This window comes from Dromiciops gliroides, chromosome 1 (assembly GCF_019393635.1).
Source record: "Dromiciops gliroides isolate mDroGli1 chromosome 1, mDroGli1.pri, whole genome shotgun sequence".
Lineage (NCBI taxonomy): Eukaryota > Metazoa > Chordata > Mammalia > Microbiotheria > Microbiotheriidae > Dromiciops > Dromiciops gliroides.
The window spans coordinates 57,078,567-57,208,425 of record NC_057861.1 but is presented as its reverse complement, the minus strand read 5'-3'; the positions used below and the strand labels follow the sequence as shown (position 1 = coordinate 57,208,425).

The window sequence follows — 129,859 nt, the reverse complement described above, 5'->3', positions numbered from 1 at the left end:
CACACACACCTGGCAAATCCAGAGGGAAGATTGAAGGGGAGCTGTCCTGAGGTGGTGCTGTCCCCTTTTGTAGCTCAAAGCAGAGGCTTATCCAATGTCTTAGAGGAGGCAAAAGGAGCTCCCTGGAGATGACTGGAAGATTATGGGATTCTTATTTCCAGGGGGTGTCGATCTCTGGTCTGTGTCTCATCCATCAACCAGCCTCCATCTAAGTCTTTAGGCTCATCCCCAGAATGATTAATGAAGGAGTCGATGGCCCCTCGAAGTGTTTTTTTAAACCACAGCAACTAAGACTTGGAAATCTCAGGAATATCCTCTCCCTTTAATAACAGCTGGCGTTTCCTGGAGCTTTTTAAGGTTTGTTGTTTCATCATTTTCAGTTGTGTCTGACCCTTCATGACCCATTCTTAAGCTTTTCTTGGCAAAGATTAGAGCGGTTTGCCATTTCCTTCAGCTTATTTTACAGATGAGGAAACTGAGGCAAACCCCTGTTTAAGTGACTTGCCCAGGGTCACAGAGGTAGTAAGTGTCTGAGGCAGGATTTGAATTCGGGTCTTTCTGACTCCAAGTCCAATGCTCTATATTCACTGTGCTGCCTGGCTGGTGGAGTTAGGAGAGTGAATGGGTTAAAATCCCACCTCTGACATTTACAAACCACTTTAATCCCCTAACATTTGGTTTCCTTCTATGTAAAATAAGGGGGCTGGGCCAGATGGCTTCTGAGGTCTCTTCCAGTCCTATACCCCCTGATCAAATGGGTAATATTTGCAAAGCACTTAGCACAGTGCCTGGCACATAGAAGGCACTCAATCAGTGCTGATTTCCTTTCTCCTGAACCTTTCCAAATATGAAAGAAGGCCTCGTCAACCATGCACTCCCAAACAAACTTCCTATGACATCTCCACCTCTCCTCCCACCCTGACCATGCTCACCTGGGTCTATATCTCTCCTAGATTGTGACGGGGCTGTCCAAGGCAGGCCCATGGGGAGGAAGTCAAAGAAGCTTGCTTGACTGGGGTCCCAGAGAGCAGGATACTGGCTGGCTCCCCATGGGGTGGGAGCTGGTTGTTGAGCTTGCTGAGTTGAGAGAGAAATGAGGCCTGGAGCAAGAGACTAGGTCTAGATCCCACGGAATCCCAGTCCATCTAAGTCAACACATGAGAATCCCCTCTAAACCAGCTGACATCCTGCCTTTGCTTGGAAGCCTCCCCTGGAGGGAGTCCAGCGCTTCCTGGTCGTTAGGTAATTAATCACTCCTTTTATCAAGCTTAAATTTGTTTCTTTGCAGCTTTCCCCTGTTGTGCCTTGTTCCTCCTTCTGGGACCAAGCAGAACAAATTTTAATTCCTCTCCCACATGATAACCCTTAAAATACTTGAAGAGAGCAATCATGTTCCCCTGGAGTCTTCTCTGGCCTAAACAGGAATTCCCAGTCCCTTCAGCTCATGCTCATGTCTGACCTTCAGGCTCTTCATCATCTTGTATGCCCTCTTCACCTGGGGCATTACAGGTTTTTGCATCTTGAGACAAAGCTCTGGTCACCCTGTCCTGGTTATTAATCTCTGGTCTTCAGTGTAGTCCAAGGTCACATGAGATTTTTGGCTGCTGTCTCACACTGATTCATATTGAACTTAAAAGTCCAGCTGTCTGGCCGTGCCACACTTGTGAAGGTGAGTTTTTGAACCCAAATGTGAACATTTATCCTGTTAAATTTCATACATACTATTAATATTCAGACCAGTGTTCTAGTCTGTCCAGATCTTAATGAATCCTGAATACCAGCTGTGCCTCTCAGCTTTGTCGTCTACAAATGACATCCGTGCCTTCTATGGCTTATTCCAAGGCATTGATTAAAATGTTAAACAGCATAGATCCTTGGGACACCTTCCAAGTTGACATCAAGTCGTTAAATGACTGCCCTTCAGGTCTGGCCATGCAAACAGTTCTGAATCCAACCAGCTAAAAGCCCAACTCACACCTCCATCTTTTCCTCCAGGATAGCGTGAGAAATTTTGTCAAGTGCTTCACTAAAATCTACATAATCTCTTTACTATTGCATTCCCCTGATCTAAACCTAGTAATCCTGTCCAGAAAAGAAAATAAGGCTAGTCTGGCATGACTTGTTTGGTGTGAAGTCATACTGGCTCCCCCACCTCCACCCCACTTTTCTAGATTTTCGCTAATTACTTTTTTGTTTGTTTTTTGCTGGGCAATGGGGGTTAAGTGACTTGCCCAGGGTCACACAGCTAGTAAGTATCAAGTGTCTGAGGCCAGATTTGAACTCAGGTCCTCCTGAATCCAGGGCCGGTGCTTTATCTACTGCGCCACCTAGCCGCCCCCTACTCTTAATATTTCACAAAAGACTTTTTGCCAGGAATTGAAGTCAAACTCACTGGCCCATTGTTTTCAGGCTCTATTCTCTACCCTACCTTTTTTAAAAATTGGGACAGTTTTTGCCTGGCTCCAGTCCTTTAGTAGTTGTTCAGTCATGTATAATTCTTTGTGACCCCATGGACAAAGGTTTGTGGGGTTTTCTTGGCAGAGATGCCGAAGTGGTTTTCCATTTCCTCCATTGTGTCCCCCTTTTACAAATGAGGAATCAAGGCAAAAGGGTTAAGTGACTTGCCCAGGGTCACACAGCTAGTATGTGTCTGAGGTCAGATTTGAACTCAGATCTTCCTAACCCCAGGCCTAGTGCTCTATCCACTGCACCACGTAGCTGCCCCCTAGTCTTTTAATACCTCTCCCATTCTCCATGACTTTTCTTTTTTTTTTTTTTTAAACGGGGCAATGGGGTTAAGTGACTTGCCCAGGGTCACACAGCTAGTAAGTGTCAAGTGTCTGAGGCCGGATTTGAACTCAGGAACTCCTGAATCCAGGGCCGGTGCTTTATCCACTGCGCCACCTAGCTGCCCCTCACTCCATGACTTTTCAAAGACAGTTGGCTCATCCATCACCTTTGTCAGTTCCCTCAGTACCCTGGCATGTGTTTCCTGTGGGCCAGGTGACTCCTGGAACTCATCCAGGGCAGTTAGGTGCTCTTCTTGCTCTCCCTCCCTACTTGGGGAGCTGCCAACTCCTATGAGCTTTCTCCTTTTCAGTCCAAAGACTGGTCACTGGCACCTTATGAGAATTAGGAGAATGAGCAGAGTCAAAGTTTGAGCAGCTCTGCTTTTTACCTGTTGGTTATCACTGTCCCGTGTACCCCGAGCAGCTGCTTTTTTCCGTCTCTGAAGGATCATCTTCCATGTGCTACCCCATATAGCTGTCCGCAGCACCCTAGGTTCTGTCTCCAGCCCATCTCTCTATACTCTTGATGATTCCATCAGCTCCAGTAGGTTCAAATATCCTTACTCAGATCACTCCCAGATTGGTCTATCCCTGGTGTCTCTCCTGAGCTCCAGTCCCACATCACTGACTGCCTGCTGAACATTTCAAACTGAATTATCTCTGGGCATCTCCAGTTCAACTTGTTCAAAACAGAACTCCACCTTCTCCTCCTCCTCCTCCTCCTCCTCCTCCTCCTCCCTCTCCCCTTTCCCCTTCTTTCCTCCTCACCCCAAAGGCACTCTTCAGAATTTACTGGTTCCATTCTTCCAGCCTCGCACATTTGCAGCCTCAGACTCGGCTCTCGTTCCTGTCCAAACAATTGTGAAGTCTTGTCAATTCAACCTCATATCTGTCCCCTCCCATCCTGGTTCAGGCCCTCATTTGTTGTTATTAAAGGCGGCTAGGTGGCGCCATAGTTCACAGAGCACTGGGCTTGAAGTCAGACAGACCCATCTTCATGAATTCAAATCCTGCCTCAGACACTTACTAGCAACGTGACCTTGGGCAAGTCACCTACCCCTGTTTACTTCAGTTCTTCTGTCAAATGAGCTGGAGAAGGAAATGGCAAACTGTTCTAGTATCCTTGCCAAGAAAACCCCAAATGAGGTCACAAAGAGTTGGACACGACTCATTACCTTTCCCCCAGATTATTGTAATAGCCCTCTGATTGGTCCCTTTGCCCATAGTCTCTTCAACCCAAAGTCCTGTGACTCACTGTTACCCATGGAGTCAAATCCAAACTCCTCTGCTTGACATTCAAAGCCCTTCACAAATTGCCTCCGACTTACCTTCCCAGGCTTAGTACACATTAATCCAGCCAAAACTGGGCTGGTTGGTCCTCGCATGTCACAGTTCATCATCCTCTCTGTGCCTTTACACAGACTGACTGTCCTCAGTGCCAAAATGCAGTCCTTCCTTTGCTAGTTAGAACCCCTAGCCTCCTTCCAAGTGCCAGCTCCTCTGTAAGGCCTGTCCTGATCCCTCTGGGACTTCTTCCCAAAATTATCAGGAGGTTTTTGTATAAATTTTGCATTTACTTATATGTATGAACATGTCACTCCCCTCCCACCCACCCCACCCACCCCCCAGTAACATAAGCTACTTGAGGTCAGGCACTATACCATTTTTGTCTCATTATTCCCAAGACCTGAAATAGATTCCTTACGTACCTTCTAGCAGGATGAGGTAATTTTCATTTCTAGTGGGTGTGGGTCTTAATATGTGTGTCTCATCAAACGGCCAACCCATCCCAGTGCCCATTCACACAGTAGGTGTTGAAATGCTGAGTGAGCATTTGCAATGAAAATGCCAGTTTTCTCAGTGATGTTCTATTTCCCATAAATCCTTTATCTTTCAAACTAAGAAGCAAACATGGCATAATGGATGGTGATAATAATAATAGTAATAATAGCAACGATATAGCACTTTGAGGTTTGCAAAGGGAGTTATAAATATTTCACTTTATCTTCAAAACAATCCTGAGTAATGTTATCATGCCCATTTTATAGAGGAGAAAACTGAGGCAAACAGGTTGCATAACATCCCCAAGGTCACACAACTAGTAAGTATCTGAAGCCAAATTTGAACTTGGGTCTTCCCAATTTAAGGTTTGATGTTATCTACAGCATCACCCAGATGCTTAGAGCATTGGACTTGGAATCAGAAAACCTGGGTTTGGGGTTTTTTTTTTGTGGGGCAATGAGGGTTAAGTGACTTGCCCAGGGTCACACAGCCAGTAAGTGTCAAGTGTGTGAGGCTGAATTTGAATTCAGGTGATCCTGAATCCAGGGCCAGTGCTTTATCCACTGTGTCACCTAGCTGCCCCTAGAAGGCCTGGGTTTGAATCCTGCCTTTGGCATTTACACTAGTAGCTTTGAGATGCTTTACCTCTTAGACTCAGCTTTCTGATCTGTAAATTTTTGATACTTCAGTGAAACTATGATCTTATCAAAGGAGATGTTCCTTCGATTGGGGCAGATCACAACCCATCTCATCCTGCCCGAATCTTGCCTTCACCTTCCTATAAGTCCTCCACAAGGCCTGTATGATTTGCTGGGAGCCTTGCTCTCCTAATCTCCAGTCCCAAATCTCGAATGGCCCCTCAGACCTCTCAAATTTTATTTCCTGCAGACATTTTTTTTTTAATTAAGTGAGGCAATTGGGGTTAAGTGACTTGCCCAGGGTCACATAGCTAGTAAGTGTTAAGTGACCTGTAGACATTTCAAGACCAGAGTATCCAAAACTGAACTCATTTGTCTTTCCTCCCAAACCCTTCTCCCTTCCAAGCTTCCCCATTACTGTTGAGGGTACCACCATCCTCCCAGCCACTGAGGCTTCCAACCTAGATGTCATCAGTTTCTCACTCTTTCACCCTCCCTATCCAATCAATTTTATCTTTGTAAACATCTCTCCAATATGCCCCCTTCTCTCTGACATTGCCACCACCTTGGTATGGGGCCTCATCCCTTCAATCAATCAATAAACATTAAACACCTATTATTTACCGGGCACTTGTGCTAAGCATTGAAGATACAAAAAGAAGCCAGACAGTCGCTGCCCTCGAGGAGTTTACAAGCTAATGGATTTGCACTTGGGCTATTACAAGAGCCTTCTGGTGGGTCTGCCTATCACTGGTCTCTCCCCTTTCCCTTCCATCTTCTACTCAGCTGTTAAATTAATCTTCCTAAATCAAAAACCTGACCAGGTCAGCCCCTGGTTCAATAAACTCCAGTGGCTCCCTATCACCTCCAATCTCAAATTAAAAAATCCTCTACTTGGCATTCAAAGCCCTTTACAAACTGGCCTCCTCCCTTTCCAGTCTTCCTGCACTGGACTGTCTCCCACATTATCTAGGATCCAGTGACACTGGTCTTCCTGTCCCACAAACAAAACAGACCCTCCCATCTCTCATTTCTGGGCATTTCCTCTGGTTATCCACCAAACCTGCAATGCTTCCTTCCCTCATCTCTACCTCCTGACTTCCCCAGCTTCTTTTGAGTCATAACTAAAATCCCACCTTCTATAGGAAGCTTTTCCAGATCCTTCTTTTCTAAAAAAATTTATTTTAAACATTTTTTTCTTTTTAAATTTTGAGTTCCAAATTCTCTACCACCCCACCCACTGAGAAAGTAAGCAATATGGTTGCAATTAAGCATGGGAGATCATGCAAATTGTATTTCCATAGTAGCCATATTGCCAGAAAAATGGCAAGACAAAGAAAGTGAGAAAATTATACTTCCATTTGCACTGAGTTTGTCAGTTCTCTCTCTGAAGGTGGACAGCTTTTATTTTTTATCATGAGTCATTTGGAATTGTCTTACAGCATTGTATTGGTCAGAGTAGCCAAGTCTTTCACAGTTGCCCATCATTACAACATTGATGCTACTGTGCACAATGATCTGGTTCCTCTCACTTTACTTTGCATCAGTTCATACAGGTCTTGCCATGTTTTCCTGAAATCACCCCCCCCCCATCATTTCTTACAGTACAGTAATATTCCATCACAATCATATACCACAGCTTGTTCAGCCATTCCCCGACTGATGAGCATCCCCTCAATTTCCAATCCTATGCTATCACAAAAAGAGTTGCTATACATTGTTTTGTATACACAGACCCTTTTCCTTTCATCTCTTTGGGATACAGACCAAATAGTGGCACTTCTGGGTCAAAGGGTATGCACAGTTTTATAGCCCTTTGGACATAGTTCCAAATTGTTCTGCAAAATGGTTGGACCAGTTCTCTACTCCACTAAAAATTCATTAGTGTACCTATTTTCCCTTATCCCCTCCAGGATTTGTCATTTCTGATAGGTGTGAGGTAGTCCCTCAGAGTTGTTTTAATTTACATTTCTCTAATCAATAGTGATTTATAGCATTTTGTATGACTATAGATAGCTTCGATTTCTTCTTCTGAAAACCTGTGACCATTTATCAATTGGGGAATGACTTATTTTTATAAATTTGACCCAGTTCTCTGTGTATTTAAGAAATAAGAAAAAAACCAAAAACAACAACAATGGGGATCAGCTAGGTGGTGCAGTGTATAAAGCACCGGCCCTGGATTCAGGAGGACCTGAGTTCAAATCCAGACCTCAGACACTTGACACTTTACTAGCTGTGTGACCCTGGGCAAGTCACTTAACCCCATTTGCCCTGCAAAAAAACAAGAACAAGAACAAGAAATAAGGCCTTTATCAGAGAAATTTGCTAGAAATTTTTTTGACATTATTTCATTGTTCTCTTTCAGAAGGTAATCAGTGGATTCTTTCCATTTCTATTTTACCCCCTGGTTCTAGGATATCAGGGCAGTTTCCTCTCTGTCTTGGAACTCCAACCAGGGCCCCTGTTCCCTTGGGACCAATCCCCAGCACTCCTCTCTGCCCTGGAACTGTGACCCAAAACTGTATGTGAGCAATAGATTTGCCAATCAATGCCAGCTGTACCCATTGCCAGAAAATGGTCCCTTATAATCTCTTTCTGACCAGTTATTCAAGCCCCTTACTGTCTCTGGGCTGAGAGTTCCCAAAGTTGATGCTGCTGCCACCATCACATCTGCCTCCAAGGCCTGTTGCTGTTGGTGTTACCATGGCCTGCACTGTGCTCCTGACCAACCCCCACACCAGTGTCACAGACCTCTCCTGCCAACCTCCCAAGTTTTTTTAGGCTGGAAAAAATGTCCCACTATGACTTTTTTTTTTTTTTTTAGTGAGGCAACTGGGGTTAAGTGACTTGCCCAGAGTCACACAGCTAGTAAGTGTCAAGTGTCTGAGACCGGATTTGAACTCAGGCACTCCTGACTCCAGGGCCGGTGCTCTATCCACTGCGCCATCTAGCTGTCCCTCCACTATGACTTTTTGCTGGCTCTGGTGCTCCAAAATTTGATTTGAGGTGTCATTCTAAAGTTGTTTGGAAGGGGGTGTTGAGAGAGTTCAGCTGGGTTACTACCTCTAATCCTTCATCTTGGCTCTGCCCTGATCCTTCTTTTGTTTTTATTTTTTTAATTTTTAAAATTTATTTATTTTTTTCCTGATCCTTCTTAATACCAGTAATTTCCCTCTGTTGATTATCTCCTATTTGTCTCATGTATAGCTTGTTTGCAAAAGACTAACTCCAGATACCTGGACATTGTCTATGGGCCCTCAGCTGCCAACCAGTTAGTTAGTCAACTCCCCTCCCCCACTCTTCCAGTCCCGTTTCTCTCCCCTAACATCCTTACCACCACTTCATCTATTGTTTGTTAATGTGTTACTATTTACCCATGTCACCGTGTACCTCTCCAATGCCTTTTAATTCCATGACATCATACAGCCTAACTGGAAGAATATGGATGGGGAAGAGACAAGTTTTTGTTTCAAGGAGAAGTTTAGAGTCTTTAAAAGCATTATCCAACTATTCAATTGTAATCTGGTCTGCTTTCCTCCTATTCAATCCTAAAGCCACCTAATTTTCCAACTGCAGTGTCTGTCCAAACTATAGGGACTGATTGACCAGTTCTGGAGGGACCAACCAACTGCGTATTATACTCTGGAAAATATGCTTTATTCATCCACTTGGTTTTCCCTGTGTGGATAGTAAGTCCAACTGTCTCCTCAGCACTTATGGGATATATTTAGGAGTCTGGAAACTTTTGTAGGCTTGATGCCATCAGCCCAATATCATCCATAAATAAGGCCATCTGAATCCCCTCAGATCTATAGAAAATCCTATAGATACTGTGAAATGGGGATAATATATACTATCTGTCTTGTAGGATTATCCTTAAGTGGGGTTCAAAACCCAGGTCCAGCTTTCTTGTTTCCAGATCCAGCATCTCCAGTACACCATAACTTCTTCTCCAAAGGAATGTTGCCATCTTAGGAAAAGGTTGTGAATCTTGGGTGGAGGAAGGTGTGATGGTTAAATAACTACTATAGACACAAGTTTGGGGTAAGCATATTGTCAATTTATCAATTTCTACTGTTACTCCTTAACTTCTCATGGTCCCCAGAATGAACATATGGCTCCAAGAACACATGTGGTCCCCAGAGAGATAGCATGTGACCACAAGGAGACCATATGGCTACCTGTCCAGGTTTTTTATCCCTTTTTTATAAGAGGTGGGTCCGTATACATCAATAAAATCTAATTGGGTCATTATACATCAGTCAAATCTAATTGGCCAGCACCATTCAAAACCAATTGACTGACATCACTTGAAAGTGGGCTATACCAAAATGAAATCCAAGGATGACATCAAAGAAAGGAATGCAAGACCCTGCCCCATTCAAGTTGGTTAGGTCAAAGTCCATTCATCTAGGTATGGTTTAATCTCATCAGTAAATTCTTGGGCTATGTAAACAAAAGAATCTGTATCCACCCAATGCTCCTTTTGTGAGCTTAGAGTCTGGAGGGTTTGACCTACATAAGATTTGATGAATTCTCTCAAAGAGAACTCTGCTTTTTGGAGGGAGGGTAGTGGGGAGAAAGAACTAAGAAAGAGATCTCTGGGTCCCTAAGGATATTGAGCATCATTGAGAATCATTTCTCACAAAGGAGAGGGTAGCAAGATGCCAGTCCATCTGTGACGGTGCCAGTGGGTCAGTCAGGGTGAAGGTTATACTTCGGACAGTGAAGAGAGACGCATGCTCCCCACTCTCATCCAACCCAGAGATCCTGAGACAGGGAATAAGGGGGAAATCTTCCCTCCCTTCCAAAGACACCTAGTAACAGGCTCTCTGGAACCCGGAGCTTCAGGGCGATCTGAATATTGCTTCAAGCCCTCTTTTTTTTCCTGCTTCGTGCTGAACTGCTGGAGGCTGTGATGCCCCAGGAGGGGGGCTGAGAACGTGGTTGGAAACCAGAGCGGGTGCCCTCCTTTCTCCGCCTGCCTCCGCTTCTGACATTGGAGTCCCTGACCGGCGCTTCCTGACTCCAGATAAATAAAGTGCGGCCCACCTGAGCCTCCCGGTCTCCCCTTCGGTTCCACAAACATTCACCCACCTTAATAAGGCGTGATCTAGAGAGATCTTTTATTCACTTCGAGTGCACCTGTCATCTTTGGTAATCAGCGGCAACCTCCCTGTGCCTACCCTTCATCTCTCCATCAGCCTGGAGAAGGAGAGACTGGGGGGCGGGAGTGGGGGGGGGCAGCAGAACTGTCTCCAATTATTTGAAAGACTGTCACTGGGAAGAAGAATTAGCCTTGTTCTGCTGGGCCCTGGAGGGCAGAACCGGGAGGAGGCTGGCAGCTAGAGGGGGGGTGGGGGGGGTGGAGGACACAAAGAGCTTCCTAACAGAGCCACCCCAGAGAGGAAGGGGATGCCTTCTGTTATAGGTCACATGAGGGCCCGGACTCCTGTTCATTTGAGAATTGAACTAGATGGCCCCTGAGCACCCTTCTAGCTGGGAGATTCTGTCAATAATGACTAAAGAGTGAAAAACTCTGGAGTCACAGGGCCTCTGTTTGAAATACCGGATATGCCATTGAAGTACCTGCTTGTATGGCCGTGACCTTTGGGAGGGCCTCAGTTTCCTCATCTATAAGATGGATGCAGCTTGGACCAGGCGAGATTGAAGGACCCTTTCTGGTGCTATATCTATGGTCCTTTTTTTTTTTTTTTAAAGCTATTTCATAAAGCCACAACGACCTGTGGAGAAAGGTAATGTATGGATCATTTCCTCCACTTTACAGATGAGGAAAAGGAGGCTGACATAGATCAAGTGACTTGTCCAAGGTCACACAGCCAAGTAAGTACTGGAGCTAAAATGCCAGCCCAGGTTTCCTGACACCAAATCTAGGACTCCTTCTAGTATGCCCTGATATTATGCCAGGCCTGATCTGGGTAAGGGAAATACCAAAATGACCAGGATGTGAAGCCTGCCCTAATGGAACTCACAGTTGGGAAGCTGGGGAGGGGAGGGGGCAATGAGCAGAGAAGTGATATAATTAGATGTGTGTAGTGTGTGTGTGTGTGTGTGTGTGTGTGTGTACATCACAAGGAAGGTGACTATGGCAGTAGGAACAGAAGCAAGGACACCAGTTAGGAGGCAGTGACTGGGAATGGGAAGGATTCAGCCTCTGACCCTTATTCAGCTGTGTGACCCTGAGCAAGTTGTTTGACCTCTCTGTTCCAGAGTTTCTTCATCTATAAAATGAGGATAATGATATCTACAATACTGATCTTGTGGGGTCTTTAATGAGGTTCAAATGAGATAAGGCTCATAAAGTGCTTTGCAAGCTTTAAAGTGTCAGGGAAATGGCAGCTCCTACTATCACTACTATTTTTTTTTTGGTGGGGCAATGAGGGTTAAGTGACTTGCCCAGAGTCACACAGCTATTAAATGTCAAGTGTCTGAGGTCAGATTTGAACTTAAGTCCTCCTGAATCCAGGGCTGGTGCTTTATCTACTTCGCCACCTAGTTGCCCCTCTTATCACTACTATTACTAAGGAGGATGGCCCCTGGCATGTGCTGACAAAACGAGTTCGTTTGTTTTGCTGAAAGAATTTCCCCTCTTTTTTATTCTTTGTCATAATGGTTGGCTCAATAGAGAGGAGAGGGGGAAGGACATGTTTAGAAATGAAGGTTTCTTCATTTCATCATTTTGTTTGATAAAGAGACTAAGAATAGCTAAAACTATAAATATGTCATCTGGCTCTCTAAGGTAGGGTGCACTATTATGAGGGGCAGCTAGGTGACAGAATCAGTAGGACTTTAGTTCAAATCTCACCTCAGATACTTACTAGCTGGGTGACCCTGAGCAAGTCACTTAACCCCAATTGCCTCAAAAATTGGGGCCCATCTCCAGTTGTCCTGATATGTCTTGCCACCAGACTCAGCTCTGGAGGAGAGAGTGAGGCTGGTGACCTTGCATATCCCTCCCTCACTTCAATCCAATTCACTGCAAGTCAAGACATCACCCAAAGTCACTGTCCTCTTCGAGAAGGAAGGACAGACGACAACAACAGCAACAACAGCTATTATTATCCCTATTTTACAAATGAGACAACTGAAGCAGACAGAGGATAAGTTGCCCAGGGTCACCCTGCTAGTAAGGGCAGCTAGGTGGCACAGTGCGGGGCCTAGAGTCAGGAATACTCTTCTTGAGTTCAAATCCAGCCTCAGACACTTATTAGCTGGCTGACCCCGGACAATCACTTAACCCTGTTTGACTCAGTTTCCTCATCTGTAAAATGAGCTGGAAAAGGAAATGGCAAACCGCTCCAGTATCTTTGCCAAGAAAACCTCAAATGGGGTCATGGATAGTCTGACAAAACTGAACAACAAGGGGAAAAAACCCACTGCTAGTAAGTGTCTGAGACAGGATTTGAACTCAGATCTTCCTGATTCCAAGTATAGTACTCTATCCACTATGTCCTCTCCTTGCCCCTTGAATACTTCTACTAATGGGAAGCTCATTGATAGTTAGGCAACTTTTTCTTTGTATTGAGCCAGAATCTGCCTTTCTGCGTCTTCTCTTTACTTAAAGTTCCGCCCTCTGGGCCTTCACAAAATACACTTGTACCTTCTTCCACCTGCGGGCCCTTCAGATATTTGAAGATGATGAGCCAGAACCTTCTTTTCTCCAGGCTGAATATCACCAGGTCCTTTAACTGGTCCTCATATTCCATGATCCCAACTGCTCTCCTCTGGACTGCCTTCAGCTGATCAGTGTCCTTCCTCAAGAACAAGACACAGCAGAGAGGCAAAAACAGTTCAGCAAAGCTAGCCAACACAGCAACCAAGTCTTAAAGTGTATGCTATCTTCTGCACCCATAGTCCCCCACCACTTTGAGGAAAGGAGGCAGGTACATTTTCTCATCTATTCTTCTAGACTAAACTTGATCATTATCATTAAACAATAATTCAATTTTGTTGTGTATTTTTTTTGTTCTCTCAGTTACATTGTTATCGTCATTGTATAAATGTTTCCTTCCTTCCCCTTACATCAACTTTTTAAGTTTCTCTGTAGTCTTCTTGTTCATTGTTTCTTGTTGTGACATTCCACAACATTCATGTACCGCAACATGTCTGGCCATTTCCTGACTGATGGGCATCTACTTTGTTTCTATTTCTTTGTTAGTATACTCTCTTCCTCCTGAAATTACATTAGTATTACTTTATAATGACCTAAGTAACACTCTCTCTAGGATACTTCCTGTAACTTACACAAGGATTAGGATCCCAGAAGGAAGGAGGGGGTTAGAGGTAACCCTGTGATATTGTACTTCTATAACACTTATAACTTAAAAGCTCCCATTAGTGTACTTCCCATTAACTGTCAGCCTTTAACAATGAGTTCTTAGTAGAGACATTTACTCAGATGACATAGCAAAAACATTTTCTATATGTCATTCCTCCCATAAACCAGGGGTGTACTATACCATAAAAATACACAATATCCATGGAAAGTGAATATAAATCTAAATTAGGATGGTAGAGAAGCACACATTTAGGACACAGCTCCAAATATTGCAGGGTCTAGAATTCCTTTTCTCTCTCTCTCTCTCTCTTTTTTTAATAAAAGTATTTTATGGGCAGCTAGATGGCACAGTGAATAGAGCACTGGCCCTGGAGTCAGGAGTACCTGAGTTCAAATCCGATCTCAAACATTTAACACTTACAAGCTGTGTGACCCTGGGCAAGTCACTTAACCCCAATTGCCTCACTAAAAAAAAAAAAATAATAATAATAAGGTAGCCTTTAGGGGCAGCTAAGCGGCGCAGTGGATAGAGCACTGGCCCCGGATTCAGGAGGACCTGAGTTCAAATCTGACCTCAGACACTTAACACTTACTAGCTGTGTGACCCTGGGCAAGTCACTCAACCCCAATTGCCTCACATACACACACACACACAAAGTATTTTATTATTTTCCAGTTACATGTAGAGATAGTTTTCAACATTTGTTTATATAAGATTTCGAATTTCAAATTTTTCTCCCTTTTTTTTTTTTTTTTTTGGTGAGGCAATTGGGGTTGAGTGGCTTCCCCGGGGTCACACAGCTGGTGGGTGTTGAGTGTCTGGGGCCGGATTTGAGCTGGGATGCTCCTGACTCCAGGGCCGGTGCTCTATCCACTGTCCCACCTAGCTGCCCCTGGAAACACATTAAAAAATTTTTTTTGTTCCTCTTTGACAATTCCTCAATCTGAAGTTTGGGGGGTTTTTTGACTGTTTTCTCTCACAACCTAGCTAATGTGGGAATGTTTTCCATGACTACTCATGTATAACTTATTTTGAAATGCTTGAGTTCTAGTGGGTGGGGGGTGGGAATGGAGGAGGAAGAGAAGTTGGAACACAATTTTTTTTAATTGATGTTAAAATTTGTTTTTACATGTATTTTGGAAAATAAAATTCTATTCAATAAAAAAAATTTTTTTTAATTTTCTCCCTCCCTCCCCCCTCCCCTAGACAGCAGGTAATCTGATATGTTTTATATATATATATATATACACACACACACACACATATATAAAATAACATTAAGCATATTTCTGCATTAGTCATGTTATAAGAGAAGAATCAGAGCAAAAAGGAAAAACCTCAAAAAAGGAAAACAACAGTACCAAAAACAGAAGAAATAGTACGGTCCAATCAGCATCCAAATAGAATTCCTTTTCTCTTTATACAATCCCCACACAGCTCCCTTGGGTGCAGCACACCTCTGCTGAGAGGGCTGCTCAGCTGGGCTCTCAGGATCCTCTCCTTAGTTTGACTCTCTCTTCTTCTCTTGAAGTTGCTACTTTTATTGTGTGGCTGTCCCTTTGTGTCTATCTCTGTCTTAGGTAGACTGCCCATCTGTCTGTGTGCTTTATCAACTCAGGGATAACTCTGCTCCCTGATGAATGCAGTGTCTCCCACTGGTCCAATTGTTTCCATTCAAAGTTATAAGGCCAATATGCAGGGGGAGAAGAGAGAAATTCCTTCTTCCATAGGCCTTATCTCCAACCCTCAGACTATTAGATGAGGTGTCTCTAGTCAAGTTACTCACAGATACCATGATCAACTAGTGCTTAGATGTCTTTATTACAGTCACTTTATTTTTATTTTTGCGGGGCAATGGGGGTTAAGTGACTTGCCCAGGGTCACACAGCTAGTAAGTGTCAAGTGTCTGAGGCCGGATTTGAACTCAGGTACTCCTGAATCCAGGGCCGGTGCTTTATCCACTGCGCCACCTAGCTGCCTTATTACAGTCACTTTAACACCTCACTAATACTTTCTGATCACATTCTTTGACTCTCTCAACTGAGCTGGGAGGAGAGATGAAGATGACATTCTCCCTCCCCTGTACTTACTTGTGCACATGTTACATCCCTGAGGGCAAGGCCTATATTTGTCCAGCTGCCAAGTGGGCACTGAATAAATTTGTTTGTTGAATTGAATTGTAATGGGAGGTGAGGGAGAGTAAAGAGTCAAAGGGGACACTGAAGTCAAAGGGAGAATGGTCACTTCCAAACACACATACTTTCAATTGGTCAACCAATAAGCATTTATTAAGCACCTACTATGTGCCAGGCACTTTGCTAAGCACTGGGGATACAAAAGAGGCAAAAGACAGTCCCTGCCCACAATAAGCTCACAATCTAATGGAGGTGGCAACATATCAATAAAGATATCCATAATTTAAAAAAAATAAAGATATCCAAACTCTAGACAGGCTAAATAGGAAATAATTAACAAAGAGAAAACTCTAGAATTAAAAGGGGTTGGGGAGGGGTCAGCTAGGTGGAGCAGTGGATAAAGCACTGGCCCTGGATTCAGGAGGACCTGAGTTCAAATCCAGCCTCACACACTTGACACTTACTAGCTGTGTGACCCTGGGCAAGTCACTTAACCCTCATTGCCTCCCCCCCCAAAAAAGGGGAGGTTGGGGGAAGGCTTCCTATAGAAGATGGAAGATTCAAACTGGTACTTGAAAGAATCGAGGGGAGCTAGTAGCTAGAAATGAGAAGGTCGAACATCCTGGGCATGGGGGGACAGTCTGAGAAAATTCCCAAAGCTGAGATATAGAGCGTCTTATTCATGAAAAGGCCAGGAGGAGAGAAAGAAAGAAGACTGGAAAGATAGGAGGGAGTTAGGTCAGGGGCTTCACCCATAGTCTCTCCCATGATGCAGGTCCCTACAACCTCCATGCCTCAAAGGGAGATTTTCATGAATTTCCGGGTCACAAAGCAAGCTCCTTTACCTGGTGTCCAGTCTTCCAGTGGAATGTTTTTCTGCCCTTAGACAGGATGGAACTCTAATGACAGAACGTGTCACTGTCTGCTGCTGGTGGGATGGGCCTTCCTGGCTTGGTAGACACTGCCAGATGATGCGCTCAGCTGGCATAGCCTTCAAGAGCCCAGGGTCACCTCCACACTTGGATGAGGCATTGGGAGATGATGTCAGCAGAGGCAGAAGGAGAAAGGGGACGCAGAGAGAGAGAGAGAGAGAGAGAGAGAGAGAGAGAGAGAGAGAGAGAGAGAGAGAGAGTGCAGCCTTCTTGGGAAGGCACTGTGATGCAGTGTGATGAATGGGCATTGATTTGGAGTTAGAGGCACAGAGTTCAAACCCTACCTGTTCAGCTCACTGTCCTTGTGGCCTTAAGCAAGTCACTTGAACTCTGAGGCTGCCTCAGTTTCACCATCTGTAAAGTGAGGTGGAGTTGGAATTAGATGGGGTTCCTTCTAGCTCTAAAAGCTATGGTCCTATGTATAATTCCATGAGGAACCTTTCCTAATCTCCCCCTCCCAATGTTCTCTCCCTCATAAGTACAATAACTAGCATTTATATAGATAATATATGGGTATATCATCTAATTTGATCTGCACAACAACCCTGTGAGATATGGGTTATTATTACCATCCATTTCATGGATGAGGAAACTGAGGCAGGTGAAGTGATTTGCCCGGGGTCATACAGCTGTTAAGTGAGTGAAGGAAGACTTGAACTCAGGTCTTCCTGTGTGGCACTCTATCTCCTTTGTCCCTTAGCTACCTCCTCCTCCAAATCATGATGTATTTCCTTATTAGTGTCACTATTTGATTCCCCTAGTAGAATGTAAACTCCTTGAGGGCAAAGGCTTTTTACATTTGGGCTTGTATCCCCAGTGCCTGGCACATAGTAGGTCCATATTGAATACTTGGTGGATTGGGTTGGGTCAGGGCCCAATAAAGAACAGCAGGCCTCAACATAACACCATGGCACAGTGAGACAGGGCCTGGCTCTGGACTTGATTTGGGCATGTCCACTGAGCTCCCTGGAGATAAGAACAATGGCACTGCCTACCCAGCTGGGAACCTTTAATGCATGCTGACTAAGAGCTATGGGACAGCTTCAAGTCCTGTCCATCATTAAGAAGCCAACACCCCAGGAAGCCCTGGTTACTGTGCTGGCCAGGGAGCTGGCTGGCAAAACCTCTGGGTTAGAAGTTCCATTCCTTATTCATCTATTCCTTCCACAAACATTCATTCATTCATTCATTCACTCACTCATTCATTCCTCCAACAAACATTCATTCCTTTACTTTTTTCATTCATTCAACAAACATTCATTCACTCATTCATTCATTTAGCATTCATTCGTTCATTCATTCATCCCACAAACATTCATTGAGTCCCTATCCCAGAAAAGAGCAAAAGACTGAGGGGGATACAAAGTGGACCCAAAACTTTGTAGGGGGCAGCCAAGTACAATGGCAAGAGTTCTGAAGTTGGTGTCAGAGGACTTGGGTTCCATTCTCAACTCTGTTATTTACTAGCTATGTGACCTTGGGTACATCCCTTAACCATGAAGAGCCCTGGTTTCCTCACATGTGAAATCAGGGGGTTGATCAGTAAATGGACTCTGAAATCCCTCCCAGTTCCAGATCTTGCCTCCATCCCTGACACCAGAAAGGTCATATTTTGGTAGGGGGACAAGCAGACATCATAATATAGAGTGGTCAGAATGCTGGACTTGGAGTCAGGGAGACCAGGGTCCAAAATCCCACCTTTGACCTTTACCAGAGTGTGAGTCTAGACTCAATTCTCTAAGCCTCAGTTTCCTCATTTTTCAAAATGGAACTAATGATGCCTATAGCAACTGCCTCACAGAGTTGTGAGGATGAAATGAGACTGTGAATGCATGTGTACAGCACTTTGCAAATCTGAAGACACTGGGTAAGGGTCAAGTGCTTATTAAGACACAAGCACAGGGGGCAGCTAGGTGGCACAATGGATGAAGCACTGGCCCTGGATTCAGGACCTGAGTTCAAATCTGGCCTCAGACACTTGACACTTACTAGCTGTGTGACCTTGGGCAAGTCACTTAACCCTCATTGCCTCACAAAAAAAAAAAAGACACGAGTACAGATAATTATCATACTCAAGATGGCATCAGAAGTACAAGAGAGGAATGGCAGGCAGTCTATGAGGTCTGAGAGGAAAGCTGGTTATCAACCAGAGAGATCAGGGAAGTCTTCCAGGAGGAGGCGGCATTGGCTTTGGGCTTTAAGGCATGGCTGAAATGGAGGAAGGAGGGCATGCCAGGCATAGGGAAGAACAGAAGCAAAGGCTGGGAGGCAGGAGAGGGGGGCATGGTATGTTTAATGGGAGCACAGACTAAATGGAGGGGAGTAATAAAAAGCCTCAAATTCAGGCCAGCAGTCCACGAGTACTTAGTAAATGTTTACCATGCAGTAGACATGGTGCTAAGGGCTTGGGAACCAGTGTGAAGAAAGGCAACAATGGTTCCTGCGCCCATGGAGCTCAGTGGTCTCCCGGCATTTTCTCTGGCTGTCCCCCATGTCTGGAACCTTTTCCCTCCTCCACTCCATCTGCTGCCTTCCCTGGCTTCAAAGAAGTCCCAACTAAAATCCCACCTTCAACAGGAAGCCTTTCCCAACCTCTCTTAATTCTAGTGACTTCCCTCTCTCAATGATTTCCTATTTTTCCTTTGGGGGCCACTAGGTACTTGGAATCAGGAAGACTCATCTTCATGAGTTCAAATTCAGTCTCAGGCACTTGCTAGCTGTGTGACTCTGGGCAAGTCACTTAACTCTGTTTGCCTCAGTTTCCTCATCCATAAAATGAGCTGGAGGAGGAAATGGCAGACTATTCCAGTATATTTGCCAAGAAAACTCCAGATGGAGTCACAAAGAGCCAGACAAGACCTAAATGACAAATTTATCCTGCTTCCTAGATATTTGTTAGCCTGTTATCTCCCCCATTAAATTGTAAGCTCCTTGAGGGCAGGAATTGTCTTTTATTTCTTTTTGTATCCCGGGGACTTATCACAATGCCTGGCACAAAGCAGGTGTTTAATAAAAGTTGATTGATTGATGTGAATGACTAAGTATAGACAAAACCCATACAGAGCCCATGGAGGCTCATGGGAGAGGAAGAGGCCCACAAGACAGCCTCTTGCAGAGAGTGGCATTTGAGCTGAGGCTTTCAGGAAGGTGGAAGGTGAGGAAAGGTAGGCAGGGGTCAGCTGGCAATAGGGAGACCCTGAAGATTGTGAGCAAGGCCGTGGCAATGGGTTGTAGGACCAGAGATTTTTTTGGGGGGGGTTCGGGGCAATGAGGGTTAAGTGACTTGCCAGGGTCACACAGCTAGTAAGTGTCAAGTGTCTGAGGTCAGATTTGAACTCAGGTCCTCCTGAATCCAGGGCCGGTGCTTTATCCACTGCGCCACCTAGCTGCCCTCTAGAGATTTTAAAGGGCAAGTCCAACCTTTCTCAGAGTATGTCATGATGAGGAAATCATAGCTGGAGGGGCTAAGCCATGGTCCAAGGTAGGATAGGGGTAGGGGTAGGACTGGAACCCAAGATCTCTGGTTCCAAAGACCAGATCTAGGATCATAAAACTACATTTGGAAGGGACCTTAGAAGAAATGGCATTGGCTTTGGGCTTTAAGGATCAAGTAATATATTTTTCTTAGCAAACAAATGAAAGGGGAACAGTTAAAATAGTCAAGTTTAAAAAGTTAAATTTGATTTTTAAAAAACATCGGCATGGGGCCTCAACTCCTTTTTTTAATCTCAACTCTTTATTTTACAGATAAGGAAACTGAGGCCCAAGGAGGAAGTTAAGGTATTAGAGATAGGATCTGAATCTGTATTCTTTGATTCTAAGGACTAGATCTAGGCCAGAAAAAGGGAAAAAAAAGGGCATTCTGGCCCGAATGTGCGGGCTGGTTTGGACAGCAGACAGAAAGGAAGGGGGAGGGTTTGCTCTTGAGTCCCTAGGTTCCCCAAGCTTGGGGGCCCTGAATATTTCAGGAGGGAGGAGGAGCCTCCCAGGGGTGCTGGGGCCAAGGGGGGCTGGAGTCCCATCCCGGACTCTTCCCACATCACCCCAGCAGCTCCTGGATACGCTGGCTGAGCCTCCCCCAAAGCCCTGCCTTTACAGAGCTGCCAACAGTGACTGCAGCGGGAGGGGGGGCTGGTCTGGGGGTGCCAGCGCTGAGCTCATGCTTCCAGTCTCCTAGGCTTCTTCCCTACCCCCGCCCGGGGGCTTTGCTCCCTTCTCTGCCTCCTGGATTGGTGGCTGCACACTGCATCACCATGCCCGCCCCTGCCCACAGCCAAGGCACCTCCCTGCCCTTGCTGGGCTGCCAGCTCCCAGAAAGGCCCAGGGTGAGGGTGAGGGCAGGGAGGCTCAAGTCTCCTGTCTCCCCTCAGCCCCCCCCCATTTCTTGCACCCAGGCCCAGAATGCCAGGATGCAAGGCAGTTGCAGGCCTTCTCCAGAGGAAGGCAACCCAACAGGCGAGAGAGAGCACTTAGAGATCAGCCCTTGTGGGGAGCAGGCATGGGAGTCTCGGATCTTCAGCCCAGAGAAGGCTTAGGCAAACACACAACCTGCTCTCTGAGCCTCAGTTTCCCCACCTGTAAAATGAAGGGGTTGGACTAAATGATCTCCCAGGCTTCTCCTGGCTGAAAATCCTCTGTCCTATGGTCTCCCACCTCCGAGCCTTTGCACAGGCTAGCCCCAAGTCTGGAATTCCCTTCCTCCTCCCCTCCAGGTCACAGAATCCATCCCCGGCTGTCTTCAGAGTACAGCAGGGCCACCACCTCGTACTGAAGCTTTCCAGATGCCTGCAGGCCTTGGGGTTTCCCCCACCTGCAATGAAGGAACAAACTTGGGTCCTTTCTGTCTCCAAGTCTTGCCATCCAGGCTTTGCTTCTGCCATTCCTGATGAATCCCTAGAAGGCCCTTCCTCCCTCCCACTTTCCCCGATGCTGTGACTGGGCCCAAGTTGTGCCCCTCCTCAGTCAAGGCAAGCACTTGGCGAGGCAGGGACTTTTTCATTTTCCCCCTTTGTATCCCAAGGACACAGCACCTAGCCTATGTTGTTCCATCACTGTCATGTCCCAGTCTCCATGACCCTATGGAATATAAGGTTTTCTTGGCAAAGAGAACGGAGTGGTTTGCCATTTCCTTCTCCAGCTCATTTTACAGATGAGGAAACTGAGGCAAGCCAAGGTCAAGTAACTTGCCAAACATCACACTGCAAAGTAAGTGTCTGAGGCTGGATTTGAACTTGGATCTTCCTGACTGCAGATTGCACCACCTAGCTGTCCCAGGCCCTGAATCAGTGTTTATTGAATTGGGAGGGGGTGGGGAATGGAATAAACATTTATATATCATGCTTATTATTTACCAGATGCTGTGCTAAGTGTTTTGTTTTGTTTTTTAAACAAATATCTTCTCATTTTATCCTTCACAGCATTCAGAGATAGGTGCTGTTATTCCCACTTTACAGATGAGGAAATTGAGGTTTCAGTAACTTGACCAGGATCGCGTGGCTAGTGTCAAAGACCGGATTTGAACTCAGGTTTCCCTGACTCCAGACCCAGTGCTCTATTACCTCAAGGGCTGGACTCCCAGAGCTACAACTTGGAGGGGCTTCAGAGGTGATCTAGTCTAACCACCCCCCCCCCTTTTACAGGGGAGGGAAATTCAGTGAGTCACTCAAGGTCATCAAGGTAGCCATTGTCAGAAGTGGGGACTTGAACTCTTCCTCCAGAACTGTACCTCTTCTAAGACTTACCCAAGGCCCATAGACCCATGGGTAATGGATAGATTTCAGAGGGCCTATCTGTGAACTCAGGGCAGCTAGGTGGTACAGTGGATAGAGCACTTAGCCTGGAGTCAGGATGGACCTGAATTCAAATCTAGTCTCATATACGTATTAGCTGTGTGACCTTGGGTGAGTCACTTAACCCTGTTTACCTCAGTTTCATCTATAAAATGAGTTAGAGAAGGAAAGGCCAAAACACTCCAGTATCTTTCCAAAAAAACCCCAACAAAACCCAAATGACTGAACAACCAAAATCTATGACCTTGGATGGGAAAAAAAAAATTATCTCTCTTCTCATTAACTTCAGACTGAAACTTAGCATTTCCTTAAATTATGAATGTGGATGACAGTAGTATTCACATTGATTTTTGGGGGGAGGGAGATGATCCGAGTTAGGTGACTTGCCCAGGGTCACACAGTTAATAGATATCTGAAGTTGGATTTGACCTCAGGTCCTCCCAACTCTAGGGCCCATGTTCTATCCACTACACTACCCACCTGCCCTAATACTGATATTTTGGGGGGGGGTACAGGGTAATGAGGGTTAAGTGACTTGCCCAGGGTCACACAGTTAGTAAATGTCAAGTGTGTGAGGTCAGATTTGAACTCAGGTCCTCCTGAATCCAGGGCCAATGCTTTATCTACTGCATCACCTAGCTGCCACCCCCCATATATTTTTTAAAAATAAAATTTTAAACTTTACTGTTTTTAGCTGTTACCCTTTCGTTTGTCTGTTAATAAAGAAAAATATATTATTATTCAATCACTAATTTGGTTTTAATTTTTTTTTTTTTTGGTGAGGCAATTGGGGTTAAGTGACCTGCCCAGGATCACACAGGTAGTAAGTGTCAAATGTCTGAGGCCGAATTTGAACTCAGGTCCTCTTGACTCCAGGGCCGGTGCTCTATCCACTGTGCCACCTACCTGCCCACTGGTTTTAATATTTTGATAACTTTATTTCATCATAATTGCTTTTCCTCATAATCCTCTTTATTTTATTTTCTGCATTTAAAAACATGACTCTGAGAAAGGGTCCCATGGCTTCACCAGACCAACTGCCCGAACATAAACAAAGGTGAAGAATTCCTGGGTTAGACCTGCTCTGCCCAACCCCTGAGGACAGAACCAGGATACAAATGCAGAGAAGGGTAGATTTAGCCTTTACAGCAGGAAGCACTTCCTCACTGTTAGAGCCACCCGGAAGTAGAGTGAGGCATCTTGAGAGGTAGCGAGTTCCCTGTCACTGAAAGTCTTCTAACCCAAGACTGAATGGTAGCTTTCACAGGATGTTTTAGAGGGAATTCTGGGCCAGTTTTAGGGCCCTCCCAGCTCAGACCCTCTGTGCTCTGAACCCTTGACATCCTGCTCTTGTTTGTTCCTTAAGGTATCTCGGGCCTCAATGGGAGCCTCTTGGGGGGTGGAGGGAATCATATCTCAAAATTCAATTTAACCTCTTTCATCAAGCTATAATACAAACCCTGTAAGTGAGGTGGACTTTGTCAGGGGTTACCCACTTTTTAAAATTTTTTTTGAGGCAAGGGGGTTAAGTGACTTGCCCAGGGTCACACAGCTAGTAAGTGTCAAGTATTTGAGGCCGGATTTGAACTCAGGTCCTCCTGAATCCAGGGCCGGTACTCTATCCACTGTGCCACCTAGCTGCCCTGGTTACCCACTTTTTGAAGACAAGGAAACTGAGGCTAGAGGTAGAGGTGGCTTGTTATATTGGTGCTCCCCTCCCTGCCTGGTACCTCTGTTGTTCAATTCTTTCAGTTGTGTCTGACTCTTTGTGACCCTTTTTAGGATTTTTTTTTTCCATATAAATATTTTATTATTTTCTAGTTACATTTAGAGATAGTTTTCAATATTTGTTTTCATAAGATGTCTAGTTTCAAATTTTTCTCTCTCCCTCTCCTCCCTCACCCCTCCCTAAGACAGCAAACAATCTGATATAGGTTATACATGTACAATCACATTAAACATATTTCTGCATTAGTCATGTTGTGAAAGAAGAATCAGAACAAAAGGGAAAAGTCTCAAAAAAGAAAAATAACAACAAAACCCAATAGAAATAGTATGGTTTGATCTGCATCTAGATTCCACAGTTTTGCTTTTTTTCTGGATTTGGAGAGCACTTTCCACCACGAGTCCCTCAGAACTACCCCAAACCACTCACTGCACTGCTGAGAAGAATCAAGTCTATCACAGTTGATTAATTAGGGTTTTTTTTTTTTTTTTAGTGAGGCAATTGGGGTTAAGTGACTTGCCCAGGGTCATACAGCTAGTACTTTAAGTGTCTGAAGCTGGATTTGAACTCAGGTAGTCCTGACTCCAGGGTCAGTGCTCTATCCACTGCGCCACCTAGCTGCCCCAATTAGGGTTTTCTTAATAAAGATACTGGAGTGGTTTGCCATTTCCTTCTCCAGCTCATTTTACAGATGAAGAAACCGAGGCAAACAGGATGAAGTGATTTGCCCAGGATCACACAGTTAATAAGTATCTGTATTGGGGCAGCTAGGTGGCGCAGTGGATGAAGCACTGGCCCTGGATTCAGGAGGACCTGAATTCAAATCTGACCTCAGACACTTGACACTTACTAGCTGTGTGACCCTGGGCAAGTCACTTAACCCCAATTGCCTCACCAAAAAAAAAAAAAAAAGTGGGTAACCCCTGAGAAAGCCCACCTCACTCACAGGGTTTGTATTATAGCTTGATGAAAGAGGTCAAAAGGTGGTGGAAATGATCTAGAAGGCCAGTGGCCTTCTAGATGTGGGCTGGAGAATGCTAGCCTGGCCTCAGATCTGACCTCTGACACCCACCTCCCATGAGGCAATCAGGGCCCAGCTTCCTCAGTCATGCAAAGATTGGCCTCCGGGGCCTCTCTAATGCTAAGGTTGTGCAGCACCATGCAGAGAATGCCTCATTTGGTCTTCACAATAACCCTGTGGGGTAGGCACAATTATTATTCCCATTTTAGATGCCAGGAAACTGAGGCTAAGTGACTTACCCAGGGTCACACAGTTAATAAAGTACCCAAGACAGGATTTGACGTGGGCTTCCACAGTGGAAGTCTGAGGCAGAGGCTCCAAGCATTGAAGCGACTCGGCCAACTAGAGGCAGGATTCAAACCCAGGCCTTCCTGATCCCAAGCCCAGCACTCTTTTTGCCAGGCTACCCAGACAATGCCACCCTCTGTGACTGAGGAGAGGAAAGTGCTCGGTAGAAATGTGAGCTGAGGTTACTGGGTGGCCAGGTTCTGAGACTGGGCCCTCAGCCCATAGATGCCCCAGGCCTGGGGCCCCTTGGCCCCTTTCTCCCAGTTGCCTTCCTATCCTGCTCCACTTGTTTCCCCTCCCCCTGGGGCTGGGGCTGAGTCCCGCCTGCGACTCAGCTCAATATTGCAATGTCAGTCTGGAAAGGACGGATGATTCCTTCTGGAAATTTGGTTAACAGCCATTTGGCCCTGCCGCTAATTTCATTAGGGTGAATCCTCAGAGGAGATGAGGGCTTGGGAAGCTGCTTGGGCAGGTTCTGTCTTGTTTTGCTTTTTAACCATGAACCTTAAAAGGAGTGGAGAGAGAACCAATCAATCAGCAGGTAAGTGTTTATTATGCGCCTACAGTAGCCTGGGCCGGGAGAAAAAGAAATGGACCTTGAAGGAGGGAAGGCTGGGATGCATGTAAATCTGCTCTGCATCCTCACCTGCCCGGGAGTCTCCCAGCCTTCCTCCTTCTTCCCACCCTTCCTGGCCCACCAAACCCTCCTCCTCTCTGATCTCATCCCTGTCTTTACTGCCTTCCGTAGATGGGCAGTAGACCTCATAGATAAAGGATTGATAAGGCCCTTAGAACCCAGAGCATCAGAGCTAGGAAGGCCCTTAGAACACAGAATGCCAGAGCTGGGAGGAAGGCCTTAGAACACAGAATGTCAGAGCTGGGAGGCCCCTTAGAACCCAGAGTGTCGGGGGCAGCTAGGTGGCTCAGAGGATAAAGCACTGGCCCTGGATTCAGGAAGACCTGAGTTCAAATCCAGCATCAAACACTTGACACTTAATAGCTGTGTGACCCTGGACAAGTCACTTAACCTTCATTGCCCCTCCAAAAAATAAAAAATAAAAAAAGAAGAAAGAACCCAGAGTGTCAGAGCTGGGAAGGCCCTTAGAACACAAGATGTCAGCTGGGAGGGACCTTGCCACCTGAAGCAGAGATCATGCCCAGGAAAACTTCATCCTTTCAGCCTCAGAACTCCCCACCACCCTCATGTGGACCTCCATATCTGGGCCTGCAGCAGCCTTGCTTCACTTCTGCTGACCATCTTTTTGTCACTCACCTTATCACCCATGCATGTAAGTTCTGGAAGAGAACAACTGTTTATCAGGTACCTACTATGTGCCAGGCACTGTGCTAAGCACTTCACAAAATATTATCTCATTTGAGCCTCACAACAACATTGGGAGGTAGGTGCAATTATTATCATTCCCACTTTACAGTTGAAGAAACTGATGCAAACAAAGGTTAAGTGACCTGTTCAAGGTCACACAGCTAGTAAGTATCTAAAGCTGAATTAGAATTCTTGTCTTCCTGTCTTTAGGCCCAGCACTGTTGGCACTTTGCCACCCAGCTATTGCTAGTGGAAAGATTATCATTCTACTCCTCTAAGGTTCCATTCACCATCCCTGTAACTTTCCAAAACAAAATACCTCTGGGAGTATGGGAAAGGGAACAAGCATGTATTAAATGCCACTAGATGCTGGATACTATGCTAAGAGCTTTACAAATATTATTTCTTTTGATTCTTACTACTCTGTGAGGTAGATACTATTATTATTCCCATTTAATTGTTAAGGAAACTGAGGCATGGAGATTACATGACTTGCCCAGGGTCACATTGATAGTAAATGTCTAAGGCTGGATTTGAACTTGGGTCTTCCTGGCTCCAGGTGCATAGATCCATCCACTTTGCCAGCTAGCTACTCCTCTCTAGGCCACCCTGGCCATCATTCCCCTTTTTGCATCAGTTCACTATTAGAATATAAACTCCTTGAGGACAGGGATTCTCTTTGCTTTTGTATTTTTATCCCCAGTGGTTAGCACAGCGTGGCACATAGTAAGTGCTTTAAAAATGTGGTAACTTTTTTTTTTTCATTCAGTGGATAGAGTATGGGGCCTGTACAAAGGAAGACCTGAGTTCAAATCTGGCCTTAGACACTTTGTAGTGTGACCCTGGATAAGTCACTTGGCTTCTGTTTGCCTTAGTTTCCTCATGTGTAAACATGGGGATAATAATAGCACCTACCTCCTAGGGGTATTATGAGGATCCATTCAGATAATAATTGTAAAGCACTTAGCATGGTGCTTGGCACATAGTGTTATATAAATGCTAGCGATTATTATTAATTTCATGTAATCCTAGTTTTGTCAGATCTGGGAGGGACCTTAAAGCAGAAAACTGAAAGTCAAAGCCAGAAGAAATGGGAAAGACCATCTAATCCAACTGTATCATTGTACTGATGATGAAACTGATGCCAGAGAAAGTGACCAGTCCAAGTTACCCCAGTTGGTTAGAGCCAGAGATAGCCTAGAACCTACCTCTTCTGTGGCCAGGGCTCTTTCCATTATACATATGCCTCCCTTTGGGGGAAAACCCTAAATTCCAAAGTGGAAGAGCCAGGGCCAAGGGTCGAGGCAGAGATGATGGGGGTCATTTTCTACTTCCCCCACTTTGTCTCTCTGAGCAGGTCTTGTCCACCTAGTGTCCAAACAGCAGACCCACTGGGACTGAATTGAACACAGCAGTTTTTGCAAAGGATCAAAAACTGTTGTCCATTTATACCACTATAGTCTCTGCCTTCTCTTTACATTCAGCTTCCCCCTTTCCCGGTGATCACCTTCTTACTTTTTTCTTAAAAAAATTTTTTTGTCTTTTATTTTTTTATATCATTATAGTTTCAACCAAAATCTTCTCTTTCCCCCTCTCAGAGAGCCATCTCATAACAAATAGTATTTTTTTTCTTTCCTTTTTTCAGGCAACTGGGGTTAAGTGACTTGTCCAAGGTCACATAGCTAATAAGTGTCTGGGGCCGGATTTGAACTCAGGTCCTCCTGAATCCAGGGCTGGTGCTCTATCCACTGCGCCACCTAGCTGCCCCTTTCCTAGTGTTTCTTTTCTTTTCTTTTTTTTTTTGTACATGTAGACCCTTTTCCTCTTTTTTTTTTTTTTAATCTTTTTTGAGGAATAGGTCTAAATGGTGTATTTTTTTTCGGGGTGGGGCAATGAGGGTTAAGTGACTTGCCCAAGGTCACACAGCTAGTAAGTGTCAAGTGTCTGAGGTCGGATTCAAACTCAGGTCCTCCTGAATCCAGGGCCAGTGCTTTATCCACTGCTCCACCTAGCTGCCTAAAAGAGGCTATTTTATTTTGTTTGTTTGTTTTTTCGTGGGGCAATGAGGGTTAAGTGACTTGCCCAGGGTCATACAGCTAGTAAGTGTCAAGTGTCTGAGGCTGGATTTGAACTCAGATATTCCTGAATCCAGGGCCAGTGCTTTATCCACTGTACCACCTAGCTGCCCCCTAGTGTTTCTCCTTTTTTTTCCCTTTTTTTTTTTTTTTTTTGGTGAGGCAATTGGGGTTAAGTGACTTGCCCAGAGTCACACAGCTAGTTAGTGTTAAGTGTCTGAGGCCAGATTTGAACTCAGGTACTCCTGAATCCAGGGCTGGTGCTCTATCCACTGTGCCATCTAGCTGCCCCCCCCCCCAGTGTTTCTTAAAGACAAGAAGAAGCAGAGGGGAAAAAACTGTATAATTCATCAATTATATCATGTGCCATATGTGACCCCTGTAGACCTTCTATCTCCTCCAAGAGGCATCACCACCATTACCACCTTCTATTCTTCTCTTGATATTTTAAATGTAGAGGGCAAGGATTGTCCTTTGCCTCTTTTTGTATCCACCATGCTTAATGGAATGTCTGGCTCATAATAAATGCTTAATAAATATTGACTGATTAATTATTAATCGAAATGCAGCATCTCTCCAATACACCCCTTTCTCTTCTCTGACACTGCTACCCCTCTAGGGCAGGCCATCATCACCTCACACCTGGACTGTTACAATAGCAGCTGGTGAGTCTGCCGACCTCAAGTCTCTCCCCACTCCAAGCCATCCTTGATTTAGCCACTGAAGTGATTTTCCTGAAATACAGGTCCATTTGTGTCACCCTCCTACTCTATAAACTCCAGTGGCTCCCTATTGCCTCTAGCAGCAAATACAAGATGCTCTGTTTGGCATTCAAAGCCCTTCATAACTAGTCCCCTCCTATCTTTCCAGACTCCGGACACCTTACTCCCTGCCAGGTATTCTTCGATCCATTAACACCAGCCTCCTGCTCTTGGCTTTTTGTCTGGCAGTCCCCCATGCCTGGAATGCCCTCCCTCTTCCCCTCAAGCTACTGACCTCCCTGGCTTTCTTTAGGTTCCAACTAAAATCTCACCTCCTACAGGAAGTGACTGGCCAGGAAGAAGGCATGACTAGTGATGTACCTTTACCAGACCCAACCGTCCCTTCAGGCTCTCTCTATTCTGAAGTCTCTGTAATATGGTTTCTGCCAGGGAAATGTACTGTTTCTAATTTACTAATAATCCCTTAATTGCCAAATCTAAAGGCTTTTTCCCGGAGCCTCATCCATCCAGCCCTCTGTGTCTCATTAGACAGAGCTGGTCACGTCTTCCTGAGGGCTTTCTCCTCTCTTGGTCTCTGTGGCTGTTCTCTCTCCTGGTTCTTCTCCCATCTGCCTTACCTTTAGTCCTCAATTTCTTTTACTTCATCTTTATCCATGTCATGCCCACTAGCTGTGCATGTCCCCCAAGGCTATGTCCTGGACACCTTTCTCTATGCTTTATGTAATAATGTAATTACTATACATGATATAATTATTGCACATTATATAATATGTTGTTATACATAATTTTCCAATAATTATTGTTATTTACTATTAGATATATACTCTACTGTCCATGGGCTACTTTATTTGGTGACCTCATCAACTCTCCTAGGTTCAATGATGGTCTCTCTGTAGGCAATTGTCAGACCCATATATCCAGCCCTGGTCTTTGTCTTAAACTCCAGTCCCACACCTACAGTTTCTTACTGACCATTTTGAACTGGATGACCTGCAGATATCTGAGCTCATTACCTCTTCCTCCAAACCCATTCCTCCTTGAAATCTCCCCATTTCTGTCAAAGGCACTGCCATCCTTCTGGTCACAACCTACCTCCCTATCAGCCTGGCCTGCTCAGTTTCCCTCACCCCTAGTCTTTACTCAGTTGCTAAATCTTGTCATGTCTCCCTCTATAACATCCTTTGCATCTGTCTCCTCTCCACTCACAAGGCTCATTTCAAGGCCTTTCATGAGGATGATCAGCATACCTTCCTTAGTCTAAGTCATCTTTCTCTACAATCCAAAATCCACACAGCTGCTGACATGATTTTCTTTAAGAACATAATCTACCATGCTGCTCCCTTCCTCAATAACTTCCAGTAGCTCCCTCTCACCTCAACAATGTTTTCTGTATCCTAGTATATGGATATGCCAACTTCCTCAGCCAGACTGTAAGCTCCCTGAGGGTAAGGGATGTTTTTCCTTTCCCCTTTGTATACTCAGAGCCTCAGACAGTGTACAAGCCAACACACAACAACAACTTAACATATGTTTAGTGAGTGATTGATTGATGTCAACCAAGAGCATGTAGGAAAAGATGCCCTGACAAACTGTGATGATAAATCCTTAGCTCCTGCTCATCCGTATCCAGCCATGAGGATCTACAAACTGGGGGTGGGGTGGGGGGTGGGCTAGAGCCCTTCCATTTCTGACATCCTGTGTCCAAAGGGCCCTCCTAGAAGACTTAGAAGATCCTATGCAGACTGAGGTGAGCAGAACCAGGAGAACATTGCACACAGTAACAGCAACATTGTAGCAAAAAACAACCAGGTGAGACTAGGCTATTCTGACCAATGCAATGCTCCAAGACAGTTCTGAAGGGCTTACATTGAAAAATCGCTTTCTACCTCCAAAGAAAGACCTGGTGGACCCTGAATGTAGATTGAAGATGACTCTTTTCACTTCCTTTATTTTGCTTGCTTTTTCTTGGTCCCTCCCCATCATGGCTAATAGAGTAAGATCCCCCACCAAACTGCATGGGATGATAAGTCTTTAGCTGACCCCCATCCTCCTCCAGTTCAGAGGATTTACAAACTGGGGGTTGGACTGGATTATCTCTAAGGGCCCTCCAAGCTCTGATACCCTGAGTTCTAAGGACCCTCCCAGCTCTGACATCCTGTATTCTAAGGGCCCTCCCAGCTCTGATACCCTGAGTTCTAAGGGCCCTCCCATCTCTGACCTTCTGTGTTCTAAGACCTTAACCAGCTGATCATTTTTTCACTCTCTTTATTTTTCTTGGGCTTTTTTGCAACATGAATAATATGGAAATATGTTTCACATGATTTCACATGTATAATTGACATCACATTTCTTGCCTGCTCGAAGTGGGGGGTGTGTGGAAGGGAGAGAGTTTGGAACTCAAAAATTTTTTGTAAAGAATCTTAAAATTAAATAAATAATAAATTTATTAAAAAAAATAAAAACATCTACCAATATCATAGTAAAAATAAAATAAAATGGGTATAATATATAAAACATGTTTCCCCTCCCTTCTGACATTCTCTGTTCTAAGGTCCTTCCCAGCTCCAACATCCTCTGGTCTCTGTCTCCAATCTCTAACATTCTCCATTCTAACATCCCTCCCGGCTCAAACAGACTATGATTCCACAGGGCTTGAGCCCCTCGAAGACTGGCTCCCTTTGCCCAGCCCTGTCAGCTGTTGGTCGGATGGGAGCTAACAGATGGCTCTTTAGCTGGTTGGGGGAACAAGGGAGCACTTAATTGTGACAAGGGACTACAATAGCAGACATCAGTATCTGCAGAGAGAGGAAGCACTGGGCTTCGGAAGCAGCATCCCTTCCCCTCTTGGGTCATTAATGCTAATAACTGTTGTCTGCTGAGTGTTAGATTGTTCCCCATTCATCTGGGGGCCTCCTCCTCCTCCTCTGGTCACCCCTCCCCAGGACTCAATCCCATCATTCATTAGCAGTTGTAGTCAGGGGCCAAGTGGTTTCTGAGCTTGGTGGAGGGCAGAGACCAGGCACCAAGCGTGGTGGACATTTGATTTGTCCCTGTTGGCAGGACTTTGTCCAGCTTGGTGCCCTAATATTTTACTCCCCCTCCCATCTGCACTGGCGGCTGCAGCAGGACCGGTTCCTTGTCCTGCCAAGCTCCCCATAACTGAAGTCACACCATGATCTAGGAGCCAGCAGTCCTGAAAGGAAAGTCCCAAGGATGGATGTGTTGGTGCATGTATTGACTGTGCCAACAGATGGGGTGAGGAGATTGATAGTGAGGAGAAAGGGTGAAGAAAAGGGGAATGGAGGAGAAGTTGGGACTTTTATAATGAATCAATGACATGCAAATCCTAGGTAAATACATGCATACTAATTTGAGTTATAAAATGCTGGATTACTTTAGAAAAATTTTTGGATGCACTCCCAAGGTGCAGACATTCCCTCTATAGTGGTCCAAGAAGAAGGTCATTTGGTCTTTGCTTGAACACTTCCAAGGATGGGGAGCTCATGATCTCATGAAGCAGTTTCTTTATTAGACAGTTTTTAATTTGGGGTAAGTTCAATCTTCTCCTGATTTCTTTGCTGTCTTAATGGGAATAGATTAGTCCCTGGACCACATAGACCTAAATAATGTTGATTAATGTCAGCAGAGGGGTGAAGCTTCTAAAGTCTAGTACCACAGGGCTCTAACCTCAGACTTTTTCTGCTCACATTTTTTTTTTACTGATGGCTTGGATGAAGGCAAAAGGATGTTTATAAGATTTGTGGATGGCATTTGAAGCTTGGAGGAGTAATTAACACCATGGATGACAGAATGAAGATCCAAGAATTCTCCATAGACTAGAGTAGGGTGATAGGATAGGAAGATCAATGGCTTTAGAATCAGGGGACCCAAGTTCAAATCCCACCTTTGCCACTTACTATCCGTGTGACCTTAGACAAGTCACTTAAGGCCCCTGTGCCTCAGTTTTTTTCATCTGTAAAATGATAAGGATGGGGGGCAGCTAGGTGGCGCAGTGGATAGAGCACCGGCCCTGGAGTCAGGAGTACCTGAGTTCAAATCCGGCCTCAGACACTTAACACTTAGTAGCTGTGTGACCCTGGGCAAGTCACTTAACCCCAATTGCCTCACTAAAAAATAAAAAAATAAATAAATAAAATGATAAGGATGGGCGAGATGGCTTCTGAAGTAGCACTAACTCTAAATTGATGACTTTATAAACCATTGGCTGAACGTAATCAAATGAAATTTAGACGAAATGAAGGTAGAGTCCGTTGTGAGAGTAAAGAGAAGCAAGATGAACATGGAGCTTTGGAGCGTACCCATGCACAAGTGCCAGGGCACACCCATGAACAAGGTGCAGGGAGTAGATGGAGTAGATCCAGTAAAGGAAAGTCAGAAGGAAGAGTCAGTCATGGAGGAGAATCAAGAAGTGGTGTCAGAGAAGCCAAGGAAAGAGGAAATAATCAAGAGGAGAGGGCGGCCAACTGAGTCTCACACAGTGAAGAAGAGGTCAAGACTTTGGAGGACTGTGGAAAGGTCATTTAACTCACCAGTTAAGAGATCCCTGGAAAGCTCAGAGAGTTCCAGGTGAGTAGGTAGGGTCCAGAGCTAGTCATCAAAATAGATTGGTAGGAGATGTGTGTGTGTGTGTGTGTGTGTGTGTGTGTGTGTGTGTGAAAGTAGAGACATGTGAGGCAACTTTTTTTGTTTTTGTACTTCAGATAATGAATCAATAGTAAGACCTGGGCAGCTAAAAGCTTAATATAATCTTAGATAGCATCTGTTGTTTAGTTGTGTCTGACTCTTTACTGGAGTGGTTTTGCCATTTCCTTCTCCAGCCCATTTTACAGATGAGGAAACTGAGGCAAACAGGGTGAAGCGACTTGCCCAAGGTCACACAGCTGGTAAGTATCTGAGGCTGGGCTTGAACTCAGGAAAATGAGACTTCATGATCCCAAGACCAATGTTCTATCCACTATGACACCACCTAGATAGCATCGATAGGATTCTAGTCCCCTCCCCAGACTCCCTTCCACATCATCCTCCCCAAAATTAAAAAAAAAGAAAGAAAAAGAAAAGAAATGCAAACCCCTTTAAACAAATAAGTTGTCAAGTAAAACAAAGTCCAATAATGTCTATATCCATCAAATGGACTTTGAAAGGATCTGAGACCATACTGTCTAAGACACTCATTTAACAGATGAATAAACTGAGCCCCAGAGAGAGAAATTGACTTTGCTTCAGGTCATATAGGAAGCAGAGATGGGATTCAAATGAAAGGGCTCTGACTCTAGGTCAAGTCTTCTGTCTGCCTCCAAGGGAGGATGACCAGATGGACGATGCCATGCAACCTACCAACAATTAAGCGCCTACTGTTGGAGTAAGGAAGGCCTGAATTCAAATCCAGTCTCAGATAATCTAGCCATGTGACCCTGGGCAAGTCACTTAACTATTGTTTGCCTCACTTTCCTCTTCTGTAAAATGGGGATAATAATAGCACTTCCCCCCCATTGTTGTGAGGATAAAATGAGATATTAGTAAAGCATTTTGCAAACCTTAAAATGCTATGTAAATGGGGTAGCTAGGGGGAGCAGTGGATAAAGCACCAGCCCTGGATTCAGGAGGACCTGAGTTCAAATCCAAGCTTAGACACTTGACACTTACTAGCTGTGTGACCCTAGGCAAGTCACTTAACCCTCATTGACCCGCAAAAAGAAAAAAGAAAAAAAAATGAAAACACTGATACATAAAATGCTATGTAAATGATGATAATATATAAGCATGCTACCCATCTTCTTTTTTTTGTTCTTTTTTTTAATTAAGTATTTTATTTTTTCCATTACATGTAAAGATAGTTCTCAACTTTTGTTTATTACCCATCTTGTTTTTGATAGAGGAGTGATGAACTCAAGGGGCAGCATGAGAAGACTTTTTTTGCACAGGGCTAATGTGGGAAGTTGTTTTACTTTACAACTTATTGTTAAAAGGGAGTTTGTAGGGGACAGCTAGGTAGCACAGTGGATAAAGCACTGGCCCAGACTTCAGGAGGACCTGAGTTCAAATCCAGGCTCAGACAGTTTACACTTACTAGCTGTGTGACCCAGGGCAAGTCACTTAACCCTCATTGCCCCACCGAAAAAGAAAGGGGGGGGGGAGTTTATATTTCCTTTCCCTTCCTTTTTTTTTTTTTAATTTGCTGGAATGAGATAGATGGGAAGTTAATAATAGAGTTGCCCAAAATCAGAAAAGGAAAAGAAGGTCATTGAAACATTTTCAAAAAATACACAGAAGTTATACATTATGGAAGGAGATTTAACATGATTGTACATGTATAACCCATAGCAGGGAGGAGAGGGAGGGAAGGGGGGGAGGAAGAAAAATTCAGAACTCAAAATCTTACAAAAATGAATGTTGAAAATTATTTTTTACATGTAATTGGGAAAAGACAAAATGCTATTAAGTAAAAAAAAATAAAAGTATCCGGCCTCAGACGCCTATAATCCGGCCTCAGACGCTTATCACTTACTAGCTGTGTGACCCTGGGCAAGTCACTTAACCCCAACTGCCCTGCAAAAAAACACAAAACAAACAAACAAAAAGTTACACATTCAATTTATTCAAAGAAAAGCAAGCTATAGGGATTTGCTGGTTTATGCACAATCCATCGTCATCTTTTTCCTTGTGCTACTTTGTATATAGAAACATGCTTGGTAAATTCAGAATTTTAAAAAATGTAAAAGATTCATGGCGAGAGGGAATGAGGACTGGAGGAAGGTACTAGAGTATTTGGGAGCTAATAAACTCAAGGTGGGAAGAAGAGGGATTAGTCTCGGTGAATAGTAGGGAGCCCTTTTTCTTTTGTGATCTGAGGGAAGGAGAGAGAAGTGGATGATTGCTGAGCATAGAGGAAGAGAGGAGATGAGCTCATGGGCTTCTCTGGGAAGGAGGAGAGGGAAGATAGTACGAACACACAAAAGAGAGCTGGAAATCTGGGTGGGAGAGGAGAGGAAGGTAGGGACACAGGGGGGCCAAGGTGAAGTCTGGAAAGTCAAAGACACAGTCAGGAAGGGAATGAAGAAGCCTGCCTGGGTCATCCGCAAAACGGAGCCCCCACCCCCTCCTTTATAGAAACTCTCTAGTGGAAGAAGGGGGCTGGCTAGAGCTATTCTCAGAACACAGAACTCAGCATTCCGCCTACCACCTCCATGCATTTGCCTGACATGTGCCCCAGGCCTGGAGTTGACTCCCTCTTCTCCTATGCCTAATAAAATCCTTAGTTTTTTTCCCCAGTCCTCGGATCAGCTGTCATTTTCTACCATAAGCCTTCCCTAAACCCTCAAATTATCTCCTATTTCTTTAACTGTATACTGTTGTTTTTTATCTAATATTTACCTATCTATAAATTGGGACCTGGCTTTGAGATCTGTCTCCAACACAAACAGGGTGTGTGTGCCTGGCGAATCACTTCACCTCTTAACGTTGTACGTTGCCTTCTTACATTGCAAAGAAGGTGTCCCCTGCATTGGTGGAGGGAATGTCCTCACCTGGGAGTTCTCTGTACCATTGAAATCCTAGTTACAATGCCTATACAATTGGGTCCTTCCAAATAGAATGCCCTTTTCGAGGGGGACCGTTTTACATCGTTGGCTTGGAATTCCCTGGGCACAGTGGCTGGCACGTGGTTGATGCTTCATGAATATTCTTGACTATACCTGATTCGAAGGGCTTGGCCAAGGAGCAATTTATGCACCGTGTCCTGGGGAGGGGTATTTTTTAATCCCCTGAGCGCCCCCCACCTCCAGTTCTGTCTTTGGAGCCCCCTGGGCCCTGTCCCCTCACAGATGGGACTACTAGGGGAAATGGGGGAAGCGGGACGGGAGGAGGAGAAGGGGACCTGGGAGTCCTGGGCTTTAAGGGAGAGCCCGGGGGCGAGTCTCCCTTCTCAAGGTATCATATACGTGATGCATTCTCCACTAGCCACAATGTATGTAAGCTCCTTAGGGGGTGAGGGTGAGGGATTGGGAAATCCCTTTTGTTCATGAGTCCACATGGTGGGAGTTTAATACATTTTTGCTGAATTAGACTTGTTCCGCTTGGCCCCAGAGGGAAGAAATGGGAGCTACGGGTGGCAGGTAGTCTTGGGCTGGTTTTAAGGGAAAAATCCCTAAAGATCGGAGAGCAGCCAGCCTGGCGAGAGAGTGGTCCGCCTCCGCCGAAGGTTGAGAAGGGGCTGGGGAGGGGCAGCTAGGCGGCGCAGTGGATAAAGCACCTGCCCTGGATTCAGGAGGACCTGAGTTCAAATCCAGCCTCAGACACTTGACACTTACTAGCTGTGTGACCCTGGGCAAGGCACTAAACCCTCATTGCCCCCACCAAAAAAAAGAAAAAGAAAAAGAAAAAGAAAAAGAGAAGGGTCTGGGAAGCCATTTGTTGGGGGTTTGGAGAGGGGATGGCGATGGGGATGGGGGATGGGCAGGGGTCCAAGTCTGGCCCAGACTCGGAGGTCTCTCGGGGGCTCTGCGTGGAGATCTCGGGATTCGGCTTGGGGAGCGCAAACCTGGAACGTGTGTCGGGGACCTGGCTGGGAGGCGATGGTTGGGGGTGATCTGGCCGGTCCTGGAGGGTGGGGCCGGGGAGCACGTGGGTCTGGTTGCCGGCTCTGGCCCCGCCCCGCACACCTCCCGCCCTCCCGGTGCCTTCCCTCCCTCTCTCCCCGGGGCGCTCTCTTGTAGCCCCGAAGTTTCCCATGGAGTTTGTGGCCGCGCTGCGCCTCTGCCTGTGGCTGGGGCTGGGGCTGGGGCTGGGGCCGGGACCGGGGCCGGGGCCTGGGCTGAGCCACCCGCAGCCCTGTCCCCGGGGCGCGCAGCTTGGGGGCCCGCTGCGCCTGGGCGCCCTCCTGCCCCGGGCAGCGGCCCTGCAGCGCCGCTTGCGGCGCGCCCTAGCCCGGGCCATCTCAGAGGGCGCATGGGGGCCCGAGCCGGGGCTGGAGCTAGGGCTGGAGCTGGAGCTGGGGCTGGGGCTGGGGCCGGAGCCAGAGCTGGAGCTGGAGGCCCCCGCGCCCCCCTCCAGGGACCCCGCCTCGCTGGCCGCCTGGCTGTGCCGTCTGCTGGCCCGGCCCGGGCTGGCTGCGCTGCTGGCCTTCCCCGAGTCCCGGCCCGAGCTGCTGCAGCTTCACTTCCTGGCCGCCAGTCTGGAGACCCCCGTGCTCAGTCTGCTGCAGCTGGACGCGCGCCTGCCGCCCGCCACGCCGGTACGGCCCCCACCCCCAGCCACTGACCCCTATCCTCTCCCTAGGGAACCCCTGGATCGGCTCCCGGCTCCCCCCGCCCCCGCACGGACTCTCAGACTCCCCTACCTCTTGTCCACAGAAGCCCCCCCGCCCCCGGACTGCACCCCACTGTTCAAGAGCCCTCCAGCATTGTACTTCCTCGCCGAGAATCCCAGCCTCAGGGAGACCCCGCAGGCTGCACCCCATTGCCCCCCATCCCTGTTCTCAAGGAGACCTCCCGAACTGCACCATTTTCCGGGGACTTCCAGTCTCCCAGCCCTGGCTCGGGGAGCCCCCCATAAAACACCCCATTGGCACCTATCCCGGTCCTCAGGGAGTCCCCCTTTCCCGCGACTCTCAGTCTCCTAGCCTTGACTCGGGGAGCCCCCAGATCGTACCCCGTTGTCTCCCATCCCTGTTCTCAGGACTACACCTCCTTCCCGGGACATCCAGCTCCTCAGCCCTGCCACGGGGAGTCTTTCCCCAAACTGCATCTAATACCTGCTCATTCCCCGTATCCCCACCCCGGGATCTCCTGGGGATTACCACTGTCACTGGGGAGCTCGCAGGATTTCATCCTCTTCTCAAGCTCCTGGTCCCTCCATCTGTGCCCCCTCGAGGCCTCCCGGGCATGCCTCTCTGGTCTCCACAACCCGAGAGTCCCAGACCCCCCCACCCACCTTGATCCTCCCAAGGTCTGCATCTCGGAGTCTCTTGGGTACCCCTGGGGCATACCTTCTTCCTTTCGGATCCAGCAAGTCACTCTCATTCACCCGCTCCTCAACCCTCTCTTCGTCTCTGCAATATCCCACCCCCAGCCCCTTCACAGTCCCTGGGGTAGCCTCAGGATTGGCCCCACTTCCTAGCCCGGTTTCCCCGATCCATTTCCAGGCCTGCCCCACCCTGGAGTCTCAGACTCTCTTCCTTGGAGGTCCCAGTCCTCCTCCCAAGCCTTTCACCTCCTGCTCCACCTTCGGAGCCCCCAGTATCGTCACAGGCTTCTCCCGGGTCCCTCCCTCCTTAAGGGTGGGATTACTAAGGGTGGGAAAAGAAGAGAGTTGAGATAGGAGGGAGAGAGGGGTGCCTGGGAACCCAGGGCTTTAGGGGAGAGCCCGGGGCAAGGGAAGAAGGGAGGGGTGGAGATGAGGAAGATCTTGAGGATCTACCCCCTCACCCCCAGAGAAACTTATTGGAGGGCTCCCTGGAGTCGGGGGAAGGGGAGGAGTGACTGAGAAGAGGATTTTGGGAGACAGGGAAGGAAGCCGCAATGCTGTGGGGTCCCCTGAGAGGGTTCTGGCAGGGGCAGGGACTGGAGTGGGGAAGGAAGGAAGAGGTGGGGAAGACCTCAGGCACATCAGGCTGGGGCAGCGGGTTGGGCTGCCAGGGCCTTGGATAGCCTGTGAGCTCTGGGCGGGTAAAAGCCTTGTCTCAGGCTGGCTGGTCATGGGCGGTAAGGACGGAAATAGCTTCGGAATCCCCTTAGGCCACCGGGAATCCCGGTTCCGGGGCTGGGAGCTCACCAGATTGGTCGGGTGGGAGGGAGACACCACAACATTCTGTCCTTGGATCCCACCTTCTCAACTCCCGGCTTCCTCCTTGGGGTCTCAGAGTCCTGTTCTCTGTCGCCCTCTGCCAGACAGCGCCCCAAATGGCACCCTGAGGCGGGTCTTGGAGATTCAACAAGCTTCAACGAGAATGAAAGGGCATTTATTAAACCACCTGATGTGCCAGGACCTGAGGATGAGGGCTTGGGCTTTGCCCGTGAGGAGCTTACATCCTTGGGGGGGGGGGGGAATGACATACCCGTAGTACAGAAATACCAAATATAAGATGGTCAGGAAGGACGGGCACTGAAAATTGGGGGGAATCAGGAGAGGCTTCCTGTGGTGGTGTTGGAGCTGAGTCTTGAAGGGAATGAGGCATTCTATGAGAGAGGACCAGACCCAGGAAGAGAGATGGAATGCTCAGTGTCAGGAATAGAGGGAAGACCAGGATGGCTGGAGGTGTCAAAGGGGAGGCCTGAAAGGTAGATTGAGGCTAGACTGTGAAATACTCTAAAAGGTAAAGGAGCGTATTTGCTTCTAGAGGCAGTAGGGAACCACTGAAATCTATTGAGCAGGAGAGTGACATGGCTAGACAGGTACTTTCGGGAAATTACTTTGGCTGCTGTGTGGGCAGAGGCTTGAGGCAGGGAGCCCAATTGGGGACAGCTTCTGCAAAGGCAAAGAGATGAGAGAAACAAATATTGTGTATAGAGGAACAGCAATTATGCCAATTTGGCTGGAATGTAGAGTATAAAAAGGCAGCTAGGTGATGCCATAGTGCATAGCACTCTGGGCTTGGTATCATGAAGACTCATCTTCCTGAGTTCAAATCCAACCTCAGACACTTAGTAGCTGTGTGACCCTGGGCAAGTCACTTCACCCTGTTTGCCTCAGTTTCCCCATCTATAAAATGAGCTGGAGAAGGAAAGGCCAAAACAATGACCAGAATCATCACAGCAAACTCATGGTGCCAGAATATGGCAGCCAGGCAGAGGTCTGAGTCGGGAAACTTGTCCTGGTGATTTATCTGCCCTCTCTCCCACCCACAGAAGCTAGGTGGCTCAGTGGATGGAATGCTGGACCTGGAGTCAGGAAGACTTGAGTTCAAATCTGACCTCAGACAGTTACTGGCTGTGTGACCCTGGGCAAGTCACTTCACCCAGTTTGCCTCAGTTTCTCCATCTGTCAAATGAGCTGGAGAAGGAAATGACAAACCACTCCAGTATTTCTGCCAAGAAAACCCCAAATGGGAGTATAAAAGGGGAAATACATCTAAAATGGGGACTATAAAATAGGAAATCGGTATGGAAGAAGGCAGGCTGGCGCCACCGGATTTTGAAAGAGCTTTAAGCCCTAGATGGGGGCCGCTGGAGCCTCCGGAGCTCAGACTTGCCCATCAAGTCTCCAGGGAGGCAGGGAGACCAATTAGGAGGCTGCCAGAGTGGTCCAGGTAAAGGTTGTCCAAAGGGCAGTGGTGAGTGTCGCACTCTCTTAGAGCCGGGTTTGACTCTCCTCCTTCACGCTGACCCACCCCTCCCCTCCACACTCTCTCTGGGATCTGGCCCCTCCCCTCTGCTTCTCTGGACACCACCCTAGAGTCCTAGCTCAGACTGCCCCTCCCCCCCCACCCCCCCCCCCGCCAGTCTCTCACTTTTCTAAGACTGAAGACGGAGGCTGCGCTTGCTCCGCACAAGTTCTAAAATCATCTCCCTAAGGTCTAAGTCTGACCGTGTTGTTCCTTTGCTCAGGAAACTCCAGTGGGCCCCGATTTCTACCTCCTAAAGTACAAATGCTCACATTCAGTGCCCCGCCCCGCCCTGATTCACCCCATCTCTCTCCTCTTCCTTCTCGATCTCTAGGTCTCTCATCCTTATCCTGTCTTCTCTTGGAGGGAGGAGTCACATCCACATGCCTCCTCTTTTCTACCTATCAATACCTTCCCCTTCCTTCAAGTCCCAGTTCAGTGTCACCTCATTCATGGGGTCCACTCTGACCCTCCCGATCCAAGGTGACTCCTCCCTGCTCTAGCATCCTGGAGCATTTACTCTTCATCAGCCTCTGCTCCTATCACATTCTAGTTTGTGACTAACTTACCTGTGCATGTATCTCAACACCCCCCATAAACTGCATTGGGACGAGAAAGATCCCAGCCAATGCCTCCGGGCAGGGGGTGGGACAGGACAGAGATACTTGGGTGGAAGTGGCAGAGAGAGACATTTAGTTTGGAGGTCTGGAAAAACTTGGAACAATTTCGGAAGCTGTCCAAAGGTAGAATGTGTGGGCTACCTCTGTCACTAGTGAGCTTCTTGTCAGGGGAGGCCTCAAAGCAGAGGCCGAATGTCCGACAGTGGGCTAAGTTGTCGCAAAGATTCCTGTTCAGGCACTGGTTGGGTTAGACGCCCCACTGAAGTCCTTTGGAGAGGCTGTTATTTCATCAACAGAGAATGCCAGAGCTATAAAGAGAAGCTGTGGAGACAATCTAGTTCCCTCATTTTGCTGAGAGAAAATAAGGAAGGGTTTTCCCTAGTGTCACACAGGCCAGTATGGGGGAGGGGGGCTGGAATGCCCATTTCCCCAGGTGTCCTTACCCTTCCCCCATCAAGTGAATGGCAGGGTGGGACTAGAGCGCAGGTTCTGTGACTCTCAACTCACAGATGTTCTCCCCTCCTTTCCTATCCCCCAGAATCCCTTCCACCTGCAGTTGGACTGGGCCAGCCCCATGGAGACGTTGGTGGACGTGCTCTTATCTGTGCTCCGGGCCCACGCCTGGAAGGACATTGCCCTGGTACTGTGCCGCATCCGTGATCCAGGCAGCTTCTTGGACTTTTGGACCCAGCGCACTGGGCTGGCCCCACAGATGACCTTGGAGCTGAGCCGGCTACCTGGAGCCCTGGCACGCCTTGAGGCACTGGCTGGGGAGCCTCCTCCGGTCACAGCTGCCATCCTGTTTGGTTGCGATGCCAACCGTGCCCTCCAAGTGCTGGCTGCTGCTCCCCCTGGGCCCCGATGGCTCCTGGGCACCCCACTAGAGGCCACAGAACTGCCCACCCAGGGCCTGCCCCCAGGATTGGTGGCCTTTGGTGGGGAGAGTCAGCCCCTTCTGGAGGATCTCACCCAGGATGCCGCAGGACTGATGGTGCAGGCTCTGGGCAGGGCTGCCCATGCCCACCCTGACCAGGCCCTCTCACCCTCAGCCATCAGCTGTAACAGCCCCCGCCTGGCAAGGCCTGAGTCCTGGGGCCAGCGCCTGGCTGGGTAATTATCTCTTGCTCCCCAAATGCCCTCTCAGGACCCAAGGTCATAGACCCAAGGTCAGCACATTGTATTTCGAACCTGTATTCCAATCTGGTCTTTGCTGTTTACTGGTTGTGTGATGTTTGGGGAAATCACTTGAGAGTTTCCCTATTTTCTTCTGTAAAGAGAAGCATTGTGTGTCCAGGTCTTCGGGAGGTTGAGGGCCTGCTCAGACCCCATCTGGACTATTGCATTCAATTCTGGGAGTCACATTTTAGGCAGGATGTTGATAAATTGCAACACACCCACCATCATCTAAGCTGGCTCCCACGGTAAGGGGGAGGATATGGAGAAGCCCCTAAAAAAAGACTGGGAGACGGCTGAGAGGAGGGAGTTATGTTGGGGGAACAGACTTTATCTTTGACTTAGTTGATGGCCCCAGAGGGCAGTAATGGGAGCTGTGGCAGGGAGGCATTGCAAAGAGGCAGATTTAGATTGGACTTGTAAGAAGAAGGTCCCTAAGCCCGGGAGCTGTCCCTAAGGGGCAGCTTCTGCAGTTGGTGGATTCCCGCCCCCGCCCCCGGCCTCGCCCCCGGCCTTTCCGCTGAGTCTGGGTGTAAATCTTTTTTTTTTTTTTTGGCGGGGCAACTGGGGTTAAGCCTAGGGTCACACAGCTAGTGTCAAGTGTCTGAGGTCGGATTTGAACTCAGGTTCTCCTGAATCCAGGGCCGGTGCTCTATCCACTGAGCCACCTAGCTGCCCCCTGGGTGACAACCTTTTAAGGTGCTGTAAGATTCTTTTTCCGACGGGGGCTGGACTAGCTAGCCCACTGAGGGCTCCCCCAGCTCCAAGAGTCTGTGAGTCTGGGAAAAGCGGGGTAGGGGGAAGGGAGGCAGGGAGACACGAGCTGATCCCTAAGGTCTCCCCCTCCTTCTAAATCATATGAAACTTGCCCATGAAATTGTGAATCCAGGATCGGCGCACGGAGCCGTTGCTGTGGTGTCAGGACCTGGACCCAAAGCCGGCTTCTGATGCTCACTGCCTATGGAACCCGAGCCAAAAGTTCCCTCCCTTCCCTTGGCCTCAGTTTCCTCGTCTGCAGTGGGATGGGGCCTCTGAGGGAGGTCAGGGATCTGGGACCTGGGGTCCTTTCCGAGACTCGCCGAGGTTAAGGGGCGCGCAGCTAGCGCACGTCTAAAGTAGGTGGAAGCCCAGGGCTCCTAAGTCTAGGAGGTCACTTCCTGCTTGGTAGGAGCCATGGGGACGGAAGGGCAGAAGCTAGACTGGGTGCCCTGGCCCTATTCTCCGCCCCCACCCAAGCCCCGAACCGAAGTGCGCTTCCTCCCGCTCTTTCCGCAGGTTTCTGGCCAACGCTTCCTTCCACGGTCGGACGGGTCACATGTGGGTGACGGGCACCTCCCAGGTCCACATCCAGCGCCACTTCCACGTGTGGAGCCTCCTGCGGGACCCTCGAGGTGCCCCGGCCTGGGTGACGGTGGGCCACTGGCAGGATGGGCGGCTGGAGCCGGCGGCGGGTGGGGGGGTGTGGCCAGGGGCTGGGGGCCTCGGAGGGCGGATGCCACTCCGGGCCCCTCTGAGGGACGATGAAATCGGGCCACAGAAGCTGCGGGTGGTCACCCTGGTGGAGCACCCCTTCGTATTCACCCGGGAGGTGGACGAAGATGGGCTCTGCCCCGCTGGCCAGCTGTGCCTGGATCCGGGCACCAACGACTCTGCCGTCCTGGGCGAGCTCTTCGCTGCCCTGGCCGAGCCGGGCAACGGCTCGGTGCCCCGGGAGCTGCGCAGATGCTGCTACGGCTACTGCATCGACCTGCTGGAGCGGCTGGCGGAGGACGTGCCCTTCGCCTTCGAGCTATACATCGTGGGGGACGGCAAGTACGGCGCCTGGCGCGACGGCCGCTGGACCGGCCTGGTGGGGGACCTCCTGGCGGGCACCGCGCACATGGCCGTGACCAGCTTCAGCATCAACTCGGCGCGCAGCCAGGTCATCGACTTCACCAGCCCCTTCTTCTCCACCAGCCTGGGCATCCTGGTGCGCACCCGGGACACGGCGTCCCCCATCGGGGCCTTCATGTGGCCCCTGCACTGGACCATGTGGGTGGGGGTCTTTGTGGCCCTGCACGTCACCGCCCTCTTCCTCACCCTGTACGAGTGGCGCAGCCCCTACGGCATGACCCCGCACGGGCGGAACCGCCTCAAGGTCTTCTCCTACTCCTCCGCCCTCAACCTCTGCTACGCCATTCTCTTCGGTCGCACCGTCTCCAGCAAGACGCCCAAGTGCCCCACGGGCCGCTTCCTCATGAACCTCTGGGCCATTTTCGGCCTCCTGGTCCTGTCGAGCTACACGGCCAACCTGGCGGCGGTCATGGTCGGCGAGAAGACCTTTGAGGAGCTCTCGGGGATCCATGACCCCAAGGTGCCCCGGGGCAGGGTGGGAAGCAGGGGCCCGGAGGGGGCGGGATGGGGCTTCGGGCTCCAGGATGCGCTCCCTCCGACTTGCCCAGCTTCGGGGGACACTTAGGAGGTGGCCTCTGCCCCAGATGGAGCGTTGGTCCCTCCTTCCCCTCTAGCAGTGACCCTGAGTGAGAGCTGTAGCTGGCCCCTGGCGGTGGCTGCCCTGCAGATGTGCCATCCCAGATGTGTGCTCTAGAAACAGCATCTCGGGCTCCTCCGAGGTACTGCGTGCGCACGCAGTCTGTTGGAGGAAGGGTCCCTGCTGCGCTCCCAGCTGTGGCCACGGAAGGAGAAGGGACGGGGCTTTTAGGAGGAGTCCCTTCAGGTGCCTTACTCTCCACCCCCTGCAACCCCTCCCCAGCTCCACCACCCATCCCAAGGCTTTCGCTTTGGCACCGTGTGGGAGAGCAGTGCAGAGGCCTACATTAAGAAAAGCTTCCCGGAGATGGCCGAGTACATGCGGAGGCATAACGTGCCCACCACGCCTGACGGAGTCACCATGCTCACGTGAGGGCAGCCGCCGGGTGGCAGGGTGGGGTGGGGGCTGGGCTGGGCTGAAGCCCCTGCCCGTGACCGGGCATCTCCTCCTGGCCCAGGACAGACCCTCCAAAGCTCAATGCCTTCATCATGGATAAGTCTCTGCTGGACTACGAGGTCTCTATCGATGCTGACTGCAAACTGCTCACGGTGGGGAAGCCATTTGCCATCGAAGGTGAACTCCCTCCTTTCCTCCCTCCCTCAGGAAAAGGGGAGGGTCGGGCAGGGGAGCCTGGGACCATAGCTAGGGTAGGGCCTTGTTATAGGTGACTTGGACCCTGCCTCTGGCCAGGGGGCAGTGGGTGTCACTGATGTCACTGGGGGCTGGGGCATGAGGGATCAAACCCCGGTTCAAACAGACTCCCCAGGGGCATCAGACAGTTATAGTACCCCACCGTCCTATTCCCCAACCCCTATTATGAAAATCATAGAGTGTCAGGCTGGGAGGAGCTTTAGAACATACAATATCAGGGCTGGGAGGGCCCTTAGAACACAGAATGTCAGAGCTGGGAGGGCCCTTAGGACACAGGATGGCAGAGCTGGGAGGGGCCTTAGGATACAGGATGGCAGGGCTGGGAAGCCTCTTAGAACAGAGTGTCAGAGCTGGGTGGGACCTTGGAACATTAAGCACAGCCTATCAGAGCTGGTACAGACATTCAGGGCTGTGGGAACTCAGGAGAGAGATTCCTGCAGGCGAAGGAGGCTTCTTGAAGTGGGATGTGGGATTATCCTTAAAAGACAGTGAAGACCTGGCTAAGCTGAAGGGTGGTAAAGAGAACCTTCCAGGTGGGAAGCTGAGCAAAGTTACAGAGGCAGAAATCTGCCAAAGCACATTCAGGTCGCAATACATGATCTACCTGAGGGGGAAAATGTGTTTGGAGAGCAGCTTGAGGGGAGGATGGAGGATATTTGGAAACGGGTCATGAAGGCTTCGAATGCCAGGCTGGTGCAGCCTTTCTCCAATGGGCAGTGGGAGTCAGGGACAGTTTGTAAGCCAGGGATGCGTGTAAGCAGAGATGTACTCAGGTAGAGAGATAGTGAGGTGGGTCAAGACCCTTGTCCAGTGAGAGCTTAAGCATTGGCAGTCTTTCCTCTTCCCCGGGCTTCTAGCTGTCCCCCCTTCCCCTTAAGTCTTGAGCACCTGGAAGACCTGGGAAGTAAACATGGCCCAGGAATTTAAACCCCCTGCTTTAGTGAGATGAGGAAGAGTCCTGGGTCCTGTCTGCAGGCTACGGGATCGGGCTGCCTCGGAACTCACCTCTCACTTCCAACCTGTCCGAGTTCATCAGCCGCTACAAGTCGTCAGGGTTCATCGATCTGCTACATGACAAGTGGTACAAGATGGTGCCCTGTGGCAAGAGGGTCATTGCTGTCACTGAGGTGAGTGGGAACCCCGGGCACAGTGGGTACCAGTCTCAACTTAACTCATGTCAACCATCTCACCACGACTAAATTCTCAATCTCCTTATCATTAGCCTCAGCATAAATAAAATATGGGAAGAATGAAGCCTTGTCCGAGGTTAGAGTGCATCTAACAAAGGCTGGTAAAAGAGAAAGTCAACTGTTGTACACAAAGCATTATCCCAGGTGCTGGGGTGACAAAAGACAAAAATGAAATGGACCCCTGTCTTCACAGAGCTTATATTCTTCTGGGTGGAGTGAAGAGAACGCTGGACCTGCTGTCAGGAAGAGCTGAATTCAAATCCAGCCTCAGAGACTTACTAGCTGTGTTAACCCCAAGCTGTCTGAGCCTGAGTTTCTGAATCTGTGATATGGGGATAATCATAGCACCTACCTCTCAGGGGTGTTGTTAGGGCACAATGAAGTATTTGTAAAGTGCTTAGCACAGTGCCTGGAACATTGCTGTTATTCAGTCGTTCACTCATGTCTGACTCTACGTGACCCCATGGTCTTTTGTCCATGGGGTTTTCTTGGCAAAGATACTGGAGTGCTTTATCATTTCCTTCTCCAGTGTGTCCCCATTTTACAGATGAGGAACTGAGGCAAATAGGAGTTGTGATTTGGCAACGGTCACACAGCTAGTAAGTGGCTGAGGCTGGATTTGAATTCAGCTCTTCCTGACCACAGTTCTATCCACTCGACTGCCTAGCTGCCCTACAAGGCACATAGTGGGTGTTTAATAAATGCTTGTCTTTTTTTTTTTTTTTGCGGGGCAGTGAGGGTTAAGTGACTTGCCCAGGGTCACACAGCTAGTGTCAAGTGTCTGAGGCTGGATTTGAACTCAGGTCCTCCTAAATCCAGGGCCGATGCTCTATCCACTGCGCCACCTAGCCGCCCCTCCAGCCTTTTTTTTTTTTTTTTAAAGACAAGCATTTAGGGGGCAGCTAGGTGGCGCAGTGGATAGAGCATCGGCCCTGGATTCAGGAGGACCTGAGTTCAAATCCAGCCTCAGACACTTGACACTTACTAGCTGTGTGACCCTGGGCAAGTCACTTAACCCTCCTTGCCCTGCCAAAAAAAAGGCTGGAGAACACCCTAGGAGGGTAGCCAGGATGGTAAGAGTCCTTACGAACTCACCATGAATGGGGTCAGTTGAAGGTGCTTGGGACATTTGGCCTGAAGAAGGGAAGGCTTGGTTGAGGGGGAGGGAGAGGACTGGCATCACCATTTTGCCTTTCAATGCCTGGCATATAGTAAGTGCTTAATAAATACTTGTTGATTGACAGGGGGGTGGGTCTTTAGGTAGTTAAAAGAAAGCCATGGAGAGGGGATTCGATGTCTGCTTGGCTCCAAGAGGGGAGAACAAGGTTAGGGGCAAGAGGATAAAGGTGCAGAGGCAGACGTAGGCTTGGGGTCAGGAAGAACTTGCCAGCAAGCAGAGCTGCCCCTAGGTGGAATGGGGGAGGGGGCATCTCAGGAGTTAGTCAGGTTCCCCTCCCTTGGGGAAGCGGTAGGTAGAGCCCTAGTCAGAGAAGTCATGGAGGGCATTCTGTACAGGCTGGACTGGATGGGTTCTGAAGCCCTTCCTGTTTCCTTAGTACCTTAAAGCACCTTCTGTGGTCATGGGAAATCACTGGCCCCATTTTGTGGGGGAGCCCAGAGAGGTTTCGTAGAATGGTATGGCTCAGCCACCTCATTGAATAAGTCTCTGCATGCACACAGGCCCTCCCCCCCCCCCCCCCCCCCGCCATTTTATTGATGGGAAATGGAGGAATGGGATGGAGATTTCATCCTCAGGGGAGATGGGAAAATCATAGCCTTGGGAAGCAAAGTGGCCCCCCAGTTACAGAATTTTAGGGGTCCAGGGAGGGATTTCAAAGAGTATCTAGGCCAACCTGTATCCAAGTGGGAGTCCCCAGTATAGCTTCGCTGAAGTCCTCTAGCGATGGGGACTCATTACCCATCAGGGCAGTCCATCCCAATTTTTGGATAGCTCTCATGTTGAATGATGGAGTTTTTCCTTACATTGAATTTGAAATCTGCCCTTTTACTTCATCCCAATTGGACCTCACTCTGTCCAGCTGGGCTTGGAGTCAGGAAGATCTGACCGAGTTCAAATCCAGCCATAGATACTAGCTATATGACCCTGCGTATGCCTTTTTACAGTTTCCCAGACTATAACATAGGGATGATAATACTTACTTCCTAGGGTTGTTGTGAAGATAAAATGAGATATTTGTAATGCTCTTATCTTTTTTTTTTTTTTTTGCGGGGCAATGAGGATAAAGTGACTTGCCCAGGGTCACACAGCTAGTAGGTGTCAAGTGTCTGAGGCTGGATTTGAACTCAGGTCCTCCTGAATCCAAGGCCAATGCTTTATCCACTGTACCACCTAGCTGCCTCGTAATGCACTTATCATAGAGCATGGCAAATAGTAGGTGCTTAATAAATGCTGTTCCCCTTCCCTATCAATCTCTTGTTTTTTGTTTTGTTGTGTTTTTTTTTTGTTTTTTTTTTAGCGAGGCAACCAAGTGACTTGCCCAGGGTCACACAGCTAGTAAGTGTTAAGTGTCTGAGGCCGGATTTGAACTCAGGTCCTTCTGACTCCAGGGCTGGTGCTCTATCCACTGCACCACCTAGCTGCCCCCTTTCCCTATCAATCTCACTAGATTTGGTCTTTAGTTCTGCATAGATCTTTTTGGATTAGGCAATACATTAGCTCCTACTTTGTCCCTCCTTCCACCAGAGGGGGTCAGAGGTGGAAAAGAACAGTTGAAGTATGGATGTGTATGTATACAAGTCTTGGTTATAAGCCTTTACATATGTGTGTGTGTGTGTGTGTGTGTGTCCACATACCTGCACAACACATCCTTCCCTCAGACTCTGCAGATGGGCATCTACCACTTCTCGGGACTCTTTGTACTACTCTGCCTGGGCCTTGGATGCGCCCTCCTCACCTCTCTGGGAGAGCACATCTTCTACCGCCTGGTCCTTCCTTGGATCCGAAAGCAAAACAAGCTGCAGTACTGGCTGCACACAAGCCAGGTGAGTGGCCCTGGCTTGCTGGGGTTGGACGTGGCTGTTACTCTGAGCCACGCATGGACTGTGGGAAGCTCCACTCCAAACAGAATTCAGGAGTCCTAATGGCATGCCCAGAATTCAAGTCTGAGGATGAGGAGGGTCAACTGAAGGCGGTCATTGTTATGGGTCCCCTCCCATTGCTATTAGCTTTCTACCCAACAATCCTGTGGAGAAGGGGGTTCCGTGTATCATTCTACCTAGTTTTTGTTGTTGTTGTTTTGTTTTGTGGGGCAATGGGGGTTAAGTGATTTGCCCAAGGTCCCACAGCTAGTGTCAAGTGTCTGAGGCTGGATTTGAACTCAGGTCCTCTTGAATCTGGGGCTGGTACTTTATCCACTGCGCCACCTAGCTGCCCCGGTTATCATCATGCCCATTGGAGAAAAAAATGTCAAACAGGAAACTGGCTGGCCTGATTCCAAGACCCCTCTTGCAGTCTCCCGGAAAGGACTCAGAGAAAAGTTTGATTCTTTTTCTCATTCTAGTGACCCAAACACTAGGGTTGAGGAAGTGTTCTATCCTCAGAAATCCCAGGGGTAGCAGGGAAAGGGAAGGAATGTTGGCTCACTGCCCCCACCTGTCTCTTGCATGGGCTGGTAGAGAATCCATCGGGCTCTAAACACTGGCTTAGATCATCAGAAGAACCAGAGATTAAAACCGAAGCCGAAGCCGGAGCCGGAGCCGGAACCAGAGTCAGAGCCAGAGCCAAAGCCAAGGTTTGCTATTGGGGAGTCCCAATCTGAAGGCGGCATTTGGTGCCTGCCCTCTGGGAGCCATAGGCTTTATAGGAAAGATACAACCCATGCCCTCAGGGAACCTCTAGTCTGAGGGAGGAGGAGGGCATCAGGAAAGGTTTTCTCGAGTTAGCATTTGAGTTGGAGATATTAAAGGATGGGTAAAGATTCGAGAGGTTAACAGACACAGAAACCCTCCGTGATGGGCTGTATGCTAGGGGAGGGGCAGAGCAATAGATGGGGGCAGGGTGGTGACGATGGTTCCTTTTTCCAGCTGTGATCCTCAGCGTGAGCAGAGCAGTAGGAACAGCGTTAGGCCAACTGTGAAGGCAGAGCGGAGGGTCCGATTTCAGGAGCCAGAAGTCAAGGGGCCTGATCTGCAGCTCACCAACGGGCGGCTGCCTCAGCAACAACTGGCAGTGCAGCCAGAAGTGCTTCCACAGCCCTCTCCTCTGGAAGCAGCTGATGCTGCCACCGCCACCACTACCACCACCCAGAGTGAGCTGAAAGCCCTGGAGCAGAGAATTGAGGACATGCGGGATCAGCTACGGTCCGCCCTGCTCAGGAAGAGTGAGCTGGTGCTCCTCCTGGGAAGGGACCTGCCCCCCCGCAGCCGGCTCCTGCTGACTCCGCAGGAGATCAGTGAGGACAGGTAACCTTGTCTGGCCCCCCACCCCCCCCCACTCCCGAGCGCATATCTCATGGCCGTCCTGTTACCTGGAGCCACCTCTGGGTATGGGCCTTGGAGCATGGTGGAAGGCAGCAGGTGGGAACCTAGCTCTGCCCACTGGACAGAGGCAGTAGCAGCACCAAAGCTCCTGCCTGGCTTTGCTGATCCAGGCATTCCTGGCCAGTTTCTATCGCCCTTTTGGGGCACTCTATTGTGTCTCATCCTACGACATACAACAGCTACTGCCCTCCGGCCCCTCCACAAACAGGAGACCACTTCTAGGTCTAGGCCCAACCTTCAGTGTCAGCCAGCCAGGGCAGGGGCCAGGGAGAATACAGAATCTGAGGCCAACTCCAGCCAAGGCTGGTGGAGGGTTAGATCACAAAGCCCTTATACACCCTTGGCTATGGCAGGTAATCTCAGGAGGGCCCTGCACAGGTTAAAATGGGCACTGGCCTCTCAAAGCATTGCCTTGCATGCCTATGAGCTTCATGTTAATGAGGAAGCATGGATGCCAACCTCACCCTCAGTTCTCCCATGGTGTCAGCTTGGGACTGCAAAGCTCAGCTCCTTGGCCTGAATGACCCTAGCTAGCAGTTTCTCTCATCTATGGCTGCCACGTTCCACAATCCTTCAGTTACAGCTGGCAGAGAATTTAATAATTTTTAAAGTATTTAAACCCCATAAATAAGAACCTGGAGAGAAAATACAGATGTTGATCTTTCACTCTGCTGTGGGCCTGGAGCAGAATCAGGCCATTTGCCGTCTTCAACAAACTGCCAGTGAGGAGTTGATAAAGGGAATAACCCCAAACATGCCTAATCAGAACAAGGGGCACCGATGAAGAATTACAGCCTGCCAGCTCCAGTGCTGCCCTGAATGCCAAAGGAGAAACTGAGGAAGGCCTCTCATCTATTGGAAAGACAGATGAGAAGTGCACAGCATGAGATGGGGGGGCATTGGGTACCCATGTCAATGAAATCAGGACTCTGTCTGAAGTACTGAAGAACGCTGGCCCCTTTTTACCAGACTGGCCGGCCTTTGACCTCCTCCTGGGCAAAAGCACTCTGTTCTCCCGAGGTTTCAATGAAAGAAGGGGGTGGGGGGTGGTGGGAAGGCAACAGAGAGAGCCCCAACTGTTAGATAGACTATTTATTATATATACAAACACAATTTTTTGTACATTACAATTAAATAGAATGGAATGAATTTTTTATTCTTCATTCCTCACCAAGTGATTTGGTTGATTTACTCAGCCTCCAGCTCATCACCCAAAACTCTAGCCCAAGGGCCCAGATTTCCAAGTCTGCTCCTGGCAGCAAGAGCAGGGCCTTTGGGCAGGGGAATGCCCCGCCCCCATCACCTTTCAGTCCATTTCCTGAGCCAGGGGCCAAAGCTTTCCCACTGAATTCTTACAGTCCCGGGGCCATGATACCCACTCAGACATCTCCCCTATGAATAAAACATTTTGCCAGGTGCAGCTTTGTAAGCAGGAACAGGATACATGGGGATACCTAAAGTCAAATCCTGCCTCTAATGAACAAAATTCATTGTGGGTGTCACTCAATGGCTTCACATGGTGCTCAGTTCTACACATCTGGGGACTGCCTTTTCCCGTACCCTCACTCTAGAGTTCTGCACGTGCGTGTACGTATGTACACACGCACACTTACATTCCTCAGGCAGCTCTGGGGATTCCTTTCAGAGCCGAAAGGGCACAGTTATTTCTCTCAGCTGTTCACTTTCAGCTGCCAGGAACCAACACCTCTAATAAGGGGAGCACCGAGTTACTGAGCACAGCAGATCCTCCCCTGCCAACCAAGAGGGCTAAGAAATGGCCTGGGGTTACCATGCTGCTTCCCACTGGTCAGAACCCCAGGCTCACACTGGATCTGCCACTGTCTCCACAGAACTCTCCCAGACCACCCCCCCTTAAGAGTCAGTGGGAGTCAAACTATGGCTAGGAGGAGGGAGGGGGAATAGGCATCCTCTAGGCCCAAGAAAAGGCACTGAGCTCTGAGCACCAAGCAGAACCCCCTACGGAGGGAGGGATGGAGAGGGAAGAGAAGAACCCAGTAAGCTTTCATGCTGAAGGCCTCTCCTACTCCCTTCTCTGTGGCCCCATCAGTGCCAGCTGAAGGCTAGGCCTCACCAGCTGTGGGCCATTTGCTCCACCCTTCTGCTCATGGGCTTCTCACCTCACCCTGTGCATCTCACCCCCAAAACTGGAGCCAAACCCACTCTCGACTAACAGCATCTGCTTGCTCAGGGCCTGATTCTCTTCATCTGAGGCTTCAGAGAGAAGGGGCAGCCTGGAGTGTGAGGGATGGAGATGGAGCTCCTCTCCATGGAGAGGTGTGACTCCATCTCTTTCCTGGGCCCTTCCCTCCTGACACCTTGACCGCCCTGTACTAGGCCAGTGACTATGCTTAGTCAGGCCCCTGGGACCCTGCCCCACACTGGCTTTGGCTCTGCATCACTCAGCCTTCATTAGGCTCTAACAGCATCTTCCTACGGCCTTCTCAGCAGCTCCCTCTCTCCCCACCCTTGGCACTTCTCCAAATTCCGCACCCTAGCCCCAGCTCTTGCTGCCTCCAGGACCGAGAATCCGCTGAGTACTTGGTGGTGGACAAAACCCCATTCAAACAATTCCCACACAGAGGCTGAGTAGAGAGGTCTCTCTCCATGTCTCCTCCAGTCAAAGGGAAACAAGTTGTCCCATGAAAAAGGCCTAATGGCTCAGGAGGAGAGAAGAGGCGAAATCACCAGAAATAGGACGTGTCTGCACAAAGCAAGGAGATGAGGAGAGCCTATCCTGGGCTCCATCCAGAAGGGGAGACAGGAGCATATCTCCCAGACGAGGAGAGGAGGAATAGTTTGGAAGGGAAAAAGAAACCCAAGGATAGTGGTACAGGGAAGCCCATGGGTCAGGGCAGGGGTTGGGCAAAGAAACCAGCTGCTCTGGAGACTGCTGAGATCAGGTGACATCTCCCCACGGAGCCCAGGGGGGGAACAGAGCTGGGACCACCTGCCCCTGGTAAGGCCCATGCCTCCGGAAGGCTGCTTTCTCTGAAGCTGCCTTCACTCAGTGGGTTTAAAAATAATTGTAAAAATTCATCTGAATCTGGTTGGGGAAGAAAAAGAGCCAGTATCTGACAGGGACAGAGAGATTCCCTCTGCCCTATCGAGGATCAGCAAAAGTGCTCACGAGGGGCTCCTGAACTCTGCTTCTGAAAGGGTGTCTTGGGGGGCACCATTGTCTTTGGAGGAGGGATGGCTCTCCTGTGTGGCCTGAAGATCTGGACTCATACCCTTGTCTGAGGTGGGGCCTTGGCCTGGGACCTTGGAGAGGCTGCTCTCGGAGACAGTGACAATGTCCTGGCTACCAAGTGAGCGTGGACTGGCCCTAGTCTGATCATCAAGGGGAGCAGCTGCCTCAGGGGTGCCAGTGGGGTGGGTTGGAGGTTCAGGGGTGACAGTGATATGGGGTGGAGGGGAGGCTGGAGGCTCAGGGGTTGTACCATCTGCCTGGGGGGTGACCAATGTTGCTGATGTCACTTCAATGGTTATGGAGCTAGTGGTTGCCCCAGTGCTCTCGCTAACTCGGATCTGGGCAACTAGGCCAGGGGAAGCAGTGGCAGCTGGGACACTGGGGGGACTTCCATTAGCCAGGGCTCCATGTCCTGCTCTCTGCTCTAGGAGGGAGGCGCTCAGATCAGAGAGAAATGAAGGGTCCGTGAAGATAGTGGCTGTCTCAGCCATCCAGTTCAGTTCACCCCCTACAGAGGCAGGGGTGGGGCCAGGCCCCTCCCCAGGGGCTGGCTGGCTGTTGCTCCCATTCTGTAGAGAGGGCCTGGGACTCCCAGGGGCCATGGCTGCGGCTGCAGTATTATTGTTGAGATTGTCCTGTAGGGCTGTTTGGGTGCCCTGGCCAATCTGCTGGTTCTGCAACAACATCTCCTGGATGCGGATCTGCTGGAGGATGGCTGGCAACTCAAAATGATGGAAAAAGTAGATCATGGAATGCTGTAAAGAGATGGAGGAGTAAGAGAATCAGCCTCATCCCCAGAAATGACACCATGTGGGGCTGTCACTGAACTGGGAAAAAGAAATGAAGCCTAGAGATTCTGGCCCACAAACACAGTGAGCACGGAATGAGCACTCCCTGCAGAGGCTGCCTTCAGAGGCGGGGAACTCTGCTTTGGTGGCTCTGTGTACTGTGGCAAAACCACCAGGGCCACCATTAGACTCTCCCAGGGCTCCTAATGCCAAACCCAGTGGTATTCCTTCCCAAGTCCCAAGGCCCCACACCAATTGCGTCTCTTCCGTGACAGGCGATCTTTCTGGCCCCTTTCTTTACCCTTTCCAGAGGCCCATTCAATTCTTCCTGGTTCCCACTTGGAGAAGGAAGTGATGGCCCTGAGTCTAAGAGCAGGGGTGAGCCCCCTAAAAAAGCACATGGCCTCAGGCCTCCTCTACCCTCCCCAATCCCATCCATTCTCTAAACCCCGTATTTGCACATTCTCCGAATGTGATCTGGCCCAGTTTCTTTTGAGTCCAAAAATCCTAAGACGTTAGGGTTGAGAGCTAGAAGAAATCTTAATGATCATTACTGATAATGAGTCCAACCCCCTCATTTACAGAAGGAAAAACTGAGGCCCAGTGAGGTAGACTAAAATGACTTGTTTAAAGTCACACAGCCAGTAAAGAGCAGAACTAGGATTTGAATCCGAGTCCTCGACTCCCATAACTGTAGACTGCCTTGCCTAGGCCTCATGCAGTGTGATCTTGTTTCTTTACCCCCTGGCCAAGTTACCTGGATGAAGAGCCAAGAAGTGACCAGGGCCAAACTGCTGTACTGGCCGTTGAATCGGTAGTGATAGGCATAAAAGGCAAAGTGGTACAAGTAGAAGAACCTGAAAGCAGAGAGGGGACAAGTGAAGGCCTGCGTGTGGCTCCCGGACAGGACAAGTTGTTCCTTGCTGGTGGGCACCTTGGATTAAGCTATGCCAGAGAAGTTAGAAAGACACAGAGGCACCCACCCCCAGCCATCACGAGGTAGCACCTAGGATGCTTGGCTCGGGTCCTGCCTTGCTCAGACACAGCACAAGAAGACCAAAGGCCTCCTATGCAGTCTAGCCTGGGGCCCGGGCGGGAAGCCCGCACTCACCTCAGCCAGTGCCTCTTACTGGTGTTGGTGTGGCAGCAGATGGCATCGTACTGGTCAGCCAGCCACACGATGAGGATGATGTAGAATGCTGTGGTGGTGTCGTTGAAGAATTCAGACATGATGGCTTCCATACCTGGCAGGGGTGAGCAAGGAGGAACAAGCATGTCTAGAAAGCGCTCTGGGCTCCCTGAGCGCTTCACAAGATGGAACACTGGGTCGGTACCCCTCAATGGGCAGACTCCTGGTCCTCCTCTTAGCAACTGATTTCATGAGAGGCTGCAGATCCTCCTCCTTACTCTCCTCACTGCATTGAGCTCTACACCAAGGCCAAACAGCAACAGAAGAATAGGAGCACTTGCTCAAACTCTGGGGGAATGAGTGACATCCTCAAGCTATGGCTTCAAACTCCAAGAACGAGAGGGTAAAATCTGGGGCTGTGCTGAACTCTGCTAAGCAGAGCGGCTGTAGTATAGGATGTAGTGCCATTCCAGCCAGCACCTTGGGACAGGGCAGGACAGGGCAGGACAGGGCAGGACGTGAGAGCTGGCAGGAGAAGCTAGTTATCCCATCTACAATGGGAAGGGCCCTCTTACCGACAAGAGCCAAAATCACTGTGAGCAAGGGTGCGGCAGGGAAGGCGATCGTCATGTTCATCTCCAACATCTGGAGGAGGTCCACTGCAAGAGGAGAAGGGCAGAAACCCCCCCAGCTTAGCAGAGTATTTGGAAGCCTCTTGTCAGGCCAGACAAGGAAAGGCCACAGAGTCGGACTGCAAGACATGTTGATGACTTTCAGACTGGAGGGGGAAATGGACCTCTGACCGAGTGGCAAGAACATGGAGGTACAAAGGGTTAAGAAACTTCCTGGGCCCACTGTGTGTGATAGCTGATGGGCCACTGGGTCGGAAGGCCTTGCTTAAAGGGACTTCTTTCACATAACTGAACGGTGCCTAAGATTACAACCTTGAGTGTGGTAGGTATTTAATAGATGTTTGTAGAGTCAAACTTACCAATGAAAACGAAAATCTGGTGGTGCGAATACCGAAGGAGCATTGAGACGGATAGAGTCTATAATCACAAGACAGGAGGGGTTAGGCAGTCAGCTACTCTACGGACAGGCACAGCTATATTAGGTGAATGGGCAGCCTGGGCCCTGGCAGGAGGCAGTTAAGAACCAATTCACAGGAGGTGGTTGAGTTTAATAGCAACCCCAAAGTAGCAACTATATTATTATTTCCATTTCACAGAGAGGACAAGAGCCTCAAGTGTCAAAATCAGGATTTAAACCCAGGTCTTGCTCAACTCCAAGCACTCTACTGTATGGCTTTAAAAAAAAAATTTTTTTTTTTTTAGTGAGGCAGTTGGGGTTAAGTGACTTGCCCAGGGTCACACAGCTAGTAAGTGTTAAGTGTCTGAGGCCGGATTTGAACTCAGATACTCCTGACTCCAGGGCTGGTGCTCTATCCACTGCGCCACCTAGCTGCCCCTACTGTATGGCTTCTTAACCTTTCTGGGTCCTGGACCCCTTTGGCAATCAGTCTGGTAAAGCCCATGGAACCCCTTCTCAAAATAATGCTTAATTTTAAATACATGAAACATGGAGAATTACAAAGGAAACCAATTCTATTGAAACATACAGTTATCAAATTTTTCCAAAAGTTCACAGATTCTACCCAGATTAAGAACCCATGCTTTTGACATGCTGCCTCTGCAAATGCAGAAAGGTAATCAATGATGATAGATGCTTGCACTTTCCTGATCCATGCAGACTTCAATGAATTAGCCTAGAAGCCTTGCCTTATTGTGGAGTTTCATGGAAATTAAAGCATGACTTCCCAACGGGGGAGGTGTAGTAGTGGAAAAAGAATTCAACCTGGATTACTGGAAAAATGTCAGCTTCACAGTGAAGACAGGGCGACTACCTGTTAAGTCCCAATGATGTCTGCCCATTGAGAGCTAGAACAGCCTTTAGGATACAGGACCTAACTCTCCACCCTCCTTCTTAAAGGGAGTAACTAGACCACACTGAAGCAGGGGACAAAACGTCTCTCTGAAAAGATCCTGGGACACTCTGTTGGTAGATCAGAGGCTTTTACTAAAAACAGGTAAATACAATATAAATGAAAAGATCACGAAAAACCAGTAATGATCTCAGAGAAGTGATAATGAAACATCCTTCCCCCTTCTGTTGGAGGAGTCAAGGGAATAAAGGTAGAATGGGACAAGGTGATAGATAAGGTTATTTTATCAGCTGTTTTTAACGGATTTATTATAAGGGAAGTTCAGTAATGGAAAGTGGAAGAAGTGCCACAGAGTTAGTAGGCTGATTATGTCCAGAAACGACAGTAATATCAAAGGGAATATGGGTCTAAGGCCCCACACAGTGAGATCATACTGTTGGAATTTGACATTTTGTTGTTGAAAAAGTAGCTCCCTAAATTTTTCTTGGTCAAAACCTCCATTGGAGGTTGATTTTTTAAATCTTTAAGGCCTAAAAGGAGAAGTAAAATAATTCAGCACTTATAGTTTTTAAATGAAATTTGGTAGTATGGTGAGAGGAAAGTCAGACTGGTGGTCTCTCTCCATCAGAAGGTAAGCTGCTTGCTGGTATTCGTACGCCCAGCCCGGCATGTCGTTAGCACTTAAGAAATGCTTCTTCACTCATTCATCCGAATCGCAGTTTTGCCCTGTATGTCTAATTCTGAGCCAGCCATCACATCTCACTAGGGTTGGGCAGGGGTTGAACTAGCTAGCTCTAAGTCTTCTTGATCAGAATCGGTGATGAGCACCAGTCTTAATATTCAGACGGGGTGTGCCTATACTATGAACTCTTTTATGCCCATCACCCTGGGTTTTGTCATCTTTCAGCTCTTGGTCCCTCCCCTTCATTGCCAGAGAGATTTACTAGTCAGAGGGTTTCAGAGCTCACCTACATCAACCAATCCACTGTGTGGGTGAGAAAACTCAGACCCAGCATGAAAGTTCCCCTGCCCCGGCCAAATTCAGAGGTGGCCCTTTAGTTCAACCCCAGCTGACCAAGAATCTCCAGTCTAATGTCACCAATGAGCAATGAATGCTTGAAGATGTTGCACATAAGGAACTCCCTATCTACCAAAACCACCCATTTCCTTGTTGAACAGCTCTAAGAAGAGTTGTTTTCCTTTCACTGAGCCAAGCTCCACCTCTCCCCAGATCACTAGTGATATGACTGGTCTAGATGGTTCTCCTAGCTTTGCCTTGGGTTCTGCACCTTTATCATCTCTTTGTGCCTCTAAATGACCTTAGAGGCCCCTTCTGGTCCTACAAGTCTCAGTGGCTTGCTCAATGTCCCCTGCCCAGCACAGGGCCTTCTATTCCTCCTTAAATTCCCTGTAGATATCAGGGTCTTCGACCCAAGCCTCCAAAGGATCACTGCAAGCCTTGACTGGGAATAGGTTTGGGTTGATGAAGAGTTAATGAGCCGTACTTACAAATATGACCATAATGACAAAGGCAGCCAGATAGGAAGTTCTCGCCATCCACATGCTGACAAAGCGATAGTGCTCCCCAGATACAACGTTGCGCAGGAAACCTATTGAAAACGAGAAGAGTTTTCATTTCAGGCTGGCTGGACACAAACCAGGGAAAAGTGATCATCGCTTATTTCTCTTCATTTTACGGTTTGCAAAGCTCTTTATTCACAATAATTGGGTAGGACAGTGAGTAGGTATCAGGGTCATGTTACACAATTAATGTAGGGAAATCCAAAAGAGGGAACTCCCTCCACCAAAGTAGACAATGCCCTGATAACACAGTAGATAAATGCGAGGGAGATGCCCAGGGACCTCCTGACTGTAAGCTTAGCTCAATGACTAGGTCACAATGCCTCTTATCCTCAGGAAGTGAAGCTCAGGAAGGGAAAGTGTGGTCCCTACGCCACAAGTGATTGTTAAGGAGCTGGAACTTCTTCTTCTTCTTCTTCTTCTTTTTTTTTTTGTGGGGCAATGGGGGTTAAGTGACTTGCCCAGGGTCACACAGCTAGTAAGTGTCAAGTGTCTGAGGCCGGATTTGAACTCAGGTACTCCTGAATCCAGGGCCAGTGCTTTATCCACTGTGCCACCTAGCCGCCCCCGGAGCTGGAACTTCTTAAAAACTCAGAGTCTTGGGCTCTAAGCCCCCAGATGTGTCTAGTATACCAAAACCAGGGCCAATGCCAGAAACAGGAGACACCACTGGTGTTTTCATGTAACTAGGCTGCTGGTTTTCAGATACTCAAAGCTCTCATTTCCAAAATGATTTCTAGCTTATGAAGTGGTCCTGATAGCACAACTTTTTGAGGCAGGGAGGGCAAATATGATTCCCACTGTACAGATAAGTCTGCCCCATTCCACAGCCCCCAAACCAGAGATCTTCCCAACAAACTACACTGCTGTTCTTGAGCTAGAGTACACATGCATGCACGAGTGTGCATGTATCCCTCCCCCATCTTCAGAATACTTTCCCATGAGCTCCATTTGCCCTCCCCCTCTAAGTCTCCCAGAATCCTCAGCTCTTTGGCTGAGGACTGACCTTTATTCTCTTCATTTTCTGCCAGGGCTTTCACACTGGACATCAAAACATCATCATAACCCAAGAATTCATCCAGGAGCAAACGGCTAAATCGGTCTCCGAAGCACTGATCCCTTGTGGGGTCTAGATTAGAGTAAGAGGAGAAATATGTCTGTGAAGTTGAAAATCCAGGTCAGTTTGGAGTTTCCATAGCAGTCCCCAACAAGAACACCAGACCTGCCTCTACAAATGCTGCCTGTTTCCACTGTGCTTTGCTCCCCACCCTCACCCCTATCTTCACTGGAGCCTCCCAATTCCAAAGGAGGCAGGGCAGAGGTCACACACCACATTCTACAGATGAGGAAGCTCCCTGAGATGGGAAGTGACTTAAGGTTACACCAAGCTACTCAGCAGCAGACTTAGATGAGAATGTCCTCACTCCTGGGCTGTTTGCTTTTCTTTCTTTCTTTCTTTTTTTTTTTTTAGTGAGGCAATTGGGGTTAAGTGACTTGCCCAGGGTCACACAGCTAGTAAGTGTGTGTTAAGTGTCTGAGGCCAGATTTGAACTCAGGTACTCCTGAATCCTGGGCCGGTGCTTTAACCACTACGCCATCTAGTTGCCCCCGGCTGTTTGCTTTTCATGCTCCCTAAATTCCAAACCTAGCTTCTATTTGTACAGGGCTTTACACAGATCATCTTATTTGAGTTTTATTAAAACCCTGAGAGGTGAGATCTAAGGCATGTGTCATTAAGGAAACCATTCAGGCTTAAAGAGGTTAAAGGACTTGTTCAAGGTCCTCTGGTAGTTGAGGGAGGGAGTCAGAACTTGAACCAGGCCTTCTGTCTGTGTCTAGTGCTTCCACCAGGACAAAACAGGAGGCCCACCCACCCAAATGATTTTCTGGACACTGTGCCCTGCCTTTCCCTTAACCTACCAATGACTCCAAAGTGTCAAGCTGCTGGAGAAACAAGCTGTCCTGTCATTCCCTTCAAGCCCCCCATAACTCCCCCTCTCCACCCTGGGACATGTGGGGAAGTGGAAAGAACAATGGCTCAAGAGTCAGAAGAGCTGGGCCCTTGTCCTGCCTCTGCCCCAAAGTCGCTGGGTGCCCAAAGGAGTTACTTCTCCCTCTCATCCTCAGCTGCTGTTTCTATAAAATGAAGGACTCTGACCAGTCAGTCTCTAAGGTTCTTTCCAGCTCTGAAAATTTTCAGAGAGGTGCATGTGGATTTTTTTTTTTTTGGTGGGAGGAGGAAGGAGAGCTAAAACAAGGGAGATCATTCACATGGGACTCTGGGATGACATTATAACCTAATAATTCTTCCGCAGTCAATGGCTAAGGGAATAATTTCTAGAGGAGGTAGCAGCCTGTGAGCAAGATAAATATTCTGAAAGGCAGAGACAAGGAGAGTGTGTACATTATAGACAGGGAATACTTTGTGTAAATACAAAGAGGTGAGGAAGGGAATGTTAAGTTTTGGAAATAGGCAGTACTCTGGTTCGGCTGAAACATGGAATAAGAAGGGAAATAATATGAAGCAGGGCTAGAAAGGAAGGATGGAGGTATATCCAGGCTAAAGGATGGAGGGGGGGGGGGGAGAGAAAGAAGAGAGAAGAGGGAGAGAGAGGAAGGATCAATAACAGCTCCTATTGTGAAACTAGGGTTTTGAGTATGGTGATACCGCAAAAGAAGTGGGAATTTTGGAGAGACAGGCTTAGGGAAGAAGATAATAATGACTCTGAAATGCCCATGGTCCATTGTGCTGACAGTCTAGGCCTAGTGTGCAGGAGAACCTCGGGCAGGATGAATAAATGCGGATAGCCCCTCTCTGGAGGTGGAGTAATTTGTGTAGAGGAGCAAATGAGGTCACTGAGATGGTATAAACACAAAAGAAAGGAGGCACAGGTTTTGACCATATAAAAGTGAAAGTGGAGCGGTCTGACAAAGGAGACAAAGAATAGTCAGGCATGTAGGCACAAGAAAAAGCAGAGAGTAGCCAAGAGAAGGGGTTGGCCAACAGTTATCAGGGCAGTTATAGCTTCAACGAGATCAAGAAGTATGGAGACCAATGTTTGGTAGGCAAAATATATATTTTTTAAAAAATCAATTAATAAGAGACTTAGAAAACAAAGCATGCCTGTGAAGAAAACATTTTCAGTAGAGTGGTAGGATCAGAAGCTTGATTGTAAAGGGGCAGAAAAGGGATTGGATTTGTGGTTAAAACAAGAGCAGAGAACTTAGAAGGCTTGGTAGTGAAAAGAAGAAGTGTTATGAGATAATTACATAAAATGGTGAGTTTTAAAAGATGGGGTCAGTAGAAGGTGGGCGTCAGGGTGGGGAAAGGGAAATAGAGGCAAAATGGTGGAATAGCAGCAAGAAGTACACTTATCCAAAATAGACCTGGAAAATGCACCAGACCCAATCCTGACAGGGAAATCAGAAAAGAGTCAGGATGAATCACCTGTCCAGTCAATCCAGTCAAGGCCAGTACAGGGAGGGAGACAAAGAGGGCTGTGGACACTCAGGACAGTGTCTGGCCACAATCAGCCATACAGAGCACTCTAGCCCAGGGAAAGACTGTGCACCAGGGTAAGGGGAGTTCTCAGACCTATACTGGGCCCCTCAACATAACAGGTGTAAACTGGCAACTTTGTCACTACCCAGTTCTGGGTCATAGATCCAGGGTGGCCCTCAGAAAGGGACATGCGTGCAGGGCGTGGGTGGAACAACATTCTGGGGTAAGGAGTTCTATGCTATGTATCAAAAGGATCAAGTCCAGAAGCAAGCGCAGCTGGAGAGTAGCTCAGACCCCAGAAGAACAGTGGAATGTCAGCTCTAACTTCTAGCCCAACTGAAGCCTGCAGAGGAATACCCATGGCAAGAATCCCAGTCCACTTCTATCACAGAACCTCCCAGCTTTCTGACTAGCAGAGTGCAGAAGAATTGCATTCCTGCTCAGACCCAAACCCAGGTCAGGAACTAGTAGAGTTCAGAGCACAGAGAGTAAGTGATCAGACTTTCTGGATCAGATCACTTTGGGAGCACCAAATGCTGCCAGGTGTCCAGCCTGAACTGTCCCTTGACATTCTGGGAGAGTACAACACTCATCACCCGAAGAAAGCAGCAGCAGAACCAGCCCAGACCTTCCCTCTGCAAGTGTGCAAGGCCCAATCCTAATGGCAAGTCTGAGGTCAGGAAGTAGTCTGGAAGAATGAGCAAACGAGTTGTATGAACTGATGCAGAGTGAAGTGAACAGAATCAAGAGAACAACGACAACAAAACTAAAGACAGACAATGCTGAAAGATTTAGGGGCTCTGATCAGAGCAATCAGTAACCATAACTTCAGAGAACTGTTGATGAAACATATTACCCCACCTTCTGACAGAGGTAAAAAATTCAGAATGCAGAATGAGACATATATGTGGTATGTATATGTGTGTGGGTGTGTACATACAAGCCTTATCTTCTGTAGGCCTCAGTTTCCTCATTTGTTAAGAGGAGGAAATAATCCTTGCATTACCTGCCTCCCAAGGTTATTTTAAGGAAGGAATTTTGTAAACCTTATAGAGCCTAAGCTAATTTCAAAAAGCCTAGTTCAACATGGAACTTGCTGCTATATGTGTGTATTTTAGAACCTAAACTCTATCTGCCAAGTGGTCCAGGAAGTTACTGCACAAAGCAGATGTTATAGAACCTTTTCCCACAAAAAGGGAGAATCAGTCTCTGAGCAGCCAACTTTCCAGTCCAACATAGATCTGAACAAGCATCTCCCTGAAAACATGACTGACAAGTGGTCATCTAGTCTCTGACTAGCCTTGAGAAGAAAAGGAACCCACAATCTCCTTGGGCAGACCATTCCCCTCTTGGACAGCTCTAACTGTTAAGTTTTCCCTCTTATTGGATCAAACTCCACCCGCCCAGTGCTCCTAGTTCTGGTTTTCTGGAGAGAGCTGAAGCAAGCAGGGGCATGGCTTTAGCAGACAGGGAAAGGTCTGAAAAGCCTCCAATGATGCCAACTTTTGTTTGGTCCTTTACCACTGCCATTTAATCACCTTCGCTATAGGTACAATCCTTTTATTCTCTTTGTAACTTTTTTTTCCTCAGGGCAATGAGGGTTAAGTGACTTACCCAGGGTCACACAGCCAGTAAGTGTCAAGTGGCTGAGGCCAGATTTGAACTCAGGTCCTCCTGAATCCAGGGCCAGTGCTTTATCTACTGTGACACCTAGCTGCCCCTGCCATTTCCCCACAATCCTTTTATTCTTCCCCGAAGCTCTTGGCCGCAGCTCTTACACATCTTCCTCTAAAGTCCCCAGCTATCCCCAGGCTTGAAATACCTGAAGAAGGCTATTGTGTACCCCCTAACTCTCTTCTTGAGCAGCTTAGGAGATTATCACTTCCCCAAGACCTGGACAATAAACCTTAGTACAATCCAAGGATAGCTTTCTTGACTGCTGACAGTGCTGACTCATACTGAGGATGCAGTCCATGATCTCAGATGTACTAACTCATCTTGTATTTAAGCTGAATTTCTAAAGTTCATTTTTTACACCCAAATGCAAAACCTCACATTTTTCCTCATTAAATTTCATCTTATTAATAGATTTGACACAATGTTTTAGCTTACCAGGGTCTTTTTTTTTCTCTCTTCATTTTTTATTTTTATGAGGGTCTTTTTTTTTTTTTAAGTGAGGCAATTGGGGTTAAGTGACTTGCCCAGGGTCACACAGCTAGTAAGTGTTAAGTGTCTGAGGCCGGATTTGAACTCAGGTCCTCCTGACTCCAGGGCCAGTGCTCTATCCACTGCGCCATCTAGCTGCTCCTATGAGGGTCTTTTTTAATCTCAACTCAACTCTGTCATATAGTGCTAGCTAAAGTCTCTCCCCTGCTTTTTAATCATTTAATAATTTTCCACCTGTACTTTTAGTCAAGCCACCGATAAACATGTCAGTGCAACATGTACAACTATATCAAATTGCTTACCTTTTTAATGACGGGGAAGAATTGAGAATTTGAAACTCATCATTAAAAAAAATGAATGTTAAAAATTGTTTTTACAGGAAATTGGGGGACAAATGAAATTTTAAATTAAAAGAACTTTTTAGGGCAGTCCACTAGAGAACTTCCAAACAGTTCCAAATCCAACTATGACAAAACTGTCTAGTGCACATTTCATCTTTTACAGAAGAAAAACACAAAGAGCTTTATCAGACATTCTGCTAAAAAAAATCTGAGAATACTCTAGCTACAGCATTCTGATATCCCAGCTCAATAGGAAAATGAGGTTAGCTATCCATCAAGAAGGGGCAGCTTAGATGGCTCAGTGGCTAGAGTGCTGGGCCTGGACTGGGGAGGATCTTAGTTCAAATCTAGCCTCACATACTAGTTGTGCAACCCTGGGCAAGTTACTTAACCTTTCTGCTTAATCCAGTGGGAAAAGGAAATGGCAAACCACTCCATTATCTTTGACAAGAAAATCCCATGAATGACACTGGTGTGCTACGGTCTACAGAGTCAACAAGAACTAGACATGACTGAACAACGTCAATCAATAAGCATTCATCACTTCCCCATGATGTGCTGGACACTGTGCTAGATATTGGGGATACAAAGACAAAGTAAAATAGTCCCCGCTCTCAAGGAATTCACTTTCCAATAGAGGAGACAACATGTATATAACAGGGTGACCCAAAAGACTCAGTGCAATTTAAAGGTATCTGTAATAATACAAAATGTCCTGAACTGGTCTTAATTAATCCATGCTGGCTTGTTGTGTTGTTTTGTTGTTTCAGTCATGTCTGACTCCTCAAGCCCCACTTTTGGGTTTTCTTGACAAAGATACTGGAGTGATGTGCCATCCCCCCCCCCCTTTTGGTGGGGCAATGAGGCTTAAGTGACTTGCCCAGGGTCACACAGCTAGTAAGTGTCAAGTGTCTGAGGCCGGATTTGAACTCAGGTCCTCCTGACTCCAGGGCCGGTGCTTTATCTAGGGCCATGAAGATATTAACCCATGCATCTTTGTGAGGTGGAGGTGATATGTTGCAGAGACTTATGCCTCAAGTATACAAAGGAAGGCAATAAAGATCTTGGCTATTACATTTCACAAAAATCAGACATCTCTCATGTTCACGGGACTGGTACAAATGGTCAAGTTATGAAGAGACAGATGTTGAAGAAAGAATTTGTCATTAACCACTTGAAAAACTGTCCAAATCAAAATAACTCACTCACCTGGAAAAGGTGGTTTTAAAAAAATGTTCAGTGATGCTGAGGCTAGAGAAGAGGTACACTAAGACAGCCCTGGCAGCGTTCTGAGGGTTTTTTGCTGAAGATTACTAAGCTGGGAATAAACTGTTGTTTTTTTAAATGCTGGTGATCAGCCCGGTTCTTAGGCCAGTGCATTTACCATTAGGTGAATAGGTGAATCAGGTGAACTAACTTGTCGAAATGACATTTGGTGCCTGGAAATGGTCTGTGATAGTTTGGAGGAGGACGAATTGGAGCAAGTTGGGTCCTGATCTCCTAGAAAGATGACAATTTGGCTCGAGGACTTTTATCTGTCCAGAAAAGCAACAGCAGGTCAGCTGTACACTACCACCACATAACAGGAGCAAGGAAAAGATACAAAAAACCAAACCCAGAGTTGGAATCAGTCTTAGCCATCATCTAGTCCAACTCTTACCCCTCCTCCTCTACGAGATACCCAACAAGTGGTTCCCCAGCCTCTGTCCAAAGGCCGCTAATAAGGGAGGCCGACCATTTCACTTTTACAGCTGTTAGGAAGCTTGTCCTTAAATCAAAGTGAAATCTGACTCTCTGCAACCTTTCTCACTGCTGCTCCTAACTTTGCTCACACGGGAAAGTCTAATTCTTCTTCCACAGGTCAGCCCTTCAAATATCTGATGACACCTTCCATGTCCTGAATCTCCTCTTTCCCAAATGGGTTCTGCAAAAATTGAGCCACGGGATTGTGAGACTATAACATCCAGACAAGGAGAATGTCACCAGTGGTGTGCAAACCCCACACTCTCTAGTAGGTCATTTACTAAAAAGGGTGTGAGCTGTGATTCTATCAGTCTGATACTGACCCCAATTCTCCATGCAGCACGGCAGATAGTCCTTGTGAATAGCTATGACCAAAACAATTCACCACATGCTAGCTAACTTTATGATGATAAGCAGCTGGTTGTCAGGCAACACCCACAAGGACCTATGCTCAAAGGCCTAAGAAGAACTTGTGGGCACACCCACCACACAAGGAGGCAATAAAAGAGGACTTGAGAGGCAATCTGATGCAGCTAATAGAATGTTGGCCTTGGAGTCAGGAAGGACTGGGAAGCCAGCTTTCTGTAAGCAAATCATATAAACCTCCTTGAACCTTAGTGTCTTCAACCATAAAATGAGGATTACAGTGCCTATTCTTCCAAGTCTACTGAGGCTCCAGTGAGAAAACTTATGTAAAACATTTCAAAAACTTTAAAGCATTATATGTCATTTATTACTGCTGCTATTACTGGTGTCTTGACCCTTCAAGGAGCCATGATTTTATTGGGTCTAAGTTTTTCTTCTACTGATGCACATGGCAACCATGTATGGCTTGGTATTCAGGGCTGTTTTAATTTTTTCCCCCCACTGCGGGGTAATGAGGGTTAAGTGACTTGCCCAGGGTCACACAGCTAGTAAGTGTCAAATGTCTGATCCCAGATTTGAACTCAGGTCCTCTTGAATCCAGGGCCAATGCTTTATCCACTGCTCCACCTAGCTGCCCCCAAAATTTATTTTAATTGCCATTTTGAACATGAAAGCTAATTTCCTCAAACTTGGTCCTCCTCCAAACTTCCCCATTTCTGTTAGATTTTCTACCTCTTCTGATCAAAGCAGTCTGAGACTCATCCTTGACTCTCCATTTTCTCTTACTCCCTTTATCCCATCAGTTGCCATGTCCTGTTCTTCCCACAGTACTTTTTTTTTGGGAGGCGGGGCAATGGGGATTAAGTGACTTGCCCAGAGTCACACAGCTAGTAAGTGTCAAGTATCTGAGGTCGAATTTGAACTCAGGTCCTCCTGAATCCAGGGCAGGTGCTTTATCCACTGTGCCACCTAGCTGCCCCACAGTACTTTTTGTCTTTGCGTCTGCTTTCTACTCACATAGCTTCTCTCCAAGTTCAGGCTTCATCCCGTCATATGGACTACTACAACAGCCTTTCTAATTGTTCCCCTGCCTCCAGTGTCCCCCCCCCCCCACCCTCCGCCCCTTGCAAATCTGTCTCCCACATAATTTCCAAATAAATATTATAATAATATAACAGTAATATAAGATAACATAATATAAAGACTCGACCATGCCACACACCCACACACCCTACCATCACCTCATAATCCAATTGCTCTCTACTCCTGCTACTGCAAAATACAAAATCCTTAGATTGGCCTTTATGGCCATTCATAATCTCCCTCCTGCCTCTCTCTTCCGTTCTCATTTCCCATTACTCCCAGAAACTTGGTTCCAGTCAAAATGGCTCATTAGCCACACCAACATCTCCTACCTTCTGAACCTGCCTTTGCACACACAGTGGGGGCCCCTATGACTGAAATGCACTTTATCCTTACCTTCACTGCCTGCAATGCTTCCCAAAGACAGTTCAGATGACTCCTAATATCAAAAGGCCCTGCCTGACATCTCCACTAGCTAACACTCTCTACTTCTTGAAATTACATTACTTTATTTGTACAGGGTGGGCCAAAAGTCACGAAGGGGTTTCAATATTTATATAACTCATTTATTTTTAATTTACAATACCATAGCATCACATTGTGAAAGCTCCACCATGAGGAGAAAGCATCTGAGGGCAAGCCATGTGGCTTGGAAGGCCAGTTCCTTGGCGTCAGGAAGTGACATTTGCTTGTGGGTACTGTCGATCAAGGCTACCAGCCAATGAGCTTGGAGCTGTGTGTGGGTGAATGGGATGTTTCCGGTTTTCACAGGAGGCTTGCAGGACAAAGAAGGGGCGAAGCTCTCTCTTGCCCTGTTTCGCTAGGACCTGGGGTGGAGTGGGGCTGGTGACGCTGGATCCCTGAGATAGACAGATGAATCTAGGCCTCTTTTTCTCTCTTCACCAAATTCTTATGCTCCTTAATAAATGCTTAAAAGTCTAAACTCTTGCTAAAGCTTCTAATTTATTGGCGACCACTCGTTAGATTTTTAGACAATCTAGCTAGAATCTTAGCCACCTTACAGACAGAAACTATTCAGATGGCAAAAAATAAAGAAAAAAGAATTTGTAATGTCCTCTGGTCCCTCCTCATGGTTCTTCAGAGGCATTGGTGGTGGTGGCTGGCATTGGGGGAGGAGTCTCGCAGGCTCTATAAGCTGAAAAGGCTTTGAGTCTGCGTCTGGTGAGGAACTGTTTGTCCATCTGAACACTTGCCCAGTTGAGTTTGGAGAAGCATGTCCATCACCAGGCATCTCAGTTCAATCCAGCAAGCATTTGTGAAGCACCTACTGTTTTCAAGGCTCTGTGCCTGGTACTGAGGGTACACAGACACAAATGAAACAAGCTTGGGCCTCAGGGAACTTGCATTCTACTTGGGTGACACAGTGTGCACACAGATGGGGGTTCAACTTACCCAGTGTCACCACCATGACTGGGATGCTGAGGCGCTGCCGAGTGCTCTGAGACAATCTCAAAAAGCCATACTCCAGGGAATACTCCACTATGTACTCTTCTTGGGGCCATACTAGAAGAGAGTAAGGAAAAGAGGGGTAAGCATTCTAGATGGAAAAGATGAAATTCCAGTTTCCTTAAGGATCCCCCCCTCCCCAACCCCCAGCCTGAAAGAAGTTAAAGCAAAATGCCAAGGAACAAGACTATAGAATTTGGAACTGAAAGGTGCCTTAGGTATCCCATCTAATCCTTTACTTCACAGGGGAAGACAGAGGCCCAGAGGAGATTATAACTAGTAAAAAGCAGAGCTAGAACTTGAATCCAAAAGAAAGACCCTTGTTATAACCACTATTTAACCCAGTCCTAGAAATGCTAGCTATAGCAGTAAGACAAGAAAGAGAAATCAAGGGAATAAGCATGGAAATGAAATGACTGCTTTCTGCCGATGATAAGGTTTACTTAGAAATCCTAAAGAATTAACCAACAATTAATTGACATAATAAATTCAGCAAAGCTGCAGGATATAAAATAAATCTACAAAAGTCATCAGCATTTCTGTATGTTAACAACAAAATCCAGCAGGAAGAGCTTTAAAGAGAACTTGTATTCAAAATAACTACAGAAACTATAAAATACTTGGGAGTGTCTTTTTCAAGATGCACTCAGGAACTTTATGAATCCAACTATAAAACACTCTGCAGAAATACAGACAGACCTAAATAATCAGAGAAGCATTAACTGCTCATGGGTAGATTGAGCGAATATTTTAAAAATGACAATATAACCTAAATTAATTCAATATTCAGTGTTATATCAATCAAACTACCAAAATATATTTTACAGAGCTAGGGGAAAAATTAATATGGAAGAACAGAAAGGTGAAGAATCTCAAAGGTAAAAATGAAAAAAGTGAGAAAATAGATTATCAACACCAGATCTCAAACTGTAATACAAAGCAGTAGTTTTTAAAACAATTTGGTGCTGGTTAAAAATAGAGGTCAATCACCAAAAGAGTTTAGGTATACAACACAACACATGGAAGCAAACATAGTAGGAGCGCTGCAACTGCTAAAGCCCAAGACCCCAAGTTAGAGAGAGAAAGGCTCACTCACTTGTTGACAAAAACCGTTTAGGTTCAAACCAAGCCCCATGCCATATACCAAGATAAACTAAAAATGGATACAAACATATATGAAAGGTTATAACAGACAAATTAGAGGAACAAGGAAGAAATTACCTTTCAGATCTATGGATAGTGGAAGAGCTGATGATTAAACAAGTGAGAATATCACATAAGATAAAGTGGACAGTTTTGATTATATAAAATTAAGAAATTTCTGCACAAACAAAATTTGTTAATCAGCCATTTTTCAGTTATGTCTGACTCTTCCTGACCTCATTTGGGGTTTTCTTGGCAGAGATACTGGAGTGGATTGCCATATTCTTCTCCAGCTCATATCACAGATGAGGAAACTGAGACAAACAGGGTGAAGTGACTTGCCCAGGGTCACTCAGCTAGTAAGTGTCTGAGGCCACATTTGAACTCGGGAAGATGTCTTCCTAACTCTAGGCCTGGTACTCTATCTACTGCAACATTTAAGCTGTACAAACTTTTTTTTTTTAAGTGAGGCAACTGGGGTTAAGTGACTTGCCCAAGGTCACACAGCTAGTAAGTGTTAAGTGTCTGAGGCCGGATTTGAACTCAGGTACTCCTGACTCCAGGGCCGGTGCTCTATCCACTGCGCCACCTAGCTGCCCCTGTACAAACTTAATGTAGTTAAAATGTAAATTAATGTAGTCAATTTTAATGGGTTTTTTTAATGTTTAAAATGTTTTAAAATGTTCAAAATAATTAAAATTAGAAGACAGATAAATGGGAAAAACCTCTAACAAGTTTTTCTGGTAAAGTTTTCATATCGAAGAGGGAACAGATTCAAATTTACAAAACTAAGCCATCTCCCAATAGGTAAATGGTCAAAAGATAACAACAGGCAGTTTTCAAAGGAGGAACTCTAAGCTATCATTAACCATATGAAAAATGTTCTAAATGACTAATAATTTCCCCACAGAAATGAAAATTAAAGCAACTTTGAGGTCGGATCCACCTCATACCCATGAATCAAACTGACAAAAAAATGACAAAAGGAAAAATTAACAAGTGTCAAAGGGTTTGTGGGAAAACAAGTGTACTAGGTACACTGCTTTTTTTCCCCAGCACATTCTTTTGTAAGTTTTGCTCGGTACACTGCTAATAAAGCTGTGAAAAGAGCAATTTGAAACTAAGTCCATAAGGTCATACCAAACTGTGATCCAGCTATACCTCTACTTAGGCCATCACCCCAAATTGCTCAAAGAAAGAGGAAAAGGATCTGTATGTATAAAAATATTTATAACAGTTCTTTTTATAGTTGCCTAAAATTGGAAAGCAAGGAAGTGTCCTATTGGAGAATGGCTAAACAAGTAATGTAATAGAATAGGAATGACAAAACAGATTGTTTCTGAGGAAACTGGAAAGACGCTATAAACTGACACATAGGCAAGTGAGCATAACTAGGATAATTTATACAACATTATACAGAAAAAATTTTTTAAAGACTTTATAACCGTATTTGATTTATGCAACAATAAACTCCAAGTCCAGAAGACAGAAGATGAAATATGCTACTTAACTCCTGCAAGAGAGGTGATGAACTTAAAACTCACAGAGATACACATTTTTATATGTGAAATTTTGGTTTTCTGGTCTGTTAAATTTAGGGGGAAGAACAGTGGGAGCTTAAGAAAAGCAAAGCAGTACTTGAACCCAGGTCTGTCTCCAAATCCAGTGTTCTGTTCACTAAGGCATATTGATTGTCTCAATGTCCAGGGCTGTCTGAGGTTTTCTGGACATTACTCCTTCCCCAGCCCTCTTGCAGCTATTCAGCCTACTTTCACAGTTAACATATACACTCTGAGTCTGCAAGATCCAAGGTCTATGGCTGTCCACTCATAATAGCTGTAAACATTTATACACAGCATGCAGGACAGCAGTCCCTGGAGATCATCTCCTTTGCCCAGCAAATGTAAATGGGGAGCTACGTGTGGTGTCACATCCCTGTAACTCCTGTTCCTAGAGAAGCAGAGGTATGAGCTCTCTTGAGCTCCGAGTTCTAAGTAGGAGTGACTAAGCCGATGAGTTGCCTGCACTCAGTTCAACATAAATATGGTGAGTTCTCAGGAGTTCACCATACCAAAAGGGTTTGCCTAAGGAGGAGCTAATTGGTCAAGGTCAGAAATCAAACTAGTCAAAGTTCCCAGGCTAATCAGAGTGGGACTGGGCCCATGTACTTCCAGCCAGAGCAAGATAAAGATATCCAGTCTTAGTGGGGAAAGGGATTGGGAGCCAAGTCAACAAACTATGGTCTATGAATATAAAGGAATACTGTTATGCCATAAGAAATTCAGGAAAAAACCCCCAACCTGGTCAGACCTACATGAACTAATGCTGAATAAGAAAACAGAATGAAAACAGCACACACAATGATTACAGTGATGTAAATAAATGTGAAGCAACACTAAAAGACAAATGAACTCAGATTACAGGCAGCAACCAATATTGGTTCTAAAAGACAGATGATGAAATACAATTCTATTCTCTTGGTAGAGGTAGGGAATTTGCAGAGATTTGAATATTGTGTACACTGATAAGACTGTTGCTACAGTGGTAGGTTTTGTTTCATTGTTTTTCTTTTGCGGGTGGTGGTGGGAGAGAAGAATTATCAGGAAACAACTGTGGTGTTAGAAAACAAAAATAAAAAACAAAAGCCCAAGAGAAATCAATGAAACTATTTAAAAAGCCATTATTAGAAGCCTAAAGAGAGAAGGGACTTGCTCATGATCACACAGAGTCAGGAGCATAGCTGGGCTAAAACTCAGATCCCTTGCCCTTTCCCTTGACCTATACAAAAGGCATTACAACTCTGAGCTAGACTCTGTTTCTGAGAGTAATTTGCTTTGTAAATATCAGCCCTATCCAGCAAGGACATTTGTTTCACAAGAGCCTATTTATTCCTCCTTTTTCAGCAACTAAACCTGAAGTGGGGAGGCTATGCTTTGGAGGTAGGGAGAAAGAGGGAAAGTGTAGAAAATTCGTAGTCAACAAGAAGCAAACAAAATACATTTGGGAAATGAAGACATGGGGGAAAAAAGAAAGTGAAGATATGAGATTAAAGGATTTCTTTTTCTGTTCAGTCAAGTCTGTACTCCCAGGGCCTGTGATGAACCATAAAATACTACCCAGAACAGTCTCAATTCATTCTCAGAGTAACAGAGCTCAAACACACTTCACCATTTACAATGAAAAATCATATACAGGAACAGCTAGAAAAGGATTCAAGGTGTTCAAATAAATGGATTTTCCTAAACTGATCTGATTCCCCTTCACAATAAGGGCAAACTTTATATAACAGCTTGCAGGGCTGTGAGATGGAAAATGTAAGGATTATCAACCCAACTTTACAGAGAAAGAAACTGAAGTTCAGATTGGCCAAGGTATTTTCCCAAAGTTACATGACCCACAAGCACTGGGACCAAGAATTCAAAGCAAGGTCTCCTGACTTCCAATCCAGCCCTCCCCCGCTCACAAATAATTGTAATATAGATCAGGACATGGTAAGTGCTTAAAAGAGATATGAAACTAGGTCAGCATAAAAGGAAAGACAAATTTCCAATGCTGGGGTGGTGGTTACTACTAGAAATCAGAATCGTCCTTCCTTTCTCAAGGCTCAGACTAGATCCCCAAATTCCTTTTTTTTTTTTTTTAAAGTGAGGTAATTGGGGCTAAGTGACTTGCCCAGGGTCACACAGCTAGTAAGTGTTAAGTGTCTGAGGCTGGATTTAAACTCAGGTACTCCTGACTCCAGGGCCAGTGCTCTATCCACTGCGCCACCTAGCTGCCCCTCCCAAATTCTTTTAAAAAAATACAAAAACACTACCTGCCCTAAACCTGGACCCAGACTACTCCGTCACTGTTGACCACAGCTGAGGTCTCTCCTTGCCACTGGTAAAGGCAGAGATTGGTCATGTTCAGCACATGCCCTGGTTGTTTCTTTTAGTGGCACTGGGCTATTTTCCCACAATTCTCTTCTGTGATGTATCTTAGCAGTTTGATTGGAACTCTCATGGTTATATGGTCTTTTCAAGCCAGAGTTCTCTTCTATCAAGCTGCCCCAAGGCTTCTGACATTCATTCCTTCACTCATACATTATGGTCTTATGCAGAAAGTACTGAAGATATCAAAAAAGCCATTGCCCTTAAGAAATGAGATTCTTAATGCTGCATTCTAAAAAATGTTAGGCTTAATAAGAAAGAGTTAATAAAAACAGGAAGCACAGCGAAGTGAAGACTTTTGAATTTTAAGCCAGAGGCCCTGAATTTAAATCTCAGCTCTGCCACTTACTTGTTCTTGTTTTCCCTGTGTGATACCATGGCCAAGGCACTCTGGACAACTTGGTTGCTCCTCTGTAAAAGGAGGGACTTGAACCGACAGTTTCTATGTCCCTTCCAGATCTAAATTATAGAAACCTATAAAATCTGGACCCAAAATTGAATAAAAGGCTTGCCTGCATTTGGGAAATTGTGCAATATCCTCAATGATGTCAAATGACTCAATGTTTTAAAAACTATCTTTTTATCACCAATATTATCTTAGTGTTGCTACATTACTATGAATTTTAGAATACTGCAACAGAAAGGGCAATGGAAAGAAATCATAGAGGCAGAAAGGACCTTGGAAGCCATCTAGGTCAACCCTCTCCTTTCCTAGATGAAGAAACCAAGGCCCTTTCAGGGCTAAGTGTCTTGCCCAAGGTCACCCAGGGAAATGTCAGAGGTAAAATTCACAGATACCAAAAGCTGCTTGCTCTGTCCACTGCACCAGGCTGCATATTACTAACAATAACTTGTATATGAAACCTGGCATAAGACATCATCATGCATATATATATATATGATGAGAAAAGGTGGTGAGTCGGTCACATGGCAAAAGGGACAAGGAAAAAGTGATATAAAATTGTTTTGTTTTACCTTCATTTTTTGTTTTGTTTTGTTGTTTTGTTTTGTTTTAAAAGGAACCTAGGGACAAGAGAGATGAACAACTCAAGTATTGTATCCACAAAAAGAGGAAGCATGTTGAGTTGACTCAATATTTAAGATTCACAGAAGGACACAGTCCAAATCACATAGGATAAAGTGTGGAAGAGCACGTGCAGGCTTTAGTGATGGAGGGGATAGCTTTCCAAATGAGATCCTTCCAATTAAAAAGGTTAAGAATGGAGCTATATGGACTGTGGTGGTCCACAAGCAACTTTATAGTAAGAAGGAAAAAGGATATAAAGGAGTATGTGTACCCCCTTGCAGGGGGCCCTCTCCACAGCAAGCTATTTGCAGCCTATCTGCTTCTACTACTACCTGAGCACAGGGAGAACAAAGCTGTCATAGGAAGCCCAAGAAAAGCAACTGACATAGTTATCTATGACTAGAAGACTAGTAAAAAAAAAAAAATACCTCGAACATAAAAGAGGAGGAGCAAGTACTACCAGGTCATTTTCCAAGAGATCATTCTCTAACACCATAGGCATCACTCCACCTCCAAACTAGCTGTAAGGTTCCTTGAAGGTAGGGCCTATATTGTTTTTCATCTTTAAATATTTATTGAATTGAATTCTCTTGGATAATAAAACCACTCACATATACATGTGTACGTATACATATATGTATGTGTGTATGCATGTATGTACACACATATTTCACAGAGGTTTCCAAAGCAATCCTTGTGGGGATGGAAGTACAAGTAACGTAACTTCCACTTTCTAGCTGAGGAAACTGAAAGGTTAAGTGACTTGCCTATGATCACAAATTAAGTTTCTGATGTGGGATGTCTCCCTCCATCCAGTTCAGTATTATCTGTACTACACCTAGATTCCTTAAGCTTCACTTGTGCTATTTGCCAGAAAAGAAAACCCTTCTTTGCATAACTTGGCTTTTACTTCCCGGAGAACAAGTTATATCTTCTCAACAGAATGTGAGCTCCTTCAGGGTAGAGATTGTTTTATTTCAGTTTTTCCATTTCCAAAGCCTAGCCTAGTGTCTTTTATGTAAAAGGTGTCAGGTTGAAGTGAATTCTCTAAATCTGAGAGCCTGGTGAAACACAAGTCATTAAAGGGAAGAAAGGTCTGTTTGCAGCCAATCCCAGAAATCCTCCTCCTCCTTCTCCTTCTCTCTTCCCACTGCCATCACCCTAGTGAACAGACCCTTGAGGCCTTCCCATCTAATCATCCAATCCAATAAATATTTATTAAGCACCTACTATGTGCCAGGCACTGTGTTATGTGCTAGGGAGATGATTTATAAAAAGACAGTCCCTGCCTGTCTAAAGGTGGAGAAAATATATAAAAAGAGGCAGGAGAAGAAGGAGGGTGGGGGTAGAGCTAGACACCAGCAAGAGCATCAGATGCAAGGTAGAGGAAGCTAAGAGTACAGTTTCTGCCCTCTAGAAAGGAAGGCAATGGGAGGAATTTGGTACTCTGCCCTCCAAACCTCCCATCAGAGGGGAGCAGAAGCTAAGGGAAGCATTGTCAATCAAGACTTGAGTTAGCAAGAAGGTAGTGAGATTAGAGATGAAAACCTTAACCTGAACTTGTTCCTCAGTGTTGAGAGCAGGCCGGGCAGAGGAAGAAAAGTAGCTCCCTAGCAACAGCGACAACAGCAACCTTTAACGTTGGCAATGTACATTTATAGGTGTTGGCTTATTTGTGCCTCACGACCACTTTCTAAAGTAGCAATTACAGGGATTATCCCCATTTTACAGACAAGGGACCTGAGGCTGAGATTCCACAGCTTTGTGTGGTCCCAGAGGCATAATTTAAACACTGGTCTTCCAAGTCCGGCAGTGTTTTATCCTCTGGCCTGGAACCTTGTCCCTTGGCCCTCATGTAGGGTTCAGTGCACTGAGGTAATAAAGAGTATTAGAATTACAAGTATATCCTGCTGCTAGAAGCTAAGTGCCACAAATTGAATACAAGAGGCACTTACATTCTTGTTGTGCATAGCACAACAATGTAAGGAATAGTTTATGATCCTCCTACTTACAAGGGGCTTGAATGAACACTGTTCCGGTTAATTCTGGATGCTGGACATAGTAAGTCACCTTCTACATTCCCACCCACCTCGTCTGGACAACCCATGAAACAGGCTTTGAAAGCCAGAAGGAAACATCCTGCAGACCCTGACAGGTTAATTTGCTCTATGAAACCTTTTTTTTTTTTTTGGTGAGGCAATTGGGGTTAAGTGACTTGCCCAGGTTCACACAGCTAGTAAGTGTCAAGTGTCTGAGACTGGATTTGAACTCGGGTCCTCCTGAATCCAGGGCCGGTGCTTTATCCACTGCACCACCTAGCTGCCCCTGCTCTATGAAACCTTAAAGGAAATGCTACTGCTTTGTTCCCTATTCAAATACAGCCACTTTCTACCAGGCTATTTAGGGCTGTGGATGGCTAGAGCCGAGCTCACTCATTCTACTCAGCACAGTGAATCAGTGCTTGCTTTCAGGAAGGGGAGATCAAGGACTCATAAGAATAAAGATTTAGGCCTGGAGGATCTTAAAGGTCTTCTGGTCCAATTCCTATATTTTATAGATAAGGAAACTGAAGCACAGGGACTCTAGGGAACTTGTTCAAAGGCCACTGATATAATAATAAATAACATCCATGATTTGAATGCAGGCCTTCAGATACTCAATCTAGCTTTCTCTTCTGTCAGTGCTGATAGGAAATGCAACCCCTAAAGCTAATCAAATGCTAAGTCTTGTCAATTCTACTTCAACAACCTCTTTCAAGTCTATCCCCTTCTTTCTAATCACACAGTAACTACACTAATTTAGGCCCTAATCACCTCTCACTTAGACTTAACTATAAAAGCCTAATTGGTCTCCCTGCTTCTAGTCTCTATCCTCTCTAATCCATCTTTTTTTTTTTAAATTCAAGGGGGCAGCTAGATGTCGCGGTAGATAGAACACCAGCCCTGGAGTCAGGAGGACCTGAGTTCAAATCCAACCTCAGACACTTAACACTTACTAGCTGTGTGACCCTGGGCAAGTCACTTAACCCCAACTGCCTCACCAAAAAAATAAAAAAATAAATAATTCAATGTTCAGTTCTGAATCCCCCACCCACTTTCCTGAGAAGGCAGGAAAAACAAAACCCAAGCCCTCAACAAATATGTAAAATCAAGTAAAACATATTCCTGTATTAGCCACCCCCCCAAAAAAAATAGAGAACATGCTTAAGTTTGTACTCTTCATCCATCACCTTTCTCTCTGGAGTGAAGAGTAGGTTTCCCCAGGAGCCCTCTGGTACAATCCATCTCTCAAGGGGACACTTGCCATAGTCCTCATCTTCCTAACTCACAGATGCTCTATCTAATCTGATATAGGTTATAGCCTTCTCTATTACTTGCTGTCTTGGGGAGGGGGGAAGGGAGGGCAGGGAGGAAGAAAAATTTGAAACTAGAAATCTTATAAAAACAAATATTGAAGACTATCTCTACATGTAACTGGAAAATAATAAAATACTTTTATAATTTAAAAAAAAACCCAAAACCTGACTACCCTGAGCTAACCTGGTAATGACTCTAAGCTGATCAACAGAAAACAGGGATGAGGATACTTCCTTGGTTGGGTAACATCTGCCAAAGCTGGAGCTGCACAGCCCAAGGTGATGTCACCTCCAAACCTCAGAGTAAGACTTAAACAGGACATTATTATTAATATCAGTAGTAATAATGTTAGCGCTGGAAGGGACCTTGGAAAACAAAAGTGCCTTACTGAAAAGTCCCTGGCTAATTAAGCAAAATACATGAGAAACAAGCTAACAATGTCAAATGTAGGCAAAGTATTCATTCCCAAAAGGAAATGGTCAAAGGAAAATCACTTCAGTCTCAGAGAATGGTGACCTAGGATGTGAGGGGATGGGCAAGAGCAAGAAAACTGCTAATGCAGCATGTATTGTATTGCTTATAAAGAAAGTCTGGCTTAAATACTGTATTCATTCAAGTCAAGCTAGAGCAAGACTAGATACCAATTTTTGCCACTGGTCTGTTCTGGCATGGAGATGGACATGTACCAACATATATTACATACAAATATATGTAACATTTTATATTTACAAGGTGCTTTAAAGTCACCTCTCTTAGCCAATCTGTGTAACTGCCCTCTTTATCTGGCAGAGTTTTTAACCACATCCATTCACAGCAATACTTTGAATTTCTACAGTACTTCCCAGTTACAAAATGTTTTATACACATAACTTCATTTGATCCTTACAACACACAGGTAGTACAGGTAATGATAATAATAATTTTCAATCATCCTCAGCTGGGTGACACAGTGGACAGAGCACAGTACTTGGGAGTCAGAAAAGACTGGAGCTTAAATCCTGCCCAAGGCACTCACTAGGGGCTAGGGGAGCAGCTTACCTAACCTCTAAGTGCCTCAGTTTCCTTATTTGAAAAAGAGAGATAAAAATAGCACTTTTTATAGAGTTGTTGTGATTAACACAGGGCTAAATGAGAGTTAAATGAGATAACACTTAAAAAACACTTAGTAAACCTTAAGAGTCTATAGGTCTCACAGAGAACAAGTGATTTGATTGTAGTCACAAAACTGGTAGGAATGTCCTTAAGGATCTTAGTCTCCTCTTCTATAAAATGAGGGGTCTAAAAAGCTTAAGCATGGAAGGCCCCTTCTTTAATGTAATCAACGGGATCTCGGAAATCAAAGTTAACATCCAAAATGAAGTTTCCTGCTACAGACAGGTATAAAAGCAAGGATGCCCCCTCTTGCCACTCTTAACTGGGATCATACCCTTGGAGCTGAAAGAGACCTCAGAGATCATCTCAGTCTAATCCCCCATTCTGCAGAGGAGAAAACTAAGGGCAAGGGGGCTCATGTGGCTTGTTTGAGGTCTTGGGGTTTGAATTCAAGCCCTGTGACTCCAAGTTCAGCTCTGACATAGTTCTAGAAATGTTAACTACAACAATAAGATGACAAAACAAAATTGAAAAGCAAAATACTGGCAAAGGGAAGACAAAATTATACCTGTTTACAGATGGTACGATGATGCCTTTAAAAACCCCAGAGAATCAGCAAAGAAACTGAGATGATTTATAGCTTCATAGAGTAGTTGGATACAAATGTATAAAATCACCATCATTTCTATAAAGCACTAACAAAACCCAGAAAATCTCATTCAAAACAACCAAAAATCCAGAAAATACCTAAGTTAGACTACCAAGATATATGTAAGATTTATAAATACAAAATATTCCTTAAAGAAATAAAGGAAAACAAATAAGTGGGAATCCATTCAGTAACCAGGTTAGGCCATGCCAACATAATAAAAAATGGTGTTAGTACCTTAAATTAATTTCTAGGATTAGGGTTAGGATTACTGCTATAACAATCAAAGCTATAAGTGACTAAAGGTGAGTTTATAAAACCAGATAAAACAACATTCTATTTCATTTGGAGGAACAAAAAGTCTAGAATTTTAAGGGAAACCATGAAAACCATGAGAAAAAAAAAGTATAAGTTAAAGGGGCATAGCATTACTAAACCTCAAATATATTCTTTTTTTGTTTTTTTTTGTTTTGTCAATTACAAGACCTATTTTCTTTTTTTCTTTTCTTTTTTTTGGGGGGGGGCGGGGGCCATGGGGGTTAAGTGACTAGCCCAGGGTCACACAGCCAGTAAGTGTCAAGTGTCTGAGGCTGCATTTGAACTCAGGTCCTCCTGAATCCAGGGCCAGTGCTTTATCCACTGCGCTACCTAGCTGCTCCTAAACCTCAAATATATTATAAAATGGTAATCAAAACTATTTGGTTCTGATTTTTAAAAAATGGATCTGCTGAACAGACTAGATAAAGCAATAAACAGAAGCAACTAAGAACAGTAACTCACCATCCAATAAACCCAAGAATATAAATTAATGGGGGAAAGATTATCTTTTTGACAAAAACTTAGGAAAATTGAAAAGCAGCATGGTAACTAGATTAAATCAATACCTTATAGTATATACCAAAATTAACTTTATCCTAAGCAAGCCACTTAACCCTGTTGCCTCAAAAAACCCTAAAAACACCCCCCCCCACCCTCAATATAACAGGTCACATGGGGGGGGTTTCAAAGAAAATGAAAGTACCATTAACAATTTTGGTTAGCAAGGGAAATTTTTTTACTCTAAGATAAAAGAGAAAAAATATTTGCATCAAGTATCACTGATAAGAGTCTGATAGCTGAGGTATATAGGGAACTGACACAAATATTTAATACCACATGTCATTCCTCAATATTAAGTGGTCAAAGGACATGAACAATTCCCAAAAGAAGAAATGCAAACTATAAATTACTGCTTTAAAGGTACTAACAGTAAAGTGAAATCCACATCAAAGCAATTCCAAGGTTTCCCTCACACCCTTCGAATGGACAAAGATGACAAAAAACAAACAAAAAAAAGAACAGCCAGTATGGGAGGGGCTATGGTTGGGCAGATACACCAATACACTGTTGGCAGAGGTTTAAACTGATCTAACCAGAGAGCAATTTGGAATTATGCATGAAAAAGGACTAACCTGTCCATACCTTTGAATCAGCTATCCCAATGCTGGCCACGTACCCCAAGAAGTTAAAAGGCAGAAAAACAAAGGTCCAATATACATGAAGAATCATAGCAGCTCTCTTTTGTAGTGAAGAACTAAAATCAAAATGGGTGCCCACCAACTAGAGAATGGCTGAAAAAGCTATGGCATATGAACATGATGGAATATTACTATGAAGTAAGAAATGATGACTATGAGAAATTCAGAGAAACAGGTGAAGATTTAAATGAACTGATAAAGAGTGAAATAAGCAGAAACAAAAGAATCTACACATAGGATTACACAAGAAACCAAATCTACTGAAATACAATGATATAAATAACATTCAGATGATATCTGGGTTGAGATCTCCTGTCCTAAGTGCCTGTATTAGAAGGACTGCAAGGCAGGTGTTTTCTTTTACTACAACATGCGACTCTCTAAAGACTCAGACCCCAAATATTCTTTAACTTAAAGCAGGGCTATTGGGAACAACCCTGATGAAAGAAATGATAGCAAATTGCCCTCATAGGTCTCAGAGTTCAAAGAGCCCCATAATTTCTCCTCTCCCTCAATAAGATGCCCAGGGAGATAAGCCACATGAATGGTTAAGTGCAGTCCATTTGCTTGACATGCTTATCACTCATATGTTGACTTGACTCAGAAAGAGTCAGGGGAATGAATGAAAGATAAATGGATGGAAGGTTTAAGGTGAGAAGGAAGGGGGGAGAAAGTTGGTGGAGAGGGAAAGAACACGGTACCAAAAGAAGTTGTCTTTACCTGCTCTGGCTAGCATCTCAAATTCCGACACAGTCTCGATCAGAGGCTGCATACCTTTAGTCGTCGCCTCAGTGAAGGAAAGCTCCTGGCTTTGGTTCTTGGCCATCTCGGTCAATGCTTCAGGGTTGCTCACCCGGGAAGGCTTCAGGAACACCTTTGGTTCAATGTCCAGCTCAAACTGTTTAAAAGAAGCAGCAGCAGCAAGATAGTTAGCAAAGTCTTGCAAATGAATAATACAATTCTGGGAAGGATGTAGTCCACCTTACAAGTGAGGACACTTAGGCTCTCAAAAGAGAAATGGCCTATAACCACAAAGTGATAACACCACCAAAAGTCAAACCTACCCCACCTACCACCAACTTCACAGCTTTTTCCACTGTAATCTAAAAGGACTTGGATCACTATTTCAAAAAATACAGATGTACCATTTGCAAAATATAAAGTGGCCAAAAAATCCCATATTGCTTTGGGACTAAGAAAAGTTCCATTCTCCTCCCTGAGGATTCAAGGATATTGGAATAACATGAGATAAACCAAATTCTTTACTGGACTAAGCCATTTGCATGCAGTAAAAAGGAATGCTTTATGTACCAATAAATTATTGTCAGAGACCTAACCAAAAGCGAAAAATGGAACAGCTAAAGCTGAGGATTAAATAAGATAATATATGTAAAGTGCTTTGCAAACTGTAGCATTCTCTATAAATATTAGCTATTATAATCCTGGATTCTTTTTAAAGACAGTATTGAGCCAAGTACATGGGATATGTTAAAACCACAAGAAAGACAAACCCATCAGGTGACCTCGGTCACACAGAAGCCTAGACCAGCTTCATTTTCTTTCCAATGAGGCAGGTGGACTAAGTGGTCTCTAAATCCCATGAGTCTGTAGCTTCTGCTAAGGAATCGTTAACAACAGCCAATGTTTCCAAAGTTCTTTCCAAAGTGTTTTTTGTATGTTAATATTTTGTCCTCACAACAGTTTTGTGAAAAAATGCTATTCGCACCTTCCTTTTACAGATAAGAAGTAATTTGTATAAAGTTATACAACTGGAAAGTCGCAAGCCCAGAACTCAAACATACTAAGTGCAGAGCTCTTTTTGCCATATCAAACAACTTATAAATTACCCCATGGAAATGGGCTGAGAGTTGTGCTAAAAGTTTCAGGGGGAAATACCATTTTCTCAGGGGGTGGTGTTCCCAGTTTGAGAGAAAACAAAAAATTCCAAAGGAAGACAAAAAGATTTTTGCCTGAATTCTTCTGTTTCCCCCACCCTGTGAAGCTCTAAGACCTAAAATGATAAGCTCATCCTTCCCTGGCCTAAGGCCTGGTTATGCTTAGGTTTCCCTATGATCTTTTGACCAGAATCCCCAAGCCAAGGAGCAAATATTCTCCCAGAAGAGATCATCAAGAGATCCACCCAACCCCCTGGTAAGCTGAGGATCTCTCAGAAGGGATCCATCTTATGATTCTTTTTTTTTGGTGAGGCAATTGGGGTTAAGTGACTTGCCCAGGGTCACACAGCCATTAAGTGTCAAGTGTATGAGGCCAGATTTGAACTCAGGTCCTCCTGACTCCAGGGCTGGTGCTTTATCCACTGCGCCACCTAGCTGCCTCATCTAGCTTATGATTCTTAACACAGCTTTACTACAACCTCTTCCCACTGACCTTAGTTCTCCCCTTTGAGACAAGCAGAGGGGAGTCTAATTCTTCTTCCATATGATATTCAGATATTTGAAGATAGTAATCCCACCTCACCCTGATGGTCAGAAGACCAAAGAACATTCATTAGACTTGGTACTCAGAACACTTAAGTTTGAGTCCTGGCTCTGCCACTTATTTTGTACAATGAACAAGTCACTTTAGTTTCCTTGTCTATAAAAGGTGTGTAGTAACATATGCACTCCCTAATCTGTACAATGATGTGCTTCAGATATTTGAACTATCATTCAGAAAGTCATGAAATCCTCTTCAGAAAAGCATTTGCTCTGAAAAAATGATTTTTCCCCCCAAAGGGATAACATTCAATTGGATGTATACCTGGTGTAGTGGAAAGAAGTCAAGCAGAGACCAAGAGACCGAGGCTGTACTTGTGCACTTGGGGCCTGCACTCCTTGGGAGGGAATGCACTCTCTCCACCCCAGAGTCCCTCTCTTTTAAACAAGCTCAACAACCAACTTCTGCATGGTCTTGGCTGACTCCTCCCAACTGTCACCTGCCTTCCTAAACGATCACAGCTCTAACAACTTTGTACATAACGACTTGTTTATGTTTTTCCATGTGCTTGTCTTCTGGATTAGAGCTGTAAACTCTCTGCAAACAGGGACCGTGGCACGCTTTATACTTGTATCCTCAGCACCTCGCACAAATGCTGCGGGGGGACCAGTACAAAGGAGGCGTTACACAGCAGCATTTGAAAAGTTTTTATTGATACAACACATGGTGACATTTTAAAAGTTCTTGCTGCCAGGTGTGGTGGTACACACTTGTCATTCTTGCTCTTGAGTCTGGGAGCTCGAAGTCTCAGTAGGGTATCTGTCTGCAGTTAAGTCCCTCACTCATATAGTGAGCCCCTGAGAGTGAAGGGCCACTAGGCTGCCGAAGGAGGGGGCAGCCCTGCTGGGAAAAACAGAGCCTTCTGTACCAATCAATAGTAGGATTGAGTCTCTGAGTGACTGCTGCGTGTGAGAGAATAATTATTAATAATGGATCTCTAGGAGAAACCCAGACATTAGTTTTTGGTGCTCTCTCCCCTAAGACCAGAAACCTGCCTGGGCGCCTTAACCGAAGTAATGCAGATTGATTCTTTTGATTAGCTAGGGGAAGACACACCTAGAGCAGGAACTTACCCTAAGACCACCCCTCAATTCATGTCAATCAGAGGAGCTGAATTAGCTTAAAATAACATGTGGTGATCTACCTCTACCAAAAAGATAAAGAGACTGTACCACGAGAAGCCCTCCACATGCCCTCTCCTCTTTCTCTCACTGCTCGACCTCTTGGCTCAATACAATGGGTATGTAACTGTTCAGGCCTGTAAGCCTTTGGCTAGTGGGGAAGTCAGGGAGACATGTGGTCAATACTTTAATAATATGTGATATTAATTAATAATAAATGCTGACTTCCAAAACTGGTGCAATAGCCACTATTATATAAATAGCAGTTAATAGAGCAGCAACAATAATCTTAGCACACCCAGACTAGTCCTCAAATAATTTAAATAACACATGCACTTCCAGCCTGGGCAAGACAGGGAGACTGAAGAGACAGGCAGACAGACATCTCCACCTCCTGACTTCCTTCAAGTCTCAGCTAAAATATACTTCCTGCATTAAGGCCTTCTGGATCTTCCTGAATACCCGGGCTTTCCCTCTCTTGATTTTCTCCAATTTATCCTGGCCATTTCTTTATATAGCAATTTGTATGCTGTCTCCCCCATTAAGGTTCTAAGCTTCTTGAGAGCTGGGACTTTAGCACAGTGCCTGACACACAGTAGGAGTTTAATCAATGTTTGCTGGGCTGATTACATGACTGTAGGCAAATCCCTTCTCTTTAAGCCAGCTCTCCATATTTAAAAAGAAAGGTTTGAACTAGATTATATCCACATTAAATTCTAGTTCTTAAAAAAGTTCTCAAGGCAGCTAGGTGGCTCAGTGGATAAAGCACTGGCCCACTGACTGACTCCAGTCAGGATAACCTGAGTTCAAATCTGGCCTCAGACACTTGACACTTATTAGCTGTGTGACCCTGGGCAAATCACTTAATTCCCACTGCCCTGCAAAACAAAACAAAAACAAAGAAACAACAAAAAAAGCTTTCATATGTTTTTTTCTGGGGTGGACCCCCCCCCCCAACAAACTTCAGTTGCCATTTGTAGTTCTCTAGCATACCACCTGGGTTAGCTTACCTTGACGGAGCTGTTCTCAAACATCTCTACTGTCATTTCATCTTCCTCCTCCTCCTCTTCCTCCTCCTCAGACTCTATCACCATGCCCGGGAAGCTCTCTGCATCACAGAACTGGAGGAAGATGGGAGCCCGGCTGGAGTTGTGTTGAATTTCTACTCGAAGGATACCATCTCTGGGCCACTTGTCTCGCACATGCTCCAAGCAATTAATCGGTGTGCGAGAGAAGGCAATGTGGATATAGGCCAGGATGAAAAGCACAAAGAGTGCCTAAAAATATCAAGAAACAAGAAGAAAACCAAAGTTAATATTTATTTATTTCAATTTAATCCAACAATCTTGTAGTGAAGTGATGGATATATACAGGATACTGTTTTTGGTGTTGGAGGAAGTATAAAACTAAGAAAGGTATGACCTTGTTCCTCTGGGAAATACCACAGTCCAAAAAAGAAAAAGAAATGCAATTCATATAAAATAACTAATATATATATATATATATATATATATATATATATATATATATATATATATATATATATGTAGTACTTTGTTGGTGAGAGAGGCACAAATAAAATTAAGTTGGAGAGAGGCAGATATAGGCTTAATGTGAGGACAACATTAGAGCCAACTAAAAGTAGAACTGGCCATGTTGGGACTTAATAGGTTCTCCATCCATTAGAGATTAGAGACAGAAATTTCTCAAACAAGGGCTAGCTGATCATTTATTGACAATGTTGTAGAGAAGATCACTATATAGGGTAGACTAGGTAATTTCTGATGGCCCTTCTAATGCTAACATTCTGTAAATAAAATACGGTCCCCATTCTGAGGGATTTCTTTTTAGAGACTAGTAGGGGGGTAAGACTTAAAATTAACTATACAAGGTTTAAAGAAAACAGGATGAATTCAAACTAAGTGACCAGTGAAAGTTCCTGGAAGAGGGGCAATCTGAGCTGTGTCTTGAATTCAACAGTCAGAAATGGAGGTGTGGGTGAGAAGTGAGCACATCTCAAGGGAAGAGAATAGCATGAGCAAATGAATAGAGGTGGGAAAGAATACATGTTGTTCAGGGAACATTAAATGGCCCATGTCAGGTGGAACAGTTTATTATAGAGGGAAGAATAAGAGATAAGACTGGCTAGCTGTGCCGGCACTGGATTGTGAAGGGATTTGGATTCTTATTTAATAGGCTAAAGAGAGCCACTACAGTATTTTGAGACGAGGATGAACATGATCAGAAGTATGTATAAATTAAACCAGTTTGGAGGTAGGAGCACAGCAACCTGTCTAAACTTGGCATTCCAAATAAAAAGCTGTAACACAAGTAAAGGACTTTAGTCTTTAAGAAGAAGAAAAAAAAGTGGGTCAGGTCACAAGCATAGAAGGGAACTAATATTGTACTTGGAATCAGGATCTGAGTTCAAATACTAACTTTGCTACTGTGGACAATTGACCACCTCCAACATCCAAATACCCTCACATAAGAAATTATGATATTTTAACAGTTATTTTAAAGGGCTATTGTAAGGAAAGCTCACTGAAAATGAAAAGTACTACAGAAACATAAGCTGTTATCTAGAAACGTTGTGAATAATCACGTAGCTGGGCCTTCCTCCAGATCTACACTAGTTGTACTTGGCTCTAGAGAACAGAAGGGAAAGGAGAAAGGAAGAGACTTCAAAGAGACACATTTCAGCTCAACTCTGGGCATAATGTCCTGACAATCTTCGTGTCCCAATATCAAAAAGGCTGTTTCAGGAGATGTGATGGTCTGCTAGATAAGGCCAGCAGTTCATACACCTCACTGGATTGTTGTGGCTCAAAAGAAATAAGGTATGGAAACAGTTTTGCAAACTTTAAGGTACTGGATGTAAAGGTAAGTTACTGTAAAAGCAGGAGATAGATGATCACTTTCCAGGGAAGTTATAGACAAAATTCATGATTTGAGTAGAGACTGAACCAACTTCTGAGGTCCATTCCAACTTAAAGTCTATAATTTTACAATTTTTTTGTTTGTTTTTAGTGAGGCAATTGGGGTTAAGTGACTTGCCCAGGGTCACACAGCTAGCAAGTGTCAAGTGTCTGAGGCCGGATTTGAACTCAGGTCCTCCTGAATCCAGGGCCGGTGCTTTATCCACCGCACCACCTAGCTGCCCCCAATTTTACAATTTTTTAATGGAGATGAACTGAATAAACCACTAGTCAAAAAAAAAGCTCCTGTTTGTTCTAATGAACTCTATCTCATCAACCACAGCTACTGCACAATGAATGAACTACTTCTCTAAGTTTAAGGCTTCCTAAGACTGCACAAAAAAGAAACTGCCTCTTTGCCTTCTATTATGGACCAAAAGATTTCATAACACACCTTTGGATTCCATGATAGTGAGGTCTGATGGTTCAAAAATGATGAACCTAATAGAAGAAAAAGCCTTTGCCAGCCAGTTTCAGACTCCATACTCTTACTGTACTACAAGTACGATGAGGCTTTATCCAGTTCTCATGGAATGGATGCCATTGAGATCCTGGTGGAATTTCAGCATGAATCCATTCCTTTAATCAAAGTGCCACAAACAGAAGCCAATGGAAATATAGCAAATGGGTAAGAACCTTGTCCTTAGGAAAGAAAGTCTGCCTTGTGCATATTTCCTCTAATCATAGGAATCTTTAGAATGGAAATGGGTCCTTCTGTACAACCAAACTATTCAGTGCTAACATATTCCTTTCTAGTAAATATGGGAGTCTTGCTTCCAATGGAAGCGTTCTGCTCTCTACAACACTGTGCTGCCCCTGGGGCACAGACCTGAGAGGGCTTCCTGTGAAGTACATAGGGCAAGTAATGTCAACTGTATTTTACAGACAAGGAAACTGAGGTTCAAAGAAAGAAGTGATTGTTTCAAACAGCTAGAAAACAGTTAAGCCAGGACTCAAACCAGGGTCTTCATCATCTTTCTAATATACTACCATGCATTTTTGATCAACAAGTATTTACTGAGTGCCTACTAAGTGTTTATTTTTGTGCTGCTTGTTGTGGAGATGTAACTTTAAGTGTCTGGGGAAGAAAGCCTTTCTGGACTAATAGAAGACATGCATGAGTTCTAGTCACAGCTCTGCCACTATCTTGGAAAAGTCAATTTCCTTTCCCTAGGCCTCATTTTCATCATCTGTAAATTCTAATATTGGCAGCACTGACAACCTCACACGGTTGCTCTGTAAATCAAAGGACAATGGACGTAACATAAGGAGCTTCGTAACTAAAAACACAGGTTCTCAAAGGGTTGCCCTAGACCATATGGAACTTATCCTTTCAATCACCTTTGGGAGCCCACAAATTTAAAGAAAATTGTACTTGGAATGCCATGTACTTACAGAGACTCTCAATGCTCCCATAGCAAGAGGCAGCTGGGATTCCTCAGGAGAAAGAATACTGTGCTGCCATGAGCAAAAGAAAATTGAGAAGCATTGCTACAAAGTGTTACATAAATGCCAGCTATTATTAGTATGATCACATGAAGAAGCAAACACTCTCAAATTGTAACTGAATTCTTCAAAGCAAACACTGTACAAGGCATCACAACATATAGGTTTGGGTCACTGTGTGACCAGGAGGTAGTCACAACTCTGAGCCTCAATTTCATCTTCTGTTAGAAATTACTCCCAAATCCCACATGCAGAAGATATCCTGTTCCTTTCATTCTTCTCCAATACCACCCTTCACAACCTACCAACTGTTCTTTTCCCCATGTCCTCAAAATTATTTCCAAATGCCCAGATTCTAAACCAACCATTGGATTCATGTATTTGTCCCTTAGATTCCTTGTTTTTTTTTATTTTCTTCACATGGATCTATGTTTCCAGAACCAGATTCTACTATAATATTTCAAGTTCAAATGTTCTTAATGATGAATTAGCTCATTGACAGAGATCAATACCAGCAAGTCCAGGAGGCTGAGATGTTTACTCTGGAAATGTAAATGGAGAATCTATCAGCCTTGGTCATCAGCACACTAGGATTTTACTAAGTGCTTGGGGCTACAACCCAAATTCCAATCTGGAATCCAAAAATTTTGATCCTCAGTACAAATATCAGAAAAGCATGGGAAGTTTTATCAAGATAAGACTAAAAGGGGCAGCTAGGTGGTGCAGTGGATAGAACACCAGTCCTGGGTTCAGGAAGACCCGAGTTCAAATCCAGCCTCAGACAGTGCCTCACCAAAAAAAATTTTTTAAAATAAGACTAAAAGACTATTTTTAGAACTGGAAGTGACCATTATGATAAAGTTGATGACTGCACATTTATATAGAACTTAATAGTCACAAAGACTTTTCTTTTGGTGAGGCAATTGGGGTTAAGTGACTTGTCCAGGGTCACACAGCTAGTAAGTGTTAAGTATCTGAGGTCAGATTTGAACTCGGGTCCTCCTGACTCCAGGGCCGGTGCTCTATCCACTACGCCACCTAGCTGCCCCAACACAAAGTCTTTTATATCCACAATCTCACTTAATTCTTTTGGATCATGGGAATTTAAGAGTTGGAATAAGTCTTAGATAAAATTTAGGGAAAACAAGGCCCAGAGAAGGGGAGTCATAGAATCTCACAGTTGAAATCTCAGTACACATTCCTAACCAAGAATCCTCCTTAATGTTATGCCTTCCCCCAAGATCATCTCCAATTTATTCTCTATTTGTGTATACACACACACATATACATATACACACACACACATATAGTTTGTACATCAATGTTTGCATACTGTCTTCCCCAATAGACTGTAAGTTCCTCGAGGGCAGGGTTTATTTTTGCCTTTTTTTTTTAATCCCCAGATGTGCCTGGCACAAAGAAGGTGCTTAAAAAATGCTTGATTTGGGGGCAGCTAGGTGGTGCAGTGGATAAAGCACCGGCCCTGGATTCAGGAGCACCTGAGTTCAAATCCGGCCTCAGACATTTGACACTTACTAGCTGTGTGACCCTGGGCAAGTCACTTAACCCCCACTGCCCTGGAGGGGGGGTGAAGCTTGATTTGACTTGACAGAGAATCTTTTTTACAACATAAATGAAAAGTGGTCACCCCACCTCAACTTGAAGACTTCCAATTGTGAGAATCAGCATCCATACCTGAAAGACTTTCATTCCACAACTATACCAGAGAACATCCCAAGAATCATCTGGGAAAAGACATCCAAAGACGTAAATGGACATTTTCATGTTTTCCTTTTCCTCATCGTTTACACTGTTTATAATGTCCACTTACTAAAGGGGAGTGCCCCCTTTAGTTTTTCTGTTTGTAATGTCCACCTGCTAAAGGGGAGTACCCCTTTTAGCCTCTGTTAATGTGTCACTCAAATTCTTTTCTCTCGTCATTCCCTTTACTTTGTTAGTCATGAGTATCTGTAATGTTATTGCTTCATGTAAGGAAACGATGTTTCTTCATGAAGCACAGGGGGTAGTGTGAGAATCAGGGTGCCACCCCTTGCTGAGAAAGCATGTGACTAGCTTCCAGAAGCTGCCTGGCATCCAGAAGTTATGTCTATTCATAGACTGCCTGTAAGTCATGTCAATCAGTGCTACCAGCCAATTAGCTTGGAGCTGTCTGTGGGGACTGCCCTGCTTCCTGTTTCACAGGAGGCTTCTGGGAGAAACTGCTGAGGATCGATTTTTCATTCCAGGACTTTGGGTTGGTGGCAGAGAGAGAGAGGAAAGGCTTTTCTTGATTTACTGTACTCCACATGTTGTCATTACTCTTTAATAAATGCTTAAAAGCCTAAACTCTTGCTGAATTTATCAGTAAATCTTAAGTTTCCTCCCCAAAATTGGGGGGCTCAGGTAAGGACACACACAATAAAAGGAAACCTTCCATAGCAAGCTATTCTACTTTTAAAGAGCCCTAATCTTATTTTATTTTATTTTTCTTACATCAATCCTAAATCTACCACTTTGCAACTTTTACCCACTGCTCCTAATTTTGTTCTCTGATGCCAAGCAAAATAAATCTAGTCCCCTTCCACTTGGGGAAATAAGTGGAAGCTTCAAATTTAATAAACACTTTAAAGTTTAAACACTGGAGACAAAATTATAATGTCTCTTCAGTCTTCTTCTGAGGCAGCATGATAAAGTAGAAAAACTGCTGTGTCTGGAGTCAAAGAACCTCAGACCAACCACCATCTCTGCTGCTCCCTAGCCACGTGAACTTGGCAAGTCAACAGACTAGTTCCTTATTTAAGATAAGGGATCTCTAAAATCCCTTCCACCTATGATGATTAAAAATATGAGACACAGTTTTTGGGTAAGTTAATAATTTTATGACTAGGCCAGCATTTATTAATAAAAGGATGGTCTATTGGCTATCTCTCTCAGACTAAAGACCCCTAATAGTGGTGAGTCACAGTTCATATACTCTTCTTTTTTTTGGTGAGGCAATTGGGGTTAAGTGACTTGTGAGAATCAGCAGGGTCACACAGCTAGTAAGTGTCAAATGTCTGAGGCTGGATTTGAACTCAGGTACTCCTGACTCCAGGGCTGGTGCTCTATCCACTGTCCCACCTAGCTGCCCCTCATATACTCTTCTAACTACAGGAGGTCCATCAAATCTAATTGGTTGACATGACTTGGAGGAGTGTTATATTAAAATAAAGTCTGGAATATATGACTTTGGTCACTCAAATCTTGGTAAGAATGACATCAGAGAAAGAATGTAAGACCCCCTAGTCAAGCTGATCAGAGCACAATAGTTTCCACTGTGGTGTGGTTGTAGAGGACAAATCTCACCAGTAAAGTCCTTCCGTTATCTAGACAAAATGATCCATCTCCACCCAAGAATTCTTTGACCCAGAAGAATCCTCCTTTGAAGGAGAACTAGTTTTTGGATTGGGAAGGGGGGGGCAGATAAGGACTAAGAAGAAGGGGAGATCATTGGGTCCCCCAAGATATCGATTATTAATAATTATTTTTCACACAGCTCAGAATCAACCACAAAAACAGCAACAGCTAATTAAGTGTTTATCATGTGCCAGGCACTGTGCTAAGCAATGGCAATACCATGAGAGGCAAAAACAGGTTCTACCTTCAAAGAGCTCACATGATAACAGGACAAACAACATGCAAAGTAGGCACACACCAGGTAAATAAATGTAGGATTCACTAAAGGGAATGCATTAAAGAAGCAAGACAACAACTAAGAAAGGAAGCTTATAGAATGTAGGATTTGAGCTGAGTTTTGAAGGAAGCCACAAGGTGGACATGAAGGAGAGCATTGCAGGAACAGGGAACAGCCAGTGAAAGGTCAGAGTTGGAAGATACAGTGCTACGTTTGAGGACAGCAAAAAAGCCAGTATCACTGATCAGAGTCTAAGGGCCAAATTTTAATTGGGGAGTATTAGTTAGGCGGCTCGCCATAATATTGGGGCAAGGAAGGAGATTAACAGCCTCTTTCAAAAAAACAAAACAGAGTTTATTAACAAGAAGGAATTTAAAACACAAGTAAAATTAGTAGAACTAGGGACAAGGGAAAAAGGGAATGGCAAAAGAAAAATAATACTACCTGGAATCACACCAACCAGACTCAGCTTCTCGCAAAGAGCAAAACAGCTGCACCCCGTCTTTCTCCCTCTCACATGCCAGAATGGCGAATCTCCTCCCTTCTCTTTCCCAGCAAACCCCTCTTTCACAGGAAACAGGGAGGTGTCTCTCTCTTTCTCTCTCTCTCACACACACACACACACACACACACACACGCACGCACGCACGCACGCACGCACGCTAATTGGCTGGCAGCCCTGATTGACAGAATTAACAAACAGTTGTAGAACAGCCAGCCTCCCAGCTTCTGCACCTGACTGCCCTCACCCAGCTTCCATCATTATAAATTGGCCAGGCCCACGAAGGCATTGGTGTGAGGTGGGTGGAGCACTGTGCCAGCGCAGAGGCGCAGTCCCTGAGCCCCAGCTGGGCACGGGACTTCTAATTTTAGCCAAAAGAAGGGGTTGTAGGAACCTCAAATCACAATTAATTCTTTACAAGAGCATGTGGAAAGTAATAATAAAGTGTAAGAAGACTAGAAAGAGGTCAGCTAGGTGGCACAGTGGATGAAGCACTGGTCCTGGATTCAGGAGGACCTGAGTTCAATGCCTCAGACACTTGACACTTAACTAGCTGTGTGATCCTGGGCAAGTCACTTAACCCTCATTATCTTGCCCCCCCACCCCCCAAGACAAGAAAGGTAGGAGGGGGCGAGGTTGGGCAGGACTTTATGTCAGAGGATTTTATACTTGATCCTGGAGGTAGCAGGGAGCAATTAAAGTTTATTAAGTAAGGGACTAATATCATCAGACATTCTTTAGGAAGATCACTTTGGCAATTAAGTGGAGGATGGGATGGAATAGGGAGTGACCAACCAGCAGGTTATTGTAATAGTCCAAGCATGAGGTGGTAAGAAACTGTGCCAGGGTGGGAGCTACATCCCTTTACCCTCCTATTAGTAGCCCTCTTTTGGATGTTCTTTAGCTTGCCAATGTCCATCCTACAGCATGTCCCCCCACAAAAAAACAAACAGAATACTCTAGATGTGGTCTGATCACTGCAGACTACAGTAGGACTATCAACTCCCTCATTCTGGACACCATGCCTCTCTTGATGCAGCCACAAAAGCATTAGCTTTTTTTTTCTTTCTTTCTTGTGGGGCAAAGAGGGTTAAGCGACTTGCCCAGGGTCACAGAACTAGTTAAGTATCAAGTGTCTGAGGCCGGATTTGAAAGCATTATCTTGTTTTGGTTTTCCTGTTACACGGTTGGCTCATTTTAATACAATGGTCCATTAAGACTCTCAGATCTTTTTTCATGATCCAATGTCAAAAGATGTGAAGTGGCAAAACAAAGACCAGAACATGGATCTCCAGAGTCCGGGCTACTGTTTTCACCTCTACACCATGCTGTCCAAAGCATATGATACACAGTACCCTTTATATTTGAAAATGACACGGATGACTTGTCAGCTATGTACTAGTAAGAAAAAGACCATTCATTCCTTTGCTCCTACTGCTGGGGAGGGCCAGACAGACTCCTTTGCTATCAGTGGTCACCTCTTTTCTGACCTCATCACTCAAATGAAACTGTTCACTCACCAGTTACCCATAATTGCTAATGGCCTTTTCTCAATTTCCATCTTTCTTGAAATCTCTGAAGCATCTGACATTGTTGATTATTGTCTCCTTTTGGCCACTCTCCTCTCTGGGTATTTATGCTACTACTTTCTTAGTTCTCCTTCTACCTGACACTTCTACAGGCTCCTTTGCTGAATTTTCATCCATGTCAAACAATGGCCCCATGTTCTGTTCCAGGTCCTCTTCTTTTTTCTAATATACACTAGGGTAATCCTGTGAGCTCTCATGGCTTCACTTAGATCTCTATGTAGATGATTTCCATCTCTCTCTCTCTCTCTCTCTCTCTCTCTCTCTCTCTCTCACACACACACACACACACACACACACACACACACACACACACACACACACACACCCTCCAGTCTCTTGAGCTCCAGTACCACTACTAGACATTTCAAAATTGATATGCAGTAGACGCCCCTAACCCAACCTGTCCAAAACAGAATTCATCTTCCCTACAAACCCCAAGAACATCCCTTTTCTGAACGTTCCGATTTCTGTGGAAGGCAGTATCATTCTTCTAGTCTCTTTGGTTTGTAACCTTTCTGACCTCTCACTCTCTTTCATATCCAACTTTGGTCAATTCTATCTCTAATCAACTTGACAAACACTTGCTAAGTGCCTAAGATGCTGGGGGGACCAGGGACACAAAGACAAAAACCAAATAGTATCTACCCTCAAGGAACTTAGATTCTATTAGAAAAAAATATAAATACACAGCTAAGTAAATAAAGGCAATTGAGGAAGGAGAGCTAGCAGAAAAAACAGGGAGTTCAGGGATGGTTTCATACAAGAAGTGACTTATATGAGTCTTGAAGAAAGATAGGGATTCTGAGAAGTACATTCCAGGTGTGAGGGAAAGCTCATGCAAATGCACAGGGGCAGGAGATCAAATGATGAGTTTGAGTAACATCAATTCTGTGTGGCTGGACTGTAACCCATATGAAGAAGAGCATGGAATAAGACTAGAAAGAGAAATTAGAGTCAGCTTGTTAAAGGTCTCAAATTTCAAGCTGAGTGTGTGCTTAAGTGTAACCAATTATGGATTTGGGAAAGATAGCACTAAAAATACACAACACCAGAATGAAATCTCTTGGCTCTAAAACAACCTGGTATGTAGGGGATAGATTGGAATGGGTTAATAAAATATAGCATAATTACCGTACCTGAGCAACAACCTCAGGGTCGCCAGCTAGAAGACTGGTAAAGTAACTCCAAGTCTGTAGCCAGGATACTTATTAATGACCATATTAATCAAATAGAATGCTCTGAACAATGTGTTTCAGTTAAAACTAGCCATTCTCTGTAAAGAATATTTTGTTCCTGTATTCATCATTGTGAAAGTTCAATTACATTGTTTAAGTTGGTTCCACTAGCATAGGCACACTGACCATCTGAATGAATCTGAGAGAACTGGAGTCAAGAGACTCAGGAACAGTGGTTCTGGGAAAGAGCCAAGATGGTGGCGGAAAGGCAGTGAGCTCTCAAACTCAAACTCATGACAAGATCACTCCAAAAAACCTCCAAATTATGCCACAGGACAATTCCTGGAGCAGCAAAATCCACATAAGAACGTGCTGAGATTATTTTCCAACGAAGGATGGCTTGGAAGGTCAGAAGGAAGGAGCTGCTGTGCTGAGACAGGAGTAGAGCCCAACCCCACAGTCACACTGACACAGATCCAGTTCCAGGAAGGCTTCACCAGAGAAAGAAACCCCCAGAGCCTCTGAATCAGCTGCAGCGCCACTGTTGTTTGGAACTAAGCTCACTATCTGGTGAGAGGGCTGAGCCCTTGGCAGGGGGGAGATTACAGGGGTCTCTGCTGGTGCTGAGGCAGAACTTGGGTTTTTCACCCCTGCTGGGAACCAGGAGGTAGGCTTGAGTAGCAGTGGCCAAGGTGGGGGAAGAGCACAGGCTTGTGGAAGCTGACAACCACAGCACACAAAGTTTTGCTGTCTGGTTGATTAGCAAGTTCACCTGTGGTTATCTACAGAGCAGAGAACAGGTCAGGCCAGTGAAAAACCTGATCCTCCTTAAATCACACCACCTGGGACCCCCTGAAGCTTGGGATAGTGCAGCCTGGAAAATGTGCCCCACTTTAAGGACCTAAAAGTCAAGTAAAAGAAAAGCAAGATGAGCAGACAGAGAAAGGTAAGCACCATAGAAAGTTTCTTTAGTGACAAGGAAGATCAAGGTGCACCCTCAGAGGAGGATAGCAACATAAGGGCCCCTATATCTAAAGGTTCCAAGAAAAATATGAATTGGTCAGGGCAGCTAGATGGCGCAGTGGATAGAGCACCAGCCCTGGAGTCAGGAGTACCTGAGTTCGAATCCAGCCTCAGACACTTAACACTAGCTGTGTGACCCTGGGCAAGTCACTAACCCCAACTGCCTCACTAAAAAACAAAAAAAAAATATGAATTGGTCTCAGGCCATAGAGGTGCTCAAAACAGACTTTGAAGATAAAGTTAGAGAGATAGAGGTAAAAATGAAAAGAGAAATGAGGGTGATGCAGGAAAGACATGAGAAAAAAGTCAACAGCTTGAAAAGCCAAATGGAAAAGGAGATACAAAAACTTTCTGACAAAAATAATTGCCTAAGAATTAGGACTGAACAAATGGAAGCTAGTGACTTTATGAGAAACCAAGACACAATAAAGCAAATCCAAAAGAATAAAAAAATAGAGGGCAATGTGAAATATCTTCTGGGAAAATTTGCTGACCTGGAAAATAGGTCCAGGAGAGATAATCTGAAAATTATTGGGCTATCTGAAAACCACGATCAAGGAAAGAGCTTAGACATCATCTTCCAAGAAATTATCAGAGAAAATTGCCCTGATATTTTAGAAGCAGAAGGTAAAACAGAAATGGAAAGAATCCACCAATCACCTCCTAAAAGAGATCCCAAAAGGAAAACTCCCAGGAATATTATAACCAAATTCCAGAACTCCCAGGTCAAAGAGAAAATATTGCAAGCTGCCAAAAAGAAAAAATTCAAGTACTGTGGAGCCCCAGTCAGGATAGCACAAGATCTAGCAGCTTCTACATTAAAGGACCAGAGGGCATGGAATGATATTCCAGAGGGCAAAGGAATTGGGATTACAACCAAGAATCTCCTATTTAGCAAAACTGCGTATAATCTTTTAGAGGAAAAAAATGGGACTTCAATAAAAAAGAAGACTTTCAGGTATTCGTGATGAATGAATCTGAGAGTGTATATAAACTGAGGATCCTGTGATTAAAGTTTGTTTCTGGTACATGAATTGAGACCCCTGTTCTTCTCATTTGCAACTCTGGCACTGGTAACTCAGATTTATTAAGTCATTTAGGCTTTACCCTCCCCTTTGAGCAGTGAAGAATGTAAGATCTACCCTTGCATTGCTTTTCAAGCTGCCATATAAGAAAATAAAATGTTAATCTGATGTTCAGCTTTACTTTCCTAAGAACAAGTTCTGGTTACCTGGGGAAAAAATCCATACAAGGCTATCTGTGTGATTCTCAGATTCTTAGATTGTTCTCAGTAGAAGGGACATCAGACATACCATGACTGGGCACCTCTCGTTTCCCTGACAATGGCTACATGAAACCTTTCTGCAACAAAGAACAGAAGCAAGGAAATTTATCTTTGATATAATCAAGGGAACTTGACAGGTTCTTAGCATTTCTGTCATTTTCATTATAATAAATTTCTAACATCAAAATATGTCATCCTGTAATGTTCTGGTTGTTTCTTATGCTCAAGTTCTATCTTCCCAATAGACAGGGCAGAGACCACAGTCTAATAAACTATACAATGTGAAAGCTGAAGGAGACCTAAAATATGACTGAGTTCAATCCTCCCCTTTTAAAAATGAGAAATCTAAGTCTCAAAGTCAACTGGTCAACAAGTATTTATTTAACATTTACTGTATGTAGTAGGCGCAATTCTAAGCACTAGGGACACACAAAAAAGGCGAAAAAAGTCTGCCCTCAAGAAGCATACATTCTAATGAGGGAAATTACACATAAATAACTAGGTACACAGAAAAAATAGAGAAAATAGATGAAGGTAACTCTGAAAGGGGAACCTGCTGAAGCAGTTGTCCTGTAGGAAATGGGATTTGAGTTAAATTTTGCAAGAAGCTAGAGAAACTGGGGCAGAGAGGGGGAGGATATAAAGGCAGAGCATTCTAGGCATGCAGGACAATAAGCACAAAGGCTCAGAGAAGGAGCCGTCATGTCATATTTTAGGAACTGTAAGCAGACCAATGTAGCATGATCATCCAGTGGGTGTGAAGGTATAAGAAAGCTAGAAAGGTAGGAAGGAGACAAGTGACATGCTGAAGGTCACAGACTGAGTTAGTGGTAGAGCCAGTAATAGAAACCAGGTCTCCTGACTTCAGGTCCACTGGCTCTTTCCACAATACAGTGCCATATGCTGACACATGCAGCTTAACATTCTATTGTTAACTGGCTCATCAAAAATAATGCATTAGCTTAGGGGAGTTCTTAACCATGTCTGTGAACTTGTTTATTTTTTAAATCTTATTTTTTTAAAGTACAGAGACCTCTTTATTCTTTTTTTTTTCTGTTCTGAATTCTCTCCCTCCCCTTCTCCTCTTTCCCACCCAATGAAAAGGCAAGAAAAACAAGACCTAATACGAATATGTATAGTCATGCAAAATAAATTTTGGCATTAGCCATGTTTTTTAAAAAAAAGAAAGGCAAGAGAAAAGGGGGGAAAATGCTTCACTTTGCACTCTGAATCCAGCAGTTCTCTATCTGGAGGTACAAAGCATGTTTCACAATGAGTCCTTTGGAAATGTGGTGGTTCACTGTCTTTCAAGAACTTGCTTATTTTCTAAAAGAAACTTTTTTGACAATTGTATTTCTATACAATTGGCATCCTTTGTGACCTCATGTATTTTATTTTATGCACTTGAAAACATTTTTCTGAAAAGTATTTATAAGCTTCCATGACACAAACAAGGTTAAGAATTCCTGCAATGGATACAACTTTATAGTGGACAGTCAGTTTCATTTGAAAAACAAAAATGGAGGGGAAATGGAATAGTGAGAAAGAGAAGAATTTTCAGCCTTAACATCTTCACAAATTTAATTTATCTCTTTCACAGCACCAAGGTGAAGCACACATTAAGTGCTCAATAAAGATATGAATTAGATGTAAAGTGTAAGAAAGCTGGAAAGGGCCAAGAGCATTGCAAGAACAGAAGAATGGGGGCAGTTCACTGGTGCAGTAGATAGAGCACCAGCCCTGGATTCAGGAGGACCTGAGTTCAAACCCAGCCTCAGACACTTGATACTTACTAGCTGTGTGACCCTGGGCAAGTTGCTTAACCCCAAATGCCTCACAAAAAAAAAAAAAAAAAAAAAAAGAACAGAAGAATTAGGAACTGAAGGTTGAAGATGAAATAAAAAAGTACAGGAAAGGGAGAAAATTAAGGAACTAGCAATGTTTTGAATAACAGCTCACACTCCCAGATTCCCAAGTATTTTAAACCTCATAACCCTGAGGTACTCCAGACTGCCAACTTGCCTATCTGAGGGAAGTGGGGCTCCTGAAAATGGGAGCTATTATTTTATCTCATTTAACTCTCTCAACACTCTTGCTAGGTGGGGGAGGTATATATATTTCCCCTATCACAGAGGAAACTGAAGTTCGGAGGTGTTCAGGTCCAAGTTCTGTCACTAATTAATTTGATTTGAGCAAGTTTTTTGAGCTTCAGTTTTGTTATTTAACGAGAGTGCTGAACCATAAGACTTCTAACCATATCTCTTCCAACTCTAAATCCTGTGATGCTTATCCCCTTAGCTTCTGCCCTCCTCTACCTCTGACATTTTGTGATTGTTAAAGTGAAAATTTACTTTCCCCTCCATTCTAAGTGTTTACTTGCTTCCTCCCTCCTATTCTAGGTTTTGAAAATTAGAGATATCTGCCAGTGCTTACTCCACATTAAAGAGAGCCCAAAGCCTGCGGGATCAGCGAGATAAATAGGACAGACACTAGAGGCCACAAAGAAATCTAAAAGAACGCACTGCAGAGTACTGTACATCTCCCCAGAGATGACCAGAGAGGCTCAGACAGACGTGCTGCTGAGGCAATACTTTCAAGAAGGGCAAGGGCATTAGCAAAAACAAACATAACCCCCAACCCAAACCATCTCATTTCCAGAGAACAGCTTACTCTTGGTTACAACAATCCTTTATAGGATCATAAATAAGGATCTAGAAGAGAGATATTAAAGTCTAGTCCAATCCCTTCTTTTACAGATGACGAAACTAAGACCCAAAGAAGTTAAACAACTTGCCCAAGGTCACACAGGGCTAGGATTTGAACCCAGTATTCCACTAAATCATGCTATAATCATGTCCTTCCCTAAGACTTCTCTTCTCCAAACTAAACATGTATTGTTACATATAGTAAGAAAGGCCTTAAGATTTAGTTAGGACCAGGGCAGCTAGGTGGCACAGTGGATAGAGCACCAGCCCTGGAGTCAGGAGGACCTGAGTTCAAATTTGACCGTAGACACTTAACACTTACTAGTTATGTGACCCTAGGCAAGTCACTTAACCCCAATTGCCTCACCAAAAAAACAAAACAAAAAAAAGATTTAGTTAGGACCACCCAATCTTTACTTGAAGATGTCCAGTGAATGAGAATCCTTTATCTCTCGGGTCAGCCCATTCCACTTTTGGATAGCACTAATTAGAAGCTTTCCTTTACATCAACCCTTAAAAAAAAAAAAGAAAAGAAAAGAAAAAAAGATTTAGTCGTTGAGGGGTAGAGGCAAGATGGCAGAGAAAAGGCAAGGACTTGCTTGAGCTCCTCAAAACTCCTTCCAACAACTTTAAATAATACCTCAAAACTGGGGGGAAGCTAGGTGGCACAGTGGATAAAGCACCAACCTTGAATTCAGGAGGACCTGAGTTCAAATCTGGCCTCAGACACCTGACACTTACTATCTATGTGACCCTGGGCAAGTCACTTAACCCTCACTGCCCTGCAAAAAACCAAAACCAAACAAAAAAAGAAAATAAAAAAGGAGGCTGAATAATGCCTCAAAACAAGTTCTAGAGTGGCAGAACCCTCAAAAGGATGGGGTAAAACAATTATCAAGCCCAAGACAACTTAGGGGGTTGGTAGGAAAGGTCTACTAGGAATATTATAGCCAAATTCCAGAGCTCCCACCCAGATCAAGCAGAAAATACTACTAGCAGCCAAAAATAAACAATTCAACTATCGTGGAACCACAGTCAAGATCATACAAGATGTAGCAGTTTCCATATTAAAGGAATGAAGAATTTGGAATATGATATTCTGAAAGGCAAAAGAACTACAATTACAACAAAATCACCTACCCAGCAAAACTGTGTAATCCTTCTGGTGAAAAAATAGACATTGAATGGAATAGAGAACTGTTGAGCATTCTGATGAAAAGACCAGAGCTGAACAAAAGATTTTACTTTCAAATACAACACTCAAGAAAAGTATAAATAAGTAAAAAGGAAAGAGAAATCATAAGGGACTCAAAAAGGTTAAAGTGTTTACATTCCTACACAAGAAAATGATACTTGTAACTCCTAAAAACTTTCTCATTATTAAGGTAGTTAGAAGGAGTATACATAGATAGAGGACAGGGGTGTGAGTTGAATATGATGGGATGATTATCTACAAAAAGTAAAGGGGTGAGAAAAGACAATTCTGAAGGACTTATGATGAACTACCACCAGAGAGAGAACTGATAGAATGGGAATGCAGATGAAAGCATACTTAATTTTTCTTGTGTTTTTTTCTTGGTCAATGTTTTCCTTCACAATATGACTAACCTGGAAATGTTTTGCATGACTGCATGTGTATAACCTATATCAAATTGATTTCCTTCTCAATGGGGGGAAGGGAGAGAGAGAGAGAAGAATGTGAAACTCAAAATTTTTAAAGAACTAATACTAAAATTGCTCTTACATAAAATTGGGGAAAATAAAACACTATTTTTTTAAATTAGAAGATTTAATTATTGCAAAAAAAAATCTGTTATCTAGGACTTAAAAACAAATAAAAGACTTTAAATGAAACCTAACCACGGACTCAGCTTAATTCTCAATTCTTATGGAGCCTGAATAGCTATGACCAGGAAGCCAGAAAGGACTAATTCATGTGAAACAGGTTTCAATTACACAGAAAATGTTTAGTCAGCTCATAAAGAAAACAGGTTCTTAATACCATACAACAAACAGCCCCACAGGGACAATAACCACCACAGCAACACTTCTTCTACTCAGGGCCTCTACTCTAGACTCAGAAATAAAATGCTTTCAAAGAGAAAACTTGGTCACTGGGAATAGAGGAATGAAAAGAAGAGAAGGCAAGCCAACAAGGGAAAAAACTCAAAACACTGACCACTGGAGACAGTAAACTGTAACTAGCTAGAAAATAGTAGAAGTGGATAGAATTATTTATTTTTTTGAAAAACAAATTTTTTATTGCATATCTACTTAGGCTGCCAAAACAAATTCTCGAATAAGCCATCAGTCACCTCTCCCTCCACTTTTGTCTTCTCCATTAAACTATAAGCTCCTTGAGGGCATGGACTATCTTTTGCCTCTCTTTGTATGTGCCTAGCACAATTCCTGGCACATAGCAAATGTTTGTTGATTTATTGAAGGGGAGATTTGTGTATGATTTGACAGGGGAAGTCAATCAAAAAGAGTTACTTACAACTTCAATAATTGCTCTATTTACTAGACAATTCTGTGCAGAATTGCAGGTAGTCGTCCCATTTAGAGATTGTAAAGTGTGGATAGAATTCTTGGAACAACTCAACATGAAACAGTGTAACTGAATTGCTCCCTGAGTTTTGACAAAGTATTAGTATTTGACTATTTGTACTTCCTCCAAACTGACTAGAAGTTACCAATGTAGCTCAGCATCCTATAAACGTTTCAAGAGGCTTATAAAAATATACTTCCTGTTCTCAATCTCACCAACTCAAAGAATATTAAAACTGCCAATATATCAGAGTTTCATAGGATGTTAAGATTTTCAGTTGGGAATGGTCTTTTCTTATGAATTTTTGGGGGCAGGGCAATGGGGGTTAAGTGACTTGCCCAGGGTCATACAGCTAGTAAGTGTCAAGTGTCTGAGGCCGGATTTGAACACAGGTCCTCCTGAATCCAGGGCTGGTGCTTTATCTGTTGCACAACCTAAACTGTCCACTTGGGAATGCTCTTAAGGTAATCTAGTCCAACCCTTTCATACCTAAGATGAATTAACTAAGGCACAGAGAAAAGGTGACTTGGTCTATAAAGTCCCTTCTAGCTCTAAATGTATGATCCCTTGACTTCAAATTGTTAAGGGCTAAAATTCTAGCTAAACTGTCTAAACTATTTAATGAGTGGTCGCCAATAAATTATAAGCTTTAGCAAGAGTTAGACTTTTAAGCATTTATTAATGAGAATAAGAATTTGATAAAGAGAGAGAGAAAGGCCTAGATTCCTATCTATTAAAGGGAGAGCACATTTCTAGCTCCCCTCTCCACCAGCGTCCTGAGGAAAGAGAGCGAGACCGAGTGCCTGTCTCTTCCTTCCTCCTCCCACTAGCCCGCGTCACTTCCTGACACCAAAGAAAAGACTCCTGGTCTTGCCCTCAAAGACCTTCGTTTCATGTGCGGAACTCTTCTACAGTAAGTCTCCAGCAGGTGGCGTCATTCCAATCGTTACAAAATCCATACTCTTCTCACTCCTCACACACTGTAAAATCTGGAGCTTAAACTAGACGATTTAAGACATCTGAATTCTGATCAGTAAAATAAGTCAATTTCAAAGGACCAATAAACCTCCCTCCTCCTAACAGAAATTGAGGGGATGCCCACCAAATTGGGAGAATGGCTGAACAAGTGGTATTTGAATGATAATTAAGTCTAATTAATGGTAATTATAAAAAAGCCAAATTGGGGGGGGGGCACATCTAGGTGGCACAGTAGAGTGCCTGGCTCAGCTTTCAATTCCTGGCTGTGCTGCTCACTGGTTGTGTAACCTTTAGTATGTACCTTAACCTTTCTGGGAGCTTCAGTTTCACCATTTACAAAACAGGGAACAACACTACTGGCACTACTCACCTCACAATGTGGTTATGAGAATTCAATAAGAGAAGAGCTGAATAAAATCATCGTTCAATACTAATGGACTACAGACAAATCAGAGCTATTAACACCTACAAGTCTGGAGCACCTTGGCAAGTGGCTATAGTTAGCTGCATGATCCAAGTCATAAAAGAATTGGTTTTTTAAAAATTAACATGGGGCAGCTAGGTGGTGAAGTGGATAGAGCACCAGCCCTGGAGTCAGGAGAACCTGAGTTCAAATTCAGCCTCAGACACAACACTTACTAGCTGTGTGACCCTGGGCAAGTCACTTGACCCCAATTGCCTCACCAAAAAAAAGAAAGAAATTAACATTAAAATGGTCACTCAGTTCCTTTTCCCTTGTTGCCATCAGTGCCTTCAATTTTTATGGCAAATAGGAAGGAGTAAAACACTTCACTAACTGGCCTCCAATGGACACAAATCCGAGAATTGGGGGTGCAACTTAACAGACTTTCAGCCACCGAAGTATGTTTAACATAGCTGGTTTCTGTTTTTTCTAGGGACCTCATCTTCACAGTGAGCATAAATGGCTTTGGCAACTGCACCCTAGGGGTGCCCAACAGCTAGTCCTATTCAGATAAAACACTCATGACTCCTTACTGCCAGAACAATGAACTCAATGGTTTTCTTTTACATAAATAATGCCACTGCTAATAATTTTTAGGGCTAGGGAGAGAAGTCTTGTTAAATACTAATCCCTTCAATTTACAGATGATAGCATTTGGAACCCGAAAGACTAGGTTTGACTCCATTTCTGCCACTTCAATCTGTATGAATTTTCTTAAGAAAGTAACAAGCTCTCTGGTTCTCAGTTTTTTCCTATCTATTTTTCTGAGGAGAGACCACTAGGGTTGTGATGGATGAAAAATGAGAGTAAATTAGAAAATTACAGTGTTTGATTCACACTAGAGGATTTCTAAGATAGCCCTCTAGGGCTAAAGTCAATAATCTCATGACTCTGTGGCCCATACAAAAAAAGTAACTAACTTGCACCCAGTCAATTAGTGTCAAGGAACTAAGAGTCAGGTTTCCTAAAACTCAGTTTAAGTACACCCTTTCAGCAGTCTTGCCAATTTATCTAGAACAGGTAGAACAAGAGAGAAGTAGGTTAAGTTTATCTTACCCTGAAATCACTGGCCAATTGGTCAACATCAGTGCATGACACAAGTACAGTATACAGAGATGATTCAGCTTATTGCTATATTTTAACAAAACAAGTACAAACTGAACCGGGAGAAATCACAGAATGTCAGCAATGGAAAGCACCTCTGGGATCATGAGCATAGATTTAGAACTGGAAGAGTCCTGAGAAGTCATACAGTACAACTACTTATCTAGTCTGACCTCTAGACAAAGGAGGAGATTGAGGCCTAAAGAGAGGAAGTGATTCCCTCAAGGTCACAAAATGACAGTGGCAGAACCAGGACTAAAACCCATCTCCTAACTTTATATCAAACAACTGAAATTGGCAGCTAAATTTTGGCTTAAACATAAAGAATCCAGAAATAAGTAACTTATACATTGAAAGACTGTACCTTAAGAATGGCCACCAATTGGGGCAGCTAGGTGGCGCAGTAGATAGAGCACTGGCCCTGGATTCAGGAGGACCTGAGTTCAAATCCAGCCTCAGACACTTAACACCTACTAGCTGTGTGACCCTAGGCAAGTGACTTAACCCCAACTGCCTCACCAAAAAAAAAAAAAAAAGAAGGGCCACCAACTATGTAGCCTATAGGAAGTCAATGAGCTTTCTCTGAGCCCCTTCCAGCTCCAAGATTCTATATCCCTCGATCTTCAATTAATTATCAATGCTGGAATTCTGTCTTAGCCAAAGCTGACTCTGTTAAGATGAGGGCAATTAAAACAGAGACCAGGGAACATGGTGGAATGCCTTATCCTGTGCATTGTAGATGTTTCTATAACAATTTTTCAGCTGGTTCTTTAAACGCCCAAAGGATTTTTATCCCCTGAAAAACCCCATATATTAAACACTTCTTTTGCAACATTTCCAGATATTTCTTTCTCTCCATTTTACCTACTGAACTTTCAAACCTAACTCAAACCTCCTCCAACTAATAATGACCTTTCCCAGGGACCTCACAGAACATCAAACTTTCATTTTTACCTCTTTAGATAATTATGCATAATGTACCATAGTTCTGTTTTTTGTCATCCCTGTACCATGTGCTCCATAATGGCAACTAAGTCTTATTTAAGCATTGCATCTCCAACAAAGTATATGTCTAGTGTTTATTAAATGAATGCAATATTACTTAAGGAAACTAAGTTCTTCCTTCCTTAATAAGAAATGAAAATCACTCTTTGCTTTGCATTATAGCAATGCATACTCCACATACTTGTCATTGCCATAGCATGAACACAATTAAGAAATCAACTTTTATCTATTTCAAGAGTTCATGCTTGTTGGGGGCAGGCAGCTAGGTGGCACAGTGGATAAAGCACCAGCCCTGGATTCAGGAGTACCTGAGTTCAAATCTAGACTCAGACACTTGACACTTACTAGCTGTGTGACCCTGAGCAAGTTGCTTAACCCCCATTGTTCTGCAAAAAAAAAAAAAGTGTTCATGCTTGTAAAATAAATCAGGTCAACTTAATTCTGTTTACCTCCTGGTCCCATCCCTTAAGATACCTCCAGAGTCTTGTTAGGTCACACATATTCCTTCCTCTTTCAGTAGAGACCAACAAATGATAGTTACCCAAATGAATTACAAAATTGTTTTGTCATCTGAAACCTATTGTCCTGCCAGGAAAAGTTTATGGGAAGTTGCCAGAACCTAATAAGTGAAATAAAAAATCCTCATCTAAAGACTTGGATGAGGTTTCATCAGAACACCTGGGGCTGAATCTCAGCTGTCAGTTAATATCTGTGCAACCTTAGATAAATTACTTCAACTCTCTCAAACTCACTTTCCTTATCTTAAATAAAAGTAAGGTGATCAGAGGAGATGAACTAATCTAAGTTCCTCCCACCTCTAAACCAATGATCACTGAAAACAGGGTATCTCTAGGAAGGTCCATCCAGACAAAAGGAAAACAGAAAATATAGGGAAGAATGGAGAACAAGGGTGGCAAATGAAATCAGGTGTTCAATGTGTGTGACCATGTCAGGGATTGAACCTAGAGAAGGAAAGAGGGAGACAAAACTAAAAAGTGAGCAAAAATAAAAAAGAGAGAGACTGGGAATGTGTGAGGCAAGATTGAGGAACGATGATCCTAAAAAGGGTGATCCAAGTGGGTAGTATGCAAATGCTTTTTAGACAGGCCACACCAAGAGACATGAGTCTCCAAAAGGAGATTAGGAAGAGTGGGTGAAGATCTTGGAGACAATGTGTGAGAAAATTAGAGAGGTTGAAGAACTTGGGGCTGGGAACCTAGAAGGAAAGGAACAGGTTCAAGACTTTGGAGGCAGAGGAGGGAGAATTACAGTTGGCCCTGGAAAGAAATAAACAGCAGTAGAGACCAATGGAAAACAAATTCAATTTGGAGTTAGTGGACTTGGCTTTCAAATATGGACACTTAAATGACTGGGAAAGTAACTCTCTTCCAGAGTCTCAATATTTCTGTTAAATGAGGGAATATGAGAAGATGGAACAAATGACTTCTCTATATCTGTGATTGTACAAAAGGTGAAGTTGCCTTTAGGGATGGGATGTGGGCAGGCCAGAAATCGAAAGGGGAAGGGGTCCAAGAGAACATTGTACAGAGATAGCAATACTGTTTGTTGAAGAACTATAAATGACTTAACTATTCTCAAAAACACAATGATCCAAGACAACCCCAAAGGGCTATTGATGAAATATACTATCCATCTCCAAAGAAAGAATTGATGGAACAGACTGAAGCATGCTATTTTCACTTTCTTTCATTTTTTCCTTTTAATCACATACATGTATAATCCATATCTAATTGCTTGCCATCTCAGGGAGGTCGGAGGGGAGGGAGGGATAAAAATTGGAACCCAAAACTATAAATAAAAATGTTTATTATTTAAAAAAAGAAGACAAAAGAAAGGGGAAGGGAGAAATGTTGAAAAGTTTAGGGTAATGGCAAAGACTTTTTTAGTGGTGTAGCACTAGAGGGGAGGGGACAGATAGAAATAAAAACCTTGTAGGCAGGATTACAGAAGGGGTTTGAGAGGAGTGAATAACATTCCTGCCATGATGGTGAAAGCACAGGAGGTGGGGACTATGATGCAGTCAGCTGGAGTGTAAAGAACAATGCAGCTGAGATCAGGAGACTCAGGTTGAACTGCTGACTCAACTACTTAATACCTGAGAGACATCGTGTAACATAACCTCTCTGGGCCATGGCTTCTTCTTGTGTAAGGACTGGACAAGGTGAACTCTAAGGTCTCTCCCAGCTCTAAATGCTCTGAAGATTCAATTGTTTCCATACTGCCACTTGCCCTATAACATTCCTGACCCAGAAAACTGGAGGTCAAAACCTTAGGGAATGGGGAACATTGCAAACCTTGGGCTGGTGGTGAAGACTTTGGGGATGGGGGCTAAAGCGGGTAGCTGGATGTAGCAAACAGAACACTAGTTTTATAGGCAGAAGGCCTGGTTTCAACTTAACTCCAAGCTTCTGCTACTTACTACCCGGGTGACCTTGGTCAAGTTAATTCCCCTCTCTGGGACTCAGTTTCCTCATTTATAAAATGAGGGGATTGGATTAGATGGCCTCTCTAAATCCTATGAAATCCAACTGTCTCCATAGGCCCTCTGACAGTCTGGTGAAGCCTATGGGCCCTTTCCAAGAATATTTTTAAATGTGTAAAATGCCTAGAATTACAAAGGAAACCAATTATATTGGCTTATATATGCATATACTTATTACACTGTATATACTGTTATATGTGTGTGCATATATTCATGTACAGGCATACAGATATACACATATGTTCGGGTTTTTTTAAAGTTCATAGAGAACACTGGTCTAATACCATCATCTGCTAAATGACAAAGAGGCCTTGGGGCAAGCTGAAGAGAAAATGGTAAAGACCAGGTTTGGAAAGGGCAAGAGGTTAAGGATAAAGACCATGGGTGCAGGACTCCAGGAAATGGGTTAGGGGAATATGGGTTGAACTGCTTGAGTGCAGAGGAATAACTATCTTGGCATGGCAGTGAAGAATTATGGATTTATAGTTAGTAGACACCTCAGAAGCTGACGACAAATGAGGCAACTGAAACACAAAGAAGCAAAGCAACTGGCTTTGTTCTGAATTTGTAGGTGTCTGAAGTGGGAGTCACACCCAGAAGTCTTTTCATTTTTTCCTTCTAGGAGCCTACTCTGCTTTTGGGTTGGGGCCCTAGAAGGGATGGCACCATGGTACCCTGCAGTCAGGAGGCTGAGGTCACCACTGCTGATTCTGACACTCCCTGTGTGGCCTGTAACTTTCCCTCTTTGGGCTTCAGTTCCTCCAGAATAACCTTTCAGCTCTAAATCCTAAGAAAACCCACTGTTTCCATGACTTCCTGAGGGGGCTAGAGGGTAATAACTTTTGAGATAGAACATCAGAAGGGACTTTTGGGGCAGGGCCTGAAATAGATAAGAGGTGAAGATCTTACAGGTAGAATCCCCAGGAAAGGCAGAAGGGTTGAAGATTTGGGGATTGTTCAGTGTCAATGAATATTCTGGGATAGTGCCGCATGCTTAAGTCTTTAGGGGGTGGGGCCCCAGAAGGAAGCAACCAAAGTGTAGTGGAAAGACAACAGATTTCTGGATTCAAAACTCTGCTATAGTTTCCTCATTTCAAAAATGAAGGAAGCTGGACTAGACGACCTCTGAGCTAACACCCTAAATTCTTCTAGGGTGGGGAGGGAGCTTAAGACTCTGAGGTCAGAACACTATTAAGTGAAGGAGCAAAGATCTTAGGGGCAGGAAACTCTTGCATAGGCTCCCAGAAGATTGGGTGGCAGGACTCAGGACGGGGGACATTGAGGAGGGCCAGCTGTGTTTGTAGGGAGAGGGGAAAGAGATAAAGATCTTGGGATGGCTGTAAAGGCTCAGGAGAGAACCTCTCTAAATCCTACAGAAATTCAAGGGTCTAGAGATTATCATCTGCTCTGTGGTATGGGAGTGTAGAAGGGGGTTTCAGTGTTAAAGACCTTGGGCACAAGGCTTGGAAAGAGCATCTATGGAGCAGTAAAGTATTGGACTGGCAGTCAAGAGAACTCCAGTTCAACTATCTGCTCCCTTTGTGACTCTGCCCATCTCACTCCCCATCTCTGAGCCTCATCTATAAAATTTGGGATTGGCCTCAAGTCCTTTAGGAGATCTCAATCTTGGGAAAACCCACTGTAACATGACCCTTTCAAATTGTCTTCATCTATCATGTGTATGTGTGTATATATGTACCTACCGCCCCAATAAGAATGTATGTTTCTATAAAATATTTTTTATTTGCCTTTATCATTAGCATTTAGCACAGTGCAGAGAAAATCAGTCTTCTCCACGCCCCAGTAATGTCTGACTCTTCATGACCCCGTTTGGGGTTTTCTTGGCAACAATACAGGGATAGTTTGCCACTTCCTTCTCCAGCTCATTTTTATAGATGAAGAAATTGAGGCAAACAGGGTTAAGTGACCTGCTCAGGGTCACACAGTTATTAAGTGTCTGAGACTGGATTTGAACTCAGGAAGCCTCATCTTCCTGACTCCAGGCCCAACAATCTATCCACTGCGCCACCTAGCTGCCCCTGCAGGGAAAATAGTAAGATTAAAATGATTGATTATTTTATTAAAAATAGTAAGATTAAAAATGAATAAAAATGCTTGTTGACTGCCAGCCCTTAGACCAGAAGTGGGGAGGTTGGAGGACTGTGGGGTTAAAGACCTAGGGCGCAGGAGAGAATGGAGGAAAGACATCACAGCAGGATCAAAACTTCTCAAAAATACAGAAAAGGAAAACAAATCCCAAAGAGGTTAGAGCTGAAGTCTAGCTCACAACTCTAAAGAGGCTGAGATGGGATTTGAATTCAGATCTCCCAGACTGAGGGGAGGGGACAAAAGGGTAGAGGGTCCAGAAAGGGGTAGGAATAGGGAGACACGCCAGACAATGAAGGTGGAGAATATTTTAGAGCTGTAGGGTGGCCTGCATGTTTTCTCTCCCACGAACACAGGGTCCCAATTTTGGGGTTTCTTTGTATCCCCAGCCTGGCACAGTAGCTGCCTCAGGGGCAGGACAGTGGTATGGGCTCACAGTCTGAAAGAGGCCGGTAGGGCCTGGCCTAACCTCCATCACAGTAAAGCCGAGAAACCAAGTCCTGAAGGTGTTCAAGTGACGTGTCCATAGTCACACAGCTCTTAAGGTGAAGAACCTGCCTTTGGATTCAGATCCCCCAGCTCCCTCAGTAGTTCCTCCCAGTTTACCACACTGCAATCTCAGATTAAGATTGAGGGCCCAGATTCTTTTGGGGGAGGAGAGGGGGAGGGAGAAAGAAAGACAGACAGACAGACAGAGAGGGAGAGACAGACAGAGAGGGAGGGAGAAAGGGGATGGAGGACTCTTTTGGGGGCAAGATGTCAGATCAATGTGAAGTAAAGCCCTCAAGGGCAGGGTCTGCAGAAGGCATGGGATGAAGGCATTAAAGACTGGATATAGGATGTCAGAGGGGGTGGGAGCTAAACCTTCCAGGGCAAGGGGGGGAATGTTAAGAGGCTTGGGGGGGGGGGCAGGATATTTGTCAGAGAGATGGGGGCTGAGCCCTCCAGGGAAGGCTCTGTACAAAGGGGGCAGGATGCCAGTGGGGGGGGGGGGCGGCTAAGCCCTCCAGGGCAGGGGTTGGTTAGAGACTTGGGGGCGGAATGCGAGTCTGAGGGATGGGGGCCAAGCACTCCAGGGAAGGCTCTGTACAAGGGGGTCGGGATTCCAGAGGGGTGGGGGCTGAGCTCTCCAAGGCTGGGGGGTGGGGGTGGGGGTGTTGGAGACTTGGGGGCGGGAGCTGATTCCTACGGGGCGGGGCAGGGGGGGGTTGGAGTGGCCCGGGTTGGGGGGTGCGGTGCTGCGGCCCTCGGGCTCACCTTGAGCAGCACGAAGAACTCGAAGACGCGGCGGAAGGCAGGCGGGAAGAGGCGCGAGTAGGTCACGGCCATCTTGAAGAAGAGCGCGTGGAAGAGGCGGTCGCGCACGTTGATGAGCGGGTTAGGGTTGGGGTTGAGGTTGGGGGTGCGCGCCCCGCGGGGGGTCCCGGCCCCACCGCCTCCGGCCGCCGCCCCCCCGGGCCCGGCCCCGCCGGCCGAGTTGGCCGGGCCGCTGCCTGGGGCGTTCCCGGGGCCGGGCGGGGGCGGCGGGTTCTCCGACATCCTGCGCTGGGCCGGCCGAGGCACTAACAGGCCCGGGCTCCCGGAGGCGGCGACCCGGCCGCCATTAGACCCTTCCCGGGCTGCAGCGCTGCCGCCGGGTGCTCGCCCTCGCCCTCCTCCCTACTCCGCGCTCTGACAGCCGCCGCTTCTCCTCCTCCGGCCGCACCGCCGCCTCCTCACAGGCGCCCACAGGCCGCCATTCACTGCCTCCGCTGCCGCGACCGCGGCCCTGCTGACGAGACGGCTCCGCCCGCGGGGAATCCTGGGACACTGGAGGAACGGCCCCGCCCTCCAGTCGGCCCCTCCGCACTTCCTACTTTTCCCCTCCCCTCAAGCCCTCCTCCCTTCCCCTCTCCTGCCCTGCCCTCCCCTCCCGTCCCGGCCTCCCAGGCGGGGCCGAACCAAAACTTCCTTTGCATACTCTCTCCCATGAGCCATCTCGGCGTGAACCTCGGCTCGAAATTATGCAAATGCAAGCGTGTTTTTAATGAAACGCTAAATGAAGTGGGAAAGTTGCACTTTGCAATTTTCCTTTGCGTATTTACTCTGAAGATGACTTCTTTTTGAGAAGACTAAAAACAATGGTCAATTTTAATCACTCTAAGCTTAAAATAGATCAACTATTCAGCTTTAAATTCTGCAAGTTAGCCCTTTAGGTTTGTGCTCGCTTCGGCAGCACATATACTAAAATTGGAACGATACAGAGAAGATTAGCATGGCCCCTGCGCAAGGATGACACGCAAATTCGTGAAGCGTTCCATATTTTACTCCTCCAACCATCGGAGTTAGCTGGCAAATGCGTGGGATACGAGAGTTGAAAAAGAATCTAGTTGGAGGTCTATTCCAAATTCTTCGTTTCATATATAAGGAAGTTGAGGCCGGGAAAAGTCAGCCTATGATAACTGAATGTGAATTGGAGCAGCCTGTCCCTGTAACAAGTGGACCTCTTCCTCTTACAAAGCTTCCATGAAGAATTCCTGTCTGGGGGCAGCTAGGTGGTGCAGTGGATAGAGCACCGGCCCTGGATTCAGGAGTTCAAATTCGGCCTCAGACACCCTGGGCAAGTCACTGCACCCTAGTTGCCTCACCAAAAAAAAAAAAAAATTCCTGTCTGCCTGTTGCTCCCCACCCCCACCCCACCCCCTTGTCTTTAGAGGCAGGGTAAGCATAGTGAGAGGGGAAAAGGGGAGGGAAAGAAAAAAAAAACCCAACAACACGAGAATTGAAGAAAAGTGGTGAACTTGAACTACAACTCAACACACAAATCCGAAGACAAATTACTGAAACCCCCCAGCCTTAGTTTCTTCATCTGTGAAACGGGGATAGTAGTGCTTGCCTCAAAGGGGTGTTGTAAACATGCAATTTCAAGGAATTTATTAATGGCCCACTGTGTGTTGGACCTGAGGGGAGGGGGGTGCTGGATAAAATCAATACATGGACAAGCATTTATTTATTTATTTTTGCGGGGCAATGGGGGTTAAGTGACTTGCCCAGGGTCACACAGCTAGTAAGTGTCAAGTGTCTGAGGCCAGATTTGAACTTCGTACTCCTGAATCCAGGGCCGGTGCTTTATCCACTGCGCCACCTAGCCGCCCAGGACAAGCATTTATTAAGCACCTTCCATTCTCCAGACGCTAGGGCTGTTGTTATTGTTGAGTCGATTGATTTCTGTCCGAACCATGATCCCGTAGAGCAAAGATACTTTTCTCACAAAGATATTGGAGTGGTTTTCCATTTCCTTCTCCATTGGCAAACAGGTTAAGTGACTTGCCTGAGGTCACACAGTTTCTGAGGCTGAATTTGAATTCTGGTCTTCCTGACTCCCTGAGCCCAGCATTCCATCCACTACACCACTGAACTGCCCCAGGTGCAAGGATTGCAAACACAAACATACAAAGAATACCTGATTTCATTGGTATAACAAGCACTCTAAGATCAGGAAACTCGCTCTACCAAGGCAGGTCAGCACCTGCTCTCCCAAGTAGAGCACTGAGAGGTTAATGACTTGCCCAGGGTCACAGAGCCAATGTATGTCAGAAGCAGGACTTGAAACCCATTCTTTAATCATAATGTTACATTTCCTTACTGAAATTAATGATACTTAGCCTAATATTACATTGCACCTCAAGGTTGGCAAAAGAGTTTTACAAATATTATACTCTCAACAACCTCAGGGAGGTAGATGCTATATTATTCCCCCTCCTTTTTTTTGTTTTTAAACAGATAAGGAAAGTGAGGCAGACAGAGATTAAGTGACTTGCCCAGGGTCACACAGCTGGCATCTGAGTCTGGATCTGAGTTCCAAACTTCCTGATTTCTAGGTCCAGTAATCTATTAACTATGACAACTAGCTGCTTAAATACAAAATCTTTTGGGTGGGACAAGACATTAGAAGCTGTTAAGAAAGGTAAGGAAAGGATACAATGTTTATACAAAGCTCAGACCTTTGCCCTGACAGAGCTCCAAAATTTATAAGAATGAAATGAGAAAATGGATGGGAAGTGTTTTGTGTTGTTTTTTTGTTTGTTTGTTTTTTTAGTGAGGCCATTGGGGTTAAGTGACTTGCCCAGGGTCACACAGCTAGTAAGTGTTAAGTGTCTGAGGCCAGATTTGAACTCAGGTCCTCCTGACTCCAGGGCCAGTGCTCTATCCACTGCGCCACCTAGCTGCCCCTTTTTGTTTGTTTTTTAAGCCATGGGCAATTAGATGTTACAATTGCTACCTGTGCCCATGTCTTTGCCTTCCTCCAAAGCATCATCTTGAAACAAGCTAACTGTAGGTCCTCCAAGGTCAAAATCCAGAGTCTGGTTGATGGTCCTTTATGTCAATTCTCTAAGGACCAACCTAGCTAACTTCTGAGAGGCTCTTCACCCGACTGGCAAGACAAGTGATGAGCTCCCTAGCCAACTCCTGGAACCAATCGATAAAGGGGTTGTCCCAGTGGGATGCTGGAAAGGATATCGGATTTAGGAATGGATTCTGAAATGGGGAGAAGAAATTGATGGAGGGGGAGACTAGGCTGGGGCTCTGGAGCAGCAGATTCTTCCTGGGTCCTCTCCCACAAGACACTGATAGCATTCCAAGCCTTTACAAAACATGCAGGCCAATTCTGTCACTTTGCAAGGGACCAGAGACATTCTTTTGTTGTCTCAGCAAGGATTGTTAGTGCGAGATGACACCCGCACCTCCAATATTTTCAGCACAGTCCTGAGGTTTCTCTAAGCTTCAGGGTAATTTGTATGACCTAGGAATTAAAAAACCTGTTGATGAGGGTGAAAGAGAAGAGTGGAAAAGCTGGCTTGGAGTTTAACAATGAAAAAAAACAAACCACTCTAAAATCTTGGCAACTGGTCCCATCACTTCCTGGCAAATAGAGGAAGCAGCATCAGGTTTTATATGCCTGGGCTTAAAGATCCCTGCAGATGGCGACTACAGCCATGAAATTAAAAGACCTTTGCTTTGGAAGGAAAGCTATGGCAAATCCAGAAGGCATACTAAAAAGCAGAGACATCATCTTGCCAACATAAGTCCGTAAGAGTCAGAGCTATGGTTTTTCCAGTAGCAATTTATGGCTGTGAGATTTGGACTCAGGAAAACTGAGCGCTGCAGAATCAATGCTTGAAATCAGTCAGTACTTCAAAAAATTAATTCATGGAAATCAAAGGAATGCCCATCAATTGGGGAATGGCTAAACAAACTGTGGCATATGATGGTGATGGAATATTGTTGTGCTGTAAGAAGTGACAAAGCAGGATGATTTCAGAAAGACTTGTCTGAACTGATGTATAGTGAAGTGAGCAGAACCAGGAGAACATTGTGCAAAGAGACAGCGATATTGTTTGATGAAGAACTGTGAAGGACTTGACTATTCTCAACTGTTATGGGGTAGGACTATTAAAGTTTAACCTGGCCAGCTGACACAGGTCTTCTCCTTGAGACACACCTTGAAGCAAGAGAGATAAGCCTATTAGGCATGGCTGCTGCCTGGGTGGCGCAAGGGGGACAGAGATGGCTCAACATTGAAGCCGCCTCTAGCCCAACTTCCCCCAGCCACCAGCAGTGGGGGACAGTCCTCCCTCGGGTGATCACCCCAAATAAGGGAACTTTCTACAGTCACACGGATCCCATCGGTCCTTCCACCATCTGTCCTCTATAAAAGTATTTGCCTTTCTCCTGCTTGAGAACTACGTTTCTGTACCATGCTATCTCCCCATGAGAAAAGTTCATGGACTTTTCTCTTGGTTTCCTTTCTCTAGCGTCTAAATAAAATATTATTTTATTCTAATTGGATTTGTGTGTGAGAGGGTGTAATTCTTTAAAGAGGAATTCCTAAGGATCCCTACTACCCCAACACCCATCACCATTTCCCCATAACACCAACAATACAATGATCCAAGACAATCCCAAAGGACTTTTGAAACATACTATCCACCTCCAAAGAAAGAACTGATATTAATGGAACAGACTGAAGCATGCTATTTTTTACTTTCTTTCATTTTTTTCTTTTATTCAAGTTTTCTTGTACAAAATGACTAATATGGTCATGTTTTACATAATCATACATGTATAACCCATATCTGATTGCTTGTTGCCTAAAGGAGAGGGGGAGGGGAGGGAAGGAGGAATAAAAATTGGAACCCCAAAACTATAAATAAAAATGCTTATTACTGAATGAAGAAGAAAAGAGAGAAAGAAAGGAAGAAACTCAGACTATTCACTGGAAGGTCAAATAGTGAAGCTGAAACTTAAATACTTTGGCTACATAATGAGAAGAGGGGACTCATTGGAGAAGACCCTAATATTGGGAAAGATTGACAGCAAAAGGAAAAGGGGAAGACAGAGGATGAGATAGATAGTGTCATGGAAGCAATCAACAGGAACTTGGACAGACTTTGAAAGGGAGCAGAGGACAGAAGGGCCTGAAGTGCTATGTCCATGGGGTCATGAAGAGTTGGATACAACTAAATGACTCAACAACAACAAAATGAGGGGGCAGAAGGAAGGAAAGAATGGCAAGTAGAAAGCAATAAGAGTGTTTTCCAAGAAGGCAAAGGATTAAGTAAGAGGGATCAGTCATGTAGGGGTCACCCAGCCTGTCCAAAGCAAGAAAGGGACAAATGGAATTCAGTTGCCCCAACTCTGTTAGGAGTGAGGGCTGGGGACTTTCAGTTGAGTAGGGCAAGTTAAAGACCTTCCCAACCAGCCTGGGAAGGGTTGTGAGCCTAACAGAGAGATGTGTTAACTAGTCCAGAAGCCTATCTGTCCTGGCTAGCTCATTATAAGACTTGTAACCCTTTTCTGGGGAAGAGGAAACAGAGGAAAGAAATAGAAGTAGAGAGGGAGGGGTCTTGGTGGGGATGGGTGTGAAGAGCCCCTTGGGGCTCCAGTAAGAACCGGAGGGAGCAGCAGTTGAGAAACAGCATATTTGGAGGATTTCCTGGACCAGACCAAAGACTTCCTTCTTCAAACCAGAAGGTATGGGAGCCAACAACAAAGAGCATGAGATACAGAGGCATAATGGAAATGAGCAAACCTGGCCTTGCTCTTCCTTCCCTTCATGCTGTGAGTCATAGGGATTGTGCAGGTCTCTCTCCACTAGCAACCTGCCTAACCCCTCCCAGATTTCTGTTTGTCCAAATCCTCCCCATCTTTCCAGACTCCACTGATGGGGAATTGCCTCCAACAAAGCCTTCCTTGATCCAGCCAGCCAGGAAGGATTTCGCCTTCCACTGATGATAACTTTGAGCTGTTCCTCTCCTATGATCCATGTCTCATCCTGCTATTTCTCACAGTAACTTTTGTCCTCATTTTATCTTCCCTCAGTCCAGAAACTCCCAGAGAGCAGGAAGAGGACTCATGTGTCCCTCTGTCTAGACTTATTCCAGAACCAAGGCTAAACATGTAGGAGGCAGCACTGTTTGTAGAGAGGTAGCTGGATGTCGAGAAAGGGACTCTGGATCTCAGGCCCTGACACATTGTCTTCGTGACTGTGGACAAGTCTTTTCCTTTTTTCTCAACCTCAGTTTCCTCCTCCGTGAAATGGAGATGAAAATATCATCCCCCTCTCAGAATTACTGGGAGGAACCCATTCTTGGTCCCTCCCCCACCTCCTTCCCAGGAGAAAATGATAAAACCTCAACTTAAAAAATAAATACATAAGCTGCAATAATGAGTAAGAAGCAAAAAAGAGCCCTCTCCATTGAGAGCTTCTGTATCAATAGGGAAGAAGCCAACACTAACTCAGATGAGGACAATAGCCTCAAATTGCCTACATCTGAAGCCTCACGAGGGAAGGTGAATTGGTCTCAAGAACAAAAAGCCTTCCTGGAAGAGCTCAAAAAGGATTTTAAAAATCAATTGAGAGAGGTAGAAAAAAAAATGGGGAGAGAAATGAAAGCTAAACAAGAAAACCATGAAAAAAGAATCAGCAGCTTGGAAAAGGAAGCACATAATTTCACTGAAGAAAACAATGCCTTAAAAAATTCACTTGGCCAAATGGAAAGAAAGGTGCATAATCTCACTGAAGAAAACAATACCTTAAAAAAATTCATCTGGCCAAATGGAAAAAAAGGTGCATAATCTCACTGAAGAAAACAATGCCTTAAAAATTAAAATGGGACAGTTGGAAGATAAGGAATCCATGAGACACCGGGAATCAGTCAAGCAGAATCAAAAGAATGAAAAAATAGAAGAAAATGTGAAATACCTCATTGGAAAAACAACTGATCTGGAAAACAGATCGAGGAGAGACAATTTGAGAATCATTGGACTGCCTGAAAGCCATGACCAGAAAAAGAATCTAGACACCATATTCCAGGAAATTATTAAGGAGAACTGCCCTGATATCATAGAATCAGAGGATAAAATCATCATTGAAAGAATCCACCGATCACCTCCTGAAAGAGACCCCAAAAGGAAAACTCCAAGGAATATTGTAGCCAAATTCCAGAATTATCAGGTGAAGGAGAAAATACTCCAAGCAGCCAGAAAGAAGCAATTTAAATATCATGGAGCCACAGTCAGGATTGCTCAGGACCTGGCAGCTTCAACATTAAAGGACCGCAAGGCTTGGAATACGATATTCCGGAAGGCAAAGAAGCTTGGATTGCAGCCAAGAATCTATTACCCAGCAAAAATGTGCATTTTCTTTCAGGGGAAAAGATGGACATTTAATGACATTGGGGACTTTCAATCTTTCCTGGTGAAAAGACCAGAACTGAATAGAAAATTCGATCTCAACATACAAGACTCAAGAGAAGTTTAAAAAGGTAAACAGAGGGGGGGAAAAAAGGTTACCCTATTAGGTTAAACTGTTTATATCCCTACACAGGAAGATAATACTCATAACTCTTAAGAATTGTAAATGTATTTGGGCAGAGAGAAGGACTTTACACAGAGGGTATAAATATAAATTGTCCTTGATGTGATGATACAAAAAAGAATTAAGGGGTTAAAAAGGGAGTCTATTGGGAGGAGAGGAAAGGGGATGTGGAATGGGATGAATTATATCATATGAAGAGGTGAAAAAAAACCCTATTACAATAGAGGGAAAGAAAGGAAGGGTGAACATTGTTTCAACCCTATTGTCATTAGATTTGATTCAAAGAGGGAAAGAAACTTAACTCATTCTTTAGGGAAGCAAAAGGGGAAGGGAAAGGGGGGGACTGATAGAAGGGAGGACAAAAGCAAGGGAGAAAAGAGTAAAGAAAAGAGAGGGGGGGTGATAAAAAGGGAGGGCAGATTGGGGGAGGCAGGGGAAAGAAGTAAATCATTGGTGAGGAGGAATAGGGTGAAAGAAGGGGGAAAAAGTACAAAGGGGGTAAATAGAATGGAGGGGAATAGACAGTCAGTAATAATAACTGTGAATGTGAATGGGATGAACTCTGCTATAAAACGGAAGCGAATTGCAGAGTGGATTAAAAACCAGAATCCTACAATATGCTGTTTACAAAAAACACATTTGAAGCAGAGAGATACACACAGAGTAAAGGTAAAAGGCTAGAGCATAATATATTATGCCTCAGCTAAAGTAAAAAAAGCAGGGGTAGCAATCCTTATCTCAGACAAAGTGCAGGCAAAAATAGATTTCATTAAAAAGAGATAAGGAAGGAAGTTACATCTTGCTTAAAGGTACTATAGATAATGAAGTAATATCAATATTAAATATGTATGCGCCAAGTGGTATAGCATCCAAGTTCTCAGAGGAGAAGTTAAATGAGTTACAAGAGGAATTAGACAGTAATACTATACTAGTGGGGGATCTGAATCTCCCCCTCTCAGAATTAGATAAATCTAGCCGAAAAATATATAAGAAAGAAGTGAAAGAGGTGAATAGATTGCTAGAAAAGTTAGACATGATAGATGTCTGGAGAAAATTGAATGGGGATAGAAAAGAATATACCTTTTTCCTCAGCAGTACATGGCACATTTTCAAAAATTGACCATGTAGTAGGGCACAAAAACATCATAGTCAAATGTAGAAAGGCAGAAATAGTAAATGCATCCTTCTCAGATCATGATGCAATAAAAATTACATGTAAGAAAGAGCCAGGGAAAAGTAGAATGAAAATCAATTGGAAACTAAATAATTTCATTCTAAAGAATGAATGGGCCAAACAACAAATCATAGAAACAATCAATAACTATATCCAAGAGAATGACAATAATGAGACAACATACCAAAATCTATGGGATGCAGCCAAAGCAGTGCTTAGGGGAAAATTTATAGCTCTAAATGCTTACATGAATAAAAAAGAGAAAGAGGAGATTAATGAATTGGGCATGCAACTTAAAAAGCTGGAAAAGGAACAAATTAGAAATCCCCAATTAGATACTAAATTAGAGATTCTGAAAATCAAAGGAGAAATTAATAAGAATGAAAGCAAAAAAACTAGAATTAATCAATAAAACTAAGAGCTGGTTTTATGAAAAAACCAATAAAATAGATAAAATATTGGTTAATTTGATTAAAAAAAAAGAAGAAAACCAAATTACCAGTATCAAAAATGAAAAAGGTGATGTTACCACCAACGAAGTGGAAATTAAATCAATAATTAGGAATTATTTTGCCCAACTGTATGCCAATAAATTTGACAATCTAAATGAAATGGATGAATATTTACAAAAACACAAACTACCCAGGTTAACTGAAGAGGAAATAAAATCCTTAAATAAACCCATATTAGAAAAAGAAATTGAACAAGCCATTAATGAACTCCCTAAGAAAAAATCCCCAGGGCCAGATGGGTTTACGGGTGAATTTTACCAAACATTTAAAGAACAATTAATTCCAATATTATACAAATTATTTGGAAAAATAGGTGAAGAAGGAGTTCTACCAAATTCGTTTTATGACACAAATATGGTGGTGATACCAAAACCAGGCAAAGCAAAAACAGAGAAAGAAAATTATAGACCAATTTCCCTAATGAATATTGATGCTAAAATCTTAAATAAGATATTAGCAAGGAGATTACAGCAAGTGATCACCAGGATAATACACTATGACCAGGTGGGATTTATACCAGGACTGCAGGACTGGTTCAACATTAGGAAAACTATTAACATAATCAACCACATCAATAAGAAAACCAACCAAAATCATATGATTATCTCAATAGATGCAGAGAAAGCTTTTGACAAAATACAACACCCATTCCTAATAAAAACACTGGAGAGTTTAGGAATAGGTGGAGCTTTCCTTAAAATAATAAACAGTATCTACCTAAAGCCATCAGCAAGTATTATATGCAATGGAGATAAATTAGAGGCCTTCCCAATAAGATCAGGGGTGAAACAGGGATGTCCATTATCACCCCTGTTATTTAATATTGTCCTAGAAATGTTAGCTTTAGCAATCAGAGAAGAGAAAGGAATTAAAGGAATTAGAATAGGCAAGGAGGAAACAAAACTATCACTCTTTGCAGATGACATGATGGTATACTTAAAGAATCCTAGAGAATCAACTCAAAAATTACTTGAAACAATGAACAACTTTAGCAAAGTAGCAGGATATAAAATAAATCCACATAAATCATCAGCATTTCTATACATGACCAACAAAGCCCAGCAGCAAGAGATAGAAAGAGAAATTCCATTTGAAGTAACGGTAGATAATATAAAATACTTGGGAGTCTACTTGCCAAGACAAACCCAGGAACTCTATGAACACAACTACCAAACACTCTTCTCACAAATCAAATCAGATCTAAATAATTGGAAAGATATCAATTGCTCATGGATAGGCAGAGCTAATATAGTAAAAATGACAATACTGCCTAAATTAATTTACTTATTCAGTGCCATACCAATCCGACTACCTAAAAATTATTTTATAGAGCTAGAAAAAATAATAACAAAATTCATCTGGAAAAACAAAAAATCAAGAATATCCAGGGAAATAATGAAAAAAAATTCACAGGAAGGTGGGTTAGCAGTACCAAACCTGGAGCTCTACTATAAAGTGGCAGTCATCAAAACTATCTGGTACTGGCTAAAAAATAGAGGGGTAGATCAATGGAATAGGCTAGGCTCAGGAAATGCAGTAGTAAATGACACTAGTAATGTAGTGTTTGATAAACCCAAAGACTCCAGCTTCTGGGATAGGAATTCAGTATTTGACAAAAACTGCTGGAAAAACTGGAAGATAGTATGGCAGAAATTAGGCATAGACCAACATCTGACACCTTATACTAAAATAAGGTCAAAATGGATACACGATTTAGACATAAGAGGTGATACCATAGGTAAATTAGGAGAGAAAGGAATAGTGTACCTATCAGATCTTTGGAAAGGAAAACAGTTTATGACCAAACAAGAGATAGAGTATATTATAAAATGCAAAATGGATGATTTTGATTATATTAAATTAAAAATTTTTTGTACAAACAGAAGCAATGCATCCAAAATTAGAAGGGAGGCAGAAAGCTGGGAAACAATTTTTGTGGCCAGCACTTCTGATAAAGGCCTCATCTCTAAAACATATAGGGAACTAAATTAAATTTATAAGAATCCAAGTCATTCCCCAATTGAGAAATAGTCAAAGGATATGAACAGGCAGTTTTCTGATGAAGAAACCAAAGCTAGCTATTCCCATATGAAAAAATGCTCTAAATCTCTAATGATTAGAGAGATGCAAATTAAAACAGCTCTGAGGTACCACCTGACACCTATCAGATTGGCTAAAATGACAAAAAAGGAAGATAATAAATGTTGGAGAAGCTGTGGGAAAATTGGAACACTAATTCATTGTTGGTGGAGCTGTGAACTGATCCAACCATTCTGGAGAGCAATTTGGAAATATGCCCAAAGGGCGATAAAGCTGTGCATACCCTTTGACCCAGCAATACCACTTTGGGGTCTTTTTCCCAAAGAAATCACGGAAAGGGGAAAGGGACCCACATGTACAAAAATATTTATAGCTGCTCTTTACATGGTAGCAAGGAATTGGAAGTTGAGGGGGTGCCCATCAATTGGGGAATGGCTGGACAAGTTGTGGTATATGAATACAATGGAATACTATTGTGCTGTAAGAAACGATGAGCAGGAGGAGTTCAGAGAAACCTGGAGGGTCTTGCGTGGGCTGATGATGAGTGAGATGAGCAGAACCAGAAGAACATTGTACACAGTATCATCAACATTGAGTGTTGACCTACTGTGATGGACTATATTCTCCTCACCAATGCAATGGTACAGAAGAGTTCCAGGGAACTCATGATAGAAGAGGATCTCCAAATCCAAGAAAAAAAAAAAAAAAAGAACTGTGGAGTATAGATGCTGAATGAACCATACTATTTCTTTTGTTTTTGGTGCTGTTGTTTTTTTCTATTTTGAGGTTTTTCATCATTGCTCTGATTTTTTCTCTTATAACAGGACTAATGCAGAAATAGGATTAATGTTATTATGTGTGTGTATATATATATGTGTGTGTATATAGATATATGGATATGGATATGGATATAGATATAGATATAGACATAGACATAGATATAGACATATAGATATAACCCAAATCAGATTACCTGCTGTCTAGGGGAGGGGGGAGGGAGGGGAGGGAGGGAGAAAAATCTGAAATTGTAAAGCTTGTATAAACAAAAGTTGAGAACTATCTTTACATGTAACGGAAAAAATAAAATACCTTATATGTAAAAAAAAAAAGGAAAGAAAAAAAAAAGAAAAGGTAAGCCATTATACACGTGTGGTTATCTTTGCATCTCATTGAATCATGGCTTCAGAGTTGAAAGATGACTTGGAGACCATCTAATTCAACCCCTTCATTTTACAGATGATGAACTGAGGTCCAAAGGGCTGAAGTGACTTGTCCAGGGTCACAGAGCTAGGATTAACACTCAGGTCCTCTCTAAATCCAACTGTACTCCACTGCCTCCTGGATGACTGGGAGCCCTACCCCATGAGTCAGAAGGCTTGGGCTCTGCTGGAGCAAATTGGTTACTCTCTCTCGACCTCAGACTTCTCATAAAATAGAGATAATAATATCCACACCTATACTTGTGGGCATGTGGGGGACTGAGAAGACAATGGTGCCAGATTAGGGGAAAGGATCTTAAGTTCCTTTAAGAGTTAACTCAAGGGGCGGCTAGGTGGCACAGTGGATAAAGCATCGGCCCTCGATTCAGGAGTAACTGGGTTCAAATCCGGCCTCAGACACTTGACACTTACTAGCTGTGTGACCCTGGGCAAGTCACTTAACCCCCATTGCCCCACAAAAACAAAAGAAAACAAAAAAAAAGAGTTAACTCAAGCTCTCTTTCACTGTCTCTGTCTCTTTGTCTCTCTCCTTCTGTCTCTGTGTCTCACTTTGTCTCTCCCTCTGTCTCTCATACACACAATTGTTGTAAGAGGGAGGAAACAAAGAAAAATAAAAGAGGAAGGGAAAGCAGGAACATGAAGAGAGAGAAGAACTGGGGACTCCCATATTATCTCTACCTCAAGAGTCCCTGGGGTCTCCCAGGCAGCTTGGGCCCAAGAGCTTCTCACCCTAGGGGAGTTCTACTTCTCTCTGTTTGGTCCCTGGGGGTGGGGGAGGGTGAGGATGGCTTCCTGA

The 129,859-nt window shown here is 44.8% G+C and overlaps 2 protein-coding genes and 1 non-coding gene across 5 annotated transcripts; 2 read left to right on the top strand and 1 right to left on the bottom strand.

The window, feature by feature from the left end:
* The first annotated feature begins 38,270 nt into the window (after positions 1-38,270).
* On the top strand, positions 38,271-53,615 carry GRIN3B (glutamate ionotropic receptor NMDA type subunit 3B). Its single transcript, XM_043985173.1, has 9 exons — positions 38,271-38,774; positions 43,020-43,591; positions 44,930-46,007; positions 46,407-46,552; positions 46,642-46,757; positions 47,811-47,962; positions 50,864-51,028; positions 51,662-51,777; positions 52,070-53,615. Exons 1-9 carry the CDS (start codon positions 38,271-38,273, stop codon positions 52,449-52,451), a joined length of 3,231 nt encoding a protein of 1,076 aa, XP_043841108.1. The 3' UTR covers positions 52,452-53,615.
* Positions 53,603-117,068, bottom strand: TMEM259 (transmembrane protein 259). Of its 3 annotated transcripts, none has more exons than XM_043985187.1 (11): positions 116,515-117,068; positions 89,185-89,451; positions 85,278-85,455; positions 71,791-71,901; positions 62,183-62,305; positions 61,105-61,205; positions 58,645-58,702; positions 58,229-58,312; positions 57,636-57,768; positions 57,282-57,381; positions 53,603-56,491 (listed from the first exon to the last, which is right to left on the bottom strand). In XM_043985187.1, exons 1-11 carry the CDS (start codon positions 116,794-116,796, stop codon positions 55,670-55,672), a joined length of 2,259 nt encoding a protein of 752 aa, XP_043841122.1. In that variant the 5' UTR covers positions 116,797-117,068; the 3' UTR covers positions 53,603-55,669. The 3 variants fall into 3 exon arrangements, with proteins under 3 accessions (XP_043841122.1, XP_043841130.1, XP_043841138.1); XM_043985195.1 differs by having other exon boundaries at positions 85,332-85,455; XM_043985203.1 differs by lacking the exon at positions 116,515-117,068 and adding an exon at positions 96,716-96,836.
* Positions 117,069-117,456: 388 nt separating this feature from the next.
* On the top strand, positions 117,457-117,563 carry LOC122737435. Its single transcript, XR_006354270.1, has one exon. It is a non-coding gene; the product is annotated as a U6 spliceosomal RNA (small nuclear RNA).
* Positions 117,564-129,859: the final 12,296 nt, after the last annotated feature.

What these genes read in the sequence shown, in the direction of transcription:
- GRIN3B (XM_043985173.1), top strand. Translation starts at nt 38,271, where the DNA reads ATGGAGTTTGTGGCCGCGCTGCGCCTCTGCCTGTGGCTGGGGCTGGGG. An exon ending in GCCTGCCGCCCGCCACGCCG is followed by an intron (nt 38,775 to 43,019) that starts GTACGGCCCCCA and finishes CCTATCCCCCAG; the next exon opens with AATCCCTTCCACCTGCAGTT. An exon ending in GACGGAGTCACCATGCTCAC is followed by an intron (nt 46,553 to 46,641) that starts GTGAGGGCAGCC and finishes CTCCTGGCCCAG; the next exon opens with GACAGACCCTCCAAAGCTCA.
- TMEM259 (XM_043985187.1), bottom strand. Translation starts at nt 116,796, where the DNA reads ATGTCGGAGAACCCGCCGCCCCCGCCCGGCCCCGGGAACGCCCCAGGC. An exon ending in CCAGATTTTCGTTTTCATTG is followed by an intron (nt 58,313 to 58,644) that starts GTAAGTTTGACT and finishes CTCCTCTTGCAG; the next exon opens with TGGACCTCCTCCAGATGTTG. An exon ending in AGTGATTTTGGCTCTTGTCG is followed by an intron (nt 57,769 to 58,228) that starts GTAAGAGGGCCC and finishes CACCCCTGCCAG; the next exon opens with GTATGGAAGCCATCATGTCT.